This window comes from Denticeps clupeoides, chromosome 15 (assembly GCF_900700375.1).
Source record: "Denticeps clupeoides chromosome 15, fDenClu1.1, whole genome shotgun sequence".
NCBI classification, from domain to species: Eukaryota; Metazoa; Chordata; class Actinopteri; order Clupeiformes; family Denticipitidae; genus Denticeps; species Denticeps clupeoides.
The window spans coordinates 20,718,963-20,863,141 of NC_041721.1; the positions used below are offsets into that span (position 1 = coordinate 20,718,963).

General features: G+C 42.9%; 3 protein-coding genes across 5 annotated transcripts in view; all 3 read left to right on the forward strand.

Moving 5' to 3' along the window:
* Positions 1–6,137, forward strand: part of rab21 (RAB21, member RAS oncogene family) — an 8,802-nt gene extending 2,665 nt beyond the window's left edge. Inside the window, exons 2-7 of the mRNA XM_028955554.1 lie at positions 3,965–4,024; positions 4,168–4,275; positions 4,372–4,435; positions 4,777–4,831; positions 4,971–5,059; positions 5,345–6,137. Coding sequence (XP_028811387.1) covers positions 3,965–4,024; positions 4,168–4,275; positions 4,372–4,435; positions 4,777–4,831; positions 4,971–5,059; positions 5,345–5,487 — 519 coding nt within the window. The 3' untranslated portion in view covers positions 5,488–6,137. The remainder of the gene's footprint in view (positions 1–3,964; positions 4,025–4,167; positions 4,276–4,371; positions 4,436–4,776; positions 4,832–4,970; positions 5,060–5,344) is intronic.
* A 3,077-nt stretch (positions 6,138–9,214) lies between these two features.
* On the forward strand, positions 9,215–26,185 carry LOC114764962 (TBC1 domain family member 15-like). 3 transcript variants are annotated; one of them, XM_028954969.1, is made up of 17 exons: positions 9,215–9,299; positions 9,724–9,822; positions 9,899–9,973; positions 10,257–10,392; positions 11,354–11,561; positions 13,715–13,817; positions 17,853–18,050; positions 19,036–19,164; positions 19,960–20,063; positions 20,152–20,246; positions 20,677–20,793; positions 20,877–20,977; positions 23,206–23,305; positions 24,373–24,470; positions 24,686–24,802; positions 25,186–25,272; positions 25,424–26,185. In XM_028954969.1, the coding sequence occupies exons 1-17, from the start codon at positions 9,276–9,278 to the stop codon at positions 25,628–25,630; spliced, it is 1,998 nt and encodes a 665-aa protein (XP_028810802.1). In that variant the 5' UTR covers positions 9,215–9,275; the 3' UTR covers positions 25,631–26,185. The 3 variants fall into 3 exon arrangements, with proteins under 3 accessions (XP_028810802.1, XP_028810803.1, XP_028810804.1); XM_028954970.1 differs by having other exon boundaries at positions 11,357–11,561; XM_028954971.1 differs by lacking the exons at positions 24,686–24,802; positions 25,186–25,272; positions 25,424–26,185 and having other exon boundaries at positions 24,373–24,679.
* A 20,577-nt stretch (positions 26,186–46,762) lies between these two features.
* On the forward strand, positions 46,763–118,093 carry LOC114765133 (thyrotropin-releasing hormone-degrading ectoenzyme-like). Its single transcript, XM_028955217.1, has 19 exons — positions 46,763–48,002; positions 51,895–52,168; positions 55,254–55,380; positions 77,062–77,216; positions 80,390–80,503; positions 85,658–85,795; positions 86,966–87,031; positions 89,394–89,459; positions 92,235–92,422; positions 95,569–95,657; positions 96,639–96,772; positions 96,893–96,948; positions 99,158–99,305; positions 101,649–101,746; positions 101,823–101,930; positions 111,065–111,232; positions 115,790–115,930; positions 116,039–116,120; positions 116,857–118,093. The coding sequence occupies exons 1-19, from the start codon at positions 47,308–47,310 to the stop codon at positions 116,998–117,000; spliced, it is 2,991 nt and encodes a 996-aa protein (XP_028811050.1). The 5' UTR covers positions 46,763–47,307; the 3' UTR covers positions 117,001–118,093.
* The last annotated feature ends 26,086 nt before the right edge of the window (positions 118,094–144,179 follow it).

A 144,179-nucleotide genomic window follows, 5' to 3' on the forward strand; every position in this document is an offset into this window, starting at 1 on the left:
AATATGATTCGTTAGTGAAAGGGTTGTTATTACCATGCACCCAATCCCAGAAATGGTTTGTAGGACTTATGGTTGTGAATATTATATCAGTAGAAACCCCTGTTTGTAATGACCTTTTTATTCATATAGCACCTCACGTTGTGTACCAAGGTGCTACACAGTGAGGTAGCATGAACAAATGGATAAATAGTGCGTTATAAAACTGAGTTAGCTGAGCCCAATAACAGGGACAGTGCCGTTTTTACCGACCTATACATTGTGTTTCTCTTTAAATGCACAAATCAAACAGCTAGAGAAACTCTGATTAAAACTCATACAAGCAAAAAACAGCAGAAGTCCATGTATAGCTAATGGCCGATTCTCTAGAAAATTTTCTGTAACATTACTTGATTTAATATTTTAGCTTCTAGACCAGTGACATTGTCCCGTGCATCACACCATCTTGGTCATTGTTATTGCACCATTTATATTGCTATTTTATTGAAGTATTGCTCATTTTTGACACCCATAATACATGGAAATATTTGCATGCGCAATAGTTGCATTAGTTTTGTCTGAATGCTTGTAGAGTTCACAGATTTTTTTTGTGAAAGTTGGTTTTAACAAGTGCGACTAGTGCATTACATGGCAAGTTTTCAATCAGCGTGCAGCCACGAGGAGCAGTACGTGGGGACGGCACCTTGGCAGATCGGGATTTGAACCGGCAGCCCTCTGACTATGGGACCGCCTCCCCAACCGCTAGGTCACCACTGCCCCAATGTCTCGTGCATCATGTAGAGAATACACGCAGATTGGTATGTTCATGGCCATTGGTCAGGAAACTGGAAGGGAATTTGTCCCTTTTCTTACTGGGTGGGAGGTGGGACTTTTGCACGTGTACTCGACAATTTGGCTGGGATTACTGGTAAACAAATGTTTTTTTTTTGTTTGTTTTTTTTGTTTGTTTTTTTTTTTTTAACAAATGGAAGAATGTGTAATATTATGAAATAGTTCATACATGGTTTACAAAAGCAAGCTAGTACTTTGTTGAACAGTGATTTTAAGTGTGATTTGACACATTTTTCCCCACCCACTAAATAATCATAGTTTTTAGGTGAATAAATAAAAGTTCAGAAGAAATCCTGGTGGTCGTTTGGAGTATACCTGAACTTATCAGATGCCACATATGGGATTTATTTTATTGGTATACACAATAAATTGGAACCCAGGACTGTGGAGTATAAGAGGTTAAGGAAGCGGCCCCGTATTCGGAAAGTTGCCGGTCCGAATCCCGATCCACCACTGAGCAAAGCACCGCCCCCCACACTGCTCACCGGGCACCTGTCATGGCTGCCCACTGCTCACTCAGGTTGATGGTTAAATACAGAGGACACATTTTTTTGTGTAAATGCCATGCTGCAGTGTATCACAATCACTTCACTTTCAATAAGCACAATGAAATGTGTCCTCTGCAATGAACCAGTCATCCTTAGTGAGCAGTGGGCAGCCGTGTGTGTGTGTGTGTGCATGGGGGCTCGCCTCGCGGTCAGTGTGCGGTGGACTGAATTTGAACCTGCAACCCTTTGCTTATATTTTTTTGGCAGCTATACCAAAAATAATTAGAAAAGAAAAAAAGACATCCAAAAGTTTCAGATTTTATATATGCATCCAAAGCATTAAATTCATACTTAGTTGAGTCTTTTTGAGCCTTTCCCTCATCCTAGAAAAAATTCAGCAAAGTAACATCTAAACAACCTTTCTTCAAGGTTCTTTTATTGTCAGCAGCTTTATTCATGTACAAAGTGGGATGAGACAACGTTTCCTCATGATCCTGGTTCAACATACAGTAGCCTTCAGGCAGATTTGTGGCGAAACGACATCGCCGCAAAACAAATGAATACATTTCTGGTTTTCCCCCAGTGATCTGACGCTAAGATCTCAGAGCGCAACTTTCACTCTCAACCACACCAAAAATAGACCCACAAGACAATCAGAAATCGGGAAATTGTGGGACTGCTAAATTCTGAGAGTTCTCCTCATAGGGCCAGTGGTGGCCTAGCGGTTAAGGAAAGAAGGTTGCTGGTTCGAATCCCGATCCGCCAAGGTGCCACTGAGGTGCCACTGAGTAAAGCATCGTCCCCACACACTGCTCCCCGGGTGCCTGTCATGGCTGCCCACTACTCACCAAGGGTGATTATTAAAAGCAGAGGACACATTTCACTGTGTGCACAGTGTGCTGTGTTGCAGTGTATCACAATGACAGTCACTTCACTTATTACTATTTTCTAAATTGCCTAGTGATGAGGGAAAAATACTTTCCCACATGCATTTTTCTAAATCAAATAAAACAAGCTTTCAATCTGTCAGTAATCCACAGGTCGCAGCGTACATGGAATGAATCGACATTATATTATGTCATTCTCTCGAAGTTTACCATGGTTGGCCTAGCAGTAAGGGAGTGGCCCTGTGATCAAAAGGTTGCTGGTTCACATCCCGATCTGCCAAGGTGCCACTTGATCAAAGTACCATCCCAAATAAATACTGAGTTAATTATTGCAGGGGGTTCAATACAAATCAGTTCTTACTAAATTTTGTTCACCGTTCAAAGCCACACCCATTCCATACAGCAGTGCAGCTTTCTTAGGGCACCCTGCATGTTTTACAAGTCATATGTATGACATCATGACAGCTCTGGTGGTAATGGTCTGATGGCTGTGAACATGTAGTTAAAAATGCAACAACACAAGGTAAAATTACCAATTTGCATCAGCACCAAAAAACAAAAAAATATCCCATTTATATCCAACAGTATAGCTTTCTTAAAATGTGATGTCAAGAATTCATATTTGATTATTGATAAGCAAGTGCCACATCATATTGCAATCGCAATATTAAACTATGTTGCATTATTTATTTATTGTAAATATTGCTGTCACTGCCTCGTGTCTTGCTGCAGTACAGGTAATATTAGTCTGGTAACAGTCACAAAGGTGTAAAAATATCTGATTTGGAAGGAAAATTTATATTAAATAATAATATTTTGCTCAAGAGAAAATAAAATTCATACTGCAAAGGAATGCTACTGTATTTATAGGCTTATAATAGGTTTGTTCATCTTGTTTCAGCCTGTTCTCCATTCCATTTATTTGCTATCTAACTTTCCTTTGATGAAGACCTGTAGAAGCTCTCCACTTTTCATCTTTCAACCACCAGTCTCCATTAATCTTACCTAGTCAGTTCACTTTACTACCTAGTCTCTTCACTTTTTTTGGAGGCCATGATTTTATTTATTTATTAATTTTTTTGATTTGGTCTGCTTTATTCATTTTGTTTTCTAAATTCCTTCAGTTTAATTCCTGCTTTGCTGCCTGGGTGATTTTTATTTGTTCAGTTTTCAGTTGTGCTCTATGGACTCAGCTTCACATTTTATCCCTGTTTGATCTTTGATACTCACACAGGTTGAAGCGGGTTGACTTGACCTCTTGGTTTGTCATCACGCATCAGAAGTTTGAGTCTGAACCCCTCTGCATATTTGTCGTGTTTTGTCTGCCTTGTCCCATGCTAACTTCACATGGACGTGTCTTTGTGCCCCCCATGTGTCATGTAGTGGCCCTTGTGATTTAATGACCGTTACATTTTAGCATCCAAACAAATAATTCTTCATTTTACGTACAAATGGTCATTCATACAGCATGTGTGCAGAACATTCCTTTGTTCTGGTCATGTGACTTGACAACTTGAATCCCATGATGTGTAAGAGAATGTAAATGCACTCTGTTATCTCTCTCATAATATGGCCTGCTTTAATCACATAAACAGCTATTTGTGTATTATCAGGGATTTTATGTTATGGCACTGGCCTATTTGTCTTATGATATTGATGATATGCATTTCAGCTTTGTTCCAGTAATGATCAATAAATTGCCGTCACATTTGCTCATGTCATGCCACATGTTCACGTGTCTCCTCTCCTCTTGTTTTCCAGGCATCTTTCCTCACAAAAAAGCTCAACATCACAGGGAAGCGAGTCAATCTTGCAATATGGGTAATTTCATCACAATAAACATGTTCTGTATGCCAGTGTCTCAGCTTGTTTGATACGTTACGTGTGGAGTAGTTCGAAATGGAGCATGGAATTTGTTTCCATTCTGTAGCAATTTAAAAGTGTTCCACTTTGGTCCTAAACAGGATACAGCCGGTCAGGAACGGTTCCACGCGTTAGGTCCCATCTACTACAGAGACTCCAATGGAGCCATATTAGTATACGACGTTACAGATGAAGACTCCTTCCAGAAAGTGAGCTTTCTGTTCATCGTGATTCAGTAGAGATTGGGCTGCTTTCCTGCCCGTTTTTATGCTCTCATATTTAAAATGCATCTGTTCTGTTCACAGGTGAAAAACTGGGTGAAAGAGTTGCGGAAAATGTTGGGGAACGAAATCTGTTTATGTATTGTAGGTGAGTCCCAGTCACATGACCTGTTTGTGACCCAGAGGACGCTAGACTTGCACTTGCACACGTTTTCTATCACATGAGCAAACCACCATACATAAAATTTGTCTGTAAAACCTCACACTGCTCAGTCTCATGTGATGGTACAGTAGACACGCACACCCTGAGGGCAGCCATCGGCTCTGAATCAAACCATACGACTACTTATTTCTTGCCGGTTCATGGCAAATTACATTTAAACTGGAACTTTCACGTACCTGTGGACACGCAGACAGGAATTAGCTCACATGATCTCTATTGTTTCCTGTAGAATAGATATGAAAAGTGAGTGTTCTTGTTTGCTGTAGGAAACAAAATTGATCTGGAAAAAGAGAGGCACGTGTCAGTGGAGGAGGCAGAGGGGTAGGTGTGACTGGTCATGTGACCCCTTTTTTTTCCCCAGTTATTGGTCAGATGATTAATTTCCCTTTTTTTTCCCCAGTGATTGGTCAGATGATTAATTTCCCGTCTTTTTTTTTTTTTTTTTTTTTTTTTCCTACAGGTACGCAGAGTCAGTTGGAGCCAAACACTATCACACATCCGCCAAGTTAAACAAAGGCATTGAGGAGCTGTTCCTTGACCTCTGCAAACGTAAGACCTAGCTGAGCTTTGGCATGTGAGGGTTGGCACTGTTTTGGTGTAGCCGTAACTGCATGGAATATTTAGGCAGATTCAGAGAAGTTGTCTGACATTTTGCACTTCAGAAGGCTTATAACTATTAACACAATTTAATTTCATACTAGTAATCTTATACATTTTAATATTAAAATTGCACAAATTTAAATGCTGCTTTATTTATTCATTTATTAATTTTAAACTGAGGTAATGCAGAAGTTGTTCAGCTCATTCTGTGTGTGTGTGTGTGTGTGTGTGTAGGAATGATGGAGACTGCCCAGGCAGAGGAGCGTATGAAGGGCAATGGAGCTAGTCAGTTTGGAGCGGCGCGGCGAGGAGTCCAGATCGTTGATGATGAACCCCAGGCTGCCACGGCGGCAGGGGGCTGCTGTTCATCCGGATAACCATGCCCCCCCTCCCCTAAACCCGTAACCAGACCGGTTTCCATTTGACTCAGCAGATTAACTCTGGTGGACTCTGAAGTGTAAAGCCCCATGCCCCTGTTTCCCCAGAAAACACACAAACATTCTGGTTTCTGTCGGCCTTTTCTTTAAGTTAAATATGTGCATGTTGGATTGTAATGGCTTCATTTCTTTTAAACAGGAAAAAAAACTTTAATAACTGGTGCACATGTTTGAAAAACCTGTACATGTCTGATACTGAACATTTCTGTATTTGTGCTCATTGGTGAGATTCAGTTCAAAACTTTCGTTTTTGGTTTCTTCTTTTAATTTGGGTGGATCCTGGACTCGCAGGTTTTTACAGACTGTCACTCTCTCTGCGTTTGTTATACTGTACCTCTAACTGTTTGCTCAGTTGGTATGTAAAATTACAACAAAAAACTTGTACAATACATATTGAATATTTTATCTGCTTTTACAAGCTTCGGGAAACATTATCCAGGTATAGAAACGTGTACATTAGTCTTACTAATGATTGTAAAATGAAAAATAACAATTTTGGGTGAAAGCACACTTTTTGGATTTGTAATTTCTTTTTTAACTGCTAGTGTCAGTGTTTTTGTAATAGAACAATTACAGTAATTTGCACTGCTTAGGTGTCTAAGGTATTGTCATTATTTAACCAGGGGACTAAAATGACCTGCTCCTATATAACTTTTGTGCACCATCACATATCCAGAAGCATTAAGATCCTTTTATAAGAACACATTCCTCATGCAGACACATGGGTGGTCAAGCTGGTCCTTTTTTTTTTTTTTTTTTTTTTTTTTTTTTTTTTATATCCGGAATGATCTGCAGGAACATCTTATTACACTTGAGCTTACTTCCATACAACAGCCATCGTGTTACAGACTACACATGTTGTGTGTAGTCTTTCTGCATAACGCAAGTGTAATATTTGTTATATAAAGATCAGTATGTCATGGGTTTACTAATGGCCTGAAACGCCATCTGGGGTTTAGTCATATTTGGTTAATGCTGATGTATATCTCAGCATCATGAATTTTAAACGAATACATTGAATATTAATGCCGTTTAATGCTCTATGCTTAAGCCACAAGCACACCACTTCAGTTCCATGCCCACTTGGGAATATTTACCCAGTTAAATTTTTAAATTTTTGTTGGGATAATGTGGAACAAAGCTGAATTTACTGTCAGCTAAACAGAGCTGAAGAAGGATCTTGACCTCACGTGATGATCCAATTAAAACCAGATGAACTGATGGACCTTCTGATATGTGCCTATCTACTTTCAACTGAGACATACCCATCTATGAACCAGACTCTCACAAAGTTCCAGGTTCAAACCCCATTTACTACCATTGTGTCTCCAGGGGGACTGTCCCTGTCACTACTGATTGAAGAGCGTTTGGTAAATGGCGTTAATGTAAATGGTCTATTTGGTTGTAGAAGAATTTCTAAATTAATCGAGTGATTAAGTGCTTGTGATCCAGAAGTGGAAAGAACATCAGTTCACCATAAACTAGCCACCACCTGACCAGGATTCAGCAGGTACAATGTTTTCAAAGAGAACGGTAAGTATTGCACTCAACCACCATGATCTGTATCCATACTCGCCATGCAAGACTCTTATGCTGAAGAAAAAGCATGGTTAACGTTTGCTGAACAACATTTAGATAAATGGGGGAACATTGTTTTTCGTTTATGGACGTCTATGGATTGAATCCTGCGTGTGTGGATTGGATGAGTTTTTTTATATTAACATCCTGTGAGATTTACATGTCAATAGCCCCTCTAGAAATAAATTAACTCAGAAAATTGGTGATGTGTTCAAGACGTATTTTACACTGAATGCATGTAAGGAGCAGGAGTGTGGCAGGTCAAATCTGGAAGTGGGACCCCTTGCATAGCCACACCATTATGGGAGGAGTTCTAACTCATCCACCCATGAAGTATTATCTTCTGGGGCTGCCCGTCTGATGTCCAGCCCACTGTTGCTCCCTCTGAGCTCAGGCCTTCCAGCGTGAGAAAAGGCTGAATTAGGAATCTGCTCAGGCCGCTGGCGTCAGGGCAGTGTGGTTGCGCCTGCTAATTGGGTGGAGCAACCTGGACACCAACAGGCTATTCAAATGCCAACACTTGCTGACTTTGTTTGGGGCATTTGATGCGCAACCAAGGAACCATAATCTAGAAGGATCCTTTTTTCTCACTCTGGAAGTCCATGTGATATAGATACTGACAGGACGTAAGAGAATGCATACTAAAAATGCCAGATAAATACTTTTCGTGCAATGCTACTGTTCCTCAGTGTAAAAATAAAGAACACTAAAAATAGATATTTTTGCAATTTATAATGAACGACTATCATTAGGGCATTTCTTCCTGACCTACGTCATTCAGGACTGGCATCATCTAATCAGCCTGTGATATAACTGGCCATCCAGAACAGCAAAATAAAGCATGGAAATTAATGACATGCAGAAGGATAATATAAGAATAAGGATATGTCATGAAAAAAAATTATATTGTATACATCAATCCATCTTTTTGCATTTATTTATTTTTATACTCCAAACATTTTAAGTCATTTAATTAAGATATTTGTGTAACTTAATAGTACTGTACTGTTACTGTAAACATAATGTTCTTAGTTTGTTCATGAATGAAGTCTGTATGTAATCCTTCTGCCTTGACTGAAAAGTACTTTATGTCTGAACTGCAAAGAAATTCAAAGTGACTAGACCTGAAAATGATCCCATATATCAGGTCTTTGAGGATAAAGTTGTCTGCTCCAGCTTCAAAATATGTGAACAGTAAAAGACAGTCTGTACTACTGTCCATTTTTATTTTAGTTGGTACAAAATAATACAATAGTATTACTGCTATTCATGTACACAGCCAATGTTCAGCCACAAAAACTTCATCAGACAATAAAGACCTTTATCATTTGTGGATTATTTCAGAATGTAATAACATTTTGGAAATGCTGGTTCTTGTTCACGTTATCCACAAGATGGCACTACAGAACCCTTTATTCAGAGGTGAGGGAGCAAAATAATGGCTGTGTGCTATCAATGCTATATACTACATCAATTATATTCAAATAAAGGTGGAACTGTAAAGAAGGATGAAAAAATGATGTGTGGCCAAAGGGCGTGTTGTAAAGGATATATGGCCTGCTTGATCTGAACAACTGCAAATATTTCTCCCCGTGTTGGTGCTACGTTCCTTCAGGTTCTCCAGTTTTCTCCCAATGCCCAAAGGAGTGTGCTCCAGTACCGAACGATTAGATGTCTGTTCATGTGATGAAAGCATTAACTTTTTTTATAGTTGCAATATTGAGGTCTGTAGTGGTCGCAAAAGCATTTCACTGCATATCATATCATGTATGACTGCGTATGTGACAAATACACAGGGCAGTGGTGGCCTAGCGGTTGAGGAAGCGGCCCCGTAATCAGAAGGTTGTCGATTTCGAATCCCGATCCACCAAGGTGCCACTGAGGTGCCACTGAGCAAAGCACACACTGCCCACTGCTCACTCAGGGTGATGGTTAAATGCAGAGGACAAATTTCACTGTGTGCACTGTGTGCTGTGTATCACAAGTGACAAGTGACTTTATCACTTTAAATAAAATTTGAATTTGAATGTGGTGACGACACAGGTACATCCAGATTTCACGCTGAAACCTTTTCTTTCGCACCCCGCAGTTGTGCTCCTGAGCCACGTGACTCCTACGTCATCGTGAAAAAGAGAAGCTTGTTTAGCACCATGGCGGCGTCGGAGGGGTTTCAGGTGAAAAGAATCGCCTTCGCTCATCTAGAATGTTCGGTTTTTGAAATATGCGTGATGTGCGTTGAGTTTGGAGATGAAGCCGAGTGGCCACGAAGTAGAACCAGGAGAAGCGCACGGAGTTTCTGGCTTGTTTTTAGCAAGTTGCTAAGGGCTAGGCTGACGTCTGCACTGTTTTAACTCGGGAGTGGAGTTAAACAGTGCAGCTAAAAACGAATCTACATTATTCGCATATTTATTGCGACCTTTTTAAAACATGATACACTAGTTGTCTTTTTCTCAGCTACTTCTGCTTTCACAAGCTGCCCAGAAACTGACGTGGTTACTTCTCGGTTTAACACGGCAGTTATTATCGCGCCGAAAAGTGGGAATCGTTCAACGTTCTGCCACTATGTAATAAACGCCATCATTTTGCTCCCTCTCCCAGGTGTTATTCGAGCAGGACGGGGTGTTCATGCACGGCGATGCTGAGCGCAGTGGGGAGCAGGACGGGTTCATTTCGGGCTCCTTACGTCTGATGGACAAAGTGAGTTGAAGGTTGAAGGAGCTCCGTTCCTGTCCAGCCAGCGCCCGGTGTCATGGTGTGTTTCTGGATTTTCCAGGATGGCGATGTTCTTGTGGAGTTTAAAGCTGTGGAGGATGCTGTCGATCCCTCCAGCATATTGTGCCCCGGCAAGGTTTGGAGATTATTACACCGCTATTTTTTCCAGATGATAATCAGCAGGAAACTCATGAACCACCTGATGGAATAAAGTGGTGATTGTTAAATGCAGAGGACACATTTCGTTGTCACCGTTTGCTGTGCACTTCACTTTCACTATTCATTCAGTTTTTTATTCTGTAAGGTGACATGGGTTCTAGAAATAAAATGTATTACTATTATTATTCTAAACCTGCTGTGCTGCCCAGCTGGAGGATGTGTTGAACCGTCTTCTGCGTTCTGTCCTGCGTCCTCTGCAGGACTCCAGCTCCGTGGTGGAGTGGAAGTGTAATGAGAGGCCGAGCCGACCTCTGGAGTCCCAGCTGAGTTGTGAGACAGAGTGGGACATGGTCAACGCTGTTTACTTCAGGAAGAAGTCGTCTACTCCAGCCGATGGTGGGCTCTCTCTGGAGACAAAACTCTTAATAAGACCTGTTCTCTTTTAATTACCGTAGGTGCCATATACTAGAAATCTACAATGTATGGCCCATGCGTGTAATATGGCCATAATTAAAGTGGTTTGCTGAAAACAGGTCACAGTGTGCGGTGGAGGTTTCAGATAAGCGTATCTAAAACCTGAGGATACAAGTGATGTTTCCCATAAAGATGAATAACTTCATTCAATTTTGTTTTTTGAGTGCATAAATCTGCTTGTTAGATGGAAAGCAGCCTCAGCATGTTAATTAGTCTCCTTCTGTAACTAGTGATGGCCGATCCACAGTTTGACCATTGCTGCCGATACCAAATTTTTTCCCTTGAAAAACATTGTACACAAATGTCACAGATTCTCCCTGTGGCTGCTCCCGTTAGGGCTTTTGATTGCTGACCATGTAAAGAAGTGAAAAATGAGGTCTGTTCATGAAGTAAAGCTGCAAGCTGCAGTCATTTTATTCTTTGCCCCTGCAGCGGTCAGCAGATCTAAGCCCATCTGGAGCGCTGCAGCTATGATCAGCCTCTCCTCCAACTGGGTGTTAGGGTTGTGCGGCAGTACATCACCGCACGGTGTGAGCAGAAGCTTGCAGCTTACAAAACTGTTCGGTCTGAACCCGGCTTTGTGTTTGTGCCATATGGAACAGTGGATCGATATCGGTCAGAAACCTGATATGTAAATGATGTCATTATCAGGATCTGATCCGATTGGAATAAAGCCTAGTTATATGAAATGAAATTAGATGCTAGATGATTTGTGATTAATTTTGTCACAACATTTACACCTGTCCTGGTTTCATCACACTGATCAGCTTTGACCTCTAGCCTCCGTGGAGTTATAGTTGGTTGTGAGTCTACCCCTGTTCCTTTGGAGTTAACACCTCATCAGCCCTCACCTTTCATCCCCGGCTTCCCTGTGTGTGCACAGCAGACGGCCTTCCCCTCCCACCCGACAGAAGCCGCAGGCCTCTCAGCTTCAGCGTGATGGACCTGATGTCGGTGAAGGTCCGAAAGGAGGGTTGGATGTACCTGATCTTCATCCTGAAGAACGACTCCACCATTCCTGCCCTGCACTTCCACCATGGTGGCGGCGAGGCCTTCCTGGACTGTCTCCGGAGACACGTGCTTCTCAGCGAGTGAGTACAGCTGGAGCAGCATGAAAGTGGGCTCTGTAGTAACAAGCTGGTCCACACACCAACACATTGAGTTCACGTTCTGAACACTGTTATATCTTCCTGAGTGACTGCAGGACTCCATACTCTATATTATGCATCGTTGACAGTTATATAAGATCTTCGCATCGTTCAGAAATGCGTAGGAACTGAAAGTGTGTTTGAATCTTGCTTTGTAACCCACAGTTTGCAACGCAAGTCACAGCATTCTGGATTTACAGAAATAAGTAGGTTATAATAGAGCTAAATTGTCCCCGCTCAGCCAGATGTATCGACGAGTTGAGGGTAATACTGCTCAGATTGACCCTACTTCCCCATTCTGGACTATGTAAGTCTGACAACAGAATGACAACAGGACTCTAGAGTGCACCTAATTTCTCAGTGGTGCGACTAGCTGTTCGTGGGGGGGTTCTTCATAAACTCCCTGTGGACTACTGTAACTACTGATTGTACGTTGATCTGGATAAGGGCTTCTGATAAATGCCATAAATGTAATATAATCTTAATTGGTCTCATTTCTTTTCTGCTTAACCTGATAGGCTAGCTGCTCTGTAACATTGAAAGGATCCATTTAATCTTTTTCAACTAAGTGTGTGTGTGCTGGTCAGATACGTGGTGACATCCTCAGTGACCTCCACCATTACTGGTTTGTGCCATTTTTATTGGGGTGCAGCAGGACTCATTGCTTAATCTCTTCTATACGTCCCATGCCCAGCTCTCCACCACCTCATGGAAGGTGCCAGTCAAATGTGGAACCAGCCACCTCACCCCACCCTGTCTCTGGTTCTCTGTGGCTCTGTCTGATCTGACCTTTGTTTTGACTGCAATATTTTTCAAAAGTACGGTCATCCATCACGCACCCTGCGCATTTTACTCGAGGTGCAGCGGTACTCCACTTGGTCTGCCATGCACTGTCCAGTACGCCTTTATCGAACGTGGGATTTCGCTGAACCTTAACTTGCGTGTGGGGGGGCTTAGAGTTGGACCTGGAGTTTAACAGAATCATTAATTCATTCAAATGCTGCTTCAAGATTAATGTGGCTGATGAGGAGACATGAATGAATGTGTTCTAGACTATTGGAATAAATCTGGGGACATTATATTTAGCGAATGCTGCATGACTCACACCAGCACAATGCTATTGATCTGGGAAACCTGTGAGTTATGGGTACAGGTTCTAGCGCGCAATGCATGGTAGTCCTGGGTTTTGGCTTTTCTCTGAATGAGGCCATGATTGGGAGTCCCTTGGTACTTGATACTGAAATTTCAAACTTGATACAAGTACGAAGGATTATACTCAATACTATTTTCAATACTACAGGGGGATAAAAACAAACAAATAATAAAATAAATAAAGAAAGAAAGAAATGAATGATTAAATAAATTGATAAACAGATAACAAACAAACAAATAAAGAAATAGAAAAGAAGTGAAAAATGTATTTTAATGCTTTTTGAGCATTGAGCAATTAGAGGTGCAATCGAGCCTGAAAAGTGAGGACAGAATCTGACCTGACAAGTACTGCTTTTTAAAAAGCCTGGCTTACTTTGTGGGCGCTACAAGCGCTATACTGTAAGCACTGTAAGTTTCACCTTCTGTGTATTTTGTCATCTCTTTTTCTCATAATTAAAACAAATCAGCTGCTGACAGTGGCCAGTCTTACTGACCCCTGATTTTACAGTGCACCAGCATTCACAAAAAAATGAACTTCTTAGATGAATCAGCCTACATTTACCAGACACTCTTATCCAGCGTAAGTGGGGGGACTAATCTTAGTAAGTGGCGTTTGAACCTGTGACTTTGTGTGTTACCCACTAGATGTCTCCGGTGCTCATTAATGAAAGTATCTCAGTGAACAAAGAACAGTAACTGGCTCAAGTTGTGTTGCCTTTTAACAGCATTTTTAAACCTTTTGGTAATTCGTTGAAGGTGGTGCTTGTGATTTGGCCTTTAATTACCTTGAATTTCCATTTTCCTTTTTTAATTCCTGCTGAGTTTGCAGTGTATTGATTTTAGTATTCAACTGCAGCTCTGAATGCCGGTGCAGTAATGTTCTGTAGGAATGCTGCCCTTTCTAAACAGGAACAGTAACATTTCTTTCTGCTTTCTGTTTTCAGGTCTGTGTTCGACCACTCCTGTCTCATGGTCAGCCGCCCCAACAGCGCTCTCTCCCAGTCTTTTGAGAACCTGTTGGATGACACCACCTTTGGCCTCATTCAGGTGAGACAGATCAGCATTAATCCCTCAGTAGAACAATTCTTCCACAGACGTCCTGTGTTTACGCTCTGAACACAATGTGCAAAGTTCAATATGTAACATTTGATCTTTAAGTACTTTAAGTCCATTATTATCATTGTGTTTTGGTCCATTCACTCACACTAGAGTGGCCAAATGACCTAGTGTTCATGCCATTGTACAGTGGGAGCAAACCCATGTCAATTTTCTATTCAAACATTAAGAAACATTCTAAAGTAGGGGAAAAATGCCACTTACAACTTGCCCTGCTCCATTCGATTAGCCGAGAGTACTACCACCTTTAACAAACAGTTGAAAACCCACATGTTTAAAAAGTATTTCAGATGAGTTTAACACACGCACACACTCACTCACTCACATGTATATTTATTTATATATTCAGCTAGCACTTAAGTTTTTTCCTGAGAAGTTAGGCCTTATCAGGGCTCTTAGTTGTGTAACTCAAAATCTATAGAAACCGAATGAGAATTGCTGTTGTCTTCCTCTTGTAAGTCGCTTTGCATAAAAGCGTCTGCCAAGTAAAGTAAAGTTAACATTGATTGCTTCATTGACAGGTTTTCCAGCAGGAAGATATGCTAGTATTCTGTTTGTCATATCTGTAAATTCCATGTGCAGTATGTCTGTCATCATATCAGGTGACAACAGCACAATTTGAATGTCATTAATCTGTTTGGATTTTCTTTTTTCCAAAGTGAACATGAGTGACAGTTCTCTGCAAAGGGAGGATCAAACCCACATGGTTAACACGTAAAACTGAACCCTATGGAGTTATAACCCTTCCAAAACTTCACAAATACACTAAGCGCTTTCCACAAATGTCCCAGACCGTGCAAATAAAATGAATAGCAGCCAGAAATAAAACATGATTCGGTCATATGCAGACTATACTGTACAAATACATAACATAGCGATGTCTTTTGCAAATAATAAATTACATTAAATTAAATAAGTACAGTGTGGCTTGCAAACAAAAAAATACATTTATAAAAATGTAGGATGGCTTCCATAAATCTGAAGAAAGAATAAAACAACATCTTTGGTTTTATATTTAAAACCTCAATAATAAGGCCTCATTCATACCTGAATCTCCTTTCAGTAGAAAATTGAAAGGCAGGCGCCACCTGCTGTCTCACTTTACTTTACTTTATTTAGCAGACGCTTTTATCCAAAGCGACTTACAAGAGGAAGACACCAGCAGTTCTCGTTCGATTTCTATAGAATATTGAGCTCAGCCCATTGGTGTGGAACTCTGTTCATTTGTGTATGAATAAGGTACGGAGTAAGTGATGTCAAAACGCTGGTTTCCTCTTGCGCCTCCTGCAGCGTTGGAAGACAGAGTAACAATGCCTGCTACCCTCAAAGGCGAGGTGCGGCTCTGTGCTGTAAATATAAAACCAGTGATGTACACATGCAAAATATTCGTTTTTCACTTGCAAGCCATATTGTATTTATTTAATAATGGCCTTTTATATTTGCAAAATGCGTTGCGTTTGAGTAAAAGCTAAGTTTTGTATCTGTACAGCATGGTCTGCATATTTGTGGAGAGCCCTTAGTGTATTTGTGAACTTTTGGCAGGATTGAACTCTACTGCTTTGTGTAGAATACAGGTTAGTTTTGCATCAATAGTGATGAAGTCTGGCCAGGACCAAGTTAAATCTTGAAACTGAATACTGCCAGAAAATAGAGAGCTGCTTACACTGTAGACTAGAAGCACTTATGCACCATGACTTGAAACCCTCTCATGTAAAATTTGTGTGCTGTTCTATCTATAAAAAGTAACACTTTCGAAATATTTATCATTAGACATCAAAGAGCTGAGGAGACATCAAAGCCCTCTAATGATTCATCAGGCAGGCCCTTAACTCCAGTGGTGGTTTACACCAGTGCCCGAGAAAAGAAAAGTTTACCCAGCAGAGTTTAGAACAGAAATGACACAGTCTGTTTAGCAGGGTTAATGACCAGCCATCTTAAGTTCAAAAATCGAACTCCAGCGCTAAAGTAGCCTTGGCACCAGCCAAGTCCTTCATTATGGTGAAGCGTTGGGACATGGAAACGGCTCCTGTGCCATTACAGGAATAATTTAGCAACACTGGGACCAGAGACGAGGGTAATGATCCTTGTCTTGCTAATAACACTGGGTGGCGGTGTCCTGGACGCGGCCACTGACGCAGGAATGTTGTTTTGTAATGGGACTCCAGAAATCCAATTGCAAAGATGAATGACCATGTCACAACTTCTGTTAGCCAAGAGGAGGCTGCGGTAAATAAACATACAAATACATAAATCCATGTCACTGCTTGCATGGGAGACAGATTGTTGCTTTGCTTCATTTTTGATTCCAGCGCTTTTTGTTGAGACTTCAGAGGGATTTTCTCAACCGCCAAGTCGGTCACCGTCTGCTGTGTACAGTGTTGCATTGTGCAGTTGCGGCTCCGTTTTCAGTCCAAATATGCTTTCATTTAGGCGTTGCACCCTGTGTATCCCTGTTTCCTGTGCTGCAAGTCTCCAGCAGACTCCTGTTCTTCAGAGCAAGGTTAAGACTCCACCACGAAATGAGTTACTGCGCAGAGACGCTGCTCAGTTGTTATAATAGTTATATATTCAAAGTACATCCAGCCTAAACAATCGAGCTGGTCTTGCTACCGGACTGCACAGTGGCACGCTTGGACATCCCGACTTGGACCTTGTGTGGACTGAGTTTACATGCTTCTTCCAAAAGGCATGTACATTAGGTTCAGGGTGTTCTAGATGTGTGTGTGTGTGTGTGTGTGCCCTGGATGAGTCCCCGCCATGCGCCCAGTTAAGGAAAGGGATTGAATCAGTGTACATTGGTAGTGTCAGTAAGAATATTGAATTCTGAAAAACCAAAGCTATGTATTTTTTCTGAAAGACTAGTAAGCATCGGTTGTTTCAGCCACATGCTTTAGCCATTTGAGGATATCAAGCTTGTCAGTGTAACTGTGTAGCAAACACACTAGAGTATAGTCATTTTCTTATTTGTATAACCTTGATGGATTAGGAAAGATTTAGGTGTTTGTCCCCCCCCCCCCCCCCCCCCCCTTTCATAAACAACTGTTTATTTAATTTGCAAAAGTGAGGGTTTAAATGATTTAAATGAAAATAATTAATGACTAAATTGGCCCAGTGCAAAAAGGGGTTAACTCAATATTGCATCCTACTGCCAATCCATAACCTGCAGAGATAGGGCCGTATTCGTGTTCATTGTGGGATTAACACTGCTCAACTGTAAAATGACTAGGAGCAAATAGCAGGGCCTGATCAGAATGGCAGATCAGATCGTAATCTATTCTTCATTTTACCCGAAACCAAACCAAGTGCATAGTGTGTAAGTAGAATTAAAAAAAACCTGGGACATGAATTTACACTATTAGCACATGAGCACAGTGTCCAGACAGCCAGCCATTTAATTTAAACTGGCATATCTGAGGACACCTCTGTATTTCTGCTTTAATGCAATCTAGAAAACTAGGAAGTGTACGACATGTTTTAAGAAGCATGCTGTGGATAAAACAAGTTTTCCCACGTGGAGAGATCTGTGTCATTGTAGGTACACCTCAAGTGTGAGGGACTGAATCTGAAAAACATATTGTATGATTTTTACATTTTCTTACATAATTATTATTATGATTATGCACACCTTTTTTTTCACACTTTATAGTGGTGAAATGTGTTTCATTATCTAGTGTGGACAGTGTGTCTCCAGTGATAATTTTTTGGGGAGTTAAGTTCACTATTAATTACAGAACTGGAAACATAAGTGAGTGTACGTGAGTGGGTATGATGGGAATAATAAAATTAGGTCAGTTTTTATATACAGATGTTGTCATTACATGAACATACATCATAGCAGGTATGTACAGTATTCATTAATAACTATGTGAATTATGTGACACTGGAGACTGGGTTTGAAAGTGCTCAGCTCGGTTGAATATTTTATTAAAATGCTGCTGAAAACAGTGACTTGTGTCTCTGCTGTAGAAGTTCAGGAAGGACCCCTACACCACTACCCTGGGAGGCTTTTCCAAGGTCACCAACTACCTTTTTGATGCGTTCCGTGGTCCAGATGCTGAGCCTCAAGAGCGGCCACCAGACGAGGTGGCAGACATGCTGACTGAGGCCATTCCAGGGCTGGACATTAACCAGCAAGAGGAGCCTGGATTCGAGGTGATCACCAGGGTGAGAGAGACAGGAAACACACACACTCCATCTCAGGCTCTCTCTTGATGCCTGTCTAGAACTTCTCTTCTCCAGGGGAGACATGGAAATGTGAAGGTTGGACAGCAGAAGAATAAACAGGGAATGCGTGTCCTGGGATGAAGACATTTTATCTGTGGGGCCTGACCCAGATAGAGCTGAGAGTGTATTTGTCTGTGAGCGAGCCCAGATTTTCAAACAGAACCTTTTCATCAGTTTGAAAGGGTTGGACCCTCATGAGTGTGAGGAGCTCCAGTTTGACAACCACGTTACCTAGGTATTACTTAATTATGCCTCTCTGTTTTAATTAGAGCTGACCCGCTCCACTCTGCGTTACCATGCCAACCCGCTCTCCCAGATCTTAGCAAGCTCCACTATACAACATGGGTTCCCCTCATCTCTTTGTGCTATAACTACACGCGTCTTTATATTACATTTGTGCATTGCTAATAGTAAATTAAATATTGTGAGTGAAGCATATGGGAGGTCTTCTGAGAGCACCTCATCAGTGATGATGTTTTTTTTCCAGTCCATCCGAACTGAATAAAACCTACTTCCAACAGGTAATATAATTCACTAAGAGGTTAGTTTCCATGCTGCGTAATAACATCATAAGCTGCTAAACTTATCTATCCCAAGCAGTTCATTATTGACCAGTTCATTATTTTTACCTTTCAGTCTCCAGACTTGATTTTTGTGCTTAAAACTAAATGAAAATTGTGAGTGGTGGTGTGCAAAGTGGACTGTAAAATAAACTCTGCTCAGCTCGGACTCACACACGATTTATGGATGCAACACGCTGGCAGCATATGATGAGGGTGGCACAGTGAAGTGTGTTTAAGATTCTTGCATTCAGTCTTGTTTTGGTATGCATAGTGTGCGCAGCTCTATTGTTTCCCACTCTCTGCCCCACTCCTACCTCCTGCAGAGTAAAGTGATGTTGTGTCTGTGTATGCATACGGGGCAGGTCGATTTAGGCGAGAGGCCAGAGGTACAAAGAAGTGAGCCAGTAACACAAGAAGAGTGGGAGGCGAGTGTGGACTCCGAGGGACGGATCCGAGACCCCCAGCATCTCAAAAACAGAATCTTTAGAGGGGTAAGAACCTCAAACATGTTCAGGAAACTCCATGCTGGAAAAAGAATTTCAGTTTTTTTTTATCCATTGTTTAACCTTCATATTCACATTCCCACATGCTGTGGTGTGAATCCAAACTGCCATTTTGCCTTTACTTTTTTCATTCCAGACATTGGATTTCACCTTGGCCATAATGAGTGTATAGCATCTCCCTGATCCTCATTCATTGAGGAACTCACCCTCACTGTTAGAGGAAGGGTTTTACTTTAATGACTGGCTGTTGCTTCAGGTCAGAATCACTGTGAACATTTGTGCAGTGCAGATGCATCTGACTGGTAGTAGACACAGTCTGCCTGTGGTGAAACATGTACACAGCATCCATTTATAATGTGATGTAAAAATGAACCTCATGAATTCTTAATTAATTGATAATGAGAAGTACACAATCAAACCAACCCTAGTCAGCAATATTCAGCTATCAGACATTTACAGCATTTATCAGACGCCCTTATCCAGAGCGACTTACAATCAGTAGTTACAGGGACAGTCCCCTCCTGGAGACACTCAGGGTTAAGTGTCTTGAGATTTATTCTCATGAACAGCAGCATGAAGTGGACTTGTGATCGGAAGGTCACTGGTTTGAATTCACCAGCTGTTGCCCTTGATGAAGGTACCGTCCCCACACACTGCTCCCCAGGCGCCTGTCATGGCTGCCACTGCTCAGTTAGGGTGATGTAGGGTTAAATGCAGAAGAAAATCATTTCTATCACATATGACAAATAATCACTTTCACAATGAATTGCTGCTATCCTCTAGGGTTTGTGTCATTCGTTGAGGAGGGAGGTGTGGAAGTTCCTACTGGGGTTTTACCCCTGGAGCAGCACGCAGGAAGCGAGGAGAGTTCTGCACCGGAGCAAAACGTAAGTGTGCAGTTTAATACAATAGATGATGTGATTTGTAATTTCTAATCCCTCACTGTTTACTCTCCCCCTCTCTCTGCTGGTGCAGGGATGAGTACTTCCGGATGAAGCTGCAGTGGAAGTCAGTGAGTGAGGAACAGGAAAAGAGGAATTCCAGACTGCGGGACTACAGGAGCCTAATAGGTGATAACAGGGTAGACAGTGTCCACCATGCGTGATGACCTGGAAGAGGGAATGGAGCAGAAAGGGCAGCAGTTTGACCTCTCACTAGAGAAATCAATATAGACGTTGAAGGGAGGGGGAAGATGTATGAAACCTGAAAAAGAATCTGCTCCAGGTTGAACAGGTTGAACAAGGTTCACTGTGGTGATTTCATTGGTGGCGCAGTGTGCCGTGCTCTCCTTCACTGCTTTGTCAGGAGGAGATGCCACTTCTATCCTGGATCTGCTGGCCATGGGACCAACGTTGAGTCAGAAAGGGGAATACAGACCGTTTTCTTTGTACATGTCACACAAATGCATATTGCAAAATACTGCAGTCTCGTTTCTGGATTTGCACATGATTGCAGTTTAAAACAAACTATCTGACAAAATATCAATATATTTTGTTCCAGAAAAGGATGTGAACAGGACTGACAGGACCAACTCGTTTTATGAAGGCGAGGGGAACCCAGGCCTGATTCTGCTGCATGACGTCCTGATGACTTATTGCATGTACGACTTTGACCTCGGTAAGATGCAGACCGTAGTCTTCCTCATGTCAGACGCTCCCTGCCACCTTTCATGTGACGTGTGCCTGATGCTCCCTTGACAGGGTATGTGCAAGGTATGAGCGATCTGCTCTCTCCCATCCTGTACGTGATGGAGAACGAAGTGGATGCTTTCTGGTGCTTCACATCCTTCATGGATGAGATGGTGAGTGTGTCGAAATCTTTGTGTTGAAAGCAGTGAGGGACCAACTCATTGAATGCAGGACCTAGGTACACCTAGGTACCGTGATTGGGTGGTTCCCAACTGCATCCATCCACATTCTTCTAATTCCACAAAGTTGTAGGCCACAGAATCGCCAACTTTGTGTAGAGGCAGTTGCTACAGAACTTTGTCCTCCAAACTGAATTTGGCCTTCAGATCAGCTGAAGAAGAGTTATACCAACTGGTATGAGAGCTAGAAATTTGGTCAGTATATATTTTGACAATGTTTCTTACATTTTAAAGTGTTGCATTGAACAAAATAAATCCTATCATGTTTGATCCTGTTTTAACTGACATATACCAAACTTGGTACACGTTAATTCACCTCCGTTATTAGTGAAATTGCACAGGAAAGTTTATCCTTTAGATTGTGTGCATTTTGTCAATGTCCTAAACCTTTATACAGAGTTCATTAAAATTACATCCAGTTTAAATCAAGCCAAAAATCAGCATGCCACGTGGCTAAACCTATATTTCTGTCTTGGATGGTCTTTATCCACATGAAAAAACTTTTCTCTATCTAACCCCTATGTAAACCCTAGTGTTAATAATATTCTCTGGAGTTACTCAGGTAGCCTAAACATAATAATATTATGTAATAATTATTATTCCAATAATGCACCACACAGGTGCAATTATAATCAGTGGAACGGCTGAATTGGGATAAAGCAATCAACAATATAACAAATATGTGGCAACTGATTCCACTTGAACATTTGCATGTAACCAAAAAAATCTTTGGAATAACCCACCTTTTAAAACAACACAGTTTGAACACAATAAGGTTTGCCAATGTTCATCATATGAGACCATATGAGCCTAACCAAGTGCTTGAAATTTAGCTAAGTTGGGGCCCAGCTGTTGCGTTGGTGCACGGGTTATAATCCAGAGGTGGTCAGCGATCAGTATCACTCACCAGTGAAATTGTTTTTTTTTTTTTTTTTTTTGCCCCTTACTGTACATACACAAAATCCCAATGCCAAAGAGGCTAACTCCAATTTTCGGCTATAACCCATACATTTAAAACCTGTGTTTATATATGCCCAACAGAAACGAACATCAAGTCCTCAAAAACGCCCAGAAACGAGCCTGAACAAACTCTCCTCCGTTCTTCAGCCGCGTCTTTTCAGCGTTCAGTGTAGAGAGGATTTGTTGATGGTGCTGCCTCACAAACACGAGTGTGTTATCTTCCATTGTTGTTTAGGGTTAAAGGTCAGGTTGGATATTGGGTTAATACATCAGCATTTTCGAAGAAATAACCCATTAGATGCATGGGAAAGAGAAATTTACTCTGGATTTCGTTTTAGAACGCTGTCTCTGTGGACGCAAGAAATTTCGGACAAATTTTGGTGGGGCCTGAATTTGACCTGAGTGGCAGATGGGCAGTTAAAGGGGTGGGGCTTAGAGCTTAACCCCAGTTTAACCCTGGTGTGGTGTTCCAAACCAATGTTTGTGAAAACCATTGCATAATTTTCACACGTTTTCCCATCACTTTTATATTAGTTCTCCCCCACATTTGAATGGGACAACAACTTGTCTTGCCAAACCTAGTCTTCGGGGGGCAGTAGAAGATTAGATTTGTTCAAGAAGCTTCTTGTAAATGTAGGAGTAATATACTACATTAAGTAAATGATGGTAGACTATAATAAATGTTTGTTTAATGTTCAGGTTTTGGGTAAAATATGCAGAACTATGTAAAAACAAGACTAAATTAGAGGAATGATTTTTGATAGGCATTGAAAGTGTTTTCTAGTTCGCACGGTATATGTAGTAATCCATGAAGAAAGTCAGGTTTTGTGGCTGCTGCTATCATGTGTGTTGCGGTGTGAGGGCCTGATCAACGCTGCTTGCAGCTTTCATTTCCACATGACTACCAGCATCATTTAAAGCGGATTTAGCGTTCATTAAACATTCATGACTTTCCAGTGGTGTAGCTAGAGGCAGATTTGTGCGATCATAGCATTATTTGCCATGTGAGTGGTTCTACACCTGACACCCTTTTTTTCTCATATAAGCTCTTCTAGCTGTCAAACATCAGGCCATTACTTACATGAAAGCACTATTGACCTGTTTGCTGCAAGGCGTTCTTAAAAGCTAATTAATGTGTGGATCTGGTCAATGGGCATTTCTGGGGTTTGTGAACATCCATTTTTTTTCCATCCATTTTCAAGCACAAAAACTTTGAGGAACAGATGCAGGGAATGAAGACACAACTCATTCAACTGGGCACACTGCTGCGTCTGCTGGACCGTACCTTCTGGAACTACCTCGGTATGTACATCCAGTCATCCTGCACAAGGCATGTTTCATGATCATAACTGCACAAGGACCAAATTTCATAGCCGAAGATAGAAACCTGATGTTACAATACCATGGAATTCTGTTCCAAAAGTGGCTCAAAGTGTAAGACTTAAATTTTCTGTCTGATTTAATTGCAGAAAGGGGTATTGGTACAGTCTTTTATAAGCACTCATCAAATATTTTATCTTGTTTGGTGGTATGATTGCTTAGGGAAATAGCATAGAATGCTTAGTATGTGATGCCTGTAGGAGTATACAGCACAACCAGTTACAGTATAAAGATGGGAATGAGAAGAGTTAAACCAGCTTTGGGGCAGAGAGGGGCAGGATAATGTGCGGTGTTCAGTGAAAGTGGTTTCATTTGGTGGAGGGCAGAAGTTCGCTGGGATACTCGAGGAGAGTCTGATAAGTCTGGCGGAATTGGAGTGGAGCAGCGACAATGATGTATCACCACCTACTCAATGCACATTATTTTTCATGATAAATTTTTCCTGCTTCACCAGAGCTTATCTTTACTCAGCGGAACATCAGCTGCTGCAGAAATGAAAGTGTCCAAGAAAAACAAACAAGTAAATCCAGTAATACGTAAATGGAATGGTGTTATTTATTACAAGACTGTGAATTGGGCAACGGTGCTGTCAAAACCTGGAGTCTGGAGTCTGTATGTTTAATTTTGGAATTTAGAAAATTCTAAATTAATGTTGATGGAATGATATAGCATCCAAAATCCATTATTAATCAGGTCAAAAATCTGTGGTGCTGGAATATGTTTACAGTAATAATATGAACAGTGCAGTACAATAAAAGTAGGAATCATGCATTAATAAAATTTTCCTTATATCAGAGCCAAAATTGCAAAGCTGAAAATAATTAAACTGTGTAGCTTTTTCTTACTGAATCCATACTGAGAAGTATGTTTGTGCTCCATCTTATTCAAGAACGGTTGAAAAGCCCCCATACTAGTTCCCATTTCTCATTCCACCACGTCTGTTGGGTTACGTTGAATGAGTATGGCTCCTGCTTCCCCCCTTCATACAGAATCTCAGGACTCAGGATACCTGTACTTCTGCTTCCGCTGGCTGCTGATTCGCTTCAAGAGGGAGCTGACCTTCCTTGACGTGTTGAGGCTGTGGGAAGTGAGTTTTAAAAGAGCCACAGTTACAGGTTGCTGCTCTTTGCTGTTAGAAGGTCCTCATATATCACCAGTGGTCCAAGGTAAACCATGCTGGCTCTCATCTCTGTGAACCAGTGCAGTGCGATTGGCCTTTCCGGGGTTATGGAGGGGCAAATGAGTCGCATTGAGCCGTACTTTAATTTTTTTCTCAGTGTATTGTGAAATTCTCTTCCTCAGGTCATGTGGACAGGTCTACCCTGCCAGAACTTCCATCTGCTGATGTGCTGCGCCATCCTTGACTCTGAGAAGCAAAAGATTATGGATGAGCGCTATGGATTCAATGAGATTCTCAAGGTAGTTCAGTTGAAAAGGTGTCCGAGAGGTGACGTGACCCCTTTCACGGTGAATACGAGCCGTCATTTACCAATGTCAACATGTAAATGGACGAGTGTCATTATGTTCCTGTGGTCTCGTTCCCCTTTCTGTTCCCGGCCTGCTGAGTAAATTAATGCCGCTTTAGCTGTCTTCCCCGTGGCGTCCTTCTTCTCTTTTGTGTTAAAGTGGCAGGGGACGCACACCCAGAGTCTCTGCAAATAGCCGTGGGACACTGAGAGTGGGATCCCATCACAATGACCAGATTCTGTTGGCTGTCACCATGGAGACGTGTAGCAGCGGTTGGAGTGCTGGGTCAGAGCTACCTGACGCCGAGTGTAATCACTGCCTCTGCTTCCCCACAGCATGTTAATGAGCTGGCCATGAAGCTGCATGTTGAGGAGATCCTGTGTCAGGCGGAAGCTCTGTGCCTGCAGCTGAAGAACTGTAAGGTACGAGAATCATGGTGCCAGTCTTGTCTCCCGCGGTCACGTGACCCACTGTCAGTACTAATTTAATAAGCGCCCATCTGTGGTATCATTACAACAGATCGCATTTTTTGTTTTTTTGTTTGTCTGTTTTCATTGTTGCTGATCATTTCAGGACCTACCCAGCAGTATAGCAGAGATTCTAGGCTTCAGCTGTGAGGCGTCGGCTGCAGTGGAGGTTGATGATGGGAAGGAGCGCGACTCCCCTGAGCCCTTCAGCCCCTCTCAGGTCCTGCAGTCGGCGCCCAGTTTCAGCCCCTCGCGGAACGGGCACATCCGCAATGGAGCACCAGACCTCTACAAGCTGGCCTACATTTCCTAACCCAGGAGCTCACTGTCATGCAATAAGTGGGTGAAGGATCCAAGAATTTATTCTCTTTTGCTGTTCTGATTGAAATGATAATTCGTTCATGAATCTTGAACCTTCAACTAGTGCTGTTTATGCACATCATCATGTTCTTCTCACTCCTGACCCCGCTGCCTCCATTAATGGTATATTGTCTTGCATCCTTTTAACTCATCAAATGTGCTGTTAACGAAGCCTTAAACACACAAGTGCCTGACCAGTGGATCAGTTTTATACAAAAAGCCTTATTTTGCATAACAGGGGGTCAGGAGCATCATCAATTCCAAAACCACAACCAGCAAATGGACCTCAGCTATATTTTATATACCAGAGTCCTTACTTTTTTAATTCGAGAACACAGGTTGACTCTTTATGTGACTGTTTACTCCATGTATATATACTTCTTTGTATATTTTTAAAGTTTTTTTTCCTGCTGGAAAAACTCCTGACCTTGTAAACTGTATTGATTCACATTGTTCATGTGCAGTGAGTTCTGAAGTTGCATAAAGCCTGAATCATGAAATGTTTGCATATGAGGTGTTTTTTTGTTTTTTTTTAACACTAATCTCTACAGCTGCAGACCCCGTGTTTGACCCCTGCATGTTAACATGAACTGGATGTGTGAAATGCCTGGACAAAATACCATGGAAAAAATATTCACATTTTGCACTGTTTGATTGTGACCAGATGTTCCAAATGCAAAAGAAGTGACAGGGCCAAGAGAGAAGTCTCCTGTTCATCAGCAGATTGAAAGTTTATGACCATTGCCTTTAAAATGGAAAATCAGGCATTCATAAAGTTGTGTTCAGAAGTGTATCACGTGACGAAAGTGAAAAATGTCACGGCCGTAACAACCAAGGAATCAAGACCGTCTATGAATGGAACTTGGGCTCCAGAATGTTTTGTGGTGGTTCACTTCTTCTCTCAGACTTCATCAAATGTTTCATTTCCTGTCCAACAGGAAATTGCTGGGGACAGAAACAAGTTGCCAGGTGCTCAAACCATAATTTATCCCACATAGGAACCTTATTTTGGCTGACATTCTGTCATAAAATCTATTACATAGTTTTTGAGCTTTTAATTTGTTAATCATGATGTGATATATGTGTGTGATATCAGATGTTCAGGTGATGCAATGTCTTTTGTTTGGCCGCCCAGTTATTTTCTTCTGCCAGGTTATTGGCTATAATACATTTTTCTGTGTTTTGTGTGTGTGGTTGATGAGGGATGCACACTGTTAACCTGTTTAGCAGGTTCATCACCAGTCGATTGGCGGTCCAGCATCTTGGTTCTGGTGGTACAGCAACTTAATCCAACAGTGCCATACTTTACCAGCAGCTACCACTGACTTATTGAATCAAATCTTCATAAAAGTGCAGTGTTTCTGGTGTTGAAGCCACTGTTACATGATCGTGAAGAACCTTTGGCAGGGCTTTGCAAGGTTCATCTCATGTTTCTTGATTATTAGAAAACCATTTTGCTCTGATCTTAGTAGTAATGAATAAAGCCAGCCTTTAAACTGCAATAGTGAAAGTAAAAGCAATTTCCATGCATACAAGAGAGGGTGGGGGCTGAACATCGAATCAAAACTGGGACTCCTTCAGTTTGTCTGGTTTGGGATCAGCAACATTAAGTGGAAATAAAGTCATGTAGCATGACCACACTTTATTAAACCATCACCTGATTGTACAAGCACACAGTACATTTATCTAGTTTTGGAAAGATCATCCTGCACTGGCCCTATCGGTTAAGGAATGTTGCTGGTTCGAATCCTGATCCGCCAAGATGCCACTGAGTAAACCCATCACCCTTGGTGAGCAGTGGGCAGCCGTGACAGGCACCCCACACACTGCTCCTCGGGTGCCTGTCACGGCTGTCCACTGCTCACCAAGGGTGATGGCTTAAATGCAGAGGACAAATTTCCCTGTGTGCACAGTGTGCTGTGACAAATTACTTCACTTTTTTTTTTTTTTTTACATTTTTCCTTTATTTTCCACCATTCCCACCTGGAGCTGAATCTGAGTCGCATCGAACCAAAGCACACGCTTCCAGTTAAATTCCCAGCAGCGCTTAGCAAACTCCACACGTGGCTTCTTCCTGGCATGGGGATGGCATTTAATGGTTGTTATGGAGACCTGGTGACAACTAGAGGCCACTCTTTGTTGCAGTTGTCTTACAGCACTTCTCTCACGTTGCCTGTTGGCAAGATGAACTTGGGTTCTCGTCCAGCCGCCTGGTTTGTCACAGTTGCAGTTGTTTCAAACTGAAATGATTGCTCGGAATATGGAAATGGGCAATGCAAGAATAACGAGTAACATCAGATTATGGGGGCGCTTCCTTATCCACAGGGCCATCACCGCATCAAATAAAACATGTAGACAAGACAGACCGCACAAAAAAATGAAATTGGTAGTGAAGGCGCAGAGTAACAATGTGCAAATACTGCTGTGATCGAGGTATGTTCTGCACATAAGAGGTAGAGTGTGTGTTTGTCAGTCCAAAGACTGCTGGATTTCTTAGCTTTTGAGCTGGTGTTGAGAGTCCAGGAGAGGTGCTCCTCTAGATGAACACAGAGGAACTTTGAGTTCTTGACTATCTCCACACAAAATCCGGTGCAGTTGTGAGAAGACTTTACAGAAACTAAAATAAATGTTGAAATATTGCCATGCAATTGTACATAATATGATTAGCTCTACAAAAAGGGAAATGTGTATTTAAATACCTTTATAAAACCTTCAGCAACCTTTATAAAACCTTCGCCCACAGCAGCTCACGTACTGATGCTGTGTTTTTGTAAATGTGAGCGCTGAACAGTTTGAGGGGAAAGAGCATTCAGAAAGAATTCTGATTTAAAATGTGGCTCCAAGATGTATGCAGCTGCAGGGCTACAAGCTGCTGTTTTTAATTATAATGTGCAGCAGGCGTACAGTAAGAACCCCCTCCACACAAAAATCGTGTCCCTTTTCTAATTATGTGTCCTCTCCTCACCAGCCGCTGCTTCAGCACGACGTGTACATCACAGAGACGATGGCATCTCCCATTTTTGTGTTCATTTCACTAAAACGTAGATGGGTTGACGTGCTCATTCATTCATGTAATCATATTTGGGTGTTTCATTACTTGGATCATCATCGTTCAGAATAAAATGCCCCTCTAGTCAGGTGTGTGCAAGATCCACTTCTGCACATTTCTGAGCTGTAATCATATTCAAACAATATACTGTACCTCAAAAGTCTGATGTTATAAAGCCAAAGAAGTTTTTTTTTCACCTGACCATGCAAAATTTCAGTTTTATAGGCCAATAATATTACGAACATTACTGTTCACTGATTCCTTTAGTGTTAACTAAATCATGTCTACTTTTAAATTATTTTATAAAAAGATTGTATTCATAATTGGGGGTCATAATGAACCAGAACTGTTCACTTCATCGATGGTAACTTGAAAGCACGTTATAAGTCGTGGATAAGGGCGTCTGCCAAATGCCTTAAATGTAAATGTTATTGGGGTTCCCTTGTTCCATCTAAACAGATGGAACAACTGTACCCCATGGGCCTTACATTGTGTAGTGAAATAAGCATGATTCAACTGAACAGGTCGGCTTCCATTGGCCTTCTCATTGCTGACCAGTAAATCTTGGGAGTGATAAAATGTGAGACTGGCAGTGTGAGTATTTCAATCCTCAATCTGCGTGTTATTTCATCACATTTCCCAATAGTGCCACTTTTCATTTTTAAAAGCTCAATTGTTGAAAAGCAAGAAGGGTGAAGGTTTCCCCCCACGTCTTCTTTCATCCACGGGCAATTTCTCAGACAGTTGCTGCCCATCCATCAGTACTTACACCAACATGGCTCCTCCCCAAAAATCAGCTCATGCTAATACATTTTTAACATCCACCTCAGGATCTGAAAGAAAGCGAAGTGATTGTGAAACACAGCACAGCACACAGTGACACAAAGAAACGTGTCCTCTGTATTTAACCATCGCCCATGGTGAGCTGTGGACACCATGACAGGCGCCCGGGGAGCAGTGAGTGGGGACGGTGCTTTGATCAAGTGGATCTATTAGTTCTAATAGTTTTAAAAGATGTAGTGATCCTTTGAGGCTTTCAAGAATCAACATGATACAATGTTGGGGAACAGACTCTGTCCCGTCCCATGTGTTCTGTCTGGAGTTCGAATGTCCAGTAGAAGTGTCCATTCATCTCAGATTGTAGAGATGGTTGTGGGAGAGACATCATTAAAGGCCTGCCACCCACAGACAGCTGAGTCCTAGATCTGGGTCCCCATGGTGAGCATCACCTTCCTAAAAGCTCCCTAATCAAGCAATCATTTCTTAAGCCCATGACATTGCCTGCCAACATCTGTCACCATGACAGCATTACTACCTGGCTCAGGGGACCTCACAAATCACAGGATCATCAAAGGGTGGGACAATCTGCCTGTCTGCAAAGTTCAGTGTCATTGCAGCAGATTCCACACCACAATATGGAAAACATACATGTTCATGTTATAACAATCTCCACGCAGGAGATGACTTATATCTCCTGTGGCAGTGACGGCCTAGCGGTTAAGGCCCTGTAATCAGAAGGTTGCCGGTTCGAATCCCGATCCGCCAAGGTGCCACTGAGGTGCCACTGAGCAAAGCACCGTCCCCACACACTGCTCCCCAGGCACGGCTGCCCACTGCTCATTCAGGGTTATGGGTTAAATGCAGAGGACAAATTTCACTGTGTGCATCGTGTGCTGTGCTGCTGTGTATCACATGTGACAATCACTTCACTTTTTTTTTTTTAGATATAAGAGCAGTGCTCCACTGTTGACTGTTGTTCTCCACCCACACTCCTCCATGTGCCGCAGCAACTGGCACCAGTGTTATGACTGGGCCGTGCAGATGGGCAGCAGCTCCTTGCATGGCGACGTTCATGAGAACAGGAGACCACTTCACCATCCACACTGCTGCTGTACGAGGAGAGATTACGTGGAACAGACCAGGAGTTCCTGCCACAGCAGACAATCTGCGTGTCACCAAAATAAACCTCTCAAGAGCCTCACATATCTAACTGCTGAGGTGGAGGCACAATACCTGTACATGCCACATGTTCCTGTGAGGGGCTACGATCCTCTCTGGTTCTATTGAAGCATTCAGTCATGTCAGGATCCAGTCTGGAAGGGGATACTACAGGCCTGGGGCCAGACCAGATGTTTATCCTGTGTTCACTATAAGTTGGATTCAAGTTTTTCCTCTATTTGGGAACTTTTCCTCTATATTCCTCTTATCATTGATAAGAGACAAGAGACTTTATAACTACCTATGAGCTTCTGATTATGGGGAAGCTTCCTTAACCGCTAGGCAACCACTGCCCCGCTAGGTTACCGGTTCGAATCCTGATCTGCCAATGTGCCACTGAGGTTTCACAATGACAATCACTTCACTTTCACTTCATGTGGTGGTGACTATGGTGGTGACTGTGTGACTGATGTGATGTTGATCTTGTCTCACATTCCCATGCAGATAGACGAGGCTGATGATTGTCCATCATTGTGATGCACATCGACTTACTCACATTGTTCTCAAATTCAGCTACAGTTACTTTAATAAAGAAAGTAATGAGGTAGGCTAGAATTAAGATGTCCAAGCAGGCCTGGAGAGCACTCAAGAAAGCTTGCTATTTGTCATGAGGGGTTGGCTGGGTTTCGAAAGTGTGGGGGAGTATCAACATCTTTTGTATTTTCTGCATCTGATCTGTATATTTCTCCCTGTTGAACTCGACAGAGACATGAACTAAAGAAGTATCTTTCTGTTGGAGTTTAAAATGTAAGTTCTCAAACTTTAAACTTTTCAGATCCTGAAAAAGAAGGTTTTATCCAGGCCTGCATGCTCCCCGACACCCCTGGCAAGGGTGCAGAGTCTCACCATGCCTCACCAGAGCTTTTAAGGAGAAGAGGAGGGACGATGACAAGACTGACAACATGGGGCAGTGGTGGCCTAGCGGTTAAGGAAGCGGCCCGTAATCAGAAGGTTGCCGGTTCGAATCCCAATCTGCAAAGGTGCCACTGAGGTGCCACTGAGCAAAGTACCGTCCCCACACACTGCTCCCCGGGTGCCTGTCATGGCTGCCCACTGCTCACTCAGGGTGATGGGTTAAATGCAGAAAAAATGCACACCCCACAAAAGTTTTACTGTATTACAGATCATTCGCCCAAAACCTTTGTCCTCAGTTCCCCTTTAAGCTTGATGGTAAATATGTGCCTAGTTCCGTCTTTCTTACACTCTTCACAATGCACTGCAGTGTCAGTGTGAATAACACCGGCCCAAGTAGGATGAGTGTGTTTCGAGTGTTCTGAGAATTGAGGGGCACTTCACTTCACTTCACTGTTGTGTATGATATGGAAGCATGCACAAATGTGTTAAGAGACACCGACATTTTGAAAAAACGAAATTGCTGTGAAGTCCTCGGGATGATGGCGACAAGATACGAGTGGAGTGTTTCCTGTTTGAATGGATTGCTCCCCCTTGACGCTCAGCCTGCTGCATGTCAATTTGACACTTTTTTGGTCAAAACTGTCATCAAGCTCCAGTGTGTTCCTCAGTTTCTATCACTGTTCTTCCAGGCTGGCCCTTAGTGTCACAACCTCCTACAGCAGCTTCCCCCACTGACTGCCCTTTCCAACCCCAACGTGACACTGTGTTTCTGACCCTGCAGACAGGGCAAACTGTGGAGAGCTCTGATGAATTCTCACCGCTTTCACAGCCTTACTGAAATGAGGCATATCTCAACTCATTTGGGATTCATAGTTGTGTTGGTGTGCTGATTAACATGCATTCTTAATCAAGGTACCGAGATTGTTAGTCTGATGGTTGTTTTCTGGATTATTTGCTGGCCTGAGTTAGGGCTGCAAGATATGGCATAAAAATAAGATGTATAGTGATACACTATTGTTACAGGGCGACAGCGATTGGCATGGCATGATGGAACACAGGATGTATACACATGACTTCTCGGAAACCGGAGGTTTTGCTTGGAACAAATGCAAGAAAAACAGGACAAGGCTAAACAGCATACAGACACAAAGAATGAACTGGACAAAACTAGACACAAAACTAGACACAATACAAACTAGACTTAAATACAAGCAATACGGAAAAGAGCAGAACTCAACACAAAAAAACTCCAGAGAACCTCAAAGTCACGACCGTGACAACTATATAGTCAAAGATTCAAATATATCTCGAAATCTCCTCTAAATCACTGTAAAAATACTAAATTCAGCCCTTTACTCCATAAAATGATACCAATATAATAAATGCAGCCAAAAGTTACCAGGTCTGTAACAGAGGGGATAAGAGGGTATTTATTACATTGCACATGGGTGGTATAGCTGTCATGACACCAATTGTACATCATTTGTCAGTCTGTTGTTTTTGTGAGGGAGATTATTCCCACCAAATGAATGCTAAATTACCATCTCCATTTGGATACCACTTGAATGTGGTGCTTGTGGGTAACACACTCTTCTCCATGATGACTGTTATTAAGCCTCCAGAACTCCAATCACACCGAGGCGGTCCAAAGAGCTCCCTCATGCTACAGATGACACCAGCTCTCTTTCCTAGAGCGCCTTGCCAGGTTCACTCTGACCCCAATAACAGAATATTGAAACTGATATAATATAACAGAAAAACACACAGTGTCTGTCATTTCCGATATGGAAATAAAATGTGCCGATATATAGCTTCTGCCATGAAAAATGCAGGAGCCCTACATATGCAAGACTGGCCATATATTGACTTAATATATGTATCACCCTAGCTAGCTGACACCTTTAAAAAAAAAAAGTGTTCATTATTCCAATGCATGAATGGATTGAGATTTATGGGAAGCAGGAGCTCAAAAGTAATTTCAACTGTATTTCATACCCAAGAGCTCCTTGGTTTAAAAATCTGACTGCTGGCTGAGGAATGAGGTTCTGTAGTCAGGTCTGTGGTGGGGATATTTGTCCAGCAGAGGCGAGAGGCAGTCAGGTGTTGAGCAGTGGCAGGAGGGTTCTGGGGTCACCGTGGAGGGCCTTCACACATCACTTCATGGCCCCTACTTGCCTGTTGACCTCCACACTGCGACATTCAGGCTTATTTGGTCACAGTTTGCTGTTATAAACACACCCAGGCTATTTTCCAAATCAGTGCCCTTTAGAATGCATGCACCACACTGTATTTATTTCCTGTCCAATTTGTGCAAAATGACAATGAAAGGTCAGACCTCATTGTTAAAAGATTAGTGACGGTTGACTTGACTGGTCATGCCTACAGTGCTGAAACCCAACCCTTCCACTGTGCAGCACACTTGGAATTATTGAAGCAGGCTGAGTGAAGAATCAACAACGCACTTCCGTTCTGTTCCTGTAAAAAAGAAACCAGCCACCCCACAAATCTGAAATCAAATCTCCCAGGTGAATCACAGGGACATTGATCACTCCTCACCCTGTTACATCTTCATTGCATGTTGTAATGGCCTTAATGGCGGCTATCTTTTCTGTTTTGTTCAGTCTCAGGACACGATTTTTACAGATTTTTCCACCTCACACTTTATTCATCTATATTTTTAAATATTTTATGCAACTTTTCCTTTCACACAGTTATATTGTTTAATGAAACACTTTTTTTCTGTGCCAACTGGGTTTCTCTTCATAAACAGGATCTGTGGATCCTCTGCCAGCCAAATACATTTACATTCATAAAAATCTTAATTTACATTCATATCATATATAGTTCTCATTCATACACAGGCAGGTCCATTTCACTGACTGAAACCTGGCTTGGTGGGATTATTAAACAGGTCTTCATTATTACAATCCCTCATTTATCTTGAGCCAGCAATGCAACGAATGCTGCTACAAGCCATTTGGATGAATTATCTTTATTGTCAAATAGCAAAATTGACTTGGACATGCCCATAAATGTGATTTGAACATTACGCTTGACACTTTACTAAAATGGAGCCCTTTGTATTATTTGTGGATATTTAAGCAGCAGTGAGGATGTCGACTCAATCAGACTCATATATATCTGTTATATACTTGTTTTCAATACTTCATATACTACATATACTTCATAAACAATATGCTTCATTCATCCCTTCTCACATACAATCAAACCATGCACACATACACACATTATGGCAGGACACATGGGCATTGAAGGAGCAAGTGTAGCGGTTCTTCTTCTGCGTTGTGTAATTTTTTGATTTCTTTTCTTGAACCGTAATGACGAGCCGACACCCACGAGATTTTCCATGCAAACTGGTCACATTATCGCGTCACAAACCGCGTCTCTCTGCACCTCTCTCTCTCACAGCTCATGCCATGTGTCCAAGAGGACTAAACATTAACATAAAGTATTTACAATTTATAATACCGCATACCTGTACAAAAGCAAGGTCGCGTCAGAACATCACGTCACAAACTGCGTCTCTCTGCACCTCTCTCTACAATATACAGTAATAACAGAACATAAAAAAATATTCACAAAATAACACACATGCAAAATATTCCGAATATGTACATAAATTAAAATAGAAGAAATAACTTTTTACACACAAACCCCACACACCTCTCACAGCTCATGCCATGTGTCTAAGAGGACTAAACCAGGTCTCCAACCCACTAACCCAAGGGCACGGCCGCATCCAACCACTTTTCGGGGGGTGATCAAAGTTTTAGAACCCACATAACTTTTTATAATAATCATAAATTGAACAAACAAAAATACAGAAACATATTTAACATAACCAGAAACATTAACACATTTTAACATTCTACAATTGAACAAACACCCTGATTGTCGTTATAATTCCCTTACCCACATCAGAATACAGGTAAACAAAATAAAAGTCTTTAGAAAATAAGAAAATAAAAGGCCCAAAAAAAGAAGAAATACATTTATAAATCTAGTGTAACCATTTATTTCATTTCTATAATGTGTTGTTTGGTAAAGTGCTGACTCTTCTCACACAGAAATGGCCTGAAAAGCTGCATAAATAAATAAAGGAATGATGTAAAGCAGTTTTCTTGAGCTTGACAGCAGCAGGACTGAACTGTCAACTCTGGGTTTGAGGCGTATCACTTTGAGACTTCAGCTCAACGAGTGTGTCATGTCATGGATCGTGTTAAAGCGCGTCACCTCCCCCATGACAGGACGACGGATGAGAGGGATTCACACACACATTAACACACCCACAGACCTGCACCACACGTGGTACGCCACTCTTGCTCTGATGGGGACAGGGAAACCCTATCATGGTTTTGAAAAGCACTGTCTCATTTTTTGACAGCTCTCTGATGCTCCTATTCATCTTTGTAACCCATAAATGCAAACAAAACCAGTTATTCACTGTCTGATCATTAAAATGAACAGATCTGCGAGTATCATTTTTATTTGCATTTTTACTGCAAGGACTTTTCTTCTTTTTAGTCTTTTAGTCCTCTTTTCCTAGTATTTAACTTGTTGTATTTTACACAAACTCAACACGTCACATGTCATGCAACGCCTGGTCTAGAAGAATGATGCAGAGAACAGGGAAAGGGACAGCATTCCAACAAGTCCTTTTAAGTTGGTGCAGGTTTTGATCAGTAGGTGGGTGAACGGGACGAAGGGAATGAGGCCGGAGGCGTGACAAGTTAAACATTCAAGCAATTCTGGCTGTGAAGATGAATTTATGTTAAAATGACACATCTGTCTAAAAGAAGGAGTTAAGCAGGAGCTGGAATGTGTTGACATAAAATGATTGACACGAATGAATTAAAAATGATTCTGTATGTTGTAAATAGAACTGGGCACTAGTTATTTTTGGCCTTTGGAGGGGAATGAGCCTTTTACCCAATGTAAAAAGAAAATGGCTTGCACGCTAGTGGCTAATTAGTACATTTGTATAGAGGAAATGATGGGGATATTTAGAATAGAGAGCAGCAGTTTGGTAGGGACTGTGGGTAACTGCCGTCTCTGCAGGGCTGTGGTCTAGTGTAGCGTGGGATTGCATTAGTCATGCCATGCTGCTCTGCTGAATGAAGTGTATTCTGACGTCACTGATGGCCACAGCCAGGGGGTTCAGGTGGGGTATCAGGTGTTAGTGAGCTTGCCCTCCAATCTCCTGGGCACTTTGTGAGTATATATGTGTGTGTGTGTGTGTGTGTGTGTGTGTGTGTTTGAGATTGACTATATGATGCATTTGTAGCTCAGTTGTTCTTGGTAAAAAGCACATTTTACAAATATATATTTTGTAAAGCAAGGAATAAACACTGAGTTTAAAAAATCAGGCATGTCCCTCATTATATCTCATGTACTTTAGGGGCAAACAGTACCAATAATAAGATGCTAAGTGTTCCAAACTAAGGCTTTATTCTCTTCTTTAGTTACATTACAAGCACCTTGAGAACTGTAAAATTTAAATCTTCAAACTAGAGTTTTAAATAGAAAGATCGCTGCAAGCTGCAAGAAACAAGCAATTAAAAAATGTACAAGAACTGTATAAATAACAAGGGCAAATTATAAATAGAGAAAAAATATATATTAAGATGCTTACTCAACTCAACATTGTGTAAAACGCAGACCGGTCATTTACACATACACTACCAGTAATATGATGAATGAACAGAGCTAAATAAAGTAAATGAATCATCCATTATTCATCAAATTCAACAATTTAGTTGCCCTACTGGCCACCGGTGCTTCCTGAAGTAATGGGGTAAAAATGGGTGCTATTCCAGCCTACCAATGATCAGCCAGATTCAGGAAATACCACCATTTTCTGAATATAAATCGGTTCAGAAGGAGGGTGCATTTAAGTTTGTTTATGTTCTTTGACCTGAACCTTGACCTGAACTAAGCCTTCATTTTCCACCACACAAGCAGGTTGCTACTGGGGTTTTTGATGATTACTGTCATTGGCCTTGAATTGCTTGTAAAGCCAGACATGTCAAGATTGGATCATACATTTTGTCGTCTTTATGACCCCTTTTCCATTGAAATGGCATGAAACAGTCCGTGCAGCATGAGGCTTTTGATGTAGCTCTACTGGCGACAGGTGCTTCCTGAAATAATGCACTCATTCCTAATCTTGTCAATCCATGTCACCACAACATAAATCAGCATCTTTATCTCTGCCACCTCCAGTTCTGCCTCTTGTCATTTCATCAATGTCACCGCCTCCAACCCATATAACATTGCTGGTCTCACTACTGTCTTGTAAGGCTTCCTTTTCACTCTTCCTGGTAACTGCCTGTCACTCTTCTCCACCCATTCCACCCTGCCTGCACTCTTCTCTTTACCTCTCTTTCACACTTCCCACTGCTCTGGACGGTTGAACCCAAGTATCTGAACTCTTTCACTAGCTCTACTCAGACCATTCTGCTCTCTTTAATTCAAAAACTTCCTCCTCCATAGAGCATATCTCCACCTCCATCCAATAGATCTATCACTCCTACAGCAGTCACTGCTGTCACACTGTCCTCATACATGTTCTGCACCACTTTTACTTACACTTCTCTCCACTCCTGACTTCCCCATACAAAACCACAGCTCTGCTCTAGGCTCCCTGTCATATGCTTCCATGAAGACACTGTGAAGTTCCTTCTGACCTTCTCTTTACTTCAACACCCTGAGAACAAACCTGGCATCTTCTAGTGCTCTTTCCTGGCATGAAACCATACTGCTGCTCATTGATCATCACTGCTCTTCTTAACCTTGCTTCTTCCACTCTTTCCCATAACTTTATGCTAATCAGTGCTGATAAACTTATCCCCCTGAAGTTTCTGCAGCTCCCCTCATCACCTTTATTCTTGGGTTTATATCTTCTCCACTCATCAGGCACCCTCTCACTTTCCAGGGTTGTATTAAACAATTCAGTGTACATTACTTCCATCTCTCCTAAACACCTCCATGCTTCCACAGATATGTCAACTCAAGTTGAAGTCTTTTCAGATACATACATGTTAGACAGTACATAGTGATACAACGTATAAAGTACATAGTGAAACAACGTTTCACCAGAACATTTAAATAAAGTTACATACTGACATAAATTGCACGTGTGCGACAGACAAACCGGCTACATAAAGTGCAAACATGGGACACAGGCAGTGCAAATGTTTTTTTTTTTCCGGATGGTATGAGGGTGGAGAGTGCATGTGAAGGATCTGTAGAATCCTTCACAATGCTGGTGTCTTTTCTGATGCAACGTGTGTAGTAAATGTCCGTTATGGAGGGAAGAGAGACTTCGATGATCTTCTTTGCTGTCTTCTCTATCCACTGTAGGGTCTTGATATGGTGCAGTTCCCAAACCAGACAGTGATGCAGCTGGTCAGAATGCTCTCAATGGTCCCTCTATAGAAGGTGGTGAGGATGGGTGGTGGAAGATGGGCCTTCCTCAGCCTTCACAGGAAGTTGAGATGCTGCTGGGCTTTCTTATCTATTGAGCTGGTGTTCAATAGACCAGGAGAGGTTCTCCTCTAGATGAACACATAGGAATTTTGTGTTCTTGACAATCTCCTCAGAAGATCCATTGATGTTCATTGGAGAGTGGTCCCTCCTTGCTCTTCTGAAGTCAACAATCATTTCTTTTTAGTTTTGTATACTTTCAGAACCAGATTGTTGACCTTTCACCACACCCGACAGCTGGTCTGTAAACTCTCTGAGCATTTTCCAGGGATGTTGTCTGGTCAAGCAGCCTTTCGTGAGTCTGTAACTCTGTGAGGAGTTTGTTCATTTGTTCACCAGAGCCATTTCCATCCATTCTGGAAAATCAACCTTCTGCATTTCTTGCTTTAACACCATACCTACCCACCACCTCCTCATCACCTTAGTTTCCTTCACCAACATGCCCATTGAAGTTTCCTCCAATTACCACTCTCTCTCCCTTGGGTAATCACTGTACTACTGCATCTCGATTCAGAACTCATTTTGCCACCCATCTCCACAACAGTTGTGGGGCATATGCATTCTTAGCACATTCGTCATCACCCCTTTCTTTTCACCTCCTGAAGACTCTTATGTTCCTTCACTATCACACCTACCCCTGACCTCCTACCAACCTATACCAACCTTTCTTCTCACCATCATCACAGATATCATTCTCCCTTTACAAGTTATGCGGCCAATATTCAGTCCCAACTCTCACTTTTTCTCTCTTACCCTTCCCCCCACCTCTGAACAAGCATTCCCACTCTTCTTCAACCGAGAGCAGTCCAATTTCCAACTTGTCTATAGTCCCAAAATGTCCCTTATGGATTAGTGGAGGACCTTTTTTGTTGCATAGTTCATCCTGGTGCTATATGATTCGCTGGTGCCCAGTCATCCACAAACTGCTAAAACTGTTCAACTTCCAAAACTCTTCTGGTATTTTTTAACAATTTCAGCTACAGCTCCTTTTTCTATTAGACCTGACAACACAAGCGAGCCTTTCAAGGCATCACAATTAGGTCCTTGTCAAAGTCATCCAAAGCCTGCACAACCATAGCAGCTGTACCAACAGGCGTTTCAGACATAACAACAGTACCACAACTCGGCTATAATGAGTCGGTTGATTTCAAACTTCAGAAAAATATGTCTGAAACATTTGTTTTTCAAAACTGTTCACAAAACCGTTCCAGACGTCAGAGTGAGGCAGCCCTATTAATATGGAGCACATCTGAGGAGGTGGGCACCAGTTCTGGCCACCTCAGCTCTCATTAGTAACAACTTGCTTGGCTGTGTCCAGCTTTCTCATTACAGGGCCAGGCTGAGACTCGGCAGGATGGCTGAGAGAACCAAAGCTGAGTTGAGGCTGAACTTGGTGGTAATTAGAGTGCAGGGTTAGTCTTGTATCGGACGTGGTCCATGTCACATGCCATGAAAGGGGTATAGTCAAGTAAAGAGACACATTTATAATTTCCCATCATTGCTTTACACTTTCAGTGTAAACAGTTATCTGATATAAAGGCAGCTGCTTTCCAGCAGTCAAGAGTTTTGGAGAAGAATCCTCGGAGCATTTCAGAAAGCTTCAGCCCATGACCGGAACAGCACACTTGTCATAAGGCATCATAACTGGCCTCTAAAGCTGCAGCTGCACCCAGCTGTGGGATGTCCTTTAAATGCCAGTGAGAAGTCTGAATGGAGGACCCTGCTGACTCCAAATGAGTTGAAGAATAAAACACATGAATAAAGCACATGATGTGCACTGATGTTGTTAGGGAATTATTCTGCAGATGAACCCTCTACCTTGGCTTGCTGCTGGTTCTGTGTGGCTGGAGATCCTGTAAAGGAAAAGGTGAGTAGATGATGTGAGGAAACAGTAGCAGCAGCCAGAAGAGCAGTTGACTATACGTCAAGAAGAGGCTTTGATGCAAACTCGCTCTACCCTCCATAACTCTTTATGAATAATTTATCTTTAACGCTATTTGGTCAGTGTTTTTACAGGGATGCTAATAGCTGTATCAGAAAGATAAGGAGAAAGTAATTTCTCATTTTCAGATTTGTATGGACACATTTTGTGTTTGTCCTCATGTCACATTCAGAGTCCCCGCTCCTTTTGAGGTGATGGGACAGCTGGCCGTCTGCTTTTTCACCGCAGAAACGGTTGTTTTGTCGTGCAGGGAAATGTCCCATCAGCAGGCTGGCCAGCTGACAGGTCATTAGCCTGAGACTGAGGACTTGGAACGCCGTGGGTCAGCGGGTCCCCGTCACACAGCCTGGTAATAAGTCTCTGTCAGTGCCTGATCAATGACACGCCAGTCACCCTCACGCTCTGCACAAGAGGAGAGCACAGACATATATCACTTCCCCTTTTATACAGGAAGTGTTAATTCAACACATCCTCTCTCCAGGGTTCTATGCAAATGAGCTTCTGTAAAGTTTCTTCACAGAACTATTCCAGTGATTCGTATTTTGCTCCCATGTATCGGTAATCCATGTAACAGTGTGCCTGGTTGCTCAGGTGATGATTTATTGAGAACTGGCCCAAGTTTGAGGGACAGTAAATGGCAATAATTGGTTGTCATTATAGATTTCCCACATAATTGATTTGTCATATTTAGTTTTGTGCAGGGGTTTCACTTAATCTTGGCTTATCCATTGGGGTGTAAAACTCGACTAAAATAAGGAATCAGGTGGAGAAAACAGCTTTTCACTTACAGTATCACTGCCATTACAAAGCCCAGCCCCTGACCATAGTTAACTTTTTTTTCATTGCTGGCTGTACATCCCCCGCCCCCTGTAACCCACTTGGCCTCTGTGCTGCGTGCTTTTTGTGAAGTCAGACTCTGACAAATGCCAAGCACACACAGCTCGATCGATTTTCTCTGGTTTTTTTACTGGTCGCTGCCACCCCAGCTCACCAGCATGACTCATCACCACAACTTTATCTGCAGCAGAGGAGCTGGTTCTTTAGTCAGCATGCAGAATGGTCACTACCGACCCACACTCTCCTTTAAAACCCTCTGGTGGGTGGTGACCAGCCCTTCCTATCTGCCTTCTGACACCGAGCCTGGTCCCGTCAGTGTTGCCTTCACTTACATGTAGAGTGGACCAGGGCTGGGCAGAGCTGTGGGATGCAGTGGGACTCCTGACATCTGGCAAATTCCCATCAATCGGCAATACATCATCACCCCCAGGGCAGCGCTGCCTGCCAATCCCTCCCTGTCAGACCGAATTAGGCTCGAGTTGCTCTCTCTCCGAGGAGGCCTGGATGGTGGTGCCTGTACCCTGCACATTGACACATTGATGGCTTTCAAAATGAGATATTGTGTAATTTACATGTGTGGTAAACACGCAGACTGTGACAGCAGCATGATGGCTGCTCTGCAAGACGAGGAGTTACAGACTATAAACCGACAAATGCTGTCTTTTTAAGTTATATGAACTAGTGCACTTTACAGATGTCTAATGAATATTAAGTTCTTATCCCTCAAGAGAGTGATAGTAGCCTAGTGGTTAAAAAAAGCAGATTACCAGCTGTCCCCGTCCATCGTCCCCACATTGTATTGTGTCTGCATATTCTGTTTTTTACTTGTCTGTGAAAAGAACACCTTTGGGAGATCTGAAAATGTGCATGATGCTATCAAGCCACTATGGACCAACATCTCTGGGAATCTAAACATGCTGAATCTATGCCGCAAACATTTAAGCCAGTTTTTAAAGCAAATGAGGTCCAAACTGGTACTAGCAAGACATACCTAATAAAGTGAGAGTTAAAAAAAAAAAAAAAAAAACAGTGTTAAGACATAACATGTTTGAGGTAGTGCCCGTGTGGTGAAGCACAATATTCCATAAATCCCAGAGTATTCCATGCATCTTCATATTTTCCATGCATGTATCCACCATGAGTAAGACTGTAGAGGAGTGGATTCCTCCAGTTCCTGTCATGATGCAAGGCTGCATATGCACGCTACTAAACACCACTGAGGGTTAAATGGCTGTGGGGTTAACCGCAGGCACGCTTGCACGGTTTCATTTTCCAAAATGAGGTCAGATGATATGTGTGTGCATGCACGGCATGCTAACACACACACACAGCGTCGCATCATTAATCATGACATCATTACAGGAATGGGATTGTAGGAGAGGTGAGGGATGTCCATCTATCATCCATGGGTGGCCAGACCTCTCTGCCGCAGCTGGAGTTTGGGGAAGGTGACCGGTGCATGTCGGTTGCTTCGTAATTATTCCACAGCAAAGAATTCTAAGTACTGTCTCTCCACAGCAGACACCTGGCCCACACTGTGAGGGCTTGAAGAGGGGTTCGGTTTTGCAGGTGTCAGTTTTAGCTCTTTTTGGAAGACAGAGAAGGGAGCAGTGGGATTTGCAGGATCTGGAGAGTGTGCAGCATATTCCTGGAAATCAACCTGTTTTTTGCAACAATGCATGAAGTGAAACTGATGGTAGGGAGTGCTTGCTGGCTATGAGGTATTAAGAGTGCACCTGTAGACCTTTGGGAGAGGGACTGCTGATCAGGATCTGAATTACAAACTTCCTCTAGTTGTTGAATTGCTGCTGTGCAGACTTCAGTAATTTCAGTGCACGAGATGTAAAGCAGCATGTGCTGAATCCTCTCAGAGAGAGACCTTGAGGATGAGAATGCAGTTAGACACCCAGTAAATCTTTCCCTATTTCAGACAAGCTTTTGAATACGGTGACCATCAGCTGAGGACTGGATGGCATCCAGAGCACCATAGGGGTTCTGATGCTTCAATGCCAGGCCTGGCATCCATTTCCATGAGGCATCCTGGTGTTGAATGGACCCAAATGAGCTCAGGTGAGCTCTGCACTTGGCAGTCATTGAGTGAGCCTGTCATTACAACACTTTAGAGATGCTGTGTCTGACATGATTGGGAATGAGCCAGGAGAGAAAGGCTTTGAAACTCTTATTTTGCTGTCAGAAATACCTCCTCTGACATCCTGTGCCATTGCCTTAGGCTGGGAGGTCCTCAGAGCAGAGCAGAGAAGTGTTCATCTCATGGCAGATACTTCCCCCACCACTGTCTCACATTATGCTTGGTGTATTTTTAGCCACAGTGGAGCACTTTCCTCTTTTTTCTTCAGACCAGTATCTTGTTTTTGATGTTGCATGGCCTTGATTTCTCCTTTTCTCTTTTGAAGACCTGAGAAACCAGCCACATAGAAAAGCAGAGGAAACACTCCTGGTTCCTCAAACGCTCAATTAAGATATCAGGGAATAAAATATTGGTGCTGGCACTGCGTCTAAATTAGTCATGATCTTCTCTTGCCCATAGAAAGGATCTGAAAAACATCAAGCTGGCACAGTCAGGGCACAAGCTGTATCAACCAATGACAGGAGACAACATGGGAAATACGAAGAGTTTCAAGTTTAATGACATGGGAAAAGGACAACTTCTGATTAAGATTCTACTGAGGTCCACACGTCTCTTACCAGTTTAAAAGCGCAGCTAGACACGATTAACTTGAAAATGATGAGAATCCAAATTCTCCCACATGGCTCCTACAGACCCCATGCAGCACCTGCTCTGTATCTGTGAGACTCTCAAGATTTCCACAGCAAGATAATGAGCTGTTAAAGATGCCTGATATCAGGCGCATTTAAAGTACATTTGTCGTATAATACCTTGTTTTTATTCAGGCCATCTTGTGCTCTATATTCCATAGGACATTAATGAGAGTCCACCCCCCTGGATCTGGCCAGCCATATGCCCACGTCATGTTGAACCTGCACACTCCACCAGCGACCACTGGCCAGTGGCAGATTCTCCGGTTGGCGTGATTAGTGTGGTGCATCCAGCCATAAAAGGGTAATTAGCTCAGCAGGCTGATGAGCTTAGCCTAATGCAAAGTGTGCACGACCCGCTCATCACTGCTGCCCTTGTTGTTTCAGGTTCTGTTTAGCGGAGATCTTAGACCTGCCCTGAATCCTCTGGTCAGATCTACAGGGTGTGTGGTGCACTGGCAGCTCCGGCTCTTTAAATGATCCCAGTATAATTTGGGCTGAATCCCCTCCGGTCCTGATCTGGGCATGTTTGGGGGAGGGTAAGGAGGTGCGGCTCTGAGGTGTGACAGTTCTGGCATGAATCTCTCGTGACATGGTTAACCTCACACCTGGTGTCTTCCAATTTGAAGGTAAAAATAAACTCATTTCCAGCAGCAGCCCCATTTGAGATGGTTTGGATGGTTTATGGCTGAGGGAATGTCAGTTACTAGGTCATGTTACTAGGTACCTTACGGGCTTTCAGCCTGAAAAATGCACCCTGTGGGGAGACACCCTGCCGAAAGAAAGCCAGCAACTTCCTCTAATGTTGATGAGAAACAGAAGTAAGATCTTTCCTCTTCTGACTGCAAGCTAAACAGCGCTCTGAAGCCAGGGTCTGCTGAGAGACTGCATCTCCTCCACCGCCGAGCCCTGAGGGGACAGATTTATGTGGATGTACATATGCAGATGTTTGTGTGGGTGTGCTGCTGCAGGATTGTTCTGAGACTGTGTGTGGGCCGAGTCGACTTGTTCACCTTTAAAGCAGCCGGACCATCACCTTCTCACACTGACAGCTCAGCTCCAGCCAGGTCTGCCCTCATCTTCTCTACAAGCACCTTGACGGAGGATGTACGAACCCCGTCATGGTTCCATTTCACCCTGTCTAGCCCTCCTGCCCTTTCTTTTCTTCTGTTCAGTGTGCAGACGTTCTCCAAGAAGACCGTGGTGCGAGGGTGTCTGAGAAGGTCTGACAATCCAGCTCGATCCTCTTTATCTGCTAGACATTCAAAATTATATGTCTGAAAAGAAGATTTGAAATGAGATACTAAATTCACGACAAATTCATGTATTCAAATGCGTGCATGCAGTGTGTCTGAAAATAGCGTCCTGAAGAGAGCTTCTCAGAGCAGCATGGAATGCATACACCGCCATTAAAATTCCACGTCCCAGTCCGGTCCTTTACTTCAGGAAATATTCATTACAGACGGTGAGAAGAGAGTAAAGCTGTTACTGTTAGTATAAAGGTGTCCTGCTGAGTGGACCCAGGACAGGACACTGTCTACACTGCGACCCGCCCACTCGACCGAGTCAACACTGAGCCCGAGCTCCGGGGTTTTCCCCCTTTTCCCGCTCTTTTTGCACATGCTACGGCGAGCGTTGACGCCACATTAATCGGACGGGCTGTGAAGTTTACCAGCAGCCAGAACTGTTCTTCCCCGAAGACAAACCCTTTCATCCAAACATAATCCCTTCACCACTAAATACCAAGCGAGGATGCAAGACCTTCAAAATATAATCATAACTGCGTCTGTGGTTAAAAGCACATTTGTAGCAGATTGTCTTTCGAGGAAATGGTCTCATTTGTGGTTTATTAACCGTGATAGACGGTTTCAAGCTGGCTGGCCAGCAGATGAATGAGTGACACCAGCAGAAGGCTGAAGGGAGGTGACGAGGGCGTCCTTGAGGAGAAGAAGCACCCATCATCATCATCTCCCTGCACAGGTGACCACACCTCCATTAACAGATCACGCTGGTTACATGTGAAGCCGAAACCGTCCTGTCCCATCAGATTTTGAAGGCGGCTGCTGATTGGCTGCTTGGGTGGTGGGGAGTGCCATCACTCACTGGCACTTCCTTCACATCTCCATACCAGATCTTACTCTAGTTGAAAATGCGTGATGTCTGCTGATGGCTCTGGTGTCTGCGTCGGTAATTGAGGGGATCGTTTTAAGATGAGAGGTCGGTCGTCTGAAGGAGGCGTGTGCCCGCGTCTGCGCGCCCCCGCTCTCTCTCTCTCTCTCTCTCTCTCTCTCTCAGTGCTCGGCAGCAGCATCAGCATCAGCACCGGGTCCCCGGCAAGGATCGCTTCAGTCGGGAAGATGAGAGATGAGAGATCGCGCGTCTGAAAGGAGGCGTGTGCCCGCGTCTGCGCGCCCCCGCTCTCCCTCCCTCTCTCTCTCCCTCTCTCTCTCTCTCTCTCTCTCTCAGTGCTCGCCAGCAGCAGCAGCAGCAGCACCGGGTCCCGGGCATGGATCGCTTCAGTCGGGAAGATGAAGGCAGCAGATAGACGGTCGCGACGGTGCCACCAAAGTTGGCGCGCGGACACTTGTGACCTCTCTCCGCGTGCACGCGCCCGCTGAGCGCGCTCACAGCCACCCACGTCCCCCCGCGGGGCGCCAGCCACAGCATGTCCGCCAAAGGGCTGCCGTTCACGCCGATGGGGATCGAGGACGGCGGCGTGAGGAACGGCCTGTCGGACCAGTGGGCCGACAGCGTGGCGGTCCGACCCAGGACCACCGAGCGCCACATCACGGTCCACAAGCGGCTGGTTCTGGGCTTCGCCGTCTCCATCCTCACCCTCATCGTCGTCACGGCCGTCGCCGTGCTGCTCAGCGTCCGCTTCGAGGAGTGCGCCGCCGGCGGGGAGAGCAGCTCCCGGGCCGGGAACGGCTCCGGTTCCGCCAGGCCCGGCGTGTCCCGGGACCGGGAGGAGGACGCGCAGCCGTGGAAGCGTCTCCGCCTGCCCGCGTCCCTGCGCCCGCGGCACTACGAGCTGCAGCTGGCGGTCAACATGGACAACTGGACCTTCTCCGGGCAAGTCCACATCGAGCTGGAGTGCGTGGTCGCCACCCGCTTCATCGTGCTGCACGCCGACCGGCTGGCGGTGGACAGCGCGCTGGTGTACGCGGAGCACAAGAAGCCGGGCGGGACGCGCCTGCACCGCCACTTCCCGTACCCCCAAAACCAGGTGTACGTCATCGCGCTGCACCGCGAACTCAAGCCGCTCCGCACCTACAAAGTGAACATCACGTTCGAGGCGCAGATCGAGAACGAGCTGCTGGGCTTCTTCCGGAGCTCCTACATGCTGGGGGGCGAGAGGAGGTAAACCGATCTATCCGAACCTCAGACTCACGGTCCTCAAACTACACCACAAACCGATCTATCCAAAACCGATCTATCCCAACCTCACACTCTCAGTCCTCAAACTACACCACAAACCACAAACCGATCTATCCGAACCTCAGACTCACGGTCCTCAAACTACACCACCAACCACAAACCGATCTATCCGAACCTCAGACTCACGGTCCTCAAACTACACCACCAACCGATCTATCCGAACCTCAGCTTCACGGTCCTCAAACTACACCACAAACCGATCTATCCAAAACCGATCTATCCCAACCTCACACTCTCAGTCCTCAAACTACACCACAAACCACAAACCGATCTATCCGAACCTCACACTCTCGGTCCTCAAACTACACCACAAACCACAAACCGATCTATCCGAACCTCAGACTCACGGTCCTCAAACTACACCACCAACCGATCTATCCAAAACCGATCTATCCCAACCTCACACTCTCAGTCCTCAAACTACACCACAAACCGATCTATCCGAACCTCAGACTCACGGTCCTCAAACTACACCACCAACCGATCTATCCGAACCTCAGACTCACGGTCCTCAAACTACACCACCAACCGATCTATCCAAAACCGATCTATCCCAACCTCACACTCTCAGTCCTCAAACTACACCACCAACCACAAACCGATCTATCCGAACCTCAGACTCACGGTCCTCAAACTACACCACCAACCACAAACCGATCTATCCGAACCTCAGACTCACGGTCCTCAAACTACACCACCAACCGATCTATCCGAACCTCAGCTTCACGGTCCTCAAACTACACCACAAACCGATCTATCCAAAACCGATCTATCCCAACCTCACACTCTCAGTCCTCAAACTACACCACAAACCGATCTATCCAAACCTCAGACTCACGGTCCTCAAACTACACCACCAACCGATCTATCCGAACCTCAGACTCACGGTCCTCAAACTATACCACAAACCGATCTATCCCAACCTCAGACTCACAGTCCTCAAACTACACCACAAACCGATCTATCCAAACCTCAGGCTCACGGTCCTCAAACTACACCACCAACCACAAACCGATCTATCTGAACCTCAGACTCACGGTCCTCAAACTACACCACAAACCACAAACCGATCTATCCGAACCTCAGACTCGCGGTCCTCAAACTACACCACCAACCACAAACCGATCTATCCGAACCTCAGACTCACGGTCCTCAAACTACACCACAAACCACAAACCGATCTATCCCAACCTCACACTCACTGTCCTCAAACTACACCACAAACCGATCTATCCGAACCTCAGTCTCATGGTCCTCAAACTACACCACCAACCACAAACCGATCTATCCGAACCTCAGACTCACGGTCCTCAAACTACACCACCAACCACAAACCGATCTATCCGAACTTCAGTCTCATGGTCCTCAAACTACACCACCAACCGCAAACCGATCTATCCGAACCTCAGACTCACGGTCCTCAAACTACACCACCAACCACAAACCGATCTATCCGAACCTCAGACTCACGGTCCTCAAACTACACCACCAACCACAAACCGATCTATCTGAACCTCAGACTCATGGTCCTCAAACTACACCACAAACCACAAACCGATCTATCCCAACCTCACACTCATGGTCCTCAAACTACACCACCAACCACAAACCGATCCATCCCAACCTCACACTCATGGTCCTCAAACTACACCACAAACCGATCTATCCATACCGATCTATCCAAACCTCACACTCACGGTCCTCCAAATACATCACCAACCACAAACCGATCCATCCCAACCTCACACTCATGGTCCTCAAACTACATCACCAACCACAAACCGATCCATCCCAACCTCACATTCACGGTCCTCAAACTACACCACCAGGAGAAAGAAAAGTATGTCGGATGAATCAGTTCATGGATGCTCTGTTCACTATTATCATTAAAAGGTGCTTGATGAGATCCTCATTAACATGAAGATGGCTGGAAACAATTTTTGTTTATTATATTACCTCACATCACATTTTATAGTCCTGCATCTTCAGTTTTGTTCTGTAAAAAAGACCCATAAATGAGTAGGTTCGTCCAAACATTGACTGGTAGTGTAGGACATGATATGTGGAGTTCTACCCCATCATCCACGTAACCTCTGTCTGTGGCGTTGCTGTTTCTAGGTAGTGAACAGGAGTGGACAAGCAGGCTGAGAAAATACTTATCTGGAGTATTAGGGAGTGTTTAGACACTGGAAAAATGTCCTCTTCAGCTCTGCACGTGTCTGCACTGCTTCACGTTTAACTCTATCCACCGTTCTTCAGCCCGGACGAGGCTGATTTCTTAAGTGATGGATTAGGCTGCTGCACGCCAGATAATTGCTTTTCCTCGCACGTGCTGTGTTTGTGCGGGAACGTGAATGCTTGTCAAGTGGGTTTAATTATTATTTATCTGTGTCCGCCTATTAAATTATCGTGCTGTGTATTCCCAGATCATTCTGAAGTGACCATAGCAACGCTCAGGATTGAAGGCTTGGCTCCGGAACAGGCCACTCAGGAATGCTCATATTCCAGATACTGACCCATCCTTCTTCTTGCGTCCAATCTCGGCCTGGTATAGCAGCAGCGCCTTTAAGGAGAAGTATGGCGGTCATTAGCAGAGGACTTAAGTGATTAATGCTAATTACACTGACTGTACACGTACGGTGTAGTAACCACGTCCTCATATCACCCACTTGCCATATCACCCACTTCACCCACTTGCCTGGTGGGATCCGCTTTTTAAATCTCTTTCAGTCTGCTGTAACTCCTCTGAAAAGCTTGCGCCTTTCAACTGGCTCCTCTCCTCTGAGGCTGTCTGTTTCATGTCAAGCTCACAGAGTCACGTCCTCCAGCATGGGGTCTTCCAGCACGAGTGCCCCATATTGTTCATACGTTACTCTATTCCAAAAGGAAGATCTGCCGTGGATGGCTTTTTATTGGCTGATTACAGGGCTCACCTGGATATCTTTATCCATCAGCCAGGTCCATGGTAATGCCTGTCCCTTCCCCACTGGGCCGCCGTCTCGCTGCCACGTTGCATACAGTACGTACTGAACAATATTCAGGTCTCTACTGTGAGGTCTCTCTCGGGGTCCTGTCCACGTGAATTCCCATCTTTTATAGCTGCTCTCTTGTCCAGGACAACGCTGTCAGCTGTCATTATTCATTTTTCTGTAGTGACAGCATGTTTGTCCTAATTCATTTTTTATAGGATGTCCGCCACGTTAACTTTGATCGAAGAATAATATGAATCAGACAGCTGATACCTTGGCAGAGAGTTAAAAAGAATAAATATAGTTGTACTAATCAAATAATCAATCAATAAATTGTAGAGCGCTTTTTACAATGTACACTGCCACAAAGTGCCTCACATTTGAAAAAAAAGACAAGTGATCAAGACACCTAGTGGGCAGGCAAAGGTGGCAGTGGCAAGAAATTGGGGATCCCATCCTCCCCTGGTCAGCACTGGATGACCCTGAGATGTTCATGTCCACTCACAGAAGTAGGGCAGTGGGAGCTGCATCCAGGGATTTCCAGGAAAGTCAGAAGGTAGCAGTGTCCCACCAAGGAGGTAAATGAGAGGGTTCTACACAAGTATGACCTGAGAAGCCATCCAGATGTTGAAATTTACCATCCACGCAGGAGTGAGTGGTACGAGACATTAGATTACCATGGTCATCTGAAAGGGAACAGTACTGGTCGATCTTTGCTGCTTTATCAGTGTGCGGCATTTTGTATATGGGGCCCACAGCTATATGAGCTAATTTTTTGTATGATAATAAGGCATGTTGTATCTAACCTGCCATCTCCTCCTTTTCACCCTTTCATTATTCTGCAGGTACCTCGCAGTGACTCAGTTTTCCCCAACTCATGCCAGAAAAGCCTTCCCATGCTTTGATGAGCCCATCTACAAAGCCACCTTCAGAATAAGCCTGAAGCACGAGTCCTCCTACCTGTCACTCTCCAACATGCCAGTGGAGTCGTCGGTCTATGATGACGATGGATGGGTGACAAACTACTTTTCCAGGACACCTCGCATGTCCACCTATTACTTGGCATGGGCAGTGTGCAACTTCACGTACAGAGAGGCTCTCACTGACAGCGGCGTGGTGGTGAGCATCCTTCCTAAGTAGCTAAATTATTACTACGCTGCATTGTGTTATTGATACAGAATATAAGAGTGTCTAGACTGCAGTTTCCTCTGTGATTCAGTTTGGCTGCTAAAATAATATCATTTATTCAACAGCTGGTAAACAATGCTGAAAAAGACAGAGTGTGGGTGCTGACACTGCGAGTCAATCAAAATGCTGCACTGACCCCACAGGGGAGGCTCGCAAAAACTATTTCCAATATTTAATTGTGTTGGTGTTTAAAATGAAGAAGAAGATGAAAAAGTGCATCAACTATTATCAACTTCTTGAATTTAGGTTCATTTTGATTTACGTTTACAGCATTTACCAGACGCCCTTATCCAGAGCAACTTAGTTAGTAGTTACAGGGACAGTCCCCCCCTGGAGACACGCAAAGTTAAGTGTCTTGCTCAGTAAGTAGGGTTTGAACCTGGGACTTCTGGTTTGATTTAATTAGCCGTCTTCCAGTCTGCAGCGGGCACCCCTGCGTAGACCCACCTAATATTACTTCAATTATTTAAAGTGACTTATGCAAGGACAAAAAGTCCTTCTCCTGTCTGATCAGAATCATAACATAAAAGCCTCATCCTGGTGATTATGTTCATATCGCCATTCTTCAGAGCTCCCCTACTCATCAGTCACATTGTTGTGGCCGCGTCACACTCGTGGCGGGGGAATCTGGTTACTGTAGAGATCACACTGCTCCGTTTGTTTTAAATGTTATTACTGAGATAAAAAGAACAGATACAAATCTCATTGTAAAATTCTTTCTAAACATAAAATCACAGTCTTTTCCACATGTTCAAAACAGAACATTACTATTTAGTCCCCAGGTGCTTAGGTGGACTGGGTGGTTGCTTGTCTGCACTGGCAGAACCCTTATAGAAAAGCTGTGCTTCTGCGTGAATGTCTCATGCTAGGAAGACACCTCTTACACATGGACACATGGTACTCACTCTTTTCAGTTTGTACGGCATGTGGTGAAGGAGTTTTTTTCACTTTGAGACTAGAGTTTATGAGTTCATACCCTGTAATCGTATAATCAATTCCATAGAATCGACTGTAGACATTCCTAACTTCCTTGAAACATGTTTAGAGGGGAGAAGTGTCCCTTGTTGGGAGATGAATGGTTGTGACATGGTTCAAATTCTTCTTCATCCCACCGCTGGTAGTCGTTCCAGAGAGACTGAATTTCCAAGGTGTTTGACACTCAAGGCCTTGGGCAAACAGGCAGCTTCTTAAGCTGAAACATCTCAAAGTCTTCCCCCAGTGTCAGGATTGAGATCTTTCTCACAGAACCAGAAAGCTCTTGGTAAAAGCCTGAGAGGCTGGAAGGTCCCATCTGGAGAAGACAATCTTCTCTACATTATTGTGGTAATGAATTTTCATTTCATTTGGAGATCAGCAACCTTTGATTTGTATACCACACTAAACTTAGTGAAACCGGTTTTTCATGGTGGTTTAATACGATGGTTATAATATTCATGAGTTTATGATAATGCCGCTGTAATGGAACGAAGTGATGATGATGATGATGATGATAAAGCTGTGATCCCTGATTGTTGTGCAGATGCCAGGTACAGTTGGCGTTGGTTGACATCATGGGCTTTGAACCCAGGCTCTGGCTTTGTGAGTAGGAGTCCAGCCACAACAAGGGGCAGCAGCAGGACAGTACAGGAGAAAAGGACAGTTCACATGTGACAGGACAGGGAATAAGCACATGCAGACATAGATGGACTCTACTTGGACATTTGTGTCTGTACACGGAGCGCCAGGTAACTCGGGAAACTCCGGAACGGAAGACGGGGCGTCAGGACTAGGTCAGGCGGGACTGTCCAAGCGACCAATGTGTACAAAACACAACATTTTACATGAACCGTATTAAACATTCCAGGTTCATCCCCAGATAATAATCTAGCAGGAACATTTCAGACAAATTACCCTCCACATCACACCAGGAAGCTGAGCGGACATTTTAAGGAACACCGGGAACAAGGGACGAATGAGACAATGAGCCGCTCTAAGCTGCGAGGGCTGAGCACCATAATACTCCTCATGTCAAGAAGTAAAAGGATGCTCCGCTTCACCTGAAACAATTATCTTCTTTGAAGTGAAGGCTGCACCGGCACTCCCCACAGAGAGAGAGAGTAGCAGAATGTAAATTCTCCCCAGATCTTCCCTACACAACTGCTAGATGGCCAGACTGAGAGAACAAGACCACGGATCACAGGGGGTTCAACCTAGTCAGATATGTGGACTATTGTTGTCAATGCAAAATGCATGTCAACCCGCCTCCAGACAACAACCTCTGAAGGAAAGTGGCCTTGGTGTCCTGTATGTATCCCCTAGCTGGTGGCAGGGAGCAGTTATGAAGCCAGCTTGTCTGCAGCTCTGGGTCCAATGGTGCCCTTGCGTGACTTGTTCTCTGCTGGGTTCCCGAGCTGCATGTGCCCTGCTTTGCTGTGACGGTATTGACTGCTGTTCTCTCCCGGGTTCCAACGGATGCGGTCACCAGTGTGGGCCCCTGGGGGCCGACAGCCTCATTAACATGCGAGCATCTCAGCAACGCGCTTCTCCCATATAAAAACCTTCCAGAAGTGCAATTATACTCATTAAGTCTCATTCACTTTGTGTTCACATTTTCTTACAGTAACGTACAGTATGTCAGATAGATGAGCCGAGGGCTTGATGGTGCCTGGAGCTTTAATTTCTCTTCATGAATCATGGGCTGACCCAAATACACAGGCCTGAGATCCACTCTGCTGTTATATTAGATCCGAATGCTTGCTATTGGCTGGTTCAAAATAAAGTCATATATGAGAGTGACAGCCTTCCCCTCCTTCATCCTGCAGGCGGCTCCATGTCTGCCACAGGCTCCTGTTTTCCCAGCAAAGCACATTTGAAAGAAAACGACACTCTCACCGGACACACAGATCTCAGATGTCCTGCTCCAACTTTTCAATGACGAAGGGCGTGGCGCTGCTTAAAGAGGCTGCGCATCGGTGTGTGTTGCGGTGCATTTAATGTTCGCCTCTTCACTGTCCGTGTCTGTCTTGTGTTCTTATAGATCCGCCTGTATGCCAGACCCAACGCCATTTTGAGCGGCTCGGGCGACTACGCCCTCCAGATCACGAAGAGGCTGCTGCAGTTCTACGAGGATTACTTCAAAGTCAAATACTCCCTCCCCAAATTAGGTAAAGTTGTGTGTATCGAGCCTTGTTGCCGTGTGGGAGGAGAGCATGTGTGTGTGTGTGAGAGAGAGGGAGACAGTTGCACTGGCTGCATCTCGCTCCATTGGCTTCCTGTCAGTTCGCTGTATTCATTTAAATATTCCCATCAATCTCGGTGCTGGAGCTGCTCGTTGTGACTCCTGCCTCTTGCTCATATGGAGCGTCACACAAACCAGTTGGCATCTGCCCCGCCCCACCCGTTGTCTTAGCCCCGCCCCCCTCCACTGTGCTCCTGCTGTTTTTTTTTTTTTTTAACACCCCCTTTTCTGTCTCCGTTGTACCACATAACCTGCATTTGTGTCGGTTTGAAATATTGAAATATTCTTCAAGTGGAATTGAGGAGAAATGTTCTGGACATAATTTGCGTTGTGGTTACCATCTGGAAGCCATCCGGGTGAAGGAAAAGCAGCAGTTGGAGACCCTGAGGACTCGACAAGGCCATGTTGCTCATTCTGCTCATTCAGAGAGAATAATAATGAAAAAGAGGAAATCAGATTGAGAACAGCAGGGAAACGGCCAGAGGAGCTTCTGCCTTGCTCAGGCCCTCTGAGTTGTTCGTATGTTTATCTTCAACTTACACAAAAGCCTGTCTGGCCAATTTTCCTCTTCGGAGATGGGAAGGTATGAGTCAGTGATGTCTGTCTCTCGTTGTGTTCATTTGAAGTGCATTAGTGTGTTCCTGTAATGAAGGCGGATGCTGAAAGCCCTCGCTGCTCCCATCTTGGAGAGATTGGGCCCTTCTGTACCAGAAATTGGCTCTGTCTGGCCTAACGAGCTGTCACTTAGGTTGATAAATGACATGGCGTGCTCCAGCTCCAGTGTTTGCCTTGTGAATCCTAAGTAAAGTCCAATTAAAGCAACATAATCACAGATTCTCTCTCCCTGAAGTGCTGGAGCACTTAGACGTTTTCAGATCTTCCTCGTGTTTTACCTCCTTACCTTGATCAGGAGAGGTCAGGATTGGAGGAAATCTGGGTTTAGTGTGGGAATGGAGGTGGACAGAACACAGGACAATAATAAAATTGTGTGGATAGATGCATATTTGTGTACTCTGCAAAAGAGAGTATAGTTGTATTTCCACTACCAGACAAATGTCTGGACACCCCGGCGCTGCGGTAGTTATGGAGAAGCCATTTCGAAGAATCATAGAGACATAGAAACATATTTAGCATTTGTTCTATCAGGAGAAAGTTAAGCATGTTTGATGAATCAGTTTTTCGGCTCTTTTTACCTTCATGTCTGCTTTTTAAACAATATTCATCATTAACATGAGTGAATAATAAGAAAGTGTTCAGCATGAACCTTCAGGACTGTTGGAAACTGTCCCTGTTGTCCAACTTAAGGTGGTGGAGAGAAGACACCAGAGTGAAATGGTGCCATCACACTAAAGGCTCCCTGATTTTGATGATTTGCATCATCAACTTTTCGTTTATTATATTCCCTCACGTGTGTTATTTCATAGTCATGCGTCTTCAGTTTTGTTCCATAATGCAAGACTTTTGATTGGCAGTGTAAGTATTGAATTTTATTTAAATATTTTAAAATAAAAGAAATCCAGTGTGGTTTATTAAAAACAGTAAAATGTGTGTTTTACATAGACATGTAACGATCAATTTCACATTTTCAAATTGGTTGGCCATTCTAGTTCCCAGACTCATTTGTTGCTGGGATCTCTGTGCTTTCCATGAAAAGATCCTCAGGGGATGATGTGGGGTTATAAATAATGCGACTGTGGGACTGGAAAGCGGATCCTGCAGGGCCCGACAGAGGAGCTTTCTGTGGTTGCTGAATTCTTTTGTGGCTTGTATAAGCGCAGTGTGCAGAAACTGTGTTTGCAATGTGATAAGCATCGATCAGGACACTGCTGACTGTGGGCACCCATGGAGGCAGAGCTGTGGGACCAAAGAGCATTCTGGGACATCCTGTATGACCAGGAGGAGGGCCTATCCAGTTGTGTCCAGTGAGGATGAGGTCCGGCAGGTATTAATCTGAGAGAATCTGACATTTTCCTCTACAGGGGAAACCAATTGCATAACTGCTGCTCCTTTTTCACACAACAACTTCATGACATTTATTAACTTCTATCCACACAACTCACACGTGGATAACCTGGAGATGTAGTGGAGAGTGAGCTGCATCCAGGGGTTTTCAGAAGAGTCAGAATGTCCCATCCAGGAGGTAAATGAGAGAGGTATGACCTGTGGGGCGGTGGCGGCCCCGTAATCAGAAGGTTGCCGCCAAAGTGCCACTGAGGTGCCACTGAGCAAAGCACCGTTCCCACACACCGGTCATGGCTGCCCACTGCTCACTCTGGGTGATGGGTTGAATGCAGAGGACAAATTTCACTGTGTGCACCGTGTGCTGTGTTTCAATTCACTTCACTTTCACTTTCCACCTGAGAGACCATCGACATGTAAACAGAATGCCAAATTCTGTGCTTGGTCAGTCCACACCAGGATGTTCTCACGGTGAAATGTACACAGGAGCGAATGGTGCTGGACAGAAAAAGGAAGAGGTTGTGCTAGTTAATAAGTGAACAGCATCTCAGAGTTGCAGCCATGGTCATCTGAAAGGGAACAGTACTGGCAGATCTTTGCGGCTTTATCAGTGCACGGCATTAGGGATGCTGGCAGTATGCTCATTTAGGGGATGGTGAGAAGTGTTTGCTGGGCTTTTCATACATGATAATTACCGCCTCATCTTTATTTTAAAACTCGGGCTGTTCTTGTGTATTCTGAGCAGATCTTCATGCTGTGGTTATTTAACTGCCTTTGATGAATAAATGTAGAGAAGCAGGCTGTTGAAAGAAGAGTTTGCATTTGGTCTTTTCCATGCTTTATCTGTAGTGATGGATGCTTCTTTAATTCGGCTCTTTTCTTCTGCCTGATCGTTAATCACACCTCAGCCTCAAGGTTCTTTCAGCCTGCGGAGGCAGGCCAGGTCGTAAAAAGACAAGATTTCACTGACAGATATTATTTTCCAAATGCTGACTAGGTTCAACGAAATACTGAGCATTTTAGCCACCCAGGACAAGACGAGAATTTCTTTAAGATGGATGGTAGGTGGAGAGAAGATGTTATGAACCACAAGAGCTGCAGGTTCAAATCCCACTTATCGCCATTGTGTTATAGATCTAAAAGAGCTCTTACATACACTTTCTAAGTTTATGTTTGGGTTCTGAGTTGTTGAACGATATCTACAGATCAGGTTCTAGTGAACTAAATGAAGGATTTCAATGATGGATATTTTAGAGCACTAATAAAGTCACTCTGGATAAGAGTGTCGGCCATACACTGTAATGTGCAGGACAGGTGTCTCCCATCACAGTCTGACTCAGGATGAGTGACAGGACCTCCTTTTACCTGACCATGAGCAAAGCTGAGGACACAGAACATGCCCCATTGCCATCTGTCCTTAGATCTATACGCATGGGACATTTTCATCATATATTCAGTTTCTCCCACTGCTCCCACTGTTTTGTTCCTCTTCTGTAATAAAAATGAATTGCAAAGAATGGGGGTAATTAGGAGCTGGCCAGAGGCATGTTTCCAGAATTATTGACCTGCAGTCATAAAAACACAAAGATCAATGTAGAAAGCTTCATAATTTTATAGAAAATGTATAAACCTCATCCTTCCTTTGAGCTGAATGAACCCAATTGATCCCGTAACGCCATCCGTATTGCAAACCCTGCACAACCTCGCTGTAACAAACCTCCATTATCAGGCTGTTACATCCAGATTCTGGCACGCTGCTCTATCACTGCTCATCAGGAGTGGGTATTAGTGAAGAAGCCACTCCAACGCTGCTGCCAATTAGATTCAGTGAAATGTTCTGTTTTTTTACCTCAACCTACATTTGTGTGTGTGCTACGTGACTCCTTGGCAAGACAGTAATGTCTTGCTGATGTGAAATAGGAATTTCCCAGGATCGCACAAAACTGAAGTCTCAGGACACACATGAGGTTATATAATATACAAAAAGTTGAAGATTTGTGTCTCTCTCCAAACCAGGGAGCTTTTGCTGTGATGGCAGCATTTCACACTCTTGTCTTCTCTCCACCACCTTAAGATGGACAATGTGGATGGTTTCCAGCAGGCTTGAAGGTTTCTGCTGAACAATTTCTTATCATTCACTCATGATAATGAGCATCTCATCAAGCGGCATTTGATGAAGAAAATAGTGAAAAAAGCTTGAGAAAAGAACCATTCTGGGTCCCCTGAAATGGCGTCTCTGTGTGGACACAAGGCCAGATTGGACAGAAATTTTTATATTCTCATTTGCACAGGGCCAGTCTTCATACTAGCAACATAGTAGGGGTGTCCAAACCTTTGACTGGTAGTGTAGGACATCACAGTAGTTCTGCAGCTAATCTTCATTCCATTGAGACCATTTTTCTCTAAATCTTTCAGCCATGTCTGGCACAGTGGTGCTTAATGATCGTCACTGAACCCATAGTGAAATATTATGCTCTTTGTCTGTTATATCCTCAGTTACCCTGCTTTAGAGACATGGCATCGCGTGTGGCTGTCTTTATTCTTTATTTATTTATTTATTGTGGTGCTGATTCCTGGGATGTTGTACGTTAAAACCTCCATGATTTTATAAGATCAGAATAAAGCTATGACTTTCCTCTGAAACTTCATTGTGTGTTTAGGTCACTTCTGGCATCAGATTTTTGTGACAGGGTCAAAAGACAACCGGAGGAACTGCCTTGAGATGTTTGCTATTGGTGGGGCCTAAGGACTATGTTCCTTCCTATTCTGTTTATGTGGTTGAAGGACATTTATTTATTCTGGTTTTGAGTGCATTTTTAATTTTCTGTTGCTGTTTGGGAGACGACATCATAAGTAAAACAGAATTAAGATGCCGTTTTCACAAAAACCTTACAGAAGGACATCAAGACTTAGTTTACAATTAAACACAATAGAATCGGAGTTGTGTAACAACAGTATTACTGAAATTCTAATTCTCTAATGCTTTTAGCTGTGCTGTAGATCACATAGTTCAATGTTTTTTGTACTTTGCTTAGATTTGCCACTATGCAGAGGATAAAAAAGTAAAGTAAAAAAAATCAGTTTGTGAATCAGAGATGTTGTGTTTTTCACAATTTTAAGATGAATTTAGTGGATGCTGAATGAGTGCTACTTTATGAGGACAACCATTCATGGCACCAAATGTACCAAAATGGTACTTAGAGCTGAGGCTTTGTGTGTGCATTGACATTATTTTGTCAGGAACAAAGGCTGAGCAGCAACATGCACAACAATGAGCAAGTGATGAGGAACATGGCTGCCCGCGGTTCATACTACTACTTCCGGGTGGCCCTGTTGCCCCGCTGGTGGAAATTGCATTTGTCGCTTTTAAATTGATTGACAGTCATTTTTCAATTGCTTCAAACTGATTTATGTTCTACACTCACAAACGCTGAGTGCACAGTAATAAAAGATTCTTTGTGAAGTAACTTCTGGAATAAAGGCTCTGCCCCCCTATCTATAATGAAATCATTGGCATGAGTAGAGCTTCTTCCACCTGAGGCCAAAGGAGATGTCTTCTGTCTAAATCGCTGTGAGCTTTTGTGTAATGTGCATACGTGTGTTAGTCTGTAACAAGTAAAGATGAAGACAGATGAGCACAGACAGACCTACTGATACAGCACCCAGTGGACATCTGTCTGATGAGCGTCCATACAGTCCTACAAGTCACAGAACAATGGTGCATTTATAAGGTTTGATTAGTGAACTAGTCTACACTGTATATGAATATCCCCAAATCCACAGCAGAGCTCCATCAGCTCCTCTCTCTCCTCCTCATTCTTCTGACCCTGGACAGAGGGGGTGACGCAGTTCTGCTACGATGAAGCCGTCTGCTGAGCAACACCATCTTCAATATCATTCTCATCGATCCTGATCGCTTAGCACCTCCACTTTCCTACACCCAGAGTTCACGCACTGGATTAGCAAAAATGTGACACTGGGGACTGTCCAGCTTTCTGGACACACTAGACTAGACCAGTGCATATGAATTCGCTGCTATTAGCTGCCATGAAGGCAGGGAGCAGAGTTATGGTGGGAGAAGCCTAGTGGGTAACAAACCCGTATATAAACTAGACAACCTCAAAGTCACAAGTTCAAACACCACTTACTCCCATTCTGACCCTGAGCAAGACACTTCCTCCTGATTGTGAGGCTGTCTGATAAATGATTCTGTAATTATAAATGTAAGATACATTTCATGCTGGAAACAGAAGAGAGCAGAGAGTATAGGACCCACACGGGGTGGGTGAAGTAGAACTCTGAAGCAGCTCTTTAAGAGCTTCATAAATCTTTAGCCTCCAGTGTCAGCAATAAAATGGCTCACCCATGGGACACTGGCTGTGTACACAGCATTTTCTCTACAGCATGAACTCCCAAGCCCTCCGAGGCCGTGCACAATCCAACATTGTGGGGTTCTTTGTGATAATCACAGGTCTGTGTAGGTTTTGTGAGAACCTTTAGACCCAGTGCTGTTTTTTTGTGTGTACACGAGTTTGTCTTGGCACCACTGCTTCAATGGAAGTAGATGCTTTGATGCTCCTCCTTTTTCACCATATTACCTGATATTCCAATCATATCCAAATGTTTCTTATATGGACCCTTGTCTGCACGTCCGCATGTTTGTTCACCTGGGCTGCCCTCAATGGCATGAAAATTAGTCAAAAAATCCACTCTCTCCAGTGTATTTGGTAGATCTGACTGTTTCAGTCGGTTTCTCGGGCCTGTGAACAGACCAGTGAAGCCTCATGATTAGCCCAGCGGGAGGTGTGGCCGTGGGTTGCGCCACAGATCCTTCTGCAATTCACAAGCTCCCCACAGGGTTACACCATGAGGACGTTGTCAGCACAACCGCTGCTAAATCGGTGTTCAGACTGGCATGTTATTGCCATCTGTGGCCCGTAGGCCTTGGAGCAACCATATGTTGTTGCTTCTCCATCATGCACGCTTTTCTCTATGTGTCCTGAAATAAGTTTTTTGTAACAGGGTGTAGAGTCAGAGCTGTACACACACACACACACACACACACACACCAATTACAATTCTACAACTCTAAAAGAGGAAGACAGGACAAAGTCAGGTTAGGATTCAAATGAAGAGGTGATTTGGGGTAATTTGGGTGTGATGATAAATGCTTGCTGCTATTTTATGTATGATATATTCATTGAAAACAAATATTCACTGCGGGTAGTAGAGCATGTCAGTGGTGTAAGGCAGTCGGCTCCGGCCGGTCTTCCACTCAGATTCAGTCTAGGTTGCGCCACGAAAAATTCATCCTTCACCAGTCATATCACTCCTCGTCAAAATGTTTTGTTCCGTCTTGTTCTGTTTTACAGATGAATTCTGGGTGGATTTGCCTCAGACCTGTGGTGTGAGGGATTTGACAGAATTCAGTACATTTACGGCATTTAAGTTTATCCAGAGCGACTTACAACCAGTAGTGACAGGGACAGTCCCCCTGGAGACACTCAGGGTCAAGTGTCTTGCTCAGCTCTCTATGAAGGTGATTGTAACTGTTATACACAGAGTTCTACACATCGTCATGTTATACACAGTATGTACTGCTGCATGCTGAGTATTTACCACGTTTCTGAGGTTAAACAGCCAGCCCCACAGCAGCAGTTTGTATTGAGGAATAAAAAAGTTAGATACAGTATAATGCTGTTTGGTTGACGCCATACCAGTTTTACCAGCCAGTGGTCCATATTCATGAGGCGGTTGCTTTATTTAGAGAAATGTCAGATCTGGGTTAACTGGTTCTTGCTGCTTAAATTTCACAATACTTCTATTACATACTGTACCCAACAACTCTCCTATGCTTACAAGCAACTGCAGGTTTCCAGTCAAGTGTAGATCTGAGGGGTTCCAGGCCCTGTTTTGAATAACCCCCACTATTCTGAATACAGCCAATGTTTCACGCTCATGTCGTGTTAAGCCTGGAGGAGGACTGTGATACGTGAGAGTTTGACAAGCCAGCAGAATAGGATTAGAGAGGAGAGGTCTGTGTGTGTGTGCGCTTTAAATACATATACATTACAGTAGCTGGAAGCTCATTTTAAAGGTGAAATCTCAAGTTCCAGGTGTACTGGAACAATGATGTTTGCCTGTTTTAAATACTATGATTTAAATGCAATTATTTTCATTTTTTCACATTACCTTATAGTTTTTTGTGCAAGGAGATTTCAACTTTTGTTATTCCTAATTTAGATGTATTTTCATGGCAGTAAATGCATTCAAAATGTAAGAAATCTATTCTATTCTAAAATATTGGTTTCACACACTTATTCAATACACTATTGAAAAAGCACTTTTTGTGGTAAACAGACCTTCCTTGGCAATTATTGGCTTATCTTCAACCCGTTTTTTTTTTTTATTTTTAAGTGAAGTGATTGTCATTTTGAAACACTGCAGCACAGCACACGGTGACATGCCGCCCGGGGAGCAGTGTGTGGGGATGCTACTTTGCTTGTTGGCACCTCGGCGGTTCAGGATTCAAACCGGCAACCTTCCGATTACGGGTCCGCTTCAAATCCGCTAGGACACCACAAATCTAAAGATAACCAAACCAAACAACGAAATACAGAACTTTACTACACATTTCTAGGTCTGCCCCACTAGCCAGTACAGTTACACTTGCAAATAGATTTTGTCAAACATTGATCATTCAATCAATTTTTTATTTGTATTCGACTTTTTACATTGTAGATCGGCACAAAGCGCCTGACATTAGGCCAGTCGTCAAGGCGACACTCTCAAGTAAAACAGAGGAGCCAAGGCTCAGAAAGTGGAAGCCATCCTGGTCTGGTCAGCACAGGCCACAGTCCCAGTGGAGTGTGAACCTCATGCAGGCAGGTATCAGCAGATTTTTCCCGCAGACCAGTTGTTCAGTCAGGATGTTGTCTGGTTGTGATTTACCATCCGCTTGAGAGTAGAATAGTGAGGGATTGTGAGGGATGGAGAAAAGTGAATGCACACCTCCATCAAGAGATTAACTGCTAACATTTCTGCAGCATAGATAATGATGAAGGGAATGTATAGGTATGTTTTTCGGTAGGTCGTTCTGTATGTGCAAATGCTCTAATACCAGCTGTGACTTTGCATACAGAAAGAAGAGAAACATTAGCAATATTTCTTAAGGTAGAAACCAGCACACTCCAATCTATATTCTGTAGCCGCTTTAGGATTGATCTCCAAATCTTTGGTCTAAATCCAACATTGATTTACCTATACCGTTTATTGCAGACTTCCCTTATTTTCATTAAATTATGTGCATAGAAAAAGAAATTTAATTCTATATAGTCCAGTTGTAGTTGACCAGTCGAGGAGAGACCAATCCCAAGTTTTTCTAACACATTTCTCAAATAAAATTAAATGATAACTCCTTTCAGATTTGAATTATTTTTGCTAAAGATAGTCCCTTCCTGGACAATTTATGTCTTAGTACTGTACATCAACTGCATCCTCGACTTAAAAGTGCTTTGAAGTCAAAAAGAATAAACCATACATTTAATTGGAGATTTACATTTACAATTTACACTTATTATTTCCCCCGCCCCTTCCTGATTACCTACGCCTGTTTTCCAGCTCTGTGTGTGCATGGCATGGGTATGAGTATGAGTGTGTATATGTACGGTCTGTGGCCTGGTCTGGCTGCAGAGTCTGTGATCTCGTGTGGCCGCAGTTTTTAGGTATGGTTGTGTGTGTTATGGTTTCTGGTGTGGTCGAGTGTCCCCCATCAGAGTTTCCCTGTTTCCACTTTCTTTTGTTTGTTTGTCCCATAATGCAACAAATTGGTTTTTGTTCAAGCACGTGGTTTCTCCACTTCTTTGGTGCTGTGAAGTTTGGAAACCCCTGTCAGCCTGCATAATAATTTACCAAAAATTTTACTTCCATATTCTTTTTTTGTGAAGATTTTTAGTGAAGCAGAATTTAGTTTAATGAAATTAAATCAAATGTGAAACTGACTGTGCACAAATGTGCCTTCCCTTGTAATTTTGCTGATGTGAATGCATTTATCTGATTAATATGAATTACAAATTGGTTATGTTAAGCATTGACCTTCGTAGACAGGTTTGTCCAACCATAAGAAAATGTATTTAAGGTGGCCAATTGCAAGTTGTGCCTCTCTTTGACAGCATGGCATCCTCAAAGCAACTCTCAACAGATATGACAACAAATATTGTTCAGTATCAGGGTTTAGGGGAAGGATACAAACCGCTCTCAGGGGTTTAAACTGTAATGAATGTAATCAGGAAATGGAGCCACAGTCCCAGTTGCAGTTAAACCCAGGTCTGGAGGGATCGTGAGAATGGTTACAGATCACCTCCAAAGACCTCAGAGAAGATGTTGCTGCAGCTGGTATATCTGTACATCGTCCTGCAATTCATTACAGAAACATCTGTATGGCAGGGTGATGAGAAAAAAGACCTTACTGCACACATGCCGCAGAGTCACTTGCTGAATTCTAAAGTTGATTTTGGAACAAAGTGCTTTGGACTGATGACACACAAATTTAGTTACTTGGTCAAAACAGAAAGCGCTATGCATGGTGGACAAAGGACACCACATTCCAAGAAAAAGCCTCCTACCTACTGTCACATTTGGTGGAGGTTCCAGCATGCTGTGGGTCTGTGTGTGGTTGAAACCAATTACATGAAGACGGTTCAGGACGTCATTGAGTTGATTCTCTGCAGGCCAAATAAACCGCAGGAGATGTTGATGTTGTGGTTCTGCCAATCTGAACATGTTATTTTTTTTAGAAGCTACATTAGGAAGACCTGACCTAGAACCCTTGACCTGTGCTATATGGTGCATAGCTGTGCTACGCACAATATGGATTTTGCCATTAGTCCTTATATGGCCTCATCTCTGGTTTTCTCAGGTTTTGTCACCTTCAGCTGAAGGTATCGTCCACCACCCAGAGGCCTTTCCAGGATGAGTTTGTCAGGCTGGTTAAGTAAACGCCTGCAAATGGAAGCTCAGTGTGATGCGTTGAGCCCTGGAGTTTCAGAGTCTGGCATGGAGGTGTGCGGCGTGCTGAGTGCTAATGGAATGGACGCTGGGAAGCGGCAGCTCCGATGGAGCCCAGAATAGATCACCTGCCCTGCTGTGGAGTTGCCGTTGGAGAGTGAAAGTGAGATCTGTACTCGGACAGAAATCCCCTCTACAGTAACCACACACATAATCAAAGCTTATTCTCTCTGTTTGTGCGAATTATGGCTGTGAAGATCTGTTATTTAGATTTAATCCTCATAAACTGCCCAGTTACAAATGGTGGAGGTGAGCCGTCACTTTGCTCGTTTCATTAATGTTATAGAAAAATGACTATCCAGCCTACCGTTCAAAGAACACTTCATACGTTCTGCTTTTGACCTCGATGATTGACTGAGCCATTAATAAAAAATAATGAGGATTATTAAATCATAGTACATAGTACTGTGATGTCCCAGAAAGTGGAGCAGCCCTCTGATTTTTATAATGTGGTTGAATCTCAGGTTAAGATGAGATATTATGTTCATGCTGTATGTATTTTAGATGAATAACATGCAATCCTGCATACTGCGAAATAAGACCATTTCTTGCATACTTCAGTACAAAATAAAATTTTGAATTGAATATCCATTGAATACATGGTAGGATGCTCATTTATCAGAAAAATACTTTTCCAGACACAAAAGGTTGGAGAGCTTCCATTTTCCAGTGGCTGATGTTGAAATTTCTGGCACATTCCCTGGCATTCAGAGCGTGTATTTGTTCTGAAATAACATTGTTTAAGTGTTTGGCTCTACTGGAGGCTTGTCTTCATTAATATCTAATGCAGTCTGATTTGTAGTTCTGGCCTGGCTTGACCACTTGCCTCTTTTATTGGCCGTTCACTAAAGAGTTGCTGCATGTCCCCGTCTCTTCAGTACATGAAGCAGCTTAGTACCCATGGTGCATGATGGGCCTCTGTCTGTATGCTGGCTGTCCTACTGTGCCTTAATAAGAATGAGATTCGTATGACCTGGTGGTGAAATGAGTTTAGTTCATTTTGTTGAGCCCAATCCAGAGGCAGAAGAACAAAAAAGCTACCTAAAAAAAACAAGCTAGCATCACTGTCAAGTTAAATGTTGGATTGAAACCGAAGATATGAATCAACAGAAAAAGAACACAATTTCATAACACATTCATTCATTACCATTCATTTTAATCATAAAACACTAGTGATAATAATAATAATAATGAAATGCTCCCAGGCCCAAATACTGGTCAAAGCATGGAGAGGTCAAGAAAGAGGAAGCACCTTGTGTTTGGTTCCTTGTGATAATCAGAACTTGACCACTGACGCTGGCAACAATTGGCAGCCACTCTGGTGACAGCAGAAATGACCACTATTTTCCCAACTGCCTGATGGTTCTGAAGCGTGGGGACGAGTAGAAGAACGTTGGGACCTTGAATTCAGCGATCACGTGGTCAGGCCATCTGCTGTGCCTTGTCCTCCAGGCGAGTGTAGTGGGTTTTCTTCTGCCCCACTGCCTGCATGGGCTCCAGGGGACATCACAAGTTGCAGACCCCTCTCCAGTCTATTATCATTTTTTACTTTTTAAAGTGCTCTGATCCCGGCTGGGTCACATGTTGCTCCCATCTGCACAGTGACAACTTCGTACCTATTTTAATGTCTGCACTTTCATTGTAAATCTTGTTTGTAACCAGTTCTCTTGACTGCACAGTGCTTGCGTGAGGTTCTGCAAATGAATTGGACGTGGAGACCACGTTTCTGTTCTCCAGTGTTCCTTTTACTCTGCAGAACATGTCCATCTTAGCTGGTGACAGAACATTCAAACATGCTACGTCGTGAGGGTTCTGTTGCTGTGGCGGAATCATGGACTTCAGGGAAGAACGCAGGAGCATGCTGCACGTATTACTGCACGTTTTTGTTTAATATTTCCTTGTTTTTTCAATGAAAAAAGAAGAAAAAGCAAAAACATGAAAAGGATTTGGATGAAAAAATTACAAAAAGAAAAATAAATAACAATTGACGCAGTTTGAATTAATAATGTATTTAAACCCACATCTGCTTATGCAATAGAAATTGTACAAATGTTTTATTGCTCCTTTGAGCAATAAAACTGTTCTCAGCTGTACTAATGTCATTGAAAATGGTTTTTAATGGTCACTGAAACTGTTGAGTGAAAGTGAAAGTAAACTTCTGCATTCCTTTAGAACTGAAAATTAATAAAATATATGCAGACATGTAGAGAGAGGCATTATTTCCAGCTACAACATGAACAATGTCTGGATAGGGTTTGACCTCTTTCATCACTTTTTATCACGCCAAACTGTTGATTCCAATCAAAAACTAGGACATTTCTAAATGACCTAGAGCTTTAGAATGGAGAAAATGAAAGTTGTATGTCAGTGCCTCTAGGGATGTTGAACCGGCCATCATTTGCAAACCAAACAAACGAAATAAATGGGATGATTCCATCCCACACAGAGCACATATACCAGTAGAGCGGAGGAAAAGCTGTTACATGTGGGACATGTGCAGACAATCCACAGGAGGGAGAAAAGCAGAGCGGGCTGTACACCCCCAGAGAGCAGACAGCACCGAGCAGACTTGGAAACAGACACAGATACACTGGTAGACACAGAGCTGATATTTCTCAGATATTTTGCATTTCTGACAACTAATATGACTTATAAAGATTGTCCCCTTTTAATTCCATGTTAATTCGCACAACTACTTGATAATGCTAGATCTCCAATGCACCATAGTTCTGCACTCATACAGGTCCAAGAACTATATGTGATGAAGTCCTGCACTAAATAAGGAAATTGCCTGATGTGTTCACACTGTTTAATATTAAGATGATATGACTTGCAAAAAATACATTCATTAATTAATAAAAAAAATAATTCATTAGCATTCAGCACACAATCTGACAGGTACAATGTGTTAGATTCTGTTGATGAGATCAGAGGTTCAGCTGAAGAGAGTCAAAGGCTGGGTGATTCTTCATTTATTGAGAGGATTAAAGTTGTTCTTACAAGATGTTACGATTGGCCGATCAGTGTCTCTCTCATACTCCTCACTAAGCTTCACACACACACACACACACACACACACACACACACACACACCATGGTCTTATACCTTCCTATCTACTGTGTGGATCTGAAGGCCAAATGGTTGGAACCAGCATGTCTAGTGGACACGTTGTATTTCAGAGAAAAATAAGGGACAGAGAATAGAGAAACAGAAAGTCTGAAACAGGGGCTAAAAGATGAATAAATGCTAAATAAAAGTAGGAATCCTGTATACTACATGTATATGTAAAATGAAACAATATATATATTTATAATTATACAAAAATAATCACCTATAGCCTGAACATCTGTGAAAAAATGTAGCATCATTTTACTAGATATGGCATGATTGAATAATGATTGGACAGCTTGGTTTAGCTTAACATATTTAAAGTAGATTTTCCGATTTGTGAGAAGCAGCAGCATCTACAAAAACCACAGTGACATGGACAGAACTAAGAAAACAGAAAAAAGTCACTAGATTAGAGGTCCTTTGAAGAATCCTTTGTATTTACATATTTACACAACACCAGCACCCTGACACACACCCCCAAAACCCATAGTGTCCAAAGCAGTCGAAAAGCTCCAACAAAAAAATAATCCATTGGAAATGGAACAAAACAATGTCCAGAAAAAACAAAAATGGTGTCCATCAGTGGGCTCCTCCAGGACAGATCCTAGCTGTCCCCACTAGAGGTGTCACTCTGGTTCAGGGGTTTTGCTTCGGCAACAGTGCCTCACTTCTGTCCACGCTTCCGTGTTCCTGATCGACCCTGTCTAATCGCCCCCGAGTGCTGTGTAGATGCTGACGAGTTACATTTTAAGTGCAGAGTAAATTAACAGTATTCCACTCATGCCGTTACAAGCCACCCTCCTCAGAAGAAGGTGTAACCAAACTGAAAAATGGCTTCAGGTTGGCCACATGAACGGTAACCAGGTCCTGTTGCTCAGGGAATCTGACCTTATAATTAATATCACTCAGTACCTGTGTGATGTGTGCTGGTCCTTTCCACTGTGGTGCAAGTTTGGCCATGAACGAGATCCCCATACGAGACTGTGGATGTGCACAGACCCACACCTGGTCCATCATAGCAAAGACGACTCTTTGGCGGTGCCCATTGTAATACTTGGCTTGCTTCTTGACACATCATCTGAATCAGGAGCTCCTGCTACTCCACCTTGGTGTAGGCAGGGAGTTCAGTTGTGATGTTCTTGGACATGAACCGTGTTCCCATGCCATTACAATATGGACAAAAAACTGAATAAATCCACAAATCTTTTAGATCACTATTTCATCAGCATCATCATTAAAAATATCACCCAATAGATCAACGTTTTCAAACCTCTGATTTTTATGAGAGAGAGAAACTGCATTAGCATGTGAATTAAACATCTTGGGAAGAAAGTACAGTTGATTTAATCATCTGTAGGACCATGACTTGGTAAAGGTTTATGCTTGAGAAAAAGCCAGGCATTGTGAATGGCGAGGCAGACTAGGGTTGAACCACAAACCAAACAATCAGACTTCTGAAATGCTTTTGCAAAACCACCTGCCTGATGACATTTACATTTACAGGATTTATCCACAGCGACTTACAATCAGTATTTACAGGGAAAGTCCCCCACTGGAGACACTCAGGGTTAAGTGTCTTGCTCAGTGACACAATGCTAGTAAGTGGAGTTTGAACCTGGGTCTTCTGGTTCATAGGTTCTGGTACACACTAGGCTACTACCATCCTAATGATGAGATCCTTCAAGGTAGTTGTGCTGTTGCTAGTCGCCTGTGCATGTCGACACAGTCCACTTTTAGCGCGTCATAGAAGGACTCTTTATAATTTTTACTGTTTGTTTCTTGGACGATTTGATGGAAGCACTATCACCTACATCTTCATTCTCCTTTTGGTCATGTATGGACAGTTGGACAGAATGCCATGAGCCATTTTTGGATTTGTTCCCAACTTTCTTTCTTCAATCTTTTCCCTTTGCTCTTCCAGGGATTTGCTAAAGCTTGCGCTGCACAGTATCACAAGGATGTAACTTGTAGGCCATTTCAGGCTTTCTGAGCTCCCATGTTTAGGTGAGGCAGTTGAAATTTAAGTTGACTTTATTTTCATTTCAGCTATATACATGCTAGACAGTTCATAATGTTTCTCCGGAACAAGATGCTACATGTAAAATTTGGAACAATTGAACAAAGTTACATAAAGTGACATAAAGTTCACGTGTGCGACAAAGACAAGCTGGGTAACATAAAGGGTAAACAGGGGACACAGGAGAGCAAAAAACCTGTAAACGACAATTGAGACAGACAGCGCTAAACTACTGAAATGAATAATAAATGTGCAAAGTAAAATAGTAAAATAGTAATAATATTGCTCTACAAAATGGAATGGTGCATTTATACATAACATCACAGATAGATAATATTACTCAATATAACAGAGGTAGTGTGTGTGTGTGTGTGTGTGTGTGTGTGTGTGTGTGTGTGTGTGTGTGTGTGTGCGTGTGTGTGTGTGTCAGTCCAAAGTGGAAAGTCCCTGAGAGTTCAGGTGTCTGATGGCCTGTGGAAAGAAGCTACTGCAGACTGTGAGGACCCAATGCTTCGGAATCTTTTTCCAGATGGTAGGAGGGTGAAGAGTGCATGTTAGGGGTGTGTAGAGTCCTTCACAATGCTGGTGGCTTTCCTGGTGCGGCGTATGTGGTAAATGTCCCTTATAAAGGGAAGAGAGACTCCGACAATCTTCTCAGCTGTCCTTACTATCCACTGTAGGGTCTTGTGGTCTGATATGGCGCAGTTCCCAAACCAGACAGTGATGCAGCTGTTTAGAATGCCCTCAATGGTCCCTCTATAGAAGGTGGTGAGGATGGATGGTGGGAGATGGGCTTTCCTCAGCCTCTACAGGAAGGAGAGATGCTGCTGGGCTTTCTTGGCTGTTGAGCTGGTGTTGAGATTCCAGGAGAGGTTCTGCTCTAGATGAAGACCGATGAACTTTGTGTTATTGATGATCTCCACACAAGATCCACTGATGTTCTATTCTGTCAATAATCATCTCCTTCATATTGTCCATATTCAGGTTTAGATTGTTGACCTTACACCAGTCCATCACTCTGGAAGAGTAGTAGTACTGGCTGGAGGTTGTACAACAGTCATCTTAGGTCTGACTTGACCATAAGAACTTACTTTGCAAGGAACGTCAGTTTAGGATCTGTTCTTTACCCCATTCACCCTGTCCAATCGCCCTGAATCGCCCTGAACCCAATAACCTCACGCTTGATGCACTTTCTCAATTCACTCTAGACATCAATTAAGCTGATCAATAAACAATCCAACAATCCAATCCAAACTTTGCACCTTCGCCTCACGGTTGCAACAATTGGGTCACGACATGGCCCTGGCTGAACATGCATGGTACCGCTGCACACTAGCTTCTCCATCATTCATTTTTGTGGCAGACACTCTCGAACAATGTCTGTAATTACATGCCCCCTTGTCCCATCTGTGCTGCCCACATGAGAGATACTCACTGCCCATGATGGGCTTCATCTCAGGCTTGCTGGTGTCCTAAGGAATGTCGGTCATGCTGTTTCTGATGGACTGCTTCACCAACGCGGCCAATTTTGTGACAATGCCGCAGCTCCCTACAGCTTGACAGACCATGTAAATAGTGCTGCGTGAGGTGGTACGGCACCACATGCCCTCAAAAGACCTCCTTTTAGATGGGGGTCCCTAATTTATAGCTGGGCTCTGGAGGTGCTCTGGCGGCAGCTGAGCCTTACTTCTGGCTTTCAACAACAACATTTATTTCTTATATACCCCAAAATCACATACAGTATGTCTCAATGGGCCCTACAGTTGACACCCCCTCACCTGACCCTTCTGCACACAAGGAAAAAAGAGAGAAAAAAGAAAGGAAGAAACCTTGGAAAGGAGTGACACAGAGAGGGACCCCCTTCCAGAGTGACCCTGTAAATGGGGTTAGTGCAGGGTTTGTGATTGTCCAATAAGAGAAAAAAGCCTCCAGTTGTAGAGGTGGAGAAGTCCAAAATGTTGTCCAGTGTCATGGTGTACATTACGTGTCTATTATGATGCTACTGGTCCATTTGAAAATCCCTGAAGCTTTAGTTGTTACGGTGGTGGTGGCTGTGGTGACCCTCTGGTTAGTTAGGCTGTCCCTAGATGAATATAATGATGTCTGTGTTTAACAGGGTGACTGTGTGATAAAGTGGACTTAATAATTGACACTGTGTCTGGGACTTTAACAGAAGACCAGAGAAAACAGATGTGTTTTCAGTTTAGATTGAAACACTGAGACTGTGTCTGAGTCCCGTACACTGACCGGCAAGCTGTGCCACAACTGTGGAGTTCTATATGAGAAGTATCTGCTCCCAGCTGTGGCCTTTTGTACTTTGGGTACCAGTAGTGACCCCGCACCCGTGGGGCAGTGGTGACCTAGAGATTAAGGAAGCGGCCACGTAATCAGAAGGTTGCCGGTTCGAATCCTGATCCGCCAAGGTGCCACTGAGGTCACACTGAGCAAAGCACCATCCCCACACACTGCTCCCCGGGTGCCTGTAATGGCTGCCCACTGCTCACTCAGGGTGATGGGTTAAATGCAGAGGACAAAGTTCACTGTGTGCACTGTGTGCTGTACTGCTGTGTATCACATGTGACAATCACATTTATTTATTTATTTTTGTGTAGTCAGCTTAGCAAGGAAAGCTAATACCGTGTTTGTGGATGACGTCACCTAAAGGTAACATGTATAAGGAAAATAGTAATGGACCAAGGACAGAACCTTGTGGAACACCAAACTCTACTTTACTATATGAAGAAGAATCACCATTGGTGTCCACAAACTGATACCGATCGTCAGATATGATCTGAACCATACAAGGGCTATTCCCTTAATCCCAACAACATTCTCTAACCTGATTAATAGTGTCAAACGGGACAAGCAGTGAGATGCGGCCCTGATCAGAGGCCAACAGCAGGTCATTAATCACTTTAACCAGCGCTGTCTCAGTGCTATGATGAGGTCTAAATCCCTATTTATAAAGTTCATGAATGTTGTTGCACTCAGCTGCTGGGCTTTTTCTAAATTTATTTACTTCAACGCCATTTACGTTCTAATTTCCGGGCGGTCTTCTTAAGCGAGCGCATGTGATCATTATACCAAGGTATTCAATTTTTATCCCCTGCCCAATGGTCAAACTGAATGCAAACTGATGAAGGTGGTAAATGCTGCAGCCAGGTCCCTCTGCTTTTTGGTGAAGGTCACCACCATCTCCTTGATTTTGCTGACATTAAATTCCAGACATGAGGCGTCATACCAGTTCAGAAACTCCTGCAGAACCAGACCATGGTTGTGTGAGGAGCCTGACAGCAGGGACAGCAGGACTGTGTCATCAGCGTACTTCACTAGGTGACAGTTGGGCTGTCTGGCCCTGCAGTCGTCTGTGTATAATATGAAGAGCAGTGGAGACAGAGGAGACAGCAAGCAGACTTGTGGTGACCCAGTCGAAGGTCACAACTGAGAGAGAGTTGTTAACCAGTAATCTTTGTGATCAGAAAGTCCAATAGACAAGATTGTCTGGTTGTCCAGATGAAAGTTGGAGGAGAGTTTATTAGCCAGGATGTGGAGTTGCAGAGTGTTGAAAGCTGAGGAGAATGCATTCCACAATGCTGCTGCAAAAAGGAGATAAAGATTACAGAAGTTTCCATAAGAAATAGAAATTCTAGAATCAGTTAAAACGTTTTTTTTTTTAAATAAATAGAATTGTCTAAAACGGACTGTCTGGGGTCTGATCATGACATATTTTATTAGCAGAAATTCAGAAGACTATTCTTTCAAACCTCAAGAGATTGAAACCTCATCGATTACACATTGGCGTTGCAGAATGAATTAGATGCATGAATTAGGTGAAACTTAAAAATTCTTTATTGGTCTTTCCCCTTCCTCCTTCTCACCCTAGCTCTTCAATTCCTACTCCTGGTCCATGAGCAGAAGACAAAAGGCACGCTGCAGGTGTGAGCTTAAACAAAAAGCTTGCATTTAGGATTTTTATACTTTTGCCTCGGCAGGCACTTCTGCTGTTATTTCACTCCACTTTGATCTCCCAGCCCAGAGTGCCCGGATCAGAGGAGAAACTGACTTTTTCCTTTAAAAATCTTATTAGTATTGCTGAACATTCTGTGAAACATGAAGTACTTGACCTTTCATTGACTCGGCTGCTGTGACAGAATTTACATTCCCTGGAACACACATCTGGAGCCTGATTTAGAATCATTTGAACCCATAATAAAAGTTTTATTATCCATCCAGCCATAAATTACCATCTGAACGGCCGATTAAAGATGCTGTGCTGTAGCTGTGAGGCTAATTTAAGGAAACCACTGGTTAATTGCTCATCATGCCAGTGCTTTGTTACTCATCGTTTTTCCTCTTCAGAAAGAGGACTTCAGTTTCTTTGCATGTTTGGACATTAAGAGTCATAGAAATGCCTACAAGTGTGTCAAACACATTAAAATGAACTTTTATTAATTCCACTGCAAGAGCAAAAGATGTGTGTGGGGTTGGAACCATTTGTAGAAAAAAAAATTAGATTTATGATATATCTCTCTCTCTCTCTCATAAATCTAATTGTCACGACACCAAGGTAAAGGGAGGACACAGGCAGAGGGTGCTGAAACAAAAAGTTTATTGTAATGGAGGAATCTGCTTGGGAAAAGGTGTGAGGAATGGGGAAAGAAATTGCTCATGCACTATGGGGACATTCCATTCATGCACAACACAGGAAATCAGAAAAACCACAAGACCATATATACAAACCAACCTACTGGTGTGGCCCGCTCAGGGTCCAGGTGTGGCTAATCCAGAAGGGGCGGGGCCTGGGACCAGCAATCATGCCCAGCTCACGGTGATGATAATATTGAAAGTTCCACTGGTTTTTAAACACTCTCTACACCACCGTTTCATTAATGCAGTAACCACATATGAATGCAGTAAATAGATGTAATGATCAAGTGTGGCTGATGGGTCCTACAGGTATTCCAGAGTTAACCAATACATTAAACCGTAAAAAGGTCTTTTATATACTTCCAGATTTGCTGCAGAGCACATGTTAGGGTTGCTGTACGGTTCCCACAGCTGTCTGGAAAATTTAATTCCCACTTTCATTTGGTCTTAAAAAAATTCTCTTTTGCAAAAATGGCCTGCAGTGCTGAAGATATGTCAGGAGTCTGGAGTGTTCAATTTAAGGCATTTTATTCCTGTCTGAGTCAAATGTCTTTTGAGATGTCATGTAAGATGTGCTTGTGTGACATTAACCCGTGTCTACCATATGAATGTGTGGGTCTGTGTGTGTGTATGTGTAGATTACTAGATTATAAACCATATAGATTGTGCTCACAGTATATATGAACATTTATATATTAAAAAAAAATTCTTACACAATGCTGTCATGGTCACACTTTTCGGGGACAAATATGTCTATTACATGTCTGTGCGCCTGTGTGTTCATTTGATTCTGTGTTTGTGTCTAGATCTCTTGGCCGTGCCGAAGCATCCCTATGCGGCCATGGAGAACTGGGGCCTCAGTGTATTTGTGGAACAGAAGATTCTGCTGGATCCAGACGTCTCCTCCACCTCCTACCAAATGGAGCTGACCATGGTGGTGGTGCATGAGATATGTCATCAGGTGAAGCACACAAATACACACACACACACACACACACACACAGATTTATGCACATAAACACACTATATACGTGCCAGATCTCTTTCTCTACACACATAATGTAATGGTTTACTAACAATAAGGAACATCTATAACAGTTAACAGTTAAATCAAGATTTGATGATGGGCCTTTGTTATATTAACAAAATTGCTTGCACCTTAGATAATTGTTGTGGTGCCTAAGACAGATATTGTCAATATATTGTATATGTAGAATATATAACCGAGCCTATGCAGGTTGCAGCTGTGCACACAGGCGTGAGGAAGGCCTGTGTTTTGTGGATGGTCAGGCTGTAGGAGTCTTTTATGGGGTCAGTGGTCAGCAACTATACAACTATACACCATGGAGCTAGCCCTATAAAGATGCAGGAGAACTGTATTCTCCCAGTCACACTGTCACAAAGAGGACTAAGGACTGAAGCACAAGCATTTTCAGCCACACAAATTTATTAAACATTATACTAGTGTTCACCCGAATGTGCATCCAGCACGGTCTTTCACTCTGAACCCTGATGCAATCTCTGACAGAGGAGATGCAACGAATCAGAAAGCAGTTATCAGCAGCGTGCAAGGACAGGGATATTGTTGGATATGGAGTGACTTGGTGTCGGGAGCTTTCTCACTGCTGTCGGTTGGCCTTGCGTGCTTCCGTTTCTGCTCAGGTCTTCCTTTAGGTTGCTGCTGCGGACCACACCCCGCAGAAGATGATTGGCCACAAAGTCATGCGGAGTGTTAAAAAGACAAGCTGTGTTATTTCATTGTGTTCTCAATGCAGAGTCCTTATATACGTGTCAAAATGGACATTTCATCAGGACGTGAACAGGTGTGGTGTGTCAGGTGGACATGGTGTGCAGTGGTCTCCGGGCAGGTCCTCGGGTGGTTGGGTGTGGGTGTGTGATGAACGGAGGTGTGAATCCGGTCAGTTGTCAGATTTATGTTCTGTAGACGACTGTAATTCAGAATTCTGAATTAATCTCAAAAATTCTTCACGCAAACAAATGCATGTCAGTTAGCAAAAGTTGCATAAGTTTTGTGTTCTTGTGCTCCTGGTTACTTGATTGTGTGGATCTGTGATTATTAGTATAATAATCCGTGCCCTGTATCCTTGTTCTGTCGTCCGCCATTTTCCCTCATGATTGGCATGTTCACGTTGGTGTGCTCCCATCTTCCCCGCCAAGCGTTCCTAACATTTAATGATGCACTGAAAAGGTGCTGTTCATGTGATGCCATGTTGGGTTTTGAATTGAAATTTGCATGTTGTCTTAACGAACACCCTTCACGGACTCATTATGCTTTGGTAAATAGTTTCCATGGCAACAGTATTCAAAATGCAGCTTTGTATTTTATGGATGTGGTTGTGGCTTGAGCTCCATTTCCATTTTGTTCTTGGTTGAGGGTGAGATTATTCGACTTATTGATTAGTTCACCCAACTGCATATTCAGAGAAAACTCTGTCTGCAGCACAATAAGAGGGAAGAGGGAAATTCTTCTCATAAATCACATTTGTATCAATATCAGGCACAGATACACTGCAGAGAACCAGGGTGGTGATGAAATCTGCTCCTTGGGAGCCCAATTTTCTACTCTTATGTGAACTGGTGGCCTGAACATGCATTTGCATGTGTTTTATTTCAAAATGTAATGTACATTCAAAATATACATTACACACAGTGGGGGAAATCATTATTTGAAACCCTGCTGGTTTTGCCTACTAACAAAGAAACGATCATTCTATAATTTCAATGGTAGGTTTATTTGAACAGTTAGACATAAAAAAGACAGGAGACAGGAGAAAGAATTGCATTTCAAAATAGTTATAAATTAATTGACATTTTCATGAATGAAATAGATAGTTTATCCCTTTTTTCATAACCTGCTTTGGTACATTTAGCAAGGGATAGCAACCTATGTTGAGCTCAGATATTTCTTGTAATTGACCACAAGGTCTGCACATATCTCTGGGTAGATTTTATCCCACTCTTCTTTGCAGATCCTCTACAATCATTCATGTTTAGTGGCTGATGTTTGGCAACTCGAAGCTGTAGCTCCCTCCACAGATTTTCTATAGGATTAAGTGCTTTGAATTTGTAATGCTCACCCATGACCTGTTTTCTCACCCAAGATTTGATGGTACATGGCCCCATCCATCCTTCCTTTGATGCAGTGCAGTTTTCCTGTTCCCCCCAAAGCATAATGTTTCCTCATCCGGTTTCATGATGGGGACGAATTTCTTGGAGTCATAGGCAGGATTTGTCCTCCTCTAAAGTAGAGTTGATGCCAAAGAGCTTGATTTTGATCTCATCTGTTCACAACACTGTGGTCCCTTGAGATCATTGATCAGTTCCTCTAGTCTTGGTGTGGTTTCCTATTGTTCTCGTTACCATTGAAGTTCCATGAAGTAAGATCCTGCGTGGAGCTCCACACTTCAATTTTTCAATCCTTCAATTTTTTAATAACTGTTGTGACCTTCTCACTCAGCGACTTGGCAATGGTCTTGTAGCCCATTCCAACCTTGTGTTGGTCCACAATCTTGTCCCTGACATCCTTGGGAAGCTCTTTTGCCTGGTCCATGGTGCAGCAATCTGGGTAGATTGATTAGTTCTGTGGACTTTTGTTCTATACACATAATGAGTTGAGAAGCTCCCAATATCAGACCCTTACCAATATACAGGGAGCCTTTCTTTTCAAATACTTACTTCATTCATGAAAATGCTACTTACATTAAAACATTTTTTTAATGCATTATTTAAAGTGTGATAGTGTGCATGTTATATTTGAGTCTAGTGTGAGTTCCTAATGCATAGTGTAAAACTGGGGCTCTACAAAAACAGAATTTTTCCTTTATCTGTCAGATTTTGGTCAGTAGCCGAAGCCTCCAGTGGGGCTGAGGGAATTGTGATTGAATAATAGAGGTTCAAACAGTCAATATGCTTCACAGTTCAGAGGCATGCCTGCCCACCTTTGTTGGAAACCCTTTTTTTCTGACAGAGAGGATTGCACTTTGCTTCAGTTTGAACCTGAAGTTCACTTAATTAATCACACAGAATGAAACAATCTTTTCTCTACCTGGAAATTGTAATGTCTGGGGAGGGCTCATTTTCCAGTCTCAGTATAAACTGTCTTCTCTGTTTCAGTGGTTCGGGGACCTGGTGACTCCTGTCTGGTGGGAAGACGTCTGGTTGAAGGAAGGATTTGCACATTTCTTTGAGTACGTTGGATCCGACTTCCTTTTCCCAAAGTGGAATATGGTAAGAGTTTTTATTATAAAGCAACATGGAACAACTATCAGTTAAAATCATAAAGGCTAGAGGAATATCTAGAAAAGATTTCTTGTTCAGAGTCAGATAATAGTAACAGCAAAAACAACAATCACCATCATCATAATTATCATGGACAAGCTGGGATCAGACACATAAACACCTGGGTTGTGATGACAGACTGGCGAAAGAGGGAACAAAGAAGTAAACAAATCTTTTATTCTGTCTGGAGGAGGTTCAACTCAATGCCCATGGAAACATGGATTTATGTCATTCTGCATATTTTCTGATTTTCAACATTAGTTGTTGATGGAGAAGAGTGAGGGGGTCATTAAATCCTGCAGCACAATGGCTTTTTGATGCTTATGTCATGAAAAATAAATAAAAGAGATCTAGGCATGTGGGAGTTGTGTGTGTGTGTGTGTGTGTGTTTAAAATAAGACATTTGGCTGTTTATGAGAAGGTATTGAGGGTGTGTATGGGATCAGAATATCTGAATAGCTGTTATGCAATGCACCAAGGCCACCATTATCCAGTCAGCTGGAGGACGTGTAAAGGAATTTTCTCAGCAATTCGTTCTGCTAATATTAACAGGCAATGATCATTCATTTCAGATTTGACTCAATTTTTTTTAATGACAATTGTCATGAAATGAATCAGAATTTCAGTTCAATCACTTATTGTTGACATGTTAAAATATTTGGATGTTTCTCTTATCTATTCTCATATTTATTCATATTTCTAATCATATTTATTACATTTTTTCTTGAAACCAAAAACATTTTCAATTGTATTGTACACACTTGGCATTAGAGTTAGGTATATACAGTAGAGGTGTAAAAGGCTCACTGTTTGGTCCAGTAATTAACATTATTGATTTAAAAAGATGGTTTTGGCACCTGTTTGTCAGTATGGGCTTATTGCTTTGTGGATTTTACTGGATCTTACCACCTCAGATGGCACTATCATGGCAGCCCGGTTCTGATCTCCTGAGGCTGTCAGCACAGTAGTTGAATTCAGCGTATCCAGAACTCAGCAGCACACATTCTTAAACTCATTCATTTGGATTATGTTACAGAAACACTTCAGTTACAAACTTTCTGTGTCCCTAGGCTAATGGATTTTTTTCCATCCTGTTTGCTTGGATAGACTCCATGTTCACCATGACTATCCTGAAAAGTGTGAATAATAAAATGTATACAGTGGAGAGATAATGTTGTAGTTGAGCAAAGACTTTTTCAGCCACTTGAAATGAAGGAATCAGTGTGACGCCCCGGGGCCATGGTGTTGTCACAGCAGGTGTACCTGGCACCAATTGGGCCTAATGGATCGGGACTCCCATAAAGCTGGAGTGCAGCTGGCCGTGCAATGCTGCAACATTACAGTGGACACTGTTACTTACTTTTTTTATCAAACTTATGATTGCAGTTTGTGACAATCGCCACATACCTGTGGGTTCGTTTTTTGGGGGATGCTCCTGAGGGTAGGGGAAGCGACTGTGCTGGACCCTCTGGTAGCCGATAAGGAGGGCAGGTCAGGTGAGGACCTGGGTCCACCGCCAGAGGGGCATAGCCTCGTGGGTGGCATGAGGGTTTGGTCGGGATGAGCAGGAAGATGGCCTTCTCGTTCCAACGGACGCAGAGGGGGCTGAGCCGTGAGGGGTCAGGCGAAGCCCCTACACTGCCAGAAGGGGCGTGCAGTGGCAGAGACTGCAAGTTGCCAGAAGGCATAGCCTTGCAGCTAGAGTAGTCACCGGAGGATCCTGGACTGCCTTCCTGTGCAGTTCAGGGAGAGGAGCTGGGGACCCCAGCAGGGAAGTGCAGTGGCAGGGGCTGCACGTTGCTAGATGGCACCAACCTGTGGTTCGGTAAGCGGTCGCCAGAGGGTCCGGGATCGGCGCCCAGGGGGCACGTACCTGTAAAAAAGACCTGGCACCAATTGGGCTTAATGGAGTGCAGTCAAATACTGCGACATTACTGTGGACACTGCTCCTTTACATTTGATTTCAGTTCCTGGCAATTGCCAGTCAATCAGCACCCATCATCATAAACTCTGTATTTCCATTGTGTGGTGGTGATGGATTACCGAATGCATGTTTGTTAATAACTAGCTTTATGTTGCTTTAGGACATCGCCAAATGGCCACTTTTCAGAACCCATCCACGCAGAAATCTTAGGACATGAGTCATTTAGACTGAAATCTCCTGATGATTAATTCTTCCGTTATCTCAGCCCAGAGTCTGATATTCTGTGTCCTGCCAGCCATTTCAATTTCTTGTAAACCTTCCTCCATTTCACCCTGATTCCTCAACTGACCAGTATGCAGGTCAGGAGGTGTCTGTTGAGCAGAGAGGGGCTCAGTGGGGTCATTTCATTTCGCCTGTCACAGCCGCTCTGGTGGCTGGTTGATAAGAGGATATCACCATGTGGACAGCTCACACATGCTTTGCTGCTCTGGTGAGAAATGTTACGTGTCTGATCACCATGCTGTGCTGTGGGTCTCAGGGTGGCTTTTATTGGGCCAGTTGTTGGTTGAGCGCCCCCTCCCCTCAGATATGGATTTGTGGGAATCTCAGTGAAAAATGTTCAGGAATTAACAGCCTGTTGAGAGTGCATATGGCCCAGATGGAGCTTCCCCTAATGGCTCTAATTTATGTGACTCACATCCACTCAGTGTTGCCAGCTGCTGCAGAATCTCCACCTATGTGTTCATGTGGGAAATGGTTCTGTCCAAATCACCTCATCTGCAGTTTATAATTACGTCTAGACTGATAACGGTGAATATTCCGGCCTACCCCCTACCTTACAGACCCGCCAGTTCCAGGCTGTTATCCATCTGCTGTCCACTGCCCTCATCATCAGTTGTTCCAGATGTGATTCAGTTTCACTTCGGCCATAAAATCCAGACAACATAAACTGAACAATGATAAAGGAGTGCATAACCACCTCACGATATACAACTGTGGTATCAGAGAGACTGATCGGAATTGTCTAAAAAATATCACATTTCATCAGAGTTAATGACAACATGAATATATTGTGACTATAATGTCGTTATTGTAAACTAAATAAAATATGTACAGCAATATTTCATCAGTTTAATAATGCATTCAGATTTTTTTTTAGCATTAACTCATTAATATTTTAGATCATTGTTTGCTGGTGTACAGTGCAGTGTCACAACTCCAACCTCGATGTCTCATTCCCACTCACTCAACTTCCAGTTACCGGCACCTATACCTCATCACTCGGTTGAATATTTAACTCAGGTCGGCACTAGGAAATGTCTATCCTTGCATTGTTACTGACAGTTGTGCTGCTGTAACGGTAAGATGTTGTAACGGTAAGTCTGGCCAATGAAATAAATGCATGAAAAAAGCAGAGTTGCTTTCCAATTGGCCTGTTTGAATTGGGGGCGTCTCCACTAGAGGAGGTACTGACCGCATTCTTTAATTAAAACAATATAAAAAATCCTCCTTTAAATTTATTTTTGGTTTGTAACACCAAAGGTTATGCTAATTGGCTGCACGTCAGAGTGTCTACATGGCAATAGTATTGGCGTACTACATTGTACATGTAGTTCTATATTTGTTCAGAAAAAAATTATAAAAGCTTAATTGCCTGTTCATTTTATTGAACAATAGGTTATGGTTTCTGCCACAATTGTCCATTTTATTTGTTAAATCAAACTAAGTGATTGTTATTATTATTAATATAAGTAAATAATGGGGGTGGATATTTTTGTCCCCCCCTGACAAGCCAAATGCCAACCCACACATGATGTTCTGCTCACACATCCACCCCGTGGCCTGAGTGTGGGAAGTGTAAAGAATAAAGATGCTTGATTCACCCTCACACTTGGGTCCTCGTCTTCAGGAAGACATGACACCCAGGTGAACTATGAGCAAAGCAGACAAACTGTGGAATTTGTTCATCCGAATGAAAGCAGATGACCTGTTGCAAGGTCATGCATGTTGTGTGCAAACTCAGCGCCTCATATGCAGACTCCGAGGAGAGACAGCCAGAAATGCGCAGGAAATGGATAAGACATAGCAATTTATTTATTTATTCCTCCATCAGAAAAAACAGAACCTGTTTAATACAAAGTTTCATTCCGCATGGAATATTATGCTGCATCAGGCTATTCTTTTTCATATAGACCACACACTGTATATACGGGTCTGTGGTATTACTGAACTCTAATGTGCTGTGAAGAGTCACTGATCATTGCTGACTGTAATCAGCAATCTGTATTAGGCTGTCACACAGTCATTTTATTAAGAAATGAGTGAACTGATCAAATTGTTTAATTCAGTCATTAAAATAAAGGGTCAAATTAGAGTCAATAACAATGAGTATCATCATATCTAATTACTGAAAAAAACTGGTGATAATACAAAAAGATAAAGATAAGTCTGTTTTTGTCAACAGCAGGTTGAGAAATAGCATATGGTTATATTTGGAATGTGGCTTCATAATTAAGACTCTGCTGCTCTCATGAGTAATAAATGGCTTTTTTTGCGATAGTTTTACCTCTCAGATTTGTCTCATTGTCTCTACACTTGTTAACATCTTCTACCAGGATCATGATGGTCTGTAATTCTCCGCTAAAGATGTACAAAGATCAGGGTTTTAGCCAGCATGTGTGGGGAATAGCGGATTAATGTTTCAGTGCGAGTACTAGAGAATTCAGGCGGATCCTTTTAAAAAGGATTCAATGTAGGATTCTGTGTGTGTAAGAAAGGAGACACGAGAGAAGGAGGAGAAGGAACTGAAGGAAACTTGAGATTGCATGTGTGAGTGGCTTTACTTTTTTTAATGCTTTTTGGCAGCTCTTTTTATTATTTTAGAGAAATGAAGCAGTGGCAGATGTTTTATTAAAAGTCACAAATGGTATTATGGGATAAAGTTTCGGCTCCTCAAATGTGCCCTGAAAGGTCCTCCACTTCATGTCAGATCTGGTTGAACTTCACCCTATAAGGTGCTGACATTAATGAACCTGAATGAATGCACCTTTCCTACAAGGAGAATAAAGTTCATGCCTCCTCCTGCTCTGGTCCTGACGCCTGGGAACAGGTTCCTTCAGTTGTCCACTCATTTAACTCACACTGTCCACATTGTCTCTTGGATCCTGTATGTGTCTCAGGAGAAGCAGCGCTTCCTGACCGATGTGTTGCACGAAGTGATGATGCTAGACGGCTTGGCCAGTTCCCATCCCATCTCTCAGGAGGTGTACGAGGCTACAGACATTGACCGCGTCTTCGACTGGATCGCTTATAAAAAGGCAAGCAACTCTCAGCAGTCCAAGCTGTGTGTGTGTGTTTGTGTGTGTGTGGTGCACACAATGGAACGTATCCTCTGCATTTACCCATTGTGAATAGCAGTTATGAATGGCACCTGGGAAACAGCGTGTAGGGAGGTCCACGCCCATAGGCTCTTGCACTGAATTTCACACTTATTGCAGTTATTTTGACTTCAAGACGTGAACCGTGCAAGAATATATATTCCTAGCCAAATAAGGGGGTAAAAAATAGGGGTGTTGAAATTAAAATATCAATTCTGCATCAATGCAGTGCACAACATAATTGATTATATCACAATGACGTTGCTTTACTTTCTGACTGTGGCATGAAAATTCTCGTTAAAAAGTAGTGCCAGTAGTGACTGAGGCTGCCTGATCTGTGCACAGCGCCACTCCGGGGAGGAGTTTAACGCTGCACTCGGCACCGTGGTCAAAGTTGAAATTTGTTGAAACCACCGCCTGGCTTGACGTATTTTCTCTGCTGCTGGGGTTTCCATCACACTCTGTATTTATTATGCTTACAGCATCTCAGTTCATCTCAGCCTCGACCGGGTAACCACTCTTACATGAAATGGGGACACATACCAAACATTACTGCTTTTATGTAATACAAAATTAAATGGACCAGTCTGCTCAGTTCCTGTGCTTGGTGGAGAGTCAGAGTGTAGTAGTGCCGTGTGCATTTAAAGGGGTACTAGTACTACACAACTGTTAAAAGGTGAGCCCAGACTGATCATGCTATATGGGATGCATCACGATGCATCGATATTGAGGCAACAATAATTGAAACCGAATCCAATTGTGAGACCAGTAAAGGTTCACACCTCTGAAATTGGACTACAGAACACTGAAATTGTGCTACATTGTGTTCTTGTATGCAAATATAAAATCTTCTTTTTCTGTGTAGCTGGGAGTAGTCTGTGTTTTGCCAGGAGTGACTATATTATTACCTGCCTTCAAATACACCAACCTCATCCTGGCAGAACCATTGAGTAACCGCAGGGTCTTTGTTCCTGAATTAGCTCTGAAATAATCCACTGAGTATTTTAAATCACTTCACTTTCAGGCCTCCTCACAGGCCTGCAGTACAAGGGAAAAAGTGAAATATTCAGATAATGTTTTTTAACATGCTTAATGTCTCTTTTTCGGCAGGGTGCGGCTCTTATCCGGATGCTGGCCAATGTCATGGGCCAGTCAGTGTTCCAGCGGGGTCTCCATGTGAGTACCACCTCTTCTTCGTCTTCTTCTTCTACCCACCATCAGTCCAGTCAGGCTGCTTCCTGCCCCTGTCAACTGCAGTTAGGGAACCATCTGACCCGCTCTGCTCCTCCGGTACGGGTGTGTGGCACACAGGGGTCATGACTTATTCATGCTTCTATCTGTTTGCTGAGCTCTGAGTTTGTATCAGGGTACCGGCTTCTCCCTGGAATGTAAATGGCCATTTTAAGGAGATGTTCTATCAGCACTGGCTCTTTATAATTCAATGTAGAGGAAGTAAACGGTGCACTGCACCTCACACACTTGCCTTGGAGAGAAGAAAGACCCAGGGAGGTGACAGAAGGCCCTTTACCACAGTAAACCAGCAGGCAGGCCACTTTCCATGGCAAACAAGCAGCTGAATTACTTAGCATAGTAAAAAAAACGGCACTCTCTCAGCTGCTGGATGCAGTTTTGGGTTATAGATTCATCCCTTGACTAATGAATTCTATGATTGTTTCTGATTCATTCATTAACAAATCAGAACCTACTCGAAAACGAGGCATGGCATTTTTATATCTACTGTGTGTCCTGGGCAGCTGGAGTCTATCTGTACAAGAGAGGAGAAGACAATTACATCATTTAATTGTAGATGAGAACCTTCACAGAGCACAGAGGTGAGTGTGGCAGCAAAGCCAGTAAATACTCATGCCTGGAACTGAAGTTTGTGTTGAAGGGAAAGGTATTGTCTTCAATTAACCTGTTTCTATTAAAAACATGACTAGGATTTCATGCTGCGACAATTGATGTAGTGTTTCACCAATATACCAATATATATTCTGTATTTACTGAGGTTAACTAACAACAAAGTTTATAATTTTAAAATTCCACAAAAAACTAGGAGTTTATCTAGGAGAGAGAAAAAATTGGTGTCAGTGCAGGGTTGGTGAGGATTTGCCCAGAAGAGAAATATGTCCATTATAATAACCATATATAACTGGTCCATATGAAGGTCCCTGAAGCTGTAGCCATTACAGTGTTGTGGCTGTGGTGACCCTCTGGTACATGTCATGCTGGGTCGTCTTGTCAGAAGCTCATTACCAGGAACAATGATCTAGAGAAACTCAAGTGAGAAACAGATAAGACTTGGATGGCTGAGACCGAGGGGTTATGGTAGATGCCTGAGTTCTGAACATTACCAGAAAGGCTGTTCCAAAGCTTTGGAGTTCTTTAGCTGAAAGCTCATCCGCCTGCTTTGTTAATTTGTTAATTCTCTGTACCAGTAAGAGTCTGGTGTCTTGTGAGCGCAATTCTCATGTAGGGCAGTACTCTTCTAACAAGTCACTTAGCTAATCCGGGATCAGTCTATGTTGAGCTTTGTATGTTAGTAAAATAATTTTATAGTCTTTATAATCAAAAATTTACCGGTAACCAATACAGTGAGGACAAAATCGGAGTGATATGTTCAATTCCGGTTAGAATAGAAAGCGACTGCTAGAAAGAGACTGCTCCTCCTCTTTAAGACCATATTCTTAATTATTCTTAATAACTCCTGAATTCTGTCTCTTTAAAAGGCATGAAATGTTAACACATTGCAACATTGTTCATGTCCTGCTGTTTTGCTCAGTGGTGCAATGCAGATGCACTTTGTAGGTCTGGAAACAAAATTCTCTTTGGTCTCATTTGACATTGCATGCCCCGTTGGTTTGTGGGTAATTAAATGCAATGGGAACCACCAGACCTCATGTGTTCCAGCTGTGGAGCAGTGTTCTGACTAGCGGGGCGGCGGTTTCTGTATGTACACCTGCTGTTCATATTGGATCCTTGTGGCTCACTATACATTAACAGCGAACTCAACACCCTTTTTAAAGGAAAAGAACTATAGCATTTGAATACTGATGGTCGTTTCCCTCAGTAATTATGGGAGATGGTGTGGAGGTGGAGCTCCCCCTCCTGCCACATCAGCGTGGGAAGAGTTGTTCATCTCTGCTGTAGCTGAATGGCCTTGTGGCCCTGCTGTCAGTCACTGAGTGAAGTGAATGAACAGTGACAGAAGAGCCATCAGCCAGAACGGACCTCCTGCTTTATCAGCCTCAAGGCAACCGTCTAGCAGTGGGTGAAGAAGAGAAGCTAATAAAGAAGAGGGCTTTCCAACTCCACCTCTCTGGACTGGTGAAGGCTGAAAGCAGACATTATCAAGCCTAATGAGGAACTGAGTGTGTGTGTGTGTGTGGGAATCTTTATGAAATGTCTAATGCGTCAGTTTATCAGTTTATCTTTTTCTTTCTTTCTAGTAAAAGGTGGAGAGCTCGACCTTTCTACACAATGAACTGAAACCACTCATGTAAATGGATGTTCATACAGTTGATATATCTCTTTTCAGGATTACCTGATGACACACATGTACAGTAATGCAGCCCGGGATGACTTATGGAACAAGTTTACAGAGGTAACATTTACTTTCTGTACTAAATGAGCTGCATGCTTATCTGATTATGTTCTCTCATAACTGACTGACATGACTTTGGCCATGTTGTCATTAATAAAAAAATGTGTTAAATCTAACCAAACAACTGTTTTTAATGGTGAATGCCTAAAAACCGAAAATGCCAGTCCGTAGCATCATGAACGTATTTCACTGTAACGTACAGAGACACAATTATTCTGAACTGATTTTTTTATTGGCTGATTGGACAAATCTAAGTGATGAAAAGTACATGGATAAGTTCAGTATGTTATGTAGATTTATGAAAGACCAGCATTTTATCAAGAGTCTGGAGACATTTCAGACCATAAATTCTAATCCTGCCAGACAAGAACTTAGATGATTGTTTTTTTATGGTGGATCATCAGTTGAAAGGTCTTCTCTTGAGAGATGACTGCTTGTCACGCACTGCAGAATCTAACATCCACAGCAACCCATCACTACTCAATGCTGAAACTCTGCCCGTTTGCTTTCTTTTCATGAAATCCAATTTGCTGCAATGATCTGCAGCCACTTAGTTCATCGAAAGCCTGTTTTTGGAGCTGTGACCCTTGGCAGTTCAGCCCACTCTGCTGTAATTGTTTTTCACTCGTGAGAAAAAATGCAGCTGTTCCCCTTGCAAAAATAGCCTTTAAAAAACCTGACTTAACCACAATCAACCTGGAGCATAAACCTGAGCCCAGAGTTGTGTTCATGTTCCAGACCTCAAGTGTGTGTGTGTGTGTGTGTGTGTGTGTGTGTGTGTATAGCTGGACAGACTGCTGATGGAGAATCACACTTACTGGCCATTCTCATTAAACATGCTTATGGACAACTACCACACGTCTTTCTTGTTTTATGTATTTATGAACAGGAACAAGCCTGACATTAACACCTATTAACACAGTGACCACTGTGTGTGTGTGTGTGTGTGTGTGTGTGTGTGGTGTTTGTTCTTAAAATCAAAACTAAACCTGACTTAATTATTAGAACTGTTGCAGATGTGTGTGTTTTCTTCTCTGTTCTTCCTCAGTCTCCTCACATACTCTCTCTCACACACACACACACACACACACACACACACACATCTGAACAAATATTGTGTAAATAAGTGTCTGAACATATGGCTGGTGTGTGAGTTTTAATACTCATCTACATGGCATTTCTTCCTCCACATTTATTCGGTTAATATCCTGATTAGCATGATGATAATGAATGTTAATCCGGCTGTGCGTGGTAAGAGATTTCAACAGAAAACCATGGGAAGGACCATAATCCTGTACCCGCATGGTTAGCCTTGCTGCCCAGGGAATAAACTCACAGACACCTGCCAATCATCAGATCAGAAACAGAAAAATGCGAACAACCATCCATCCGGTCACCTTCACAGCACTGAGAGTGGTGGTCAAACTAGTGCTGCAACTAATGATTCTTTTAATAATCAATTACATTTACATTTACAGCATTTACCAGATGCCCTTATCCAGAGCGACTTACAATCAGTAGTTACAGGGACAGTCCCCCCCTGGAGACACTCAGGGTTAAGTGTCTTGCTCAGGGACACAATGGTAGTAAGTGGGGTTTGAACCTGGGTCTTCTGGTTCAATGGCGGATCTGTTACCCACCAGGCTACTAACACCGCTTCACGATTGATCTGTTGTTGTTTTTTTTTTATTATTATTATTAATCGGAGAATCGGATAGATAAAAAAAAAAAAAAACAAGGAAAAGCATTTATTTCCAACACTTTATTAAAAAAAAAATCTTTAGAAAGTGCACAAACATGTTGCTATAATAATAATAATAATAAAATAAAATAAAAATGGACTAAGACAAAAAGCACACACATGTATGCTTTACATCTGCCAAATATATAGACACTTTTTCTTTTAATAAAGTTCCACCTGAGCTGCCAGAACAATAAATAAATTATAGATATAAAAAATAAAGAACAATACAAATCAGAAAATTGAACAGGATTTGTTTGAATGGCAGAGCTTGTTCTCTACACTACACTACAGGCACCTGGGGAGCAGTGTGTGGGGACGGTACCATGGGGACGGTGCTCAGTGGCACCTTGGTGGTTCAGGATTCGAACTGGCAACTTTCTGATTAACTTTCAACTTTCTTTCACAATGTATGTGAGAACTTTGTTCCTTACTTGGCCGTGGACATCAGTGAGGGTGATAAAAATTATTCAAGAATGCCACAGCTTTAACTGGGCCTAATCCACTGTCAGTCACGCAGTTCATTTTGACCACTGCTTGCTGCCTGCTTCCACCGGCGCAATAGGCACTAGAAACAGGCGATTTTTTCACAAAATACAGGAGAATTTTGGCCGGTATTGCCTTGTATCGTTCCTCTACCTCCCCTGTTTTGTTTTTTTTTCCTCACCCTGTTTATGAAGCGCCGAACTCTGCAGGCATCAGTGCGGAGAGAGACCAAGTTTGTTCACTCCACTCTGCGCTCAACTGAACTTTTTTTAATAATCGTCGCGCAACACAACAAATCGATTATGAAATTCGTTGCCAACTCTTTTAGTAATCCATTTTTATCGATTTAATCAATGCAACCCTAGGTCAAACCCTACCCTGGAAGGTCCTGGAGACTGCCAACTGGGGACTTGCCACAAGCATTGCATTGTCGGAGATGCTATGAACCACAATTTTAACCCTTGTGGGGTGTTACATTTTCCATTATTTTACACTGAGTACTGAGTATTGAGCTGTAGTCTGACGGAACGTTTTCTCTTATCCTTCAGGCCATGAGGAAGGGAGGGAAGGACATCAACATCAGGGAGGTCATGGACTGCTGGACACTGCAGATGGGATACCCGGTAGTCACCATCAGCAAGAACGACAGTGTGGACAGCGCAGTCACCATCACACAGGAACACTTCGTCTATGACGTGGACATCAAGATGCCGGATCCTGAGCTCTTCAATCGGAGGTACAGCCTCTGCCTTCCATTTCTCTGGGTGTTTCCTCCAAACCAGTCACTGCTGGACCTAATCGATCAGGACACCCATTCATGATAAAACAGCCCATCACCCTCAGTGTTTCTGCAAATCAGCTGGTACAGAGAGGCTGGGCATATTTTTCATTCAGGTTCAATGAATTATTTAATGTTGGCTTTGTTACACCGCTGATATTCCACCTGAAGGATCAGAACAGCTAACTCACTCCATCAATGGACAGATGCAATCAGCTTCCTGTTGCTGGTTTGCATCGCTCTCCTGTTTTTTCATCATTGTTCAGTGTAGGCTCTGCTGCTCCGGGGTCTGGTCACACTGACAGAAAACAACAGGTTCATTATTCAAACACAATTATAGGAGCTGGAAAATGTCTTATCAGATCTCTCAACAAACTAGCTACTGCAAATTGACAAAAGTGAGGCAACTCACCCGCAAAGACATCCATAATCCATTTCATCCCCAGAAAAAGTCATTACATCGGCATAGAGCCTGACGATCTGGAGCTAAACCAAAAGCACACATTTCCTCCTCTGAGTGAGCCAGGATCATGCTGCCGGTGACTGATGGCCTCCCACGGTGCTGGCAGTTGGCACAGTGTGGAATGGTCTGGATGAGAGTCAGAGAGGTCACTCTGAGAGCGTTTTATGGGTTTATACACACTCACAGTGCATCTGACATTGAACAGCAGGGTTACAGTAGGTCATGTAGAGGCTTCACTCACTTTTATTCACCTTAACACAACATCTTTTATTCTCAACCAACCGATTTCCATTCATCTCTATTGTATTTTCAGATAGAATTTGATCTCTATCAGATCAGAAAATGTGTCTTTCAGAAATAATTAACCCAACCAAATCGGACAGGAAGTGCATATTTGTCACATGTGCATAAGGACCGCTAAAGTGATTATCACTTAAACAATAAAAATAAAAAAGACAACTGTGCAACTTGTACATCAAACACGAGGAAGTAAGGGAACTGAATGTTGTCATGCAGGAGGAAGTTTTGTAAAATTGTACACACTTGTTTATTAGTGACAAGTACAAAACAAATGCAAGAAAAAAAAATTGACAAGTACAAAACAAATGCAAGAAAAAAAAATTGAGGAATGGTGAGGTTGGTGTTGTCGGGGGGTGAGGTGCATTCAATCCTCGTTTTACCAGAGCTTGTTTCACAGCCCGAGTGAGTTAGTGAGTGAGTGAGTGAGTGAGAGAGAGAGAGAGAGAGAGAGGAAAAACACATGGGTTAGCCAATCGCTCTCCCTGCTTCTGGCAAATCCCGGCAGTTGTCTGCGTCACTGCCAGAGCAGTAATGCCTGGTAATGAAAAGGAATTATAAACGGGTGAAACTAGGTAACATAGGTGCATATCATAATCAGAAAAGAGACAGGGAGCTAGATGTGGCGCCACCTGGTGGGCCAGAGATACCATGATGTTACCCCCTCATTCCCAAAAGACACCATGCGGCATGCCTGTCCTTGAGCTGTGCCCCTGCCTGCCTACCTTCTCCTGGATCAAGCATGTTGGGTCCACCACTCTCTCCTCCCTTCACCCTTCACCTTGCTCCATCAGGCCTTTGGGGCTGGGTATCAAAGCACAGGTGACACAATACCACAAGAGAATCTACTATCCATAAATGCTTATTAGACAGTGGTATCATTTGTGTATAGGTTTAGAGTAAATGACAATAGTAGGCAAAGACACCGACAATAATCCCATAATGCCATGCAACAAAAGCTTCTACTTTCATTAACATAAAAAAAACATTTCTAAAATGTAAAATTATTTACATTTACGGCACTTATCAGACACCCTTATCCAGAGCGACTTACAATCAGTAGTTACAGGGACAGTCCCCCCCTGTAGACACTCGGGGTTAAGTGTCTTGCTCAGGGACACAATGGTAGTAGGTGGGGTTTGATCCTGGGTCTTCTGGTTCATAGGCGAGTGTGTTACCCACTAGGATACTACCACCCTGGTTTAAAATGAATGAATCTGAGTCGGAGTAAGAGGTTATGGAAAGTGAATGAGGGTCATGGTTACAATAAAAAGTCCCATCAGTGTGTTTGTGAAACAGGAGTATTGTGTTTATCCTGTGCTGCTAATGGCCTATGCTTACACCTCTTTTATCTGTGGCCCATCCACAGCGGTGCTGACCCACCAGTGATCTACTCAAAGTAGATTTCTCCATGCCAGTCATGGAGAAAATATATAGCTAAATGAATTAAGCAGTATCTTGGACTGTATTTTGGCTCCTTGGCACCAACACAAAAGTGATCAGAACGTGTTAATGTGCGCTGGGTGTTAATGTGAGTGAAATGCACATCTGCACCCCCCAATGTGGTGTAATGGGGTGTAAAAGAGCAAAATAGTCACTCCTTTCAAACCTGCTGCAAAACTGGCGCTCTGGTTCCTGCATTTTGTCAACTCCAAATATAAAAAACAATAAAAATAAGGGGACAAATAGAGGCCAAACTCCAGCACAGCCCTAAACAATGAGTGTTACTGAACATAATCTATTTCAGCTCAGACAGAAGGTAGGACACTAAAATGGAGCTCTTCCATCTCTCACACCTCATTGCAGCTCACATGACGGCATGATTACCTGTGGGGGGAGGGGCCATGGAGATCGATATGAATGAAACTTGGTAGAAGGGTTTTCTATGCACATATTCCTCATTCGTGTAGTACTCACGTTAGCTCAGGAAGACCTGCAGACCGAGAACAACCCAGGAAACAGACATCAATTGTAATCTCTCCAGTGAGCTGTGTAAAAAAAATCCTTTCATTCAGGCAATTCCTCTGTAAAAGTCCTCAGAGCCCGATGAGTGGATTTGGAGTGTAACCCTCCCAGATAAACAAGCTGGAGGTTTAGCATTCAGTCAGCATTGGGAACTTCAGTATTTTCCAGTATTGAGAAACACCCTTGTCTACGATTCATGCTGGTTATTCATTTAAATCATTATGATAAATTACGTAAACAGGATTCTGAAGTGTCACTGGCTAATTAGATCATAATTAGTGCATCGTCATGAGTGTTGAACACAGATATATTTTTGCTGTGCATTTTTTGGATGTCCAGTTTTTGACCCACTCTGCTGTCATTTTTTTATCTACCACAGCTCCCAGTGGCAGATCCCTTTAACGCTGGCTGTGGGCAACTCCACTCACATATCTCCAGAATCAATCATCTGGGTCTCCAATAAAACAGGTAAACTCCAGCTAATGTCCCCACATAGCACACACTGACTATGTTATGCTATAGCCGGTCCTGTCCATGCACCATCTCACACAGGCCTGTGACCGTCTCTGGGTAGAAAACGAGTAACTCCAGTTTTATGGGAATATTGGCCTATCACCGGACCAATGGAGTAACCTCAAGGCTGTGGTTGTGCCGGAAACCATGAGTGGAGCCCATTAATGAAACCAAAACTAAATGAAATGAAAAAGCCAAGAAATCTAATTTCATATGCATTAACATACAAATCTGACTGTTACATTCCTGCAGCTTGCAGATGCTCAGAAGACGTCAGCTTTTATCAGGTCCATTAGTTCGCTGTGATGAGAGGAAGCCACTGCTGATATTCCTTCCTCTAGAATGTGACTCTGAACTGCCCTTCATTTCCCACTCTGACGTGAATACATATTTGATTCTGTCAGAAATGTAATGCATTCTTGTCAATGAACCCTGCTGTGTGTTTCAATTATTGCAAAAGAGGGAATGAAATGGGGAGAAATTGCTGATCCATTCAACTTCTGACATCTTCTGACACAGTTTCTACATCCTGATTGAATTTAGCATCAAGGGCACTCAACCCAAAGCCAGGAACCAGAACTTACTCTTTGAAAGTAACCATACTGCTCCATTATCATGAAACATTTACTAGCATTCCAGTGGTTCAGAATAACTGAATGTCCTACTGCATGGTCTCCTTTTTGAAACTGTCAGACAACCCATGATGAATCATGATGAGCTACATCATCCATGATGTCATGAACAAAATTGATACATTGCAGACATGGACTACCATCGTCCTCTCAACATGGCAACCAATAATTGCCAAATATTTGTAGTTTTGTAAACTTGTAAATTTGTAGTTAATGGTGGTATTTGAATGCTCACAGATTAACTGTGTTTATTGGTCTTCATCCTGAAACTGACATCACATAATTGTTTCACCCCTCTGCTTAGAGACACACAAAGTGGGCCGGATGGATGAAGACACATGGTTGCTGGGCAACATCAATCAGACAGGCTACTTCAGAGTGAACTATGACCTCCATAACTGGAGGCTTCTAATAGATCAGCTCATGAGCAACCATGTGGTAAGTTTCTGTTTTACTTATACATCCTAATTTCCTCAAGTCATCACTTCTGCTGTTTTTCCTGTTGTCATTAGCACCTTATCCATGACTTCTCTTCTTGTTCCTTTTTCCTCCATGCAGATCATCTCGGTGGGGAACCGTGCTGGCCTCATTGATGATGTCTTTAACTTGGCCAGGTGGGTGAGTCTGAAGCTGCTCACAGCAGTGCAGTCCAGTGGTGGAGCTGTAGTTACAGAACTGAATCAGAATTATTTCACATTTACTGGCTAATGTAGGAAGCAGGGAACTGCTGGTGTGTGTGTGTGTGTGTGTGTGTGTGTGTGTGTGTGCTTAAGTTACCATGGGTTACAGTCTTCCACCGAATGGTGCTCTTTAGCTCATACTCTGTATTGCTGTTTTTCCAAACAAAGCCTTTTGAGGTGATGACACAGAGCTTGATATTGGTCACATCTGACCACAGCACTTTCATGTGAGCTGATCACCTGTCTCATTATCATTCTCACCCCATGAGGCAAGATACTGAGGATGATATTTATATTTCAACAGTCACCTTCTCACCAACCTTCTTGCTGATGGTCTTGTAGTAGGGTGGTAGTAGCCTAGTGGGTAACACACTCGCCTATGAACCAGAAGACCCGGGTTCGAATCCCACTTACTACCATTGTGTCCCTGAGCAAGACACTTAACCCTAAATTGCTCCATGGAGACTGATTGCAAGTCGCTCTGGATAAGGGCGTCTGATAAATGCTGTAAATGTAAATGTTGTAGCCCATTTCAGCAATAGTTGTCAACAATAGTTTGTCCTTTGACAGGTCAAAAGAGACACAGAAAATAGTGGTGCTACTGGATAAGACCTAGATGACCACAAAGTCCCAGGTTAAAGCCCCACTTAATATCATTGTGATCAAGTCACCCTGAGTGTCTCCAGGGGGGCTGTCCCCATCACTGCTGTTGTAAGGCACTCTGGAGAAGGACGTCTGGTAGATGCTCCAAATGTACAAGAGCTGTTCATGAAACATTCAATTTAAACTGCTGTGCTGAATAGGGGAGCAGAGTTGATGACAGTTCTCTGATGGCGTAGTATCATTGCAGTTGCCAGATGCTCACTCTCGTCTCTGCAGCATGGGAGCTGCCACTATGACAGCCAGAATGCCTGACTAGTCAGCAGCTCAGTATTTTATTAGAGGAGGGACCAGTTGTTCAAGAAAAGGTTTGATGCCGTTGATGTGCCACGCTTTGTATTATACTGTTTTTATCGAACCAATGACTTCAGTCTAAGCAGACGATCTAGATGCTGTACTGCCCCTGTATAATTCAGATTAACAGATGGCATGCATATCTAGAGTAATCATTGGGCGTGTATGTATGCTATAGCCCTGCTTTTCATCTCATGGCCTTTATTCTGTCATGTTTAGCAGGAATGAAATATGTAAGCCTTTTGTAAGCTTTGACATACTTGCCTGGTAGACAAAGCAGCAGATTGCTGCTACGGCAGCATTATTGATTCTCTAAATTATTCAATGTTTCAGTTTGAAATGATCATCTGACTTCATGTGTTCACATAAGAGTCCAGTGTCAAATGGTATGCATTTAAATTGCCTTTTGGCTTTTCAACCGATATTTTTGTGATTTTCACATTCAAAGTTTGCTGAAACATAAATCAAACTGATTATTAATGCAAATCGGTTAGTGGCTCAGCCTCACGCCTCCAAGGCCATGAGTTTGAATCCACACACCTCACCGCCCTGGCCATATATCTGCTGAAATAATGAACTGAGGGAAGAGAGACATTTATGTGATAGCGATATAGTAATGTTGTATTCTTGTATATTTAATGAACATGGTCGTTCCTCTTTTTCCAAAAGCTAAATAATTCAGATGGAGAAATGGAGAGAGAACAGCCACAGGAAGTGGCAGAGGACAGGGTTGGATGACGCTTGTGGGCATCAGTCCCTTACAAATGCACTGAGGCAGCTGTATCACGTCACTCAGGTCCCATCGTCACATATTACAGAATATTTCTTGACAATAAATATTCTGTGTTCAGTGAAGGACTGTTCTATGATGTGTGTGTGTGTGTGTGAGAGAGAGAGAGAGAGAGATCCTCTTTTTGAAGGTTGGCACTCAGCATTGGCACTTTTATCTCTGAGGGATATGATTTTCAACAGAAAACAGCTCATCTAACGTGGATGATAGTCCCTAAAAGAAATTAAAAAAATAAAACCTATAATAATAAGTAATAAGTGACTGCAGATGCTGTAACTGTACTTATTAATAGCAGTAGGCTACAGTTACTGATCGGATATGAGTGTTATTGCAAATTCGTACCTTAAACTGTTCAATGGCAGATAAGAATGAGTTACCCTCCTCTTCTTGTCTCACCAGGGCTGGGTTGCTGCCCCAGAACGTCCCTCTACAGATCATCTGCTACCTGCCACAGGAGAAGGACTTCCTGCCCTGGCACGCTGCGAGCCGATCTCTTTACCAGCTGGACAAGCTGCTGGACCGCACAGAGGACTATAGCCTCTTCAGTGTAAGTGCAGCAGGAACGGCATTCAGCAGGAGATGGTTTCCATCATGGCTGCTTGCTGCTCCTCCACTGGTTGTGTGAAAGCAGAAGACTTGTTTCATTGTGTTCTCTGTCGTGTGGTGATGGATTATGCCATGACAAACTCAGTTTGATGGACTTTGATGGAGACCAGCCCCTCGCGATATTGGAGTTTCTCCAGCAAGATTTGGGGTTTTGGGTGTGTGGTACTGAGTACTGGCGATACCACAGTATTTGGTAAATTTTTCATCAGCAGCTTTTCAGGTGTTGCGTTGCAAATTTTCAGAAGGCCAGTTGTCCATATGTGAGGTCTTGAGCTTCTAGAAGGGGAGTGATGCTCCACACAGAGAAAGAGTTAGCATGAGTTTAGGGGTCACCCTGTCTTCATCCTGTGTGCTGTTAAATACCTTGGCAAAATATCCCTGACGTCAGCAGCTTTCTCACTATGCAACACAATTCCATGGAATGATTCACGTCTGCACGGCTCAATACAGTATTTTTAAATAAATCGATTTTTTGTATGCAGATGTCCCTCTGTGTCCAGGGGGGTTCAGTTTCAGGACCCTGCACAAATAGTAAAACCCACTGATGTCCGAGTTCCATTTATTGCATCAAACCCTGTGTCTCGTTAAGTTACAATACAAGATATGAAAATCTGCTATACTGTAATGATGAATTTAAAACAAAACATGGTGGAATGCGTGGCAACCTGTGGCTGCCAGTTTAAATATTTACGATTTAAACTCTTAATCAATAAGTGTGTGTGTGTGTGTGTGTGTGTGTATGAAATATATATATATTTTATGGCAAGCCAAACAGGAAATAAATTATATATATATTGACAGGGAATATGGAATGAAGTCTGAATATATGGAATGAAACTCGAATATATGGAATGAAAGTCTGAATATATGGAATGAAACCCGAATATATGGAATGAAACTGAATATATGGAATGAAAGTCTGAATATATGGAATGAAACCCGAATATATGGAATGAAAATCTGAATATATGGAATTAAAGTCTGACGTCACCAAGCCGTTGGCGCCATTTTGAGAATGTTAGTTCGCTAAACAGGTGAATTGTTCCTCACCACGAGTGATTCTGCACCAAACCCAGTGGCAGCAGTTTTAAGCAGCGAAGACATAATAAACACTCTGGCTAATGCTTGCAGTAACACTTCTAAAAATTCTACCAGCAAAGAGATTTATTTTATGTTTCACCGTGGAAGACTTAATGCAGCGACAGTAGCTGCTTATTCATGAAGCACCCGCACTGACCGAAGCTTCCCACCGCCATTCCTACCTACAACCTCCGTAAACAGGGAGGAATTACAGGGCAAACTAACTTCAGCATTCAGGCTGCACACACAACGTTTATTCTCTTCTATTTTATACATGAATGTAATCTGCACTTTTTAAAGATAGCAGAACCTTTGTGTCTGCTAAACACGCTAAACCGCGCTGTAATTTGTATAAAATCGTCCCTGTGGCTGATTGTGCTCTATAGTGAGTTGAGTTTATGATGAACCCGGTGTAGCGTGTGAAATTCCGCTGGTGCAGATTTTACATGTTAAAACGGCGCCGGAGATACTCGCACAGGCAGCGACGAGTGTAAAATAGAATAAACTTTGTGTGTGCAGCCTGAATCTAAACATTGCATGGCGCGCTGGGATCGGGCAGTGCTGGTATATCGGATTTAAAATGTTAGTTTGCCCTGTAATTCCTCCCTGTTTACTTCCTTTTCTGTATTAAAAGACAGAGGTTTATGTAGGAATGGCGGTGGGAAGCTCGCCTGATGTGGAACTATTGAAAAATCTCTTCATCAGTAGTCCTATACTGAATGTTGGTAGAATTATTAGCGGTGTTACTGCATGACGTCAGATTTCATTCCATATATTCAGACTTTCATTCCATATATTCAGACTTCAAAGTCCATATATTCGGGTTTCATTCCATATATTCAGACTTCATTCCATATATTCAGACTTTCATTCCATATATTCAGACTTCAAAGTCCATATATTCGGGTTTCATTCTATATATTCAGACTTTCATTCCATATATTCAGACTTCAAAGTCCATATATTCGGGTTTCATTCCATATATTCAGACTTCATTCCATATATTCAGACTTTCATTCCATATATTCAGACTTCAAAGTCCATATATTCAGACTTTCATTCCATATATTCAGACTTTCATTCCATATATTCGGGTTTCATTCCATATGTTCAGACTTTCATTCCATATATTCAGTTCCCTGTCAATCTATATATTATATATTTCCTGTTTGGCTTGACATCTGCCTCACTCTTCTATCAACAGGACTACGTGCTGAAGCAAGTGGCTCCCAAGTATCATAAGGTCGGCTGGCCAGCCAGCTCATCAGACGATTCCTACATCCAGGCTGCCTACCAGGCTGAGTATGTGTGCCCAGTGGTCCCCACGTCTGGTTCTGGGCACCCTCAGACCCCACCTGACTCGCCATTCTCTCTGCAGGGAGCTCCAGAGGGAGGTCATCATGCTGGCATGCAGCTTCGGCAACAAACACTGCCACCGGCAGGCAGTGTCCCTCATCTCCGAGTGGATTTCCAGCAACAAGAACAGGTCAGTGATGAGAACATGAGACAACTGTCATTATAAAAACATTAAACTCATTTCTATTGCAATTCACTATTTTCACAACTGGGTTGTTATCAAGAGTTGTGTTGATATATGTCCTGGTGAAATGAATTTACTCCTGTCTGAGGCAATTTCTTCTGCAGATGTACAGTACAGGCCAAAAGTTTGGACACACCTTCTCATTCAATGTGTTTTCTTTATTTTCATGACCATTTACGTTGGTAGATTCTCACTGAAGGCATCAAAACTATGAATGAACACATGTGGAGTTACAGTATGTAGTTAACTGAAATAACTGAAAACTTGTTTTATATCCTATTTTTTTTTTTTTTTCAAAAAAGCCGCCCTTTGCTCTGATTACGGCTTTGCACACTCAAGGCATTCTCTCGATGAGGTTGTCACCTGAAATTGTTTTCCAACAGTCTTGAAGGAGTTCCCAGAGGTGTTTAGCACTTGTTGGTCCAGCTCACCCCAAACCATCTGGATTGGGTTCAGGTCCGGTGACTGTGGAGGCCAGGTCTCCACTTTTTGTTAAGTACATAACTCCATTGAATGAGAAGGTGTGTCCAAACTTTTGGCCTGTACTGTATCTGCAGTTCCTCTGTGATGAGTGTGGGAATCACACCTGATGTGTTGAATCAAGACATTCCTCTATAAGTTGAAGAAAAGCCAAATGCATATTTACGTTTTATTGCCAATTGTGTGGCATTTATCAGTAGTGACTACAGAGAATCAGGGTTAAGTGTCTTGCTCTGGAACACAATGGAGGTAAGTGGGGTTTGAACCTGTGGCTCACCTGTTTCACTCACTAGGCTACTACCAGCCTATGCACACATGATAAAACACGCACATGCATATGGTAAGACAGAAAGACAAATCTGCTTTCACAGACATACACTCAGCCACTCACACAACCTACATTTCCCCACTAGTAGCTGACAGTGTCTGTAGTTTATCAGTGCTGAATGAACAGTGCTGGCCATTGAGTATCGACTGCATTGTGAAATATAGCTGCAAGTTGGGTTATCAGCTTGGTGGCAGTTCATGTGCTGAAGTGACTTGGGGTCCAATCAGCACTCGCCTGGTTTTACAGCTCTGTTCAATTCCTAAATCCAGGGTGTGCACCAGTGGAGATGTAATGTGTTCTTGACTTTAAAAGCCCTTGACTTTAAAGGTTTTCTGTCAACTATAAAGCCTGGAATGGAAACCAGAGAATGAATTCAGACGTTTATGGACAGCTTTAGAGCTTTTTGTGCCTGTTTTCTATTCCAATCCTGTGAAACTGACAGCATAGCTGCTTTCAGTTCAGAAAAGTTCAACTTTTCAGCCACTTATAATAATTAAGAAATGGCAAGACTATGTACAGTGAATAAAAATGAACTGTCACCACAAAGGGAAGCAGAAGACCTAGAAGAGTGTTTTGTAATCTAGCAACAATAAGTAAGCACTAGAGATTCTCTGAAAAATGAGTATGTCGGCTCAAGACCTGATGTTTTTGTGCCAGTTGCATTACATTTACATTGATGGCATTTGGCAGCCTCACTTATCCAGAGCAACTTACAATGTGCTTTTATGTTACCATCAATAAAGTTATCAGTTCTGGTTCACTAGGACTCAAACCATGAATACAATCATTTTATTCACTCTGTTACTCTAAGTATTCTCTAAACAGGAAGATCTTAAGCTGCCAATTGAAAATACTGAGTGACTGTACTGTTCTGACCTCGAGAGGAAGTTCACTCCACCACCTATGGCCAAGTCTAGATGAGTGTCATTCTCGTACCAGGCAAACAGTGCCGGAGGACATACAGGGTCGGAGAGTGCAAGGTACAGTGTGAGGTATGAGTATAAGGGCTCTGAGGTAGGATGGTGCTACCCCATGTTTGGCTTTGTAGGCCAGCATCAGCATCATTTTTTATGAGTTGTAGAGGCCGGATGGTATTCAGAGGTAGACCTGCTAGAAGGGAGTTACAGTAATCCAGTAGTGAGATTACTAAGGACTGAACAAGTATCTGGGTGGCCTGTGTTGATAGTGAGCTTCTCCAGTGAGCTTGCATAGAGTTTTCTTGTAGAGATGATGGGACAGTCAGACCACTGTGCAACAGACCACTTCTACTGCACATCCCTCAGATTCTCAATGGGTTTAAGGTCTGGACTCTGTGGTGGCACAGTGAAAATGATCTCATGCTCCCAGAACCTAATGAATCCTTACATCATCTTAGAATTTGGACATGACGTTGTAAGTCGCTCTGGATAAGGGCGTCTGCCAAAAGCCTTAAATGTAAATCAGGGAACAAAAATTGGTAATTCGGTAGATTCAGGTGGTCAGCTGACAGAATGCTTCTGAACCTCGACCTGAACCTCACTACATGCACTTCTCTTCTTACCACTTCTCTTCACAGTATACAGTATACTTGTAAGGATAAAATGCAGGTGCATTATCAACATAACAGTGGTGGCCTAGCGGTTAAGGAAGTGGCCCCGTAATCAGAAGGTTGCTGGTTCGAATCTCAAGCCGCCAATGTGCCACTGAGCAAAGCACCGTCCCCACACACTGCTCCCCGGGTGCCTGTCATGGCTGCCCACTGTTCACCAAGGATGATGGGTCCAAGCAAAGAAGCCCTTCCTCATTCTCTAATTTGGCTTTAAGGGAGAAGAAGTGCTTCCCTGACCTCAGAAGAGAGAAGAGACCATTCCAGGATCTTCCAGATTTTAGTTCAGCATTGCTTGTTGTAGATGGACTCTAGGTCAGGGAGCTCAGAGCAAATGATGTACCACGCCTTGAAAAGCTTTTCAGTCCTGCTTGGTGCTGTTTCTACACTAGTCTGCAGGACTGAACTAGGTGCAGATGTTTCCTGTCTGGATGCTCACCGTGGTTCAGGTGTACAAGTTCATAAGCACCCTCTGGGGCAGGTGAAAGCCCCTGAGATATGTCAGAAAGAAAGACGCTGACAGACTTTCTTCACCAGAGTGTCTGTATGGCAGGTCCATGTCAGAGTGATATTAACCCCCAGATACTGGAAGCTCTCCACTCTTTCCACCGATGTAGAGGGGCTGGTGGTTCCTCACCTGCCTCATGCTGACATTGTTCTCTTGGCACCAGATCTCCAGGTTCCTAATCTCCTTCAGGTAAATATTCTCTGTGTTGTCAGAGATTAGTCCCAGCTCCAGTGCGGAGAGAGAATGGGAGGAGAGAGGAGGATTAGCCTCACTGATCAGACATCTAGACATCTGTCTTGAATACCCAGAATGGAACAGTGGGGGTCTAGTGGGAAAGGATGGCAATTGAAATGCCGCAGGTTTGAATTCCGAACTGCCAAAGTGCCACTGAGGACCACTTGACATCGACCCCACACACTGCTCCTCCCCACACTGCAGCCTTTCATGGCTGACCACTTCTCAATAAGGGTGATGGCTACATACAGATGACACATTTCACTGTGTCACCGTGTGCTGTGCTTGCTGTGTATCACAATGACAAAACCAATCGCTACTTCAGTTCATCTTTTTATTTGTGGTTGTTGAGAAGTTAAAAGTCTTTGTGGTTTTTCCACTGGGCAACATTACTCTGGAGTTGTTCCACAATTTGTATATGCAATTTAAAGTGAGTGTTTGGTGATTTTAGTAACTGGCCCCTTAGAGACTCCTGCTCCTCCTGTCTGCCTAGCATGTTCTATAATGCAGTTTTTTTTACTTTGTAGAATGAGTAATATGGAAGAACTGCACAACTGTGAACTTCCTGTTCCTTATCATGCATGCTGCTGTTATTTCTGAGGTCATATGATCTTTAATTGATAAATGTAGACTGAAGCCATAACTTTAATTTTGCTAACCATGCTCAGAAGCTGCTCCATCACTGTGCGAAAGGAACTGGGGCAGGATCGTATCTAGGCCATTGCCGCAAGGCAAAGAACCTGTAGTTCCCTTTACTTTAGTTAGAGGAGAGCAGCAGGAATCATCAGAAATATGCATAATAGAAAGTGTCAACTGCATCCTGTTGTTAATTGTGGACGTCTTAATACTGCTGGGTCAGTGGCGCTATCACACGATCTTCTTTTCACTCGTCACAAAGCTCTGTCCTCTGAGAGTTTGAAAGACCTTCTACCCATTTTCCTATAGGACTGTTCTCTCCATGCCACTGGGCTCTTTTGTAAGAAACGCACTGGTTTCAGAGTAAATGTCACTGTTCCCCAAAGGAGATATTTCAACATTTTATTACAATGCTTCTGGGCACTTCCTCAGTCCAGATAAAGGGCTGGGCTCTGCCAGCAAAAAAGTTTGCCACTGTGCCAGTAAGGTAGGAGCTGAGCTTCTGTGTAGCGCTTTTAGTAGATAAAGTGGTTTTGGCTTGGCAACATAAGACAGGCCTGCTCACAGGTGGAAGCCGAAGCCTTTAGGACATAAATTAGCTAGAGAGAGACTGGAGAAAGAGGCCCTTATCTCTGGACCGTTATCCCAATACTTCATAAGCAGCATGCCTTTGAATTTTAATATGGCTGCTCTTCACACAGGAGTTTCACTCAGTGGTGAGGCAATTACTCATGGCTCATGGCCCAATGTACCTTAGAGCCTTATTCCAAAATGGGTTAAATCCTTTTTTTTCTCAGAATTCTATACACAACACCCAATAATGACAACATGAAAAAAGTGTTCTTGAGGTTTTTGTAAATTTATTAAAAATAAAAAAAGAGAAATCACCTAAGCTGTGAAGTATTCACAGCTTTACTTAATACTTTGTTGATACACCTTTGGCAGCAGTTACAGCCTCAAGTCTTTTTGAATATGATGCCACAAGCTTGGTACACCTATCCTTGGCCAGTTTGGCCCATTCCTCTTTGGAGCACCTGTGAAGCTCCATCAGGTTGGATGAGTAGCATTGGTGGACAGCCATTTTAAGATCTGTCCAGAGATGTTCAATCGGATTCAAGTATGGGCTCTGGCTGGGCCACTCAAGGACATTCAGAGTTGTCACTCCTTTGATAACTTGGCTGTGTGTTGTTAGGGTTGTTGTCCACAGCATGATGCTGCCACCACCATGGTTTTGGCCTGGTGATGAGTGGTGCATGGTTTCGTCCTTAAGTGACCTGCATTCACACCAAAGACCAGAGAAATTTGTTTCTTCAGGTGTCTTTTGGTAAACTCCAGGTGGGCTGCCATGTGCCTTTCACTATGGAGGGGCTTCCATCTGGCCTCTCTACCATAAAGGCCTAATAGGTGGATTGCTGCAGAAATGATTGTCCTTCTAGAAGGTCCTCATTTGTACACAGAGGACCTCTGCAGCTCTGACAGAGTGACCATCAGGTTCTTGGTCACCTCCCGACTAAGGCCCTTCTACCCTGATCACTCAGTTTAGGTGGCAGGACAGCTCTAGCAAGAATACTTGTAGTTTTGAACTTTGTTGCCCTTCATAGCAGCAGACATTTTTCTGTATACTTCCCCCAAGGTGTGCCTGCAGACAATCCTGTCTCAGAGGTCTACAGACAATTCCTTTGACTTCATGCCAGGTTTGGACTCTGACATGAACTGTTAGCTGTGGGACCTTATATAGACAGGACTCAAATTAAGCTGCAGAAACATCTCAAGGATGATCGGGGAAACAGGATGCAACTGAGCTCAATTTTGACTTTCATGGAAAAGGCTGTGAATACTTATGAGCTTATTTATTTTTAATACATTTACCAAAACCTCAGGTACTTGTCATTATGTGGTGGTGTGTGTAGAATTCTGATGGAATACGGCTGGAACATAACAAAATGTGGAAAAAAATGCTCTTTGAATACTTTGTGGATGCACTGTAAATTATAACCAAGGCTGCCACCAAACCAAACATGCAGACCGATTGTCATCACTTTAATTAATGCATGGACATTAACAAGCACTCACCATATGCTACATCATACATATATAAGCATCTCCAAACATTTTTGTCATGACTGGACTCACATGTACGGACATCACTGGAGGGTGATCTGGGGCAGCAGAAAGAGTGTAGTTGGCAGGGCGAGGGCACAGGCAGGGGGGCAGCTGGAGATGTACAGTCTGGGGAGTGGCTCCTTGGTAGGGGCTGTAGCACACAGTTGAAGAGAGGAGACTGGGGTTACCTTGGCGTATACATCCTGGAATGTGGCAGGCTGTAGAGTGTACAGTGGTCAAGAAACGATCGTTCAGCTTCACAACAACAACAACATGTATTTCTTATATAACCCAAAATCACGTACAGTATGTCTCAATGGGCTTTGACAAGCCCTATAGTTGACACCCCCACTCTTGACCCTTCTGCACACAAGGAAAAACTCCACACAAAAAAACTCAAAAAAAAAAAGAAAGGAAGAAACGTTGGGAAGGAGTGATACAGAGAGGGACCCCCTTCCAGGGTAGAGTGAGCCTGCAAATGGTGTCAGTGATGATTTGTGATGATTTGTACAATAAGAAAGAAAGAACGAAAACATAATAATAAGATCCACAGTTGTAGGGTTGGAGAAGTCCAGGATGTAGTCCAGTGTCATGGGCTAGATTATGTGTCCACAATGATGTTACTGGTCCATTTGAAGATCCCTATAGCTGTAGTTGTAATGGTGGTGGTGGCTGTGGTGACCCTCTGGTTTGTTTCATGGTATGTCCTTGTTAAGCAGTTGTCAGGAACCAGGATTTATTTGCTGGTCTCTTCACTGGGGTCTGCCAGTAGTCTGGGTGCTTGATTCCGTGTCTCGGAGAAAAACAAACAGAAGCAGCGGCAGACGGTTGCACTGTACGACTGATACTGAAATATGTGGTTATAGTGGTATATTGGTGCTACAGTGGCCCGGTACCCTAACTAGGACAGCCTAACTAAGGTGAGTTTAACTCTGTGTCTGTGTCTAACAGATGGACTCTGTGATAAACTGGACTTTATAATTGACACTGTGTCAAAGTGAAGTGAAATGAGTGTCTAGGACTTTAACAAAAAGCCAGAGAAAACAGAAAGGTTTTGAGATTGGATTTAAACTAGAGGTGGGCATAGATTAATTTTCTTAATCTAGATTAATCTCACTGTAATCTTGGAATTAATATAGATTAATCTAGAGTAATCTAAATGGGTTTCTCAAGCCAGGTGGCGCATTAGACCAGGGGCTCATCTCCTGTTTCCAAAATGCATCACAAACTGCTTGAGAAAGCTGTTCTACTATGATAATTGGTGATGAAAATAAATTATGTTCAATAAGATGTACTTGTGTTTACCAACTGTTTATTCAGTTAAATAGCTGCATCCATGTTACCACATCACATTTGATGTGGTAATTTCACAGTTCGAAGACTCGTTCGGGGCGAGTGCAATTCGGCTAGGTATACATCCGCGCTAAAATATCAAGGTGAAAATCATCATAGTGTAGCGGTTCTTCTTCTGCGTTGAGTAATTTTTTGATTTCGTTTCTTGAACCACAAATGATGAGCTGACACCCAAGAGATTTTCTGTGCAAAGTGTATTCTGTACAAAAAGCAAGGTCGCGTCAGAACATCGCGTCACACATCGTGTCTTTCTGCACCTCTCTCTCTCACAACTCACGCCATGTGTCCAAGAGAACTGAACATTAACATAAAGCATTCACAATTTACAATACTGCATACCTGTACAAGAAGCAAGGTAACCAGTGCAGTGATTGTAAGATTGTAAGTTCCTAGTTAGAACTCTGGAGCAGCATTCTATACTAGCTGGAGTTTACTCATGCACCTACTAGAGCATTGCAGTAATCTAACCTTGATGTAATAAAGGCATGGACCAACTTTTCTGCATCATGCATTGAAATTATATTTCATATATTTGCAATATTTCTAAGGTGAAAGAATGCTATCCTAGTGACATTATCTATGTGCAAATTGAATGAGAGACCTGCATCAATGATGACACCTAGATCCTTTACTTCAATACTTAGATAGAAATGCTATTCAGAGTTATGATGTAGTCAGCCAGCTTATGTCTGCCTGCTTGACACCCAAGTACAAGAGCTTCTGTCTTGTCAGGGTTTAACAGGAGAAAGTTGGTGAGCATCCACTGTCTAATGTCCTTCAGACAATTCTCTATTTTGTTCAGCTGCTGCCTCTGATCTGGCAATGCTGACAGATACAGCTGTGTGTCGTCAGCGTAGCAATGAAAGCTAATACCGTGTTTGCGGATGACGTTGCCTAAAGGTAACATGTATAGGGAAAAAATTTAAGGGACCTAGGACAGAACCTTGTGCAACACCAAATTCTCTTTTTTCTATGTGAAGACGAAACACCATTGATGTCCACAAACTGATATCGGTTGGTCAGATATGATCAGAACCATTCAAGGGCTATTCCCTTAATTCCAATAACATTCTCTAACCTGGCAAGGAGAATAGCGTGATCGATAGTGTCAAACGCTGCACTCAGATCGCAATGTTTCATAATCACAATGAGCGTGTGCCATCCAAGATGGCTGCCAGTTATTTATGTCTAATGCAGACCTACTTTCGGGTCATTACCCTCTTCGACATCAACGTGCTTTGTGGTCCCGGTGGTGCAATTTCAGCTCAGGTTAGTACCCACCATACTCCAATAGCCAATGAAATGGAAATAAAATAAAAATAAATGTTTCACGTTCCTGTGGTTATTGACTGCTGTGCTATTGTGCCATGAACATGTCTTACTTTGAATCACGGTGCACTCCATATGAAAAAAAAGGTTGGACATGTGTACATGTCTTTTTATGTCAAGCACCATATGCACGAACACACCAAAATAGCACAAAAGTTTTGCAATGGTATGTCCACCTTAGATGACAGCACATTGCACTTGTGTGTCACATTGCAAAGGTAGGGTGTGTAGAATAGTGTAATGGAAAATCATTTTTGCTGTATTGTTAATGTATAAGGTTCTGGCTGCAATGGGTTGGGGATGTGTTAAGTGTTTAAGTGAACTTTTGTCCTCTATTCCATGTTCCTACAAATTGTATGCTGAAATAAGCAGATGGTGATTGGAAATTCAAGAAAACAATTTAAATATTGCTGAGGACACCCTTTCATGCATAAATTATATTCTGGCAAATCAAACGAGATCAAACATCTGCTGCAGAGCCTCTGGTTTTATTGAACTCAAGGTCCCTCTGCTTCTCTCCACAGGATCCCCCCAAACGTCCGGGACATCGTGTACTGCACCGGGGTGTCCCTGATGGACGAGGATGTGTGGGAGTTCATTTGGATGAAGTTTCACTCATCCACTGCCATCTCTGAGAAGAAGGTCCTTCTTGAAGCTCTGACATGCAGTGACAACAGCTTTCTGCTCAACAGGTGAGCAGAGAGAATGGAGAGCTGAATGCTCCTCCAGTGCACAGAGCAAAATCACCCTTTAAAGGCTAAAGAACGATGGGAAAGTGCCCAATTAGTACTTGAGGGAAGAAATGCAGTCAGTCATGCTTCACCTGCTTCTCTAACAACCATCTACAGAGCATGGCCACAGAGGAAGTAAGAGAGCCTTGTTTAACTGCACCTGGAGGTCCAGACTCTTCTGGACTGATTTTGATTTTTGATGAATGTTTTCAAAAGATAATGTTTATGCTGGTATAATTTTATAATGTTTAAATACATGGCTTTTTCCACAAAAATGTGCTAGGGTTCTCTTTCAAGGGTTCTCATTTCTCACTCTGGGACATACAACCTTGAGTTGTTCCTCAGTAGTAATATTCCAATATTCCAGTCCTGACTGGAAGTCAATTGTGTTGCATCTGCTGTGCAGTGCTGTCCCATTTACATATACCGTGATGCAGACTCGGTGCAGAAGGACTGGCTCAACTGTTCACAGAAATGTACACCCAGACAGTCTGTTCGTTGTCGCCGGAGATTCCAACCATGCGAATATCAAGTCAATTTATCCTAAATTCCATCAAGATTTGAACTTTGTGACGAGAGGGAAAAACAAGAGTAAAACCTCTGCCTGTGACAGTGACCCCTCCCTACCGGATGCGCTGAATGACATCTACACACGATTCGAGAAACAGAACGACGTGACTGCGAGGAAATCCAACCCTCCTTCCAGTGATCAGGCGCTGTGTGTAACCACGACGGACGTGAGGAAAAGTCTTCGCAAAGTTAAGAATGGCTGCTGGACCAGACAACATCCCTGGAAGATGCTCAGAGAATGTGCAGACCAGCTGGCAGATGTTCTCACTGACATCTTCAACATCTCACTGAGCACGTTGTTCCAAAAAAAGCGTAGGGATAAATCTTGACCACAAAATGTAGTCATTAAGAGGCTTCTGACCTTAGTGATGTGAAAGTGATTGTCATTATGAAACACAGCACATGGTGCATACATTCCTCCATGAACACACCTTAAAATATGAAGTGGTGGTATTGGTGTTTGGGAGTGGGATTTGGAAAGATGTCACCCCACGCTCTTCTTAGCTTCCACTGTAAAACATGGCACTGATTCACTAGTCAATGCAAACTAACATTAAGTATTTTCCGGACTAGGAAAGCTGATGAAGGTGCATGTGATCACAGAGAGTGTGTGTTGCATGTGGGAGTAAATGTGTTGTCGAGTGTAAGCATGTATACCACAACTGACAGATGACGAATAAAAAGGAATGTCAAGTTGAGCATGTGTTCTGGATGTTATATGAATTAAATCAGTTCTTCAGGGGTGTGTGGTGGGTGGTTGATAACGTCTTTCTTGTTTTCTCTGAGTGGAGAAAATTGTCTCCTCTCTTGTTGGATCAGGGAAGTACCTCAAACTGCAGAGATGCACCCTGCTGTCTCTGCACTTTATGTCTGCTGTACACCTTGATTGTTTGAACCAGAAGACCCAGGTTCAAATCCCACTTACTGCCATTGTGTCCCTGAGCAAGACACTTAACCCTAAGTTGCTCCGGGGGGGGGGGGGGGGGGGGGGGGGGCTGTCCCTGTAACTACTGATTGTAAGTCGCTCTGGATAAGGCCATCTGATAAATGCTGTAAATGTAATGTAAATGTAAATGATTCACTGATCTCACTTCTGGGTTCTTCTCCTCTCCTGCCACATGATGTTTTTTGATGAGGGTGAATTTGTGATGATACATCATGTGATTTTAATATTTTTGGGTGGGTTATATTATCTCACCTTGACTATTGGGAACAGTGTCTGGACACTTTGACAATCGTAAAATAAAACCCCAATTATTACTCTGTATTTTCAAGAAACTCAATTAATTTGCAATTGTCATGGATTATGTTGTGACAAATGAAAAAACATGAAGGGGGTTGTATTAATCAGGACAGCCATTTTTGAGGACCCCTCCACTGCCATGTGCTGTGAGTCATTTACATAGCATTGGAAAAACTGGGAAGTTGGGCAGAATACCCGCTCACCAAGGGGTAGCAGATTTTAGAGGAGTCCGAGCAATATTAAGTTTCCATGAAGTTAATCCATTAGTCAAGCAACAAACTAACAGCATTAATGCCAATTATATCGTGTAATAAGAAAAAACTGTAACTCTACAGGCAGTAATGTTGTAGGACTCTGAGCAGAGTTTGAAGAGACCAACCCCCAGTTCTTCTAGCATATAGATATCGAGCATTTTTATCAAATAAAATTTTCACTTTTTTTCTAGACAGATAATAATTATTATTTCTGTATTTTACACTTTTAGACATGAAGATGCTAAAGCTTTATTTAGTTTCACAATTGTCTAGTTGCCTCCAAGCTAGATTTGTCAGACTCAAAATCACTGTAACTGAAAAAATATCTTCACCCGATTAGCTCTTCTGTCTTCTAAGAATATGTGGATGATGCAGAGATTAGTCTTACTCAGTCCTGAAAGGGATTTAATGTAGGGGTGGAGCTACTCAGACAGGACCAACTCTGAATTTAACTAAAGTTTAATTTCACAGTTTGTGTGCTGGTATGAACAGAGACCCATTGAAGTTTTTTCATCCACTTTTTTCTTTAAGTAAAAAAAAAAAACAGATGGCATTATGGTATTATCGTCCTGTCACAGCCCTGTACATTTATCTTTAGTTAACTGTGCCATTTCTCACTTGTCAGCTAGGAGAGGAGGAGAAGATTCTGAATTATGGAAGAAATACTGCAGGCTATAAGAATGACATGTGGGTGATTGCAGGAGAGATGCCTGGGGTGGTGATTATTTCAAGAGGCAGCAGGGGGTTATGGTGGAGTTTGAGGTTTGCTAGGCCTTCACACACAAAATAACAAGAAATGGTCCCAGGTTATATTAAAATGAATGAACTAAATGATGACTAAACCCCATTTCTGACATCTTATTGAACAGATATAGTTCTTCCTTGTTTCTCACTGTTAAGTCACCTCCAGCAAATGACTCAATTCTATCAAATGTGAAAGTGAAGTGATACACTGCAACACAGCACATGTGCACACAACGAAATGTGTCCTCTGCTTTTAACCCATCACCCTGAGTGAGCAGTGGGCAGCCATGACAGGCGCCCGGGAAGCAGTGTGTGGGGACGGTACTTTGCTCAGTGGCACCTCAGTGGCACCTTGGCGGATGGGGATTCAAACCGGCAACCTTCTGATTACGGGGCCACTTCCTTAACCGCTAGGCCACCACTGCCCTGTATGGCTTGAATGGGCATGTGACATGTTCCAGTGCAGAGTTGGTATTTATTAGTTCATTAACAAATCTTTATATGCTCTGTAAAAAAGACGTCTTACATACATTATATACATGTGAGTGTCAGATGTACTTTTAATTTTAGTTTTATTTGGTCTCTAAACCATCATAACGAATGATAATACATTGTGCTGCAAAACTAACACTGCATTTTAAAATGCAGTAAAAAGGATTCAGGTGGAAAAATTCATGGTGGAAAAAAATCTGCCAGCAGCCTGCTGATTGTTCAGGGTTGTGAGGACACAAGTGGCTCAAAGGACATATCGATATAAAGAAAAACTAAAATTTTCACCAGTTTATGCAAATGCAAAGTCTAATGTAAGAAGCCCCAGATCTGTAGCTGTGTGGGCAGTGGTGGTCTGGGTAAGGAAGCAGACTCATAAATGAAGGATTGTTGGTTCAAATCCTGAACCACCAGGGTGCCACTGAGGTCCCCTTGATCAAAGCACTGTCCCCACACGCTGCTCCCCGGACGCCTTTCATGGCTGACCACTGCTCACCAAGGGTGATGGTTAAAAGCAGAGGACCATATTACCATAACCAGTAAGATTTATCACTGAACATACTCCATTAGATAGGGGGCAGTATGTTCAGTCCTTGAGTTAAGGGGGAATGAGGAGGGATGCCATCACCCCTGATTTATGGCTCCCACATATGTGCACTGTCTTCAGCACAAAATATGTCTGATAAACCATAAAATTCAAATCTGCCCTGATTTGTTTTTACAACTCAACTACTGAGTATGTCACCAAAAAATCCACCCAACATGGCCCGATATCCGGCTACTAAAAATATCACACGCAAATAGTGCATCTGTCTGTATGCACAGAGGACTAAACCCAGAACATAAATCAACAACCTTTAAACAAAAAACAACAAATAGTATTTAAATATTTAAACCATAGCCATATTTTTTGCAAATTTCTAAAATGTAAACAGAATGCTTAAAATGGTATTCTTTCATAATTCCATATAGTTCCTGTGAGAAGAACTGAATGTAGTGAGGCTGTGATTCAAAGTGTTAACAAAAACCATGTGAAAATTCTGTAAATGTAAAAAGAGCATGGAAACAGACTTTTGGTTAACATTGCATTAAACACTGCATTTTTTCATATTTTACCTGTGTGTCCTACTTTTTAATGTAATTTCATTCAATTTGCAATCTGGTCCCTTCAGGTGCTCACTGGCTGAACTTCATATTTTCTCCTCTACTGTTTTCCAGGCTCCTCAACCTGTCCCTGAGTTCAGAACTGGTTCCAGACCAGGATGTCATTGACGTCATTATTCATGTGGGGAGGAACCCCCATGGGCGCCATTTGGCCTGGAGGTTCTTCAGGGAGAAGTGGGAGGTTTTGAATTCCAGGTAATGAGGAGTGATAACCACCCTCCTGATGTATGGATCAGATTCATATTTTATATGGTTTGCATTGTGAATCACTGCATGATCTTTTATTCCTCTGTTTATATGCAGGTACGGCGAGGCCTTATTTATGAATTCAAAATTAATCAGCGGAGTGACTGAGTTCCTGAACACGGAATCTGAGTTGGCGGAGGTGTGTTGGAAATTTGTGTTATGGTGTAAATGAACAGAATTCTTCATGTATGACTGTTTAGATCTTCCTGAGCACTTAATTTCATCCATGATTTTTCTGTAAAGAATTGGCTTGCCAAACATTTTACTCAAGTATGAGTACTGTTACTTCAAAATATGACTCAAGTACAAGTAAAAAGTAGTCATCCAAAAAAAAAAAAAAAAAAGTTCAAAAGTATGTAATGATAAGGCTACTCATGTACTAAAGAACTGTTGGATTGTAATATCTCATCTATTTTTTAGAAACGATGTATTCAGACAGAAATAATATATAAATGTGTAATCCAGTATTAGCACTGATATATTGAAAAAATAGCTGAATGCTAATTTCTTCCTCAACAGAAAATCTACAGAATGGTAACAAAATGTTTAAAACACTAAAAGACAGGGATTCTGTATTCATTTTTCACTCTATGTCTGTGCTGTGTGACGAGTTTGTGACATGAAATGTTGCTACGTCTGAATGGTGAAACGTGTTAGATGGACTGGCGACATCTATATGGCAAAAATAAAGCCTGTAAAAAAAAACGCAACGAGTCGAGTGTTGCCCCATGTAGTGAAGTAGGACTAGTTTCCTATTAACTAATGTACTCAAGTAAAAAAAGGAAATGTAACTCGTTACTAGCTACCTCTTAACTGTTCTGAAAGCATACAGTACAGCAATATTCACTCTTCTGCTCTGTTCTGTTCTCTGACAGCTGAAAGACTTTATCCAGACCAGTGGTGGTGCGGCCACAGCTGCCTTTTCCCGGGCGGTGGAGATCGTGGACGCCAATGTGAAGTGGCACGTGCTGTATGAGCGGCAGTTTTATCAGTGGCTGCGGAAGTCACCCAACGGCTAACGCACAGCGGGGCCGCAGCGTCTTTATAGCATGGTATATCTTCAGATTATTTATAGGCCAAACCAACACATGGCAAAGGACACAACTGTGAACTGGAGATGAAGTGAATTGGACGAACACCCCCGCATCCTCGCCCAACCTGTCATGAAGGCCAGCAGCAGGTTGCAAGACGGGACATGTAGAAGGAGTGAGCAACTCAGCAGCTGACATCTCATCAGATTTGAAAGTGTTGCATGGGGTTCGTTTTAATACCCCCACCGTTCTCTTGCATGGTTTCCATTCCCTTGTCACTTGTTCAGTTTGCTTTGAAGGGACATTTGACTGCAGCAGACAGAGGAAGCAGACCCTGTTGTGAGGTTTGTCCTGTCATGACAATCAATATCTTTGATTGGGAATTTTTTGATGGATATATAAATCTACGTAAATGACCTATAAAAACAGTTCAGACTTGGAACAGCCCCTTTCGAATGTGAACAGTGTATGTGTGATGTGTGTTGTTGGTTGTTGTGTGTCTAAAGGTGAATCATGAGCCTCAGGATAGGGGTGTGTCCTGTGGGCTCACATGGACTTGGGTTGGGGGGTTCTGCCTGTTTTATCACAATTCTAGACTGTGTGTGTGTGTGTGTGTGTGTGTATGGGTTGTGGTTGGACATGGTATTTCAGTGTGTGAGTATGTATCTGCTGTACAACTGCTTGATGCAGTTTAACTCTGGTGTAAAATCATCAGCAATCGTGCCACTCAGCTCATCGCCATGACAACCAATTCCCTTCTGTCATTCTAATCCTGTAGGAACATGGATTCAGACATGTTTGGTATTGACACCAAAGGTCAACACAGCCCACCCCATGGACCTCTCTGACCTCAGACGTGGATGTGGGAACATTCCACTGTCACAGCACAATGTGATGAGCCGTTGCTCCTGTTCTATACGTCCCGTAGCCCTCAGCCGTCCTCAGAAAACTGCCCTGCCCTCTGCATTCAACCTTTCATATTTGTTTTCTGCTTTTTTTCTAACTGGCACACAGGATTCTCTGTGTTTGAACAGAGCAGCAGTGGGCTTTTCATGCTGATAATAAATTCTTTTGTACAGTAGCATAATTCTGCTTCTGTGTCTGCTTTGGCTATTTGTGGGTTTAGGGTGTAACACTGAGGACTTGGTGGAATCACTGCTCTGTAGACAGCAGTTATGGTCAGTTATAAAATATATAATAATGTAAAATATACAACAACAGCTGGCCTACATCTGTAACACCACATATACATGAAATGAAAAAAATTCAATTCATGCATATTCACCAGCAATGCACAATTTAATAAACTGCTCTATAACCTCATCTTTACAAAATTATTGCCTGTAATAGACTCATAGACATTTACTACTAAATGCAGGGAAAATGTAGTTTGCTGATTTTTGGTGAACATGGCTCTAAAACCATGATTTGTACTAAAATCATGAAAGTAAATCCAGAAAACCCATTTAAACATATGAATGTGGTAAAATGATGTTAGGTTCATGCATAGTCAGATGTTTTTAATCAGGTGTTTTGGATCAGGTATCAAAAAGTAATGAAAAAAATTTTAGGACCTCAGAAAGAGTTGTTAGTTCTTATGAATGGAAATGGAGAATATTATCATTTGTGCAATAAAAGAGCAATATCTGTAATAGGATCTAAGCAACTAAATGTTATTCTTCTCCACCACCAGAAGATTTGGTAGCCTAGCGGGTAACACACTCGCCTATGAACCAGAAGACACTTAACCCTGAGTGTCTCCAGGTAGGACTGTCACTGTAACTACTGATTGTAAGTCACCCTGGATAAGGGCGACTGGTAAATGTAAATGTAAGATTTAAATTCCAGTTGTTATGTAGGCATTCCAGCATACCTGGTCCCATCTGTGAAGTAAGTTGGTAGCAGGGTCATGGTTTGGGCCTGCATCTGGCTTAGGACCAGCTTGCTATCATTGATGCAACAACAAACAACAACAAATTCTGATCCATACAAGCAAATTCTAAAGGAACATTTCTGGACATCTACCTGTGAACTGAAGCTCAAGAGAATGTGGGTCATGCAGCAAGACAATGGCCCTGATCATTTGTTGTTCTACTAAGAAAGAGCTAAGCGAAAGACCTGACCTGAATCCAATTAAAAGGTTGTTGAGGAAGCCCATCTATTACACACAGGAACGGCCAAAAGTTCCTCCAGGCCAGTGTCCAGCACAATAAATGTTTATTTGCAGTTATTGCTTCATGAGGGGATCATCGTTTTTCTTAGTATATAAATAAATGATCATATTTGTCTCATTTGTTTATTATTGGCTTCATTTGCGTTTATCTCCTTAAAGACATGTGGAAATCTGATATTTTATGTTTCATACTTATGCAGAAATATAGAAAGGCAAGACAGTTCATGGATGATTTTAGACAAGGATTTCCAGGACAAAGTTAAAAATGAATCTTTGGGCAGGGGACATCTGGAGGCTCAGACACCTCACAACAAAGTTCACCAGGAGGGGATTAACCAGCTAAAAAATGGTTATTGTGTTACTGTACAGCACCTATAATCACACTCCATTCACATTCAAATGATCAGAGTGAATTGGAAATGAAGTCCTTTGTTCCCCAGTGTGCTGCTGCAGGGAGTGAAGCAGTTCTATGTATCAGCTGAACAGAGAGTCTGTATGTATGTGTGTGTTACAGAACCAGAAGATATTTTACTCTTGTCCTGTTAAAGTAATGCTTTCTATTAATGACAGATTACTAGTGGCAATGTGTCATTAATGCAGGCGTCAGATGTCCAGGTTCGATCACAAACAGCATGACACACAAAAATTCAACGAGTAATGAACTTTGAGTCCAGGAACAGCATGATGCACTTTTTTGTGATCTTCTAGCCAAGCCCAGATGAGTGGTTCCTGTTGTCCTTCTCCAGAAAAAGGTCACCAATACTAATCTGTGACAAAAATAATTGCTGGGAATAAACAGCAATTTTAAACACAAAGTGTTGCAAGAAGTACACAAAGTCTGAAACTCAAGCCCAGCAAAACTGAACTACTGTTCATTCTCACTGATTCCTGCCCACAACAGGACCTTAAAATCTCCCTGGACGATTGTCCAATCTCTCCCACTGAGTTTGGACAATTTTCTCCCACTTGTCTCACAATCTCTCTCACTCATGTTGTGTCTTTCTCTACAAGATTGGGAGGATTCGTCTGTTTTAATCAACACAAGGTACTCTCCAAACTAGACTACTGCAACTGACTCCAGGCTGGCCTTCCACTTACTGCTAATCCGACTTGTTTTCCACCTGCCCAACCTTCCCACACCACTCCACTGCCTCCTGTATCTGCCCGCTTCAGATGCTGGTCCAAGCCAAGGAAGAATCAGCAGCAGCCTCCTACCTCAGATCGCTCCGATCCTCCAGCACTGCTCCACTGCTACCACAATCTCTCAAGGTACTAGGAAAGCATTCATCCAGACTCTTCTCTGTCTTAGTCCTTACGTACACTTTCTATAACGGTATCTACAGATCTACAGTCCAACTGAACCCAACCAGGGATTTCAATGATGGATATTTTAAGGCACTTATGTAAGTTGCTCTGGATAAAAGTGTCTGGCAAATGCTGTTAATGTAAAGTAGTTCATTGCTTTCTCTTTCTCTGTATAAGCCAGACTTCATGAAAAAGAGAGCAACAGCAAACTGAGAACTTGGAATTTCATCTTCTGAAGCTAAAGCCAGAAAGAAGCCTGATATAATCTTCTCAAAAGAAAGCAATTTCATTCTCTCTAAACCTCTTAAAACTGGCAAGACTTTCTGACTGGATGTCATTGGTTAAATGTGTGAGTGCACTGTTATGGAGGAGATTTCTGTGTCCTCATTTAGAAGCTGCTACTTGCCCAAAACACAGACCCATATTCCTTTGCATTAGTTACAACTGAGCTGAGCAGTTTCATTAATTACAATATGACTGCATACAAATAAAATCTCACTGCAAAAGCTGGGCATACTCAAATGCTTTTTTGCCATTTGATGTGTGAACTTGAAGTGTTGCATAGTCTTCACATGGCTGTGATGGGCTGACCCAAACCAAGCTGTTAATGCAGTGCAGTTCTTCTCAGTTTGTTCTAAATGCTGGCGTTCTGACTGCATGGATACAGATGATATTGTGTCTTCTGTAGAAGAACAAACACATAAAAAATTAAAAAATTCATGGTCGTATTGCCATGTGGATTAAAGTAAACACACCGATACCAGGTTGGAGCCTTTGCTGTAGAGACATATCGACTTTTGTAAAATATAAACGTAATGATGTTATATAAGAAATGTGCTCTCTCCTTATGTATTAACAATATCTTAATGGTCTTGTCTGAATTTGCACATTGCTATAATGTCTCATATGTGAATTAAATCAATTAAACCAGTCTGATCACTTTTAAATGCTATATTTTTATTTACTGATCCACAGTATGCATTTATCATTCCTGTTGCCCATGTAAACTTGTATATATTTATATAAATATATAAATATATATTTATTTACACAGTATATCCTCATATTCCCTTTTGTCAGTAACTACACATAATTGTATAGAACTGCAGGTCTGCTGGGTCAGAATGTAGGGCATTGTAAAATGTACATGCAATTTTTTATGTTTGTCTAGGTTTTTTTCTGAAAAAAATAGTATGTTGCTTTAGTTTATAATTGCTGTCTGTGTATGAGCAATGTTAGAAAAAGGGCCAGTGGTATATTTGTCAGGGCGTGGTGTGTGGAGAAGCTCAGAAGCGGCTGTGGACATGGATTTGGATCATTCACAGGAAAATTGCTCTGTTTAAAAAGATAAAAATATCATTAGAATTAGGCTGACTGGTCTGCATTACTTACTGCTGTGTGCCGTTGAAGGTAGTGACATGGAAGTCATGGCGCGGTCTTGCTCAGTGGAGTTTGAACGTACAGACCTGTCTTCTAATCCTATCCGCACGGTTTTACACACAGCTTGTCTCGTGGGCTTGCGTGCATTTCCCAAAGAAATTTAATTGGAACGCGTTTACTATTCTAGTCTGAAAATCTGTTTTTTTAAACTTTGTGGCCAGACGGTTAGATGCTGATAAAAGATGTTAACTCATAGATCTTGTCAAGCCAAATAGGTTGTCTCAGTTTGACTTACAGATCAATCACAATGTTGAAAAGAAAATAAATGTCAATGGGGAACTTTTTTTTCAGTCAGTTTTTCTGCACTTAATGCACGTTGTATCAGAGCACACACACTGGCAAGCTATATATGAAAAAAATTTACTCTATTGTGTGAGGTGTGCCATTTCTTTTATAAGCGATTCAAGTAGGCGTGGCTGAGCTATTAATATTGAGAAAGGGTCAAATCTCTATAGGAATGCATTAAATGCTAAACCGGATCTCGCCTCTGTTCACACCCTGCTTGCGCACGGTTCAACCAAAACCTGCCAAATTTTGCATGGTGTGTCAGACATCAACGCCCCTTTTTCCATTTATCAGATGCGCTTATCCAGAGCAGAAAAAAAAAAGGTTCAAACCCCACAGGTTCAAATCTTACTTACTGGCGTGTCCCTGAGCAAGACATTTAATTCTAAGTGTCTCTAGGGCAACTGTCCCTGTAACTATTGATTGTAAGGCGCTCTGGGCCTGTCCTAGCACATGAGAAAACAGACCCGTAATCGCAAGGTTGCCAGTTCGAATCCCAAACAGCCAAGGTGCCACTGAGGTCCCCTTGATCTTGGTACCGCCCCCATACACTGCTCCCCGTTAGCCTTTCATGGCTGCCCTCTGCTCACCAAGGGTGACGGTTACATACAGAGGACACCGTGTGCTGTGCTGTGCTTCACAATGACAATCACTTCACTTTCATAATGGCGTTTGATAAATGCCATAATTGTAAACAGTTTGTTAAATGTAGGGCTCATGTATGTAGTTAGTTATGTATGTGTGTTTATCTGTAGTGTGGATTTGTGCAATTGATGCTGCATCCTGCAGTTGATTTAGTTAATCTCACTGCATCTGTTTACCCACCTGAGACCTTCTGAGACCTTCTGAAATAACAAGGTGGAAACTCATCTGACTTATTTTGCTCAGGCTGTGGTAATTAGATATTGACTGCAAAGTTGACCCAATATCAAAGGCTGAGAAATCTCTCCCGGAGGTCTGATATGGATCATGTTCCAAGTTTTTGTGTTGCATGTATTTTGCAATACAGTGAAATTCTTATGCCACAGTTGCAGGTGAGGGAAGGGAAAAGAATATCAAGGGTACAACCAGCAGGATATGATTAAGGGTTATGGGGCATGGGAGGAGAGACACTGTATATATATATATATTTTTGCCAATGCACATGATGTTGCCCTGGGCCAATGGGAAAAACCAACTTTGCGAACATTTCCTTGCCGACTTTGCTATGATGTGATGTGTGTGATTTGTGGACTGTGAAGCAATGGCAGTGTCCCTTGAGAAAATGTTCCAATGTACCTGTCACATTGGCAAGCTGACGGGGGATGTAAGCGCAGAGACGGATCATTCTGGAACAAGGATTTCTCAAACAAACCAGGCACGATGGCCGAAAACAGGGAAAATAAAAGGGGAACAACATAAACTAACCCGCAGGCGTGTGGCGATTTCCAGAACATAAAATTACACCAAACAGAACATTTGCAAGATCCACAAAGAGTTCACAAAATTGTCGGAGCCACCGATGGTCGGAACCACAGCGCCTTTTTCCCGAATACCCATTCCTTCTGTCTCTCCCTGCTGCCCAAGGGCTGCGCCCCAGCCCCAGGCTGACCCAGTCAGACACCTGAGGATGGTGGTGATCTTATCTGCGTCTTAGAGGGATGGAAGAGCAGCAAAGTATATTCCACAGGATGTTAAAACAGGATGGCATGTACCTGCTGCTCCGCAGAAGGGTCCTGGGACCAGGGGTATGTCCCACACGGGGCTGGGCACGTTGTTGGAGATCCTGGTGGATGTGGGGCGTCCTCTACAGCAGGCTGGGGCGCTGGTGCTGCTCTGCCATTCTGCTGGGGAACGTCCGAGCAGAGGGCATGTCCGTGACCGGAGCCGGAAACGCTGATTCCCCGCGAGGCAGCCCCGGCAGTGCAGTGCAGTGCACCCTGATTACCCCCTTGAGCCAAGGCGCGATCAGCCCCCACAGGCAGTACTACGGCAATTCCGGCTGGAGCCGGCCCATCTCCCCACCGGAACGCTTCCGGGTTTCTCCAGGGGTTGACACTATACAACAGCGCCACTTGCCACGGCTCGACCCTCGTATCGCCGGGAAGAAATCGCTCTACCGGTACGTGGGGGTCGTATCCCGGTCCGGCAGCTCAGATCATAACATTATAAAGGGAAAGGTTACCTCTCTGCACCAAGGCTGAATTTTAGAAAGAGATTTCAGATACAGTATTAAAGGACAAATAAGGCCGATATAAAAAATCACCTCAGGGGACCTTTAAGGAACACCTGCTCTTCTGCTGGTGCTGTGTTTCAGTCAAAAGCGACCACAGCAAACACACTCTGACACACATTGTGAAAATCTGTGTCCAGCTGCTCACTGGCCTCAAGGACCCTCATGAAGAATGTTCACATCAGCAGGTCACCAGCCGGTGAAAGCCCCTCTCTGTCAAGCACCAGCATTAAAGGCCGAAACATCACAGCCAAACAGGTTTTCTGGGCCTTCAGCTCACAGTGCTTCCCCACTCCCACAAGCCCTGGAACCGAGCCTGTTTCCTCAACTCAGGGGAAAGAAAAGGGTTCTCTTTTTTCTGAATTTCTTTTCCAAGTGCATGTTTTGTTCATTTAGAAGACATGTTCTACAGATTCCCGAGATCTTAGTTGCTAGTAAAGTGTTGTTCAGAGAGCTTTATCTGCACTGGAGATAAACAGGAATACTAATGGGCAGCATCGTGCAGCATGAAAGAAATTCAAAATAAATGTAGCGACAGAAGTGGTGTGAAAAGAACAGAGGCAATTAAAGCACAGTCTGTTCGAAGAATAGGTCCGGAAGGTCCCTTCCTCTTTCCCACACACACACACTCAAATACATGCGCGTGTTCAAGGTCAAGGTTCACACCTTAAGAACAGCGATTCAGATGCAAAACAGACCAAGTCTGTTTAAATTCACCCAACATCCCTGTAGAGGTCTGGAGGTGCTGTTGCTGAAACTTGCGGCATCATTAATGATTTGTATTTGCACTCATTCACTCTCATTCACTATAAATCACTGTTCGTTCTTACTAAATCAGTGTTGCGGCTGCCGGAGCCCATCCTGGGACACCCAGGGAGCTCACACACCACTCACTCCCAGACTGACACCACAGACAGTTTAGAGGCTTTATGTATTATAAATGTTGTTTAATGAGATCTAACTCAGGCTAGTACCAGTTTCATTTAAGTTTTGTGTCCGCTCAAAGGAAGACATTCTTCTTTTAGGAACATGTAAAGTCTGGTGAACTGTTTCCTTTATTGATGGTACGTTGTAAGTCGGTCTGGATAGGGGCATCTGCCAAATGGCTCAAATGTAAATAGAATTGTATGGTGCAGTCAGTGTGAATACACTGCAGCTCTTGGCTTATAATATTTCATGAGGATGACCTGAAAAGTAGAAACACATTTTATGTATTATTTACTAGTCAAACTTGTTTATGAGCACAACTCTGAAATAACTTCAATAAGCATTGGCATATCCTTCAGCAGTTTTAACCACAGTTATGGACTATGTGCTATGAAATAGAACAGCTTCAGTTATTTGAGGTCTGTAGAATCATAAACAGACACTTGCTTCACATCTGCATCTGTCCAGGGAACACAATTCATGTTTCAGCCTCGTACACAACAGGGGAACGTAAAATGAGAAACTGGGTGAGAGTGAAAGTGAAGTGATTGTCACTTGTTATAGACAGCAGCACAGCACATGGTGCACACAGTGAAATTTGTCCTCTGCATTTGACCCATCACCCCTGGTGAACAGTGGGCAGCCATGAGAGGCACCCGGTGCTTTGCTCAGTGGCACTTTAGTGGCACCTTGGCAGATTGGATTCGAACCCCCAACCTTCTGATTACGGGGCCGCTTCCTTAACCACTAGGCCACCACTGCCCCGTAAACAAGTGAAGGTGTATGGCTAGTTGTTCTGCCCGCTGTACCCTGCCCTGGTGAGTCTGATGTTAATGAGTGCTTGATACTTGTGGAAAGTGAAAGAGGATGAGAATCCACCACTCGTGAGGGTATGGACACTCCAACACCAGCCATTCATAACCTGGTCCCACGCTTGTTTCCATCATTGCCAGGATGGACGCCAAATCCTGATCCACTCCTGTATTCCAGTCCCAGAAGCAAATCCATGGTCATGTGTTTTCCGGTGTCTGAATACCGATCCGCCAAGGTGCCACTGAGGTGCCACTGATTAAAGCACCGTCCCCACACACTGCTCCCCGGGCGCCTGTCATGGCTGCCCACTGCTCATCAAAGCCTGCAGTTGGTGACAGTGCAGGGTTTGTGATGATTTGTCCATGAAGAGAAAAAGTCCTACAGTTTTAGAGGTGGAGAGGTCCAAAGTATAGTATAGACCATCTGTCCATGTACGACTGATACTGAAATATGTGGTAATAGTATATTGGTGCAACAGTGGCCCAGTACCCTAACTGGGACAGCCTAACTAAGGTGAATTTAACACTGTCTGTGCTTAACAGGGTGACTGTGTGATAAAGTGGACTTAATAATTGACACTGTGTCTGGGACTTTAACAGAAGGCCAGCCCCACAGTTGACTGTGCTTCTAGGTTGTGCAGGTCTTCCAGATGTAGTGCTGGAAGATTCTCCTCTTCTCTTTCTTTGTCTCTTTTCATGTGTTTGCCTCCCTCTGTGTGTCCTATTGTTACCTATGTCATGGGTTTGGTCACCATAACTTGTTCTCTTTGAGTTAATAAAAATTAATTAATAAAAAAGAAGAATAAATATCTTGTAGATGAGCAACAGGGGAAATACAACAGTACAGTACAGGATAGAGGTACAACACAGTGAATTCATACAGAGAACATGTCAACTTAATTTCCCGGAGAAGACATGACAGGGAAATAGTGCCATCTGGAGGGATGTGGTGGCTGGCCTGTATTGTCTGATCCAGTGAATAGGGTCTGGCTACAGATCCTCTGTGATGCCGGATGTTTACTGTGACCTAAAACGTTTATTGTGAAAGCGCAATACTTTTATTCTGAAATCTTGTGTCAAGACCCGCCCATCCGAATGCACATGCACATTGTTGAACAGATGCGAATAGCCAGTGTTGTAAGGAAAGGTAAGTGCATTTTTGTGTATGTAATTATTCTTCTAGATGGATGGCAGGTTATAAATAGCTCAGCTTTTCCCAACCCTGGTCCAGGAGGAATGTAACTCCAGCCCTACCTTATTTATGTGTTATTTAATGGCCTAATATCGAGTGGGGCAGATTGTGAAGATACGTGGATTGGAACGAAAACTTCCTGGCAAACGTTCCACCACTGAAAATAGCTGTAGATGAAATGGCTAGAATTATCTGATTTGATTTTTTCCGGGTGTGCACACTGTGATGTGCTTTGTGCTCCGCTTTGTTCTCCTCTGTTCTAATGCTCGGCCTACCGTGGTCTCTTGTGGATTGTGTTTTCAAACCATTTAGAAGTTTAGCAGTATGGTTTGTCATATTTTTCTTTTCTTTTATAACACTGCAAGTTATAATTACTGTGTTTTTGTTTGTTAGAATTTAATTTCAAGGTATGCTGTTTGCAATTGTTACCATTAATTCCAATACCCTTATTTACCATTTTATATAGCATTTTTTAAATATTGATTGAGACTAAATCTGTTTGATTTTCTAAGACTTTTCTAATTCCTAGTAAACAGATGCAGTCATGACTGCAGAATAGATGGACATTACCACTGTCCATTCATAAAACAATGATTCAGAGAAAGCATTGGCTAATCCTTTACAAACATGCCAAACAATAGCTGCACCACCAGTGTGTGGAGCCAGCCATTTAAAAAAACACCTGGCTTCTCAAGACCCACGCTGGCTTCTCAAGACTCTTCTGAAGATGTCTCACTTCCCCTACCTCTCAGATTCACAGAGCAATCTACATTGCATCAATGTTCAAAGTCATTCAAACACTTCCCCAAAATAATTATGAGTCTGGGTGCACCTTGTTTCAGCAACATTCAACATCAATCGAAAAGATCCCTACTGTTCTTCTTCAGTTTTACAGAAGAACCTTGCTGTTCACGCTTCCAGAAAACACCAGGATGTGTCTGCTGTAAAAAGAAGTACACGTTGATTCTCTGCTTCAGTAGATGTGTAAAGAAAAGTGAACACATTTGTTCCCTTGATTAATGTTGTGAGACAGAAGTTGAAGAATTCATAGATCCTTTAATCCTGACTGAAATGGTTGAACTCAAGCTTTTTAAAGAAAAAAGTGAACAGACAACTCCTGAACAGACAAAAGGCTTCTCTGGAGGCTCATATGCAATATTCTTCTAAAGTTCCACTAACTGGGAATTCCAACAACATTTGCTTATGATAGTAGCCTAGGGGTAACACACTCGCCTATGGACCAGAAGGTTAAAATCCCACTTACTACCACTGTGTCCCTAAGACACTTAACCCTAAATTGCTCCAGGGGGGGGACTGTCCCTGTGACTACTGATTGTAAGTCACTCTGGATAAGGGCGTCTGATGAATGCTGTAAATGTTTATCAATCCATGAGCCTGTGAGGAAGCAGGAGGCAAACTTATTGTCACATACAATATGACAAGCAACACATGACACTTTAAAAACACCCCTGCCCACTTTTTCCAATCTACAACTGTCATGACCATCAACTGACAGGGGAAGGAAGCGCAGAGACATGACATCTGGACAAAAGGGATTTATTAATAACACAAAACAAAACGACACGAGGGCCAAAAGAAAGGAAAGCAAACCAAAACAAAACCCACAAGCGTGTGGTATAAGGCCAGGAACATAAACTGCCCTCAGATAACACTCACAGGTCCACATTAATGCAGCAGCCCTGTCTGCATGCTGCATTTTCCTGCTGCCAGCTGAAATAGATCAGGACTCCATTATCAGGTGCATGGGCAATACATCAATACAAGAGTAGAATGCTGGAATACACAACGTTGATGATCATGTGATACTTAGACTGGAGCTTTGCACGTGTTAAGACACACCCTGCAGATATCTCTAAATCACTATTATTTACATTTCAACTGTACCATCACAAATTTAAGTCTACTTTTGTTCTTTAGAATCACACAGAAATTTCCACAACTGTGAAATAATTGAAAGCACTAAGAAATGTCAAATATCCTCCAAGTGACACCATTTTCCATGGACATTCCAAGGAAACATTGAAAAATGATTGGACTCTCAAAATACACTGCTCATAAAGACAACAAGTCAGTCAACTTCAAGTCAGTCACACTTCTCTGAAATCAAAGTCCACTTAGGAAGCAACACTGATTGACAATCAATTTCAGATGCTGTTGTGCAATCAGTACACCAGAAGACATGGAGGAGGCCGTAGGAGAGCAACAACCCAGCAGCCGGACCCCTACTCCGCACCACTGGCATCCTGTGCTCTTCACAGATGAAAGCAGGTTCACACTGAGCACATGTGACAGATGGGCAAAAATGTTTAAAGTGAAAAGTGAAGCTGGACAAATGACTATGGAGATAGAGTCCAAAAGTTGTTTGAAAGTGAAAGTGCTGGAGTGTATTAGTGTTCTGTCCTATGTAGTTTTGTGGTTGTTGAGAGCTCATATAGCCTGCGGGAAGTAGCTCCTCCTCATTCTCTCTGGCTGAGGTCCTTCACTATCTTCCTGGCCCTGGTCCACCACTTGCTGTAGATAGATTGAAGGTCAGGGAGCTTGGTACAGATGACGCCAGTGGTGCGGAGTAGGGGTCCAGCTGCTGGGTTGTTGCTCTCCTACGGCCTCCTCCATGTCTTCTGGTGTACTGATTGCACAACAGCATCTGCACTTTATGTTCACTTGTATATAAGATTTAGTTTGTTTTTTGCCTATTTATTCATAAAAGTAGCTATAGTTATTTATTTATAAATCACAAACAATCCACAACTTGGACAATAACACCGCACATTGTTGTTGACGTTGTTGTTTTTTTCCTACTCTGTACTTGAGAGACACCATCTACCGGAATTGTATGTGCTTGCACTTACTTGGTCAATAAATATGATTCTGATTCTGATTCTGATGATGCGTTCAGCTGATCGAACCATCCTCTGTAAGGCTCGCCTGTCCTGCATGGTGCAGTTCCCAAACCAAGTTGAGATGTTTCCCATCAGGATGCTCTCTATAGTGCAGGAGTAGAAGTTCCTTCAAACCTGACTTCATTAATTAATTTCAGAATTGGCTATCAAGCTAACACGCAACACATCTTGGCACACCAACAGAATAATAGACTCCTGTAAGAGAAGGGGAGGGAATGTGTGTATTTATATCAACAACTGGTGTACAGACACAGTGACAATGGATAGCTACTGCTCTCTAGATTTGGAATACATGACTGTGAAATGTAGACCTATCTATTTACATTGGTAGTTCAATGTGGTGATGATCACCGTTGTTTACATACAACCACTGGCTAATGCTAATTCCATCAGCAAGTGTGCTACCAGAGGAAGGTCTACATGACCATCAAGCTAGGCTACAGAGCTAACAGCTCCACCACCTGGCCCAGTCTGACCACATGTCACTGCTACTGCTGGGACAGTTGCTGGGTTTGGCAGAGAGTCCAGCACATCACCAAGTACAGGACCTTCATGGAAGTCCTCAAGGTGATGCCTCAATGGCAGAGGAGCTTAACCACTTCTTTGCCTGATTTGAGTCACCAGAGGCAGCTTTTCAAAATGCAGAAGGAGGTCACAGCAACTGAGGTGAGATGCTCGCTCAAAGCTGTCAACCCCAGGAAGGCGGCAGGTTCCGACAGTGGCTGAGGAAGTGTGTCGAGCAGGTGGTCAGAGTCTTCACAAAGTCTTCAACCTTCAGACCCTGTCTGAAATCCTCCACTATAGTCCCATTACAAAAAAAATCATCCATAACCTGCAATCACTTGGTGCTGATGAAGTGCTTTGAGAGACTGGTCTGGAGTTATATCACTAGTCACCACTACTAGGGCAGTGGTGGCCTAGCCGTTAAGGAATCAGAAGGTTTGAATCCTGATCCCCAGGCGCCTGTCATGACTGCCCACTTATCACCAAGAATGAGGACACATTTTGTTGTGTACATCATGTGCTGTGCTGAAATGATTGACAATGACAATCACTTCACTTTCACTTCATATCATGTCCTTCATCCCTCCTACCTTTTGATGCACTCCAATTTGCCTACAGGGCTAACAGGTCTACAGAGGATGCTGTAGCTGTTGCTGTCCATGCCACCCTGTCCAACCTGGAGCACCAGGGGAGCTACTCACGCCTCCTCTTTATAGACTTTAGCTCTGCTTTCAACACAAAACATTGATTTCAATGCTCTTGGTCAAGCTGTGTAGGGTAAGAAAGTATATTAGAATAGTTTCAGAATACTTTATTTGTATTCCAAAAACAAGTAAATAGTATGTTTACAGAGACTACATTTTGGTAAGGCAACTGCAACACTGCAGTGTGATCATCCACATCACCTCAACCACATCTGAAGCCTCCCAAACTGCACATTACAAACTGAACATCAGTACTGCACCCTACCCTTTTAACTGAAGTATTACACCCTGCACTTTAATAACTCACTACATAGCATCTCATATACCACATACACTTTATACTAAATACATCCACACACTGATATACTGTCATATCACTACTACTGCCATTATTATCATAGCATATCATATACTACATACACTTTATACTAAATACATCCACACACTGATATACTGTCATATTATGTCTTCTGGCCCAGGTAGGAATAGGATATATCAATATATTGTAGTACTTATTCATGTGAGTTGATATTATGATGTTATTATAAATCACAAAAATGTCCTTGACAGCGTGACCTTGAGGGGCATGATTGGGACGAACGGCCAAACCAGATCTGAACTCGAGTGGTGTTTCGTTATTGGACCTCTGTGCAAGCCACAGTTTGGCCATTACGAACACCATGTTCAAACATAAGGATGCCCATCGGTACACTTGGTACCAGTGGGGGATGTTGAGTCCGAATGGACCTTGTTTTGCTCTGAAATTGTTGAGCTGGCTGTTGGTAGCTGTGGTCGCAAGGTGGCCGCTGCCAGTTGTGGTGGTAAGTCAAAGTCAAAGTCAGCTTTATTGTCAATTCTGCCACATGTACAGGACATACAGAGAATTAAAATTGCGTTACTCTCAGACCCATGGTGCATACAAGTAACATTAAATACAACAATAACATTAAATACAAAAGGTATAAAAATAAGCAAATGTATAAAAATTTAAAAACACATTATACAATAAAGGCACATGGTGGAGAGTGCAAACCACGTAAACAATGTGAACAATGTAGTGCAACAGAGCTTGTAAGTGTTAAAGTGACAAAGTGAGGTAGACCAATGCTGCACAGGGTGACTGGTGCATGGTCAGTTTGTGTGTGTGTGTGTGTGTGTGTGTGTTAAGAGTTCAGAAAGTTTGTGGAGCAGAAGAGGGGAGTGAGGGGAGTGGGGGCAGAGCTGGGAGAGCGTTGAGCTTCCTGACAGCCTGATGGGTGAAGCTGTCCTTCAGTCTGCTGGTCCTGGCCTGGAGACTCCGAAGTCTCCTCCCTGGTGGCAGCAGGCTGAAGAAAGTTTGCATTGGGTGGGTGGGATCAGCTGCTATGCCGAGGGCTTTCTTGGTGAGACGTGTGCGGTAGATATCTTGGAGGGAGGGGAGAGGGACACCGATGATTCTCTCAGCTGCTCTGACTATGCGTTGGAGAGTTTTATGGCAGGATGCATTGCAGGCTCCAAACCACACAGTGATGCAGCTAGACAGGATGCTCTCGATGGTTCCTCGGTAGAATGTGTACATGATGGGGGCTGGTGCTCTTGCTCTTCTTAGTTTGCGGAGGAAGTAGAGACGCTGCTGTGCTTTCTTGGCCAGTGCAGTGGTGTTGTTTGTCCAGGAGAGATCCTCAGTGATGTGCACACCCAGGAACTTGGTGCTGCTCACTCTCTCTACAGATGCACCGTTGATGGTCAGAGGAGCATGCTGAGTATTTCCTCTCCTGAAGTCAACAATAATCTCTTTCGTCTTCTCCACATTCAGAGAGAGATTGTTGTCTCCGCCCCACATGGCCAGGCGGCTCACCTCGCTTCTGTAGTAACCCATATACCCGCTGGTAGACACCAGAGGATGGGGGAGCCGTCAGGCTGAAGAAGGAGGCCTACAGGGCATGGCTGGTCTGTGGGTCTCCATAAGCAGCAGACAGGTACTGAACGGCCAAGAGTGGTGCAGCAGTGGCAGTCTCCAAGGCAAAATCTGAAGCATGGGAGGAGTTTGGTAAGGCCATGGAGAAAGACTACCGATCGGCTCCAAAGAGGTTCTGGCAAATCATCCAACACCTCAGGAGAGGAAGGCAGCAACTTGCTCACACTGTTTACAGTGGGGATGGGGAGCTGCTGAAGTCAACTGGGGCTGTAGTCGAGCGGGGGAAGGACTTTGAGGAGCTCCTCAATTCCACAAACTCAAATTCCAAGGAGGAAACAGGCCTGAGATAACTGGGTATGGACTGTCCAATCTCAGGGGTAGAAGTTTCTGAGGTAGTGAAACAGCTACACAGCGGCGGAGCCCCGGGGGTGGATGAGATCCTTCCTGGGTGTCTCATGGCTATGGATGTTGTAGGGCTCTCATGGTTGACAAGTCTCTGCAACATTGCGTGGACATCGGGGACAGTTCCGGTGTAGTGGCAGACTGGGGTGGTGGTCCCTGTTTTTAAGAAGGAGGACCAGAGGGTGTGTTCCAACTATAGGGGGATCACACTCCTCAGCCTCCCTGGAAAAGTCTACTCCAAGGTACTGGAGAGGAGGGTCTGGTCGATAGTTGAATCTCAGATTGAAGAGGAGCACTGTGGTTTTCATCCTGGCCATGGAACTGTGGACCAGCTCTTTACCCTTGCTGGGCTGATGGAGGGGGCATGGGAGTTTACCCAACCAATCCACATGTGTTTTGTGGATTTGGAGAAGGCTTATGACCGTTAACCCAGGGGCACCCTATGGATGGCACTCCAGGACAATGGAGTGGATGGCCTTTTGTTAAGGGCCATCCAGTCCCTGTACCAGAGGAGCGTGAGTTTGGTCCACATAGCCAGCAGTAAGTTGGACCTGTTCCAGGAGAGGGTTGGACTCCGCCAGGGCTGTCCTTTGTAACCGGTTCAGTTCATAACCTATATGGACAGAATTTCTAGCTGTGGTGTGTCGAGTTTGGTGGCAGGAGAATCTTGTCGCTGCTTTTTTCGGATGATGTGGTCCTCCTAGCTTCATCAGACTTTGACCTTCAGCTCTTGCTGGTTAGGTTTGCAGCCAAATGTGAAGCGGCTGGAATGAGGATCAGCACCTCCAAATCTGAGACCATGGTTCTCGTACTGAAAAAGGTGGCTTGCCAACTCCAGAACAGAAGAGGGGTCCTGCCTCAAGTGAAGGAGTTTATGTATCTCTGGGGCTTGTTCATGAGTGAGGGAAGAAGGGAGCAAGAGATACTACGTCCCAAGCGGCGAAATGAGTTTCCTCCTTAGGGTGGCCGGGCGCAGCCTTAAAGATACGGTGAGGAGCTGGGACATTCGGGAGGGACTCAGAGTAGAACATCGAGAGGAGCCAGTTGAGATGGTTCGGGCATCTGATGAAGTGATGAAGTGAAGTGATTGTCACATGTGATACACAGCAGCACAGCACACGGTGCACACAATGAAATTTGTCCTCTGCATTTAACACCCTGAGTGAGCAGTGGGCAGCCATGACAGGTGCCCGGGGAGCAGTGTGTGGGGACGGTGTTTTGCTCAGTGGCACCTCAGTGGCACCTTGGCAGATCGGGATTCGAACCGGCAACCTTATGATTACGGGGCCGATTCCTTAACCACTAGGCCATCACTGCCCCGATCTGGGTCAGGATGACTCCTGGACGCCTCCCTAGGGAGGGGTTTTGGGCACGTCCTGCCGGCAGGAGGCCCCCCGGGTTGACCCAGGACACGCTGGAAAAATTACATATTCAGTCTGTTCTGGTGGAGGTGGCTGGGGAGAGGGCTGTCTGGGATTCCCTTCTTGGGATGCTGCCCCCGTGACCCAGACCCGGATAGGTGATATATTCCTCACGCATCTACATACAAACCTCACGCATACACCATATATTCCCCATTCATTTACATACAAACCTCACATATACACCATATATTTCTCACCCATCTACATCTGACCTGTCACATGACCTGTCAGGTGATGTCAGCAGACCAGGAAACAGGATGGTCCATTCATTAAAAAAAGTTACTATTATCAGCTGCGCTCAGTTATTGAGTTCCTCGTGTTATGAGAACATCCCCTTGACTAACCTCCAAATCTGAGAATACTGACCCAGCTGTACTCCCTTTAACCCACCTTCTCAACTCCGTCTTATCACTGCTCCGACCAGCCAAGTCATTTGACCTTTCCTGACTGAATGCGCACCTGAACACCTCGGGGTGGGGTGTTTATTCACACATTTGTAAAATAAAGTCGAGCTTCATCTTTCCACTTATATGACTTGATTAGCACAAAATAAATAAATCTGATTTATTTTCGGTTACATAATGTTCAGCATTGACAAAAGAGAAATTTCAATGTCCGCTTATTAAAACTCAAATAATGAATCAAGAATGTAACGCAATTAATTAGAATGTTTTAAAGTAGTGATCACTGCCACCATATTAAATTAACAGAGCTAAAGGTCCTGCACGTGCATGCACCTAAATGTGAGCATCATAACTGGACCATGGAGGAAATGAAAGATGTGAAAGTGAAGCGATTGTCATTGCGAAATCATGCAGCACAGCACAAGGTTACCTCGTCTGATAAATCACATTCTCTTTTATATTATATACACGGACGTGCACGTGTCTGTGCAAGAAGTGGCACCAGGATGGACTGGGTGGATAGTGGTGGCCTAGCAGGTAAGGAAGCGAATCCCAAACCATCAAGGTGCCACTGAGCAAAGTACTGTCCCCACACACTGCTCCCCAGGCACCTTTCATGGCTGCCCGCTTCTCCCTCACGGGACCGGTTAAATGCAGAGACCACATTTTACTGAGTGTACTGGGTGCTCTGCTGTGGTGTCACATGTGACAACTAATCACTTTTACTTCACTATGGGAAGAAGGCAAGCCAGTGGAGAGTGTTATGCTCTAAAACCTTTGGTCATTCTAATTATTGTTGCTGACCACTTACACTTGGAAACAGCATTGCCTGATGGCAGTGTCCCCTTTCAGCTGCCATACTGAAAAAACAGGTTCAATCCATTCAGTCACCGCATAATTACATTTGCAAACCAAAACTGGTATATTGCATATAACTTTTTATGTCCCACTTTTTATTTGAATAAGGAAAAATTATAGATTTTGTGAGAAAGAGCAGGCTATGCTCTAGTTCACATTTGTCTTTGAGGAGACTGTAATAATTCTTTCTCGCTTGAGCTTGCTCTGTGCTTTTACAGAAGCCTGTCATTTCATTTTCAAGTGTAATAGGCTGAGACAATAGCACATGAAAAAGGCAACCAAGCAACTAATTGAGATTGGTTCTAAAGCAGGCTGTGAAGGCCTGAGGGACACATCTGCCTCATGTTCTAGTTCATTTTGCTTTGATTCTTCAAGGAGCCCCTCCTGACAAGTGTCAGAACAGGAACCACAGCATAGCTTTTCCATATCATCATGTTTCGTGAGATGCTGCAGGCATCATTAACAAGAAATCTAATTTGTGTTCTGTTGAGAGTGTTTCTATGAACAAGAAAACACTGAATAATTTTATTTTAGTCATTTCAATGGCATTGAAAAAGTGTGTGTGTGAGAGCGTGTGTGTGTGAATGTAAACAAGTAGATTTATATGGGAAGAATTATTCAAAACAGCCAGGATTGCACACACCATATTTAGCAGCACTAGGAGAGGGTAGTGCTCATTTTCTTCCCATAAAACATGCATGTGCTGTCAAATTTAATTGTTTCTTCAATGTGATGGTCTTAAATGAACTTTAATAAGATTTCAACCATGTGCAGTGAATTTAATCCTTTGAAAGGCCACTTTTCAATTTAACCATGAGAGCCAAGGGATGAGTAGGGCATGCTGGTCATGCACAGTGCGATTTTTCCAGTCATTTTGTAAACATGAACAGGCAGAGCTCACGATTTCTATGGTACAATACTCAGATGTGACTTGACAGGAGCAATATAAACACGTCGGACTCCCGTTCTTGGAAGTTGTGCTCTGGCACTTGTGAACTTTGCGTACAGAAAAATGTAAAACTTTTTTTTTTTTTTAAAGTTCATGATAAGTGGGCCAGTCCTCATCAGAAAGGTTTGTGTGTGTCCGCTACAGCTCAGCAGGACGAGTCTCCATCTGCTGTGTTCACAACAGGCTTGTACTTCAGCTCTGTGTTTGTACATGAGCAGTGCAGAAAAACCTCACAAGGGTCAATAGAATTTTATACGGGTTTGATTATCTTACATACAGTAGACTGCCGGTCAGGACCTGGTCAGGAGGGTGAATCAGTCCACTGAAACAAAAAATATCGCAAAGGGAAAAAAAAACTCAGAATATGATCATGTTTGAGAATCAGTGCAGGAGCGTCAAACATAGAGCTGTCGGAAGATGTGCTAGAGGGCTAGAGGACAGTAGAACAGGAAGGGGAAATGTCAAAAGAAGGATGTCTCAGCTGTTGAGGTCCCTGTGCAGCAGCAAGCTGAGAACAATGAGAATCCATTATGGCTGAGGGGCAATGTTTAAACCAGACAACTCTGAAGATATCTGATGTCTAGATGCACTGAAAGCTAGTGGTCTCCAAGGGCCATTACAAAAAAGTACAAATAAAAAATCTTAAAGGAAGAGGGGCATCTAAGAGATTTGTCAGAAAGTCTTTAGAGATTTCTGTCATAAAATGACTTGATAATAAGGCAAACATGGAAGTCTCTGCATGGAAAGTCTGAGACTAAACCTGACATCATGGTGTTGGGACTGAACCTGGCAACCCTTCTGAGACCGATGGGACTGTGGAAGACAGCCAAGCAATGAGGTGAACCTGTGAGGTGAAGCAATGAGGTGAACTTTGACATTGTAGTCATGAAGAAAAGCCAAAGCTGGCTACAGAGATGCGAGGTTAAAAATATTTCTACAAACTACAAAGTATAGGCAGATGTTGATTTTTTTTTTTTACAAGAAACTCATAGACCTAAAGCAGCTAGAGATGACCTAAAACACCTGAGTTTCTTAATGTGTTCTCTAGGCAATGGGGAGTAACAATACATAAAAATGTTAATTTCACAGTGCTCAACACAGTTATAGATCCAGGTGGTAGATTTTGAATGATTAAATTATCTATATTTAACAAAAAGTTAGAAAAAATATTGTAAGAATATATAGTCCAAATGCTGACGACCCCTCATTCTGCCATGCTTTTTTATCGCACTCTCTGAATACCTAGACTGCGCACTTGTCCTTGGAGGTGACCTCTACTTTGGACTAAATAAAGAAATGGACAGGCTCAGTACAGCTGGAACTCAAATCTAGTTAAAGAGTACATGCCTCCTTTTATCTGTCCCACCACCAGCTGTGATTAATCAAAGGCGGAGCCAACACAGTAAGTCTATAACATAGGTGGAGAAATGGTTGTTCTCTTTATTAATGATTCCTGGTGTCTCAACCATGTGCTAACGGAGGAAGGAAGCGCATGGACGGGACATCTTGGAAACAATGAATTATTTTAAAAACACAAAGAAACGGCACGAGGGCCAAAATAAAGGAAACAAACCAAAACAAGCCCGCTATGAGGCATAAGGCCAGGAAAATAAACTACCCTCAGGTAATGCTCACGTATCCACATTAATGCAGCAGCAGAGTCTGCATGCTGCATTTCGCTTGTATCCATTTATCCCAATTAGGATGGATCAGGACTTCATAATCTGGTACATGGGCACCTGCAGTGACAGCCCCAAGGCCCTGGGGCATCACACCTGTCAGTTCTCACTGCCAGGACAGTCACGTGGGCCAAGGTGCATCATGATAGTTGGTGGGCAGACAGTCCACAGGACTTCCACAGGACACAACGTATAAAGCTTGAAAAGATGTTCATTTCCAAAGTTAATTTTCTTCATGTCTGTTCAGGTGTTGCTGCCAGTAGTATGAAAGTGAAGTGATTGTCATTGTGATACACAGCACAGCACACGGTGCACACAACGAAATGTGTCCTCTGCTTTTAACCCATCTTCCTTAGTGAGCTGTGGGCAGCCTGGACGGTACTTTGCTCAGTGGCACCTTGGGGGATTCGAACCGGCAAACTTCTGATTATGGGGCCACTTCCTTAACTGCTAGGGCACCACTGCCCCTAGTATTATACACATCCCATGACTCCCCTTCCGACATTTGACTTTTTCCGTCAAATATAGGTGATTATTTGCCTCTCTAAAAATTCTATTTCCCCCTGACCTTTTTTTTCAACATCTCAACTTGACGTCCACCATTTCTGTTTTCTTCTGTTCGGGGTTGCCATAGAGACCCTGATGCAACCCTCCCCATTTACCAAGAAACTCACAGTCACATGCATTTATAGTGGCTGAGTTGATGAACGCTAAAACACTAAATAAATTGCTGGGAAGAAAAGTCTATTTGGTAATCAGTTCATAATCTGCTCCCACGTGGTAGCAGGAAAAATTAACAGACATGTTGCCAACAAATGCTAATGTTAAAAATCACTGGACAATTAAATATTTTCTAAACTATGTTGGCAGTTTGCAAGAACGGTGAACAGTTTACAGGCAGATGTTATAAGAGCGGCTCTCAAAGGTACCATCAGTCCAGTCTGCTGCAGCGGCAGGCATGATGGGAATGAATTTTTGTAATTAGCCACTATAAGGCAGTGCATACATCTGTTTCACCCCCCCTTTACACCCCCTCTTCTCACCCCCCTTTTCACGAGTTTGCAGTACTTTATCTCTCCTTTGTGGTTGTGTGGTTTATTGGTTTATTCCCACCAGTTTCAGCATGTCCAACATGACAGTAGCCAATAAACCTCAGCAGGAGCTGCTTTAAATAGGAGCTACCAGAGCAGCAGAAAATAAAATAAAAGCCAGTGTTGAATGGCAGGTAACCAAGGGTGAAAAATTAATGCAGTCGACCTTTTCTTGTCCAAGAGACATTATAGTGTGATAAAGGTCACTCTATGTCCTGATGTGTTGGCACTGAATCCCCTCACAGAGGAGGGGATGAGCTGCACTCATTCTCCTCATTCATATCCTACAGTCAAGCAGGTTTGATTACTAACAGAACAGGCAGAAAACATCAATTCATTGGCACATACATCCATTTATATGATTGTTTAACAAAGTCAATTAATCAATCTGAGTTTTTAAATAAGGATCATTTAAATCTAAAAACATCAAGAGCTCTCATGTTTTCATTCTCATTCAGACAAAGTAATTAACAGCTTGGTCTCAGAAACACTTCAACTTGACACAGTGGTATGGAATAACATGGCAGATGGACATAAATCATCTGTCATTAACAAGAAAGTATAGAAAACTTTATTTCCATAACAGAAGGTATATGGTCTTATACTTTGTCCCGACCGAACTATGCCTGCATTAGGATGCTAATGAAGATGCTTGTCACAGGAAGTCTTGTTTGCAAAGCAAGATGCAACAACATGATATCAGTGGGGCAGTGGTGGCCTAGCGGTTAAGGAAGTGGCCCCTTTCCGTCAAGGTGCCACTGATCAAAGCACCGTCCCAACACACTGCTCCCCGGGCACCTGTCAGGGCTGCCCACTGCTCACCAAGGGTGATGGGTTAAATGCAGAGGACACGTTTTATTGTGTGCACCATGTGCTGGGCTGCAGTGTTTCACAATCACATTTACATTTACAGCATTTATCAGACGCCCTTATCCAGAGCGACTTACAATCAGTATTTACAGGGACAGCCCCCCCCCTGGAGCAACTCAGGGTTAGGGACACAATGGTAGTAAGTGGAATTCGAACCCGGGTCTTCTGGTTCATAGGTCAGTGTGTTACCCACTAGGCTACTACCACCCAATCACTTCACTTTCACCTTTAATGCCATTGCACAGCCAGTCCTATGATGTTGCTTTTTCTCAAATCCAACATATGCTGCCTGTGGATATCTGTTGAGTCACATAAGAAGCAATCATGCTGGATCCTTTGGTAGCGGGTTAGCAGGGCAGGTCATGCAGGGGCCTGGGCATGCAACTTATACACTGGATTGAACATGTACCAATGGTGGAAAAGGCAGAATGTACAATTGAAGTTCAAGTCATGTAAATACAATTTGGGTTTGGTTGTATGTGCAGCTTTACAACTTTTTAGCAACAACCTAATTCCAAATGTTATAGTGAATCAATAAGTAAGGATATGGGCTTTAAATTTGACAAAACCTCAAGTAAACTTTTTTCATGTTGTCATTATGACTACCCTTATACCCTTAAATCCATTTTGGAACGTAACATTAGAAAATGTGGAAAATGTCATGTGCTGTGAATACTTTCCAGATGCGCTTTATTTATGAAAATGGAACATGCCAATTAGATTATTTGCATCTTTTAATCTAAGTAATGCACAAGGAATTGTGCATCAGTGCAACACAAAAATGTGCTGCATACGTGTTCTTTTCAAACTGAATTTTAAACTGTCTATGTGCATTAAAGATTGGGGGGCGAGAAGGAGTAGGTCCTTTGACCAATGCATCTTAAATTGATCATTTGGGGTATGATGCCATTGAAGCACTATGATTATACTGCACTCTAAATCCTCCTTCCTGCCTTCACCATTTGCTAACCCAAGTGAGGCTCCCTGGGTTTGATCTCTCTCACACACTGGTCCAACCCTTCATCGGTCACGGTGCTGTAAAGGGCATTAACTGAGAGATCAGACTCAGCCATGGGACAGTATGATGTGCTTCTGGATATTCCTAAGAGATTAGCTATATGTGGAACAGACAGATTAAGTTTGGAAAGGTTGCAAAAGCACTCTGGGCATATAACCATACCCTTATCAACCAGCTGGTCCCTGCTTAAACTGCACAGCTACAATATGCTGCTGATGTTTCTCTGTTTCCAACTGTATAAGACCAGATTGTAAGTTCAGTTAAAAAGACTGGACCAACTGGCATTTGAATGGACATATTGAATGGACAAGTTCTTGAATGCATATAAATTCTAAGAAGTCTAGATCCAGGAGTATTTATTCTAGAACATGTTCCAAGTCTTTGGAAAACATGTTTTTGTGTAAATTAATTTGTCATGCCATGTAGAAATGAAGGTGAAACACATTGTGTCAAAGAGGAGTTGTAATTAACAAAACAGGTAACAACCAACAGCATGGCATCATGTAGGGTCTCCCCAGGTCAGGGATGTGAGACCTTCTGACATATTATGGGGTACCTAAACACCTGTGCCCAACAGGACCAGCACATGTGTGATATATGGTGCCTAGGGATCACAATTGGCAGTGAAAATATACCCTTTTATTATATACAGCAAAATTAAAGAGGCAGAATATTCAGAACAATACAAAAATTTTTAAAAATCTGATGGAACAGGTTTTCTTCCAAAGTTTATGGATTCATTCATAATAAGAGCTTTATTGTTCAATCAGGATAAATCATGCTAGTCAACTCCTTAGCATTACACTATTATCGTTTCCTGACCTTGCCAGGCTTTCACCCCTCAGTTCTTTCCCGGTTTCCCCCACTGCCCCGGTACTTCTCCCCTGCACGGCTTCAGAATGGATCTTTTAACACTGTAACTGTACTTTCATTCAATCTTCCGCCGTCATAATCTCATACCGCTGACATGCCCGGACCACGTCCCGGACAGGTCTGGAAGTGTGTCTTCTTCTTCTTTTGATGAGAGGAGACTCAACATGTGAAGTGCTTGACACTGTGTAGGAATTTGGGAATTTTGTACACAAGTCTTGTAGCAATCAGCTGGAGAGGTCGTATTGCCTTTAGCAGAAGCCCAGCAAGTCATACTTAGTACAACAGTACAACGAAATTGAGATCCTGCCCACCACCCTCCCAGTGCAAAATGCCATACTCAAAAAATAAAATAAAACTACATATATAAAAAATATAACACAAGATAAACATGTGATTGTGTTTTATTGTGTTTTTAGTCATTCCACAGTCTCAGATCTGCAGCACCAAAGTGCGATCCCCACTAAGCATAAAGTATGGAGAAACTCGGTAAGATGTGGTCATGTGTTCGGTGTCAGCATTTTGCACCCTTTAAAGCTGGGTGATAAAGGAGGCACCAACCCCCATGTAAAGAACATTGCAGTAATCAATCTGGGTGGTAATGAAAGCATAGATTACTTTGGAGCTGCAGACTCATAGTGCTGCTTAGAAAGAATTGGCTTGATTTTACTCATCTCAACTAGAAGGTAGATTTGATCACAGCCTGAATTTGGCAGTTAAACTTGAGGTCAGCATCCACCTTTACCCCTTAATTAGAGACTGTAGGCCTAATATATTACTCTAGTTTTGAGGTGTCAGTGGAACACCAAGAGACCATTACCTCTGTCTTATCATCATTACATTTTAAGAAGTTATAGGACAGCCAGGCCCTTACGTCTTCAAGACATTTTAGTAAAAGCGATGTAGAATGAGGGTAATTTTTCTCTTTAAAAGGGACATCTGGCAGTCATCCGCATAGCAGTGGAAATCTATACCAGTATAGACCCAATCGGGAAAAGAAACAGTAAAATGACCCTGGGGGACACCATACAGAAGAGGAGCAAGAGGAAGACTCATGGTCAACCAGGCCAACGGTCATGTCTCGGGCCATGTAGGGGAAGGAGGCATTTAACGGTGAGGATGTTTATTAATGCAACAAATGAAACCAGCGCGATGGGCAAAAAGAACAGAAATAAACCAAAACTAATCTGAAGAAGTGTGTCTAGGAGAAAAATTAAACACGAACACACG

Bases quoted from the DNA above. Each gene is read 5' to 3' on its own strand.
- LOC114764962 (XM_028954969.1), top strand. From the start codon at position 9,276: ATGGCGGCGTCGGAGGGGTTTCAG. The intron at 13,818-17,852 runs GTGAGACAGATC...TCTCTGCTGTAG, and splicing joins CCACCTTTGGCCTCATTCAG to AAGTTCAGGAAGGACCCCTA. The intron at 20,064-20,151 runs GTAAGTGTGCAG...CTGCTGGTGCAG, and splicing joins GTTCTGCACCGGAGCAAAAC to GGATGAGTACTTCCGGATGA.
- LOC114765133 (XM_028955217.1), top strand. From the start codon at position 47,308: ATGTCCGCCAAAGGGCTGCCGTTCACGCCGATGGGGATCGAGGACGGC. The intron at 77,217-80,389 runs GTGAAGCACACA...TCTCTGTTTCAG, and splicing joins TGCATGAGATATGTCATCAG to TGGTTCGGGGACCTGGTGAC. The intron at 92,423-95,568 runs GTACAGCCTCTG...TATCTACCACAG, and splicing joins CCTGAGCTCTTCAATCGGAG to CTCCCAGTGGCAGATCCCTT.